Source organism: Monodelphis domestica, chromosome 8 (assembly GCF_027887165.1).
Source record: "Monodelphis domestica isolate mMonDom1 chromosome 8, mMonDom1.pri, whole genome shotgun sequence".
Lineage (NCBI taxonomy): Eukaryota > Metazoa > Chordata > Mammalia > Didelphimorphia > Didelphidae > Monodelphis > Monodelphis domestica.
In genome coordinates this window covers 67,047,568-67,191,746 of record NC_077234.1, presented here as the reverse complement: position 1 = coordinate 67,191,746, position 144,179 = coordinate 67,047,568, and the positions used below count along the sequence as shown (strand labels likewise).

Below are 144,179 nucleotides of genomic sequence, written 5' to 3'. Positions count from 1 at the left end.
TTGTGTTTTGTTTTGTTCTTTTTTGTTCTTTTTACTTCTGAATGATTGAAATAGAGAGCTTGTGAGCTTGCTAGCTGTCTTTCTTCAAATGCTAATTGATTTTATTGGTAACTAGAGCTTATATCTTGTCTTGGTCATTGTCTTCCCAATAGAATGTAGGTTCCCTGAAGACAGGAAGGAAGAAAACATACATTTATTAAGCTGGTTCCTCATAATAACTCCTGGAAATGTGTACTACTGTTATCCTAATTTACAGTTAAAGAAACTGAGGCAGATGGAGTTTTAAGTGACTTGCCTTGACACAGCTAATAAATGTCTGAGACCACCTTTGAACTTGGGACTTCCTGACTTCAGACCCAGATTTCTGTACACAAAGGCACCTCCTGGTAGCCGCAGGAGCTGTTTTATTTTTGCCTGTTTCTCAGTACTAACCTTGAAAATATTAGTTGAATTAAAATAAATCATTAAATTCACCTGATGTACAATAGAGTCCGATTCCGGATTGATCAAGGTGAATCATACTGATGAAACAATGTAGTAGCTTCAAATATTCTTCCATATCTGCTTAGGTTGAGTTACACTAGAGAGACCACTGAATTAAAACAAGGGAGTTCAAATCCTGACTGCCAGTAGTCAGTCTTATGACCTGTCTGTGAAGTCTTGGGTTATTCATCCATAAAACGAAAGAGTCAATCTACATAACCTCTGAAGTCCCTTCTAATGTCAACATTTTGTGATACTGTGAGTCTATCAAAATAAAATTCAGATTAAAAGATGGACTGTAAGTCTATCAAATAAAAATGTACTGATGTGACTGGAGCTGTGAATTTTAATTCTGATGTGAATCAGTTGCTATTGCTCTACATTTTACTTTAGGTCACATCCATGACCCCAAACAGCTATCTAAAAATACATCTATATTTGGTCACTACAATGACCAAATGAGAGAGAATGAGAAGGGCCAGATGAACGAACAGGACGATGCTTCCCTCAGGGGCTTTGGAATCAGGTGAGCTACAACAATAGTAGGTTATTTGAGGACACCTTAGATTCCAGGTGGGACACCAATCTGTATCCTCTTCAGCTTCTACTACTTACCTCCCAGAGTTGTTATGAGAAAAGTGTTCGGTAAATCTTAAAGCGTTATATAAATGTTTAATATAATTATTAATAATTAACTTTAATTACCACCTATCTTTTGCTTTTTTTCATAATTTTGTTAATAGCATTTGCTTTTTATAGTCATTTCCCAATACACCCCATGTTGAATATGCCTTTATAAGAGAGGGAAAAAAAGAATCACAATCAATTAACACAGTGACTTGTGCTTGATACAAAACTCTGACATTATGTCTTTCCTCTACTATTCCTTTAACTAGAGGAGGGAAGTATGTTTCACCATCTTTCTATGGGGCTAAGCTGATTCTTGTAATTATTCAGACCTTGCCTAATTTTACTGTTCCTGGCCAATGCCTAATATGAATAACCTGGGCAATATAAGAAAGTAGTTTATTGGAATGACCAGGAATGGAAAGCACTTCACAAGGACTTATATTCCTGGAATATTGTAAGTCTTCCCAAATTAAGGAAAATTACCTTTATCCATTGAGCTAGATATCATGTGAAGTAGCTTTTTAGGAAGAATTGTAGCAAAGATACTCACAGTTCACAAGTGGCAGAATCCAAGAAATACGAGTAAAGAACAAAATATGCTTTATTATATCTTATTTATTTTAGGATGGGGTAGATGGAAGTACTTTGATTTTCTCCTCCCTTTACTATGACTAGAAGAGGACCGTGTGAATTTCAGAGGATTTAAGGATTTGGATTTCTCATTGAAGTCCCCGAGTTATGAAGACACAATAGGAATTGAAATATCTTCATCAGAAGTTGTGAAGAAAATTGGGCATCTTAAGGAAAAGCAGCTTCATTCTTCGACATGGAGTCCAGCAAAGCTATATCATACCTAAGAGGAACTTGACAAGCAATCCCCACAAAAGGGTAAGAAGGATTTTTAGCTACAAGAAGTTATTAATTAACCCTCTTGCAACAAATTCTCTAAGTTTAAGCCTTCTCTCCCCTAGACTCTGAATATTTTGGTGGTAAAATATGTCACAGATTTTTTTTCATGAGAAGAGAGAAAAATTGCACAAAATGTTCATAGTAAACCACCTTAGCAAGAACTCCTTTCTAAAAGCTAATTAAGTCTGGCTGATTAGTTATTAACAACTGATAATCATGGATAGCTCACTGGTGGAGGGCTGGAACTAAAAAAGTTGGACTGGATGGCCTCAGATTTCCCTTCCAATTTTAGTATTCTGTGATAAAAGTTCTTCCATCCTCTGGACAAGTAAACAGTTATCCTTAAAGAAGAAATTATCATCAGTTGAAGTTGGAAGGTCATGGAAGTCTGCAATCAGAGAATAATAGAACAAATCCTATCTTAATCCCACTGTCCATTTAGAGGACAAACAGTCCCCCAACCTGAGATACCTCTTCCCCTGAAACATGGGCAGGAAGCAGCAGTACAATGATCTGGGATAATTCTGAAGGTCTTATGACCAAGGATGCCCTCCACCTCCAAAGAAAAGACTTTTGGAGTCTGGTGCAGAGCAAAGCATGGTATCTTTCACATTCATTTATTTACAGTTTTATTCTGGATTTTAATTTTATATAAGTATTCTCTAACATCAATGACCAATACAAAAGTATGTTTTGCATGATAATACATGTATAACTCAGATCAAATTGCTTACCATCTCTGAGAGGAGGGAAGGGAGGCAAGAGGTAAGGAGGGAGACAATTTGGGTCTTATAATTTCAGAAAGTGTATATCAGAAATTTTTATTACTAGTAATTGGGGAAAATATCTTTGAATAAAAAAATTTTAAATAAAATTAAATCCTACAGCAAGACTTAGCAAAAAGAAACATCAATTCACACAATAGGAAATATAATAATAGCTGACCCTAACATATGACTTTAAAATACACAAAGCTCTACATTATTTCATTTGATACTTATAAGCAATCTATCAGGTGGGAACTAGTGACATCGTGTTTCCATTTAACAGAAAATGACCAAGTTGAAATGATCTTTCCCTGGTTGCATAGATGTTTCGTGTCAGAGATGGGATTTTAACCTAAATATCTCCTGACTCTATGACCATTGTTCTTTCTCCTACCTTACTATATATATAATTTATTAAATACATATATAATCCCTTACATATATACATATATAATTTCTTGCAAGTATGTATACATATAATTTCTTACATAAGTATATACATATATAATTTCTTGTGTGCATATATACGTATATGATTTCTTACATGTATGTATATAATTTCTTACATACACATGCACATATATAATTTCTTACAAGCATGTATACACACGTACTTTCTTACATGTGTGTATACATAGAGTTTCTTACATGGATATATGTATGATTTCTTGTATGCATATATACATATAATTTCTTACACACATGTATGTGTGTATAATTTCTTGCATGCATATATACATCTATAATTTCTTACATGTATGCATACATATAATTTCTTATACAAATATATGCCTATATAATTTCTCATGTGCATATATACATGTATGATTTCTTGCATGCATGCAAGTATAATTTCTTATAGACATATAGGTATATATAATTTCTTGCATGTTTGTATGCATATATAATTTCTTATATGGATATATTATTTCTTATATGCATATTTAATTTCTTATGTATATACATATATGGTTTCTTACATGCATATATATATATAGTTTACTTACATATCTTATTTCTTCAGTGAGAATGTATAAGACCACTTACAAGTAGAGAATCTTTCCTGAGCCATTGACTATGTCCCTATCTGCTAAGTAAGAAATCTATTTTAATGCTACAGCACATTCCCTTTAGAATCCTCCAGAAATAATTGGACAAGTCTCCAGGTCACCAGCATCAGGCATCTCATACTGTCATATATTGTCTTGTCTATATTGCCATTTCTATGCACCCTGAAGCTCGTGTCTATTGGAGTCATTCTGTCCTGGTACACCAATATTCTTTGCTCTGGACCACATAGAGATTCCTTTCTCTCACAATGTTCTTATAAAATTTCTGATCTGGAAGGGCCCTTGGAGAACATCTAATTCAACCCCCTTGTTTTAAAAATGAGATAACTGTATCCCAGAGAAAAATGATTGGCCAAGTTCACACAACTAGTTCATGGCAGAAGTGGACTAGAATATGTGTCCTGCTTTGACCCCAGCATTTCATCTTTATCTGTTGTTAGCACACACGTGCACACACACACACAAACACACACACACTATATTCACGCACACCAGACAATGTGTTGTTATTATTTGCAAATGGCACATGCAGCAAACATTTGCTTTATGCGAGCAATCATTAAAGATTAACAAACAATGCTGTCTATCCTGTGGCATCCCATTTTAAAAGGGTTTGAAGTTTTTTGTTTGTTTGTTTGTTTTATCCATCTCATGAAAATAACTTTCAATTGGTTCGGGAAAAACTACTCCAAATGCATGTCCTGTGCATCTGTGGGGCTGGACCAGATGACCTCTAACATCTTTGCACCATGAATAATTGGATATTCCATAGGGAAATACTTAACAACAGATTGGCTTTTACTCATTTCCTCTATGAAGGCCTGCACATTGTCAGATGCTTGGATAAGATACCTGAGAGATAGTGTTGTGGAGCCCCGTGCTGATTTTGGAATGAGGGGAGTGGATCTGAATTTCCCTCTGCCACTTGGAATCTATGTGGTCAGAGTAAGGGACATAATAGATCATCTCTTTGGGATTCAGTTTCCTCATCTGTAAGATGAGAGGTTTGTTCTAAATGACCTCAGTTGCACTTCCTATTTCCTTGTCAACAAACTAGATGTCTAATATAACACCACTCCGGAACATCCTTTCAGAACATTTCCTTTGTTCTCTAGGGTATAGGGGCTGCAATTATCTTCACGGTACTCTTTTTTTGCAAATGTTCATCTTGAGCCCTGCAAGATGAAGTGACCAAGCATCTGATGAAATTATGTTTCTTTATGCCTTTGGACTTCTGATGAAACAAGCTCTGCCAACTCTATTGTTCCTCCAGCTCTCCCAGAAAGCCTGTGAGCCATCCTTCCATCTAGTCGCACACTTCCTTTGTCTTCAGTTTCATTTATCCCATGAAAAAATGAAAATGAGTTCAAAGGAAGAGCTGTGCAACAGTTACTGAGCAGATCTTAAACGTGGCATTACACACATTGAAAAGGAAAACACGAGGGCTTTCAGGAACGAGCATTTTCAGATCTTATTTTTAACCTTTACTTGTTCACCAAAAATAGCATTTTCAAAAATTCTTATTGAGAATCTGGAACCCCAACCCCTATTCCAAATAATCTTAGAATGCTAGAGGCATGACATCAGACCATGTAGCCAAAGGTTATAGTAAATGTATCTCCTATTGCTAAAATAGGTAGTAGTGCGTTAAGTAAATAACCAGTGAATAAATACATGGCAAATTAGATTTCTAAATTTCAAGTAAAATGTAATTGGGAGTCTCCTAAACCACCCAGTTATATTGATTCCCACCCCCCCCAACTTCTATAATTCTACAAGATTATTTTTAAAACAACCCAAACTTTCTACTTTTGCCCCTTTGTAAGGAAATAGAAAGCCATGTCTCCTTATTGCTTTTATTAGGAATTTACATTCAATAAATGTACTAAAACTGTCCACATGTCACTAGAAATCACTGGGTTTGGTCATTTAGACTTTTTTTTGTCATTTTAGATGTTAAGTTGTCAGCTTTCCTTTCCCTATTTGCTATTGATTATTTCCACTAGACATGTGGACCATATGTATAGGAATAAGGTACATCTGAAGTGTGACAAGGAAATCACTTTACAAGACTGATATATATTAATTTAAGGTTGCCAAGGAATTCAGCTATGTAATTCCTTAATGAAAACTCAAGTCAGCAGTCAACCTTTTATGGAGTTTAATTACAAACAGGAGGAAGAAAAGTATTAGAGAGAGAGAGAGAGAGAGAGAGAGAGAGAGAGAGAGAGAGAGAAGGGAATAGGGCTTAAATACCCCCTCTGTTTCGGCTGGGCCAAAAGGCCCAAGCCCTTAGATAGCTGAGGCAAAGAAAAGATATCAGTCCCTATCACTCACGTGACCAAAATGGAGAAACAGTCTCAGGGGCCTCCACCTCCAGCTTCCTCCAGAGCAAGCTTCTCAGAGCACCACTTCTCAGAGCAAAAACTGTCCAACCCCCCTCAGTCCTCAGACCCCTCTATCTTTAAGGAAATCATCTCAGTTCCCTCCCCTCAGTTCTCACATCTACCAATCACTGTCCATGTCTTCCCTGTGCCAATGGTGGTTCTACCTTAACCCAGGACCGCCCAGAGGTCTGTGGCTTTGCACATGTCTGTTGAAGGTCATATTCTCAAATAATTAAATCTTGATCCTTTGCTGCAGCCCTTCCTAAATCCTGTTACCCTGAGTAGGGTGGAGATTGGAATAATTAAATTTTGATCTATGCTGCAGCCCTTCCTAAATCCTGTTAGGACTGAGTAGGGTGGAGATTGTAATTTCCAAGACCTGGTTCTGTCATTCCAAGTATCTCTATTGTATCAATTCTAAAATCAATCATGACTCAAAGAACTTCCTGTTCTATGGTTAAGCATAGGTCAAAGCCCTTTCCATTGTTCAGCAAAAGGTTTCTGTCCTAAAGTAATCTTAAGAAGGGAGGAGGAGGAACCTCCCATGCCAATGGGGTTCACATTCCAATAGACTATCAGTAAGAAATTTTCCAAGTATGAAATTTCCCAATGGTGAAATTTCCAACATTTATAAGTCTAAGAAATTTTAAGGTTTACAGAAGGGGACTGTAAGGTTTGGTTAATTGGCTTTACTATAACATACATAAATGGCAGCCCAAGAGGTAGGGATCTAAATACTCAGACATCTACTCTTGGGACTGAATTAACCAGCTATAGCTGACTATACCCACAGACTCATCTGCTTATAAGCAGCTGACACATATAGACTGAGAATGATGGTAGGATGGGAAATTTTAGCTAGGGCTACCTTTCCTAAAGACCCAAGACAGTAAAGAGGAAACTGAGGTAGGCATCCAAAAAAGCATTTAATTCTCAATCAAGCTTTTTCCTGACTATATTTAATATATTACCAATAGTGGTGATTTTTCTATTTCTATACTTAATATGGTAAAGCATATTGGCTAATCTACCAAAAATCGTTTCCTTCTTCCCAGCCACTATCATATTTCTGTTGTAGTTAAGACTTAAAAGCATTGAATTCTTGGAGCATTTTCAAATTTTACACAGACCAGCATTCCTTTACAGATGCTGCCTTAGAAAAAAAGCCATGAGTAATATTGGAGAAATCAGTATACCTAGTATAACTCAAATTGGGCAGTTCTATTATTGGTAGTTTTATTAAGAATCATGGAGAATTTCTATATGCTTCATAAAGTCTGCATTCGTCCTCCCATCTACTTCCAGAGCCATAACTAAAATGGAGTGACTGGTGTTTTACCCCAGGTACCAACAAGGAGAGGGTATTTCTTTCAGTAGCATAGAAACAACTGAATTTAGCTTAGTTTGAGCTTGAATTTTTTTTTTAACTAAGAATTATTTTTTTCATTTTTAAAATATGACAAAACTTCATTCTAGAATTTTTAAAAATAGATAATGACCTAACCTGGACATAAATTTGCCTGGTATAAGAAATTCCTAATAGGAAAGGTCTTTCTAAAGGACACTGTGTGGCAGGGGCTCTGAAGGTTATAATCTTAAAAAAAAAAAAAAAAGTTGCATAGGACACCATGATGCTAATTTACTTGCTTAGGATCACTTATCTAAAATGAGTCAAAACAAGCCCTTGAACCCAAGGCTTCCTGATTCCAAGGTCTACACTCCATCTGCTATGATACACAACTTCTTAGTTAGTACTTAGCAAAAATGATTTGGTTAAAAGAAGGTCTCAGAGAGTCCAGGGTCTCCCATCATGCCTGTATCTCAGGTGAGCATCTCCATGAACAAATTCCCACTATATTTCAAGGCTCCTCTCTTCCTATAAGGCAGTATCCTGCCACCATAATTGAGGGATTATTTGATGCCACTTGACTTTGGGCTCCAGAGTTGATAGTTTTGGTTCTTCCCTCATTTACCATTTTGAAGAATCAAGGATTAATTTGGTTTAAATTTCCACTTTAAAAAATGTTCTTATGATTCTAAATTTCCTAAATTTTTCATACCTGGCTGAAAGTATATACTGAATGCCACTGGGGCCCTCAATCTGGTTTTTATGAGACTTATTGATTTATTATTTATTGAATTATTATTTATTTTGGACCTTGGATCAGTGAACCAGAGCTTTTGTCCATAACTGTCTCCAGTGAACTACAAAATAGAAATTCCTTTGTTTTTTGTACAATAAGGAGTATTTTATACTTACCTTACAAGATTGATATAAAATCCCATGAGATGGTATATATGAAGAACTTGGCAAACCTAAATTAAGTCCAATAGAAAAAGCACTGACTTTGGAGACAGAGGACACAGGCATGAAACTTAGCCCTGACTCTTATTGACTCTATGGACATGGACAAAGTATGTAAGCTCCCTGAGCCTCAGTTTCCTCATATGTGAAATGACGAGGTTAGACTCAATGACCTCTGGAGTCACTTAAACCTAAAGATCTATGATTCTATGAAATGGATGGACAGTTTCATCACCACCACCTGAAACTGTCCTCTCAGGACTAGAAGAATCTTGGATATTTCTACCCATTGTTTCATCCTAAATTAAACACACACTCACACACACACATCACTCTGAACTTAAATACAGAGGGCTTAATAATCCATCTATGCAAATATGTCCTGGACTACTTAATTCTGAGTTTAAAAATAAACAATAAAAAATTATATGATTGAAGGAAGGGGGCCACATTCAGATGTCTTGGGAATCTTCTTTGGCACAACCATCTCCTTGAGTTCAGTTAGAGGTTCACAAGGATGTCTGTTCTCAGAGGTAGCAGAATAAAAAATGAGAGGATTAAGAGGATGCGTGGAGAGTTTATCAATGGACTAATGAACACCTAATTGGCAGATTATGAATCTAGGTGGGAAGCTGTGGATAATTTGATATTTCCTTTTTCACATTACATTTCTATTTATTCCATTGGCACTAAAAGATTTTACATGATTGGAGGTTGTGTGTAGGTATGTGTGTATACATATATGTGTGTATATTTGTTTTGGGATGTGTGTATATATATATATATATTTTAAATCAAACAGTGAAGGTACTGATGGATGCTAAGCTAAGCTTTCTAGCTCTAATCCTTTAGAAAACAAAAATTTGGATGCATTGCTCAGGTGTGTATTGTAACTGGGACAGCAAAGTGCACAAGGATATAAAATCCAGAAGGAAAAACTGAGGGAGGGCTCATGAAAAAATATCAGCAAAATTACCCATGTCTGCTCTTCTCAGCTACCTCTGAGGTATTTTTTTATATTGCACTGAAAACTGCAGAAGTCTGAGGCACAAATGATCCCTGCATCATAAGCCGCATGGTTTATTTCAGGCTTGCAAAATCTGCCTCACCTCCTGTAAATCCTGGGATAATTTTCCAGGAAGAACTGTGGGAATGAGGAGAGCCACCTCCCTCTCCTTCCCTCCCTCCCCTCTAAGATGTAGTGAGCCCAGATTTTGTATGGCTCATTGGAAGTCTGTCCAAGGATTCTATAGCACCGTCTAGAAGGTGTGGGAGGCGGAGAAGAGAGAAGGGGCATAAGTAAACCCATGGTGTAATAAGTTGCCTCATGGCTCTGGTACCCCCCTCTGTGTAGTGTAATGGAAAGAGTGTATGGTCCAGAGCCAGGAGGGTGGGTCTGAATTCTGGCTCTGACACTCATAAACCTTAAAGGACCACATTAATGCACATTTTTATTAGTGGAGACCTTGCATCTATTTTTAACATTTAACATACAGGACTTAATGACATATTCATTGTAATTTTAATTTTTTTAAAGATCATTTAGAATTGCATTATTTGCCAAAAGGTGCTAAATGCTTAAGGTATTCTCTTAGAATTATGTTGAAAACACATTTCTAAATACAGTTTCAGTGTTCTGGTTTTAATGTACCAGGAAGAATGCGAGGAAGCCAGGGCAAACTATCCCTCTAACCACAGTGTTAGAGTGCCACCTAGTACTTACATGTGGAAGTGTCAAAAAGTGAACCAGGGTTTAGACTCAAATGTAGTAAATTGTATAGGATAAATGCACACACACACACACACACACACACACACACACACACACACACACACACACACATCTCATGTTCAGAAATGCCAAGTCAATGAAAGCGAAAACTTGAGCTCTTATGCCTTAAGTGGCACAAAGTTCCATATACATCAGTGTATCCAAGCAGTCAATTAACCATAGAGTCATAGATTTAAAATTTGAAGGGACATTAGATATGCCCAAGGTCATTCAAATAGCTTGAATTATTTATCTGAAAAATAAACAGGATGAATTCTATGATCTCTAAGAGAGGTTCCAGCTCAAATCCTAAGATAAATGAATCCTTCCCTACTCACCAAGTTACCTTTTCTCATTCCTCATTCTTTGACTTTGACAGCATTCTTTACTTACACAGGCTTCTTGAAACCTCTGTTGGTTTCTGGGACACTACTCCATTATGGATTTTCTATCTTTTTAACAATTACACCACTGCCTTCAGCTCCTCTTTGTATCCCTTGATTGTGAGCATTGCCCCAAGCTCCTTTGGGGGGCTCCCTCATTTGTATTTCTTTACATTTCCTGGGAGAAATCATATCTTCTCAAAATTTTAACTCTCATCTCTTTGCTGATATAAATATTTCTCTAGTCCCATTCTTTCATCTGAGCTCCAGTTCTGAATCTTATATGTGAACAGGAGACCTCTAATATGCTACCATTATTTCAAAGTCCTTGGCTTTATCTCCTTTGTGTTCAATTAGTCTCAAAAAGTTGTACTGATATCTAGTTGAAATATTTTTTCATTTCCAGAATTTCCTTTACATCCCCCCTACAGCTAGCTCAGTTCAAGACACACTCACTTGCTGCATGGATTATTGCAACAGTCTCCTAAATGATCTCTCCATTTCTACAGTCTCTTTCACTTCTAATTAATCCATCCATCCTTTAACACTTTCATCAGATTCTTCCTATTAGAACACTGATTCCTCCTATTCAAAACCTTCAAAAGCTTTCTAATACCTAAAACAAAAGGTACAAATTCTTTGTCTAATATTTAAGTCTCTGTTCAATCTGGGACAAATTTATATTATCAACCTCATCCTACTCTAACATGAACTCTCAGATTCAGCTAAACTGGTTTCATCAAAGCCCCTTGATTATTCCATTCAATCTCTTCTCTTTATTTTTGTTGATGTTGTACCACAAATTGAGAAGGTTCTCTCTCCTCTCTACCTAAATGTCTAATGATGATTCCTCCCTTAAATTCCAACTTATCCATTAGATCTTCTTCAATTATAACAACATTTATTACCTAGAATATTTATCTTGGTATTTAATTTGCTTTGCCTTAACTTTTGTTATTTAAATAATTTGGAGGGGTGGAGAGAGAGACACACACAGAGACAGAGAGAGAAAGAGAGGTGGGTTTTTCATTTTAGGGAGGGCCTTAAGGCCACTGTATTATGTCCTCAGGAAAGAAGAGGGGTACTTAAACTTTCATTCACCCTTTGGGAAAAGATTGAAATCACCACTAGCTGCATTATTGCATCAAATGGAATGGTGGTGAAAAAAAAAATTCCAGAGAGAGACAGAACAGGTGGGGAGGAGGAGAGGGAGGGAGAGACAAAAGGGAAGAAAAGAGGGAGAGAGGGAAAGAAGAGAAGAGAGCAAGGGGATGAGAGAGAGGGGGAAAGGAGAGGGGGAAAGAGTGAAAGAGAGGGGGGAAAGAGGGAGGGGGGAGGGAGAGAAAAAGAAAGAGAGAGGAAGAGAGAGAGAAAGAGAGAGAGAGAGAAACTGCAGAATAACCTCACAAACCCAGTTCCTGACTCAAAATTTAATGCTTTTTTATGCTGTGCTATACTTGCCATGTTCACCAGACTGTCTATTTTGCTTCTGAATGTTACTCCCTATATGTTCTACTAGATGTAAGATAGCCAGGTTTTCAGAATAGAGTGTCTGTGTGTGCTGTGTATCAATAAATATATATAAAAATGATTTGCTTTCTCAAAGTATTTTAAGGCAGGGACTGTTATATCCTCCTTTTGTGCCCTCTACAATACCAATGGATGAACCATTTTATGCATTGGGACTTCTACCTATTGGCCTCATAGTACAAATCCAAGGATAACCTTGGAATAACCTGAACTGCCCCAAGAACTCCATAGCAATACTCATGCTACCCAGATAGGCTCGTAATTATCCAGCTCCTTAATGTTATCATTTAGTCATGTCTTATTCAATTTTAAAAAGCTAATCACCTAGATTCCAAGTTGAAGGCTGTACGTGCATGTTTTAATAGTCTCATATATCCTTATTGATATTGCTAAAAATATCTTCCCATGAGGAACTGAGAAGCTAGAGCAGTGTGTGGGGACTCCAGCTTACCTTCACCGCCCCCCAACCCCACCCCACCCCCACCCTCCGCCTAAAGAAAAGATCACTGGATCAGTCCAAGAGCCTAGCCTAGGATGGGTGAGATAGAATTTCCAGCTTTGCTACGTAATTATTAAGAAATCATTAGGCTATTAAAATGGACAGATTCTTAGGTTTGAAGATTAGATAATTTTGACTGAATAAAAAAGGGGTTTCTCTATTTTGGATTGGACTTTAGCGTCCAATCAGGTCTGACAACTGGGAGTCTTTGTTCCTATATATCTCTCCTCCCCGTTCCTGCCATGGACTGCTACTTACTACTCATCTCACACTGATGCCAAGAAGGCTGATTAATCAATCCATCGATCTTGATAAACTGCCTTGAGATGCCCTGAAGAATTACACAAAGTAGTAGTTTGTTTCACAGACAGAAGAAGCTGGGGGAAAAAAGTTCCCTGCCTCTGATTAAACATTCACCATACCAATTATCTGACTCGATTATGGTGTTCTGTCTTCTTTCCTGTCTTCAAGGTGGCATTTAGCATAAAATATTCACATACTTGCTTGATACTAAGTACTTTTATGTAAGGCTATGAGATACCTTTATGAAGAGAAACTTGGCACCAGAGAGTTCATATAAACGAGTTTCTAAAAATGAGACACATGACAATGAGAGGGTTCCTCCCCTCCTTGATTTATCTAACAGGTAGAGAGTTTAATAGCTAGAAAGTGTCAGATAATACTTTCTCCAATCTCATGATAAAACAAATTAACAAATGAAGGTCCAGCCAGGTTAAATGACTTGTCCAAAGACACAAAACTAGTAGGGGGTAGCAAAGGATTTGAATCTAAGTTTTCTGACTACTTAAAGATTCCTGTCACTATACTTTGTTGTTAGTGTTACAATAAAGTAACTTTTCAGGAGAGGATTGAGCCAGATTTCCCTGGTGTCCCATAGGAGTGATGTATAATGATGCAAAATGGAGATTTATTTATGTGGTCAATAATCTAATAGAAAAGAAAAGGGATAGGCGTTAGAGAAAATGCCATTCTTTATATTTGGTCACAGAATTCAAATTCAGAATTCAGAAAGGAAGATGAAATCAGGTATTTCAAGGCTAAAAAAATCTCTGTCTCAAACTTTGAAACTTAAACTCATATTTTGTAGTGGTTTGAAAAAAATCACTCATCTAATTACAGTACCTCATAATTATAAACTAGTCAAACTAGTTCTGAGAATTCAGGTTTACTTCAAGCCTAGGATGAGATTGGATGTTTTTTCACTGGATTTTCTCACCTGCCTTTTAAGTTGTGTCCCTAAAAGTAAAAAATGAAAAAGAGAAAAAACACATTATATAATAACGAATATTTTTTTTTCCTTAGCAATCTATTGTGACTGTTTTTCCCACAGGCTTTGGAGAACTAAAGTTATTCTGAGATCTCTTGGGCATGGTTGGGAGATGGGACTCCCAGCATCCCCTCATAGATTTTTTCTCTTTTTTTTTCCCTTCCTACCCAATACCTTGTCCAAACATGTACCTCTTATGATTTGCCACTTCATACAATGCACTTAGATGTTGTACAAATGTTCTATGTGTGTATTCCATTCAGTATATCCTCAATATCTCTTTCTGAATCAGTCCTGCCTATCTTTGAGTGGATATAACTAGAAAGGGGAGGAATATCTTTGTTTAACAATGTGAATTTACTTCAGGAGCAAAATATATGGAGTACAATGGGTAGAAAGAATAATAACAATAATAATATCATTTGTATAACATTTTATGATTTGCAAAGCATTGTACTGATTATGTCATTTGATATGATCTTTGCAACAGCTCTATAAACTATAATTATTCCCTTTTACAGATAATTAAAAACTGACATGGATAGAGAAATAGTGACTTGCCCAGGATCACACAACTAGTACATCTTAGGCAGAATTTGGATGCCAGTCTTCTTGGCTCCAAATCCAATGTGCTTCTCCACTGTCCCACCTACCTATATTTTAAGGATATGATATATATATAGTGATATCCTAATAAGTAGTCTAGGCACCAATAATGAAAGTAAACAAACGGTCCAAACGGTCCTTCGATCTTATGGATGAGGAAATTACTTCTAACAATGATGATCTCAAATCATCTATGCCTTCCCATCTTCTCCAACTTTCTTTCATATCCTACTATTGTAAACCTTAAAATTTCTTAGACTTATGAATGTTCGAAATTTCCCCATTGGGAAATTTCATACTTGAAAAAATTTCCTACTGATAGTAAGAACTCTATTGGAATGTGAAACTCCTTGGCATGGGAGGATCCTTCTCCTCCCTACTTAAGACTACTTTAGGACAGAAACCTTTTGCTAAACAATGGAAAGAGCTTTGGCCTATGCTTAAGCATAGAACAGGAAGTTCTTTGAGTCATGATTGATTTTAGAATTGATACAATAAAGATACTTGGAATGACAGAACCAGGTCTTGAAACTACAATCTCCACCCTACTCAGAGTAAAAGGATTTAGGAAGGGCTGCAGCAAAGATCAAGATTTAATTATTTGAGAATATGACCTTCAACAGACATGTGCAAAGGGGTCAGACCTCTGGGCGGTCCTGGGTTAAGCTAGAGCCACCATTGGCACAGGGGAGACATCCACAGTGATTGGTAGATGTGAGAACTGAGGAGAGGGAACTAGAGATTGTTTCCTTAAAGATAGGTCTGAGGACTGAGGAGGTTGCTCTGTTGGAGGACCAGGAGAGAAGGCTGGCTCTGAAGAAGGAGGTTTTGCTCTGAGGAGGTTTTGCTCTGAGGAGGTTTTTGCTCTGAGAGGTTTTTCTCTGAAGGAGTCTGAGAGGAGAGAGGTCCTGGAGGGAGAGCTCCTGGAGAGGTCTGAGAGGAGGGCTTGCTCTGAAGGTGGCTGGAGGTGGAGGCCCCTGAGACTGTTTCTCCATTTTGGTCATGTGAGTGATAGGGACTGATCTCTTTTCTTTGCCTCAGCTATCTAAGGGCTTGGGCCTTTGGCCCAGCCTAAGCAGAGGGGGTATTTAAGCCCTATTCCCTTCTCTCCCTCTCTCTCTCTCTCTCTCTCTCTCTCTCTCTCTCTCTCTCTCTCTCTCTCTCTCTCTCTCTCTCTCTCTAATACCTTTCTTCCTCCTGTTTGTAATTAAAAACTCTATAAAAGGTTGACTGCTGAATTGAGTTTTCATTTAGGAATTACATAGCTGAATTCCTTGGTGACCTTAAATTAATATATATCAGTCTTTTAAAGTGATTTCCATATCACACTATAAGTTCTCCACAAGATGTTCCTTTCTTTATACTGTCAAGAGCAACAACATGCATTTATTATGTGTTGTGGGGTTTCCTCTCTTTCTTTTGATAGAATTAAGAAGAGACATCATCTATCACTTATCCCTTATTCTTTGCATCAACCAGCCCCTCTTCTTCCTCTTGGGATCTGGGATCAAGGGTAAAAAGGAACCTTAGAAATGTAAAAAATTAAATTTATACCTCTAATAAAAATATTACATTTTAGAGGTTTGTTAAATTATCATTAGAAATCAATGAATAAAGAGGATACAAAATAAAAACCATGTGTCCATGGCTAATTAGCCCATTTAAAATCCCCACGCTTAGCTTACCACCATACTTGCTGCATCATGCAAGAAGAGAGCACATGGGAGGCATTACTGCCAGTTAAATACAAATAACGTGATCTCACCAATGTGGAGACACAGGAGAGATTATAGGGAATTTTGGGAACTACCAAGGACTTCTGGGGAATGAATTCTAAGGTTCCAAATTTCCATTTATACAGAAACCATATAGACCAGCAGTTCTCAGCCTCTCAATTTGTAGCAATGAGAATACATAACGCATTTCAGGTATTTACATTGCAAATCATAACTGTAGCAAAATTACAGTTTTGAAGTAGCCACCAAAATAATTTTTTGATTTGGGGTCACCGCAACATGAGGAACTGTATTGCGGGGTCACGGCATTAGAAAGGTTGAGAGCCACTGATCTAGACCAACTGCTTCATTTTATAGGTGAGGAAACTAAAGTCCAGTAAAGTTAAGTGACTTGTCCAAGGTCATGAAAGGAGGAAAAAAAATTAAATCCAGGTCCTCTGAGTCAAGTACTATTACTTTTACATTATGCCATATCCATGTATTTTTGTGATAATTTCTGGTTCTCTTTTTTCCTTCCTTCCTTGTAATGTGTTATATCTAACTTATGTCCACCATGAGCCTCGCCATTTTTAAACCCTTACCTTCTATCTTGGAAACCATATTGGAAACCATAAGGGGTAGGGAATGGGGGTTATTTGATTTGTTCCGGGCCACACAACTAGAAAGTGTGATTCCAGATTGGAACCCACAACACCCCCATCTCTGGGCCTGGCTTTCAATCCATTGAGCACCTAGCTACCCCTATTGTTATATTTTTCAAAGAATTCTATAAAATTTTAAAATATATCTTGGAGAAACCTTTCTAGGGAAGAACTTTTAAGGTACCACTTTGCTCTGTTGAATCAAATGTCATTTTATAGTCAATAATAAACACAACTGTGTTTTGATCTATATCTTTTGATCAAATCATAAGATGAATATATAGAATATTACTTTCATGAATCTGAATGGTCCCTTCTAATACTTTCAACAAGAACGTCCTCAAGGGGGGGCAGCTGGGTAGCTCAGTGGATTGAGAGCCAGTCCTAGAGATGGGAGGTCCTAAGTTCAAATATGGCCTCAGACACTTCCTAGCTGTGTGATCCTGGGCAAGTCACTTGACCCCCATTGCCTAGCCCTTACCACTCTTCTGCCTTGGAGCCAATACACAGTATCCACTCCAAGAAGGAAGGTAAGGGTTTAAAAAAAAAAAAGAATGTCCTCAAGACATATCAAAAGTTGGGAAGGGGATACATGAGCATGGAACATTGTATATAATGTCAGTTTTTTTTTCAATATATTATTTATTTTGCTTGGTATTTTGCTCTCACATTTCTATTTTTTAAAAAAAACTTTGTTATAAGAAATGACAATTTTTAGGCAATGTAAAAACAAAAGATATTACTTTTTGTGATAATAATAGAGTACAACTTTACATGCCTTTGATACCTTCCATTTCTCTCTATATAGATGGGTTAATCCAGTTGTTTTCTCCATATTTGATCCTCAATGCCATTTCCACTTCCTCCATAAGTACATATAGAACTATGATGCTAGATTCCAAAAATGGGTTTTTGATGGGCAAAAACATTTTGTTATTTAAAAAAAAAAAACCTTTGCAGATCTTTTTCCATATTTCACCTATTTGTTGTCCTACATGTAGTCTTCTTCTCCAAAAGCACTGAGGTAAAGATACTGATACCATAAGATGTTTGACAGGATTCTTTTAATTCCCTTACAGCCTGGAACCAATTATAAAATGTCTACACATTCCCTAAAATCTGTCCTTCCAAGAGAATTTTTTTACATATCTTCATGATTTTCCCAGAAGTAGCTCTCTGTGGTCTACTACTGCAAGGACTTTGGAACATGTTGAGATCTTCAGATTCCCATTACAAGTGTTATAAAATACCTTCCTAATAGGGAAAAAACACAGGATTTGGAGATGTTTAACATAGGGTTAAATCTCTACTCTGTTGCTTCTAATCCATATCTCCTTGGCCAGACTTTTAGCCTCATTAGGACCCAGTTTCATGTAAAAAAAAAGAAAAAAATATATATAGGGCAAAATTTTCTACTAGGTTTGTTCTAGCTCTAAATTCTCTGAACTTAATAATAGAGAACCAGCAGTCAGCAAGATCCCTAGAGTATCTTGGGAAGGGGGCAAATCTTATTCATTTTAATAGCTGCACATTTTTCTCTGCAAACTCTGAACAATGGTAAATGCCATTTGTGAATATTCTTCATATGCTATAGAAGAAAGAACATTGTATTTGGAGTCAGAAGGCCTATCTTCAGTTCTCCCCATGGTACTTCCTACTTGTATGATATTAGGCAGTTCAACTTACCTCCCTAGAACTTAGTTTGCTCTTCTATAAAATGAGCTAGGAAAGGAAATGGCAAACACTACAGTATCTCTGCCAAGAAAACCCCAAATAGGGTCATGAAAAGTATGCCTGAAAAATAACTCAACAACAAAGGAAGGAGAAAATAAAGCAGGAAAGGTAGCTACAGACCCAGGCATAAATTTCTCTAATTAAGTTTCCCGATTCTAGCTTCCACATAGGAGCAGTCACCGTGGTGGGGGGAGGGAGAGAGGGAAAGAATACCATTTCTCCTCTAACACCTTCACAGGAAATTTAGTGAAAGAGCTAATTGCCATTAGGAGAGTTCAAAGAGCTGAGTGAACTAGAAGCTGTTTCTCCTTTTTAATTGACACTTCCTGACACTATCATAAGGCAGGGAGAAAAACCAAGGGACCACCCAAATTTTACTGTCAATCCAAAGGGTAAAGACTTTTCAAATCTTTTCAGCTCCACATGGTCTGAGGCAGCCAGAGGAGTAGTCATCACCAAAGCGCCTAAGGCCAAAGTCATGATGACCAACAGGAAGCAGGAACAACTACCTTATCCTAATACAGCTGATCCAGAGTTTTGACAATTAAATACCTGATTACTTGAAGAATTATTCAATTCTGACATTAATCCATTCCTTTTGTTTAATTATCTTTAAAATAGGGAGTGAGGAGAATTGAGGCAGTGAGAGTGCTATTTAAAGACCAAAAAAAAATCAACTAAATGTTTTTTGAGTTTTATCAGAGATCCACTAATTATTCATGAAAGATAAGATAGTTTATTCTGATTTTTTTTTTGCAAAAACATTGAATATGGTGTCTTTATTGCTTTTTTCTCATTTGGTTCATCTGGACCTGGAATTTCATGGGTATGGAAAACTCCCCATAGGGAATTCTCTCCACTAATAAATATTGACAACCAGAATATAACTTATAAGTCTTACTGAGTTACCTGAGACACTGAGAGATTAAATGATTTATTTATGATCACATAGTTGGTAAGGAATACGCAAACTTTGAACCCAAGTCTTCTTGGCTCCCAAACCAGCCTTCTCTCCATTCCCCCAAGATTACCTCTTATTTGACTGATTAATAAAGCCAAAATACATGGCATGATTTGGTTCAAGGTCATGTCACCCTCTGTATATTTTTTCTCATTTTTAGCAATTTTGGAATGACTTGCATAACAAGATGAAAATGACCCCAGCCCCCTGATGAATCAGACAGGAAACAAAGTGGTTTGTCCCAAATCACATACATTTTAATAGACACTTACAAATTGATTTGCCATACTAATAAGATTGATAGATTCATTTCAGGTACAAATGCAAGATGCAAAAAAGAAAAATTCAATGGAAGGAGCTTAAAACACCAGGAAATATTATGTCCATTTGGGATAAAAAGTCACGGTAGTCTAGAGAGGTTGAAATCAAGGTCATTTAGTCACTCCTTGGCAATGCCAGTCAAAGAGTATCCAGCTCTTTGTATTCCTCATTCAATATCCCACTCTTTAGCTCAAGAGCTACACTCCATCCAAGCATGATCTTTATATAACTGAGTCACAGAACTACAGTATCTGTCTACATCACTCTCTACTGATAATCTTTGGTACAAGCACACAATGGGAACTGGAGCTGAGGGCATTATAGAATTAAGGGCACTTTAGCCTTCTAGGGGCTATCCTAGAACCATGAAGGAGAGAGAGTCAAGCTCTGAGGAGCTGATTCATCAGTGGACTGAAAGTTGGAAGAAATATGCTCAGAGTTTACATGGACTAACTATTGACAAAATATAGAATAGGCAGAAGGTAGTCTCTGAGGAAAGACTTTTGGTGTGGGGATACTCAAGTGCCTCCTATAGTACTTGACCGGAGCCTCAAAGACAGTCAGGAAGCTGTGATAGAAAGCATTTTAGGCATGAGGGACAGCAGGGCAAACATCAGTGTCCCTTCTCCCTAGAATCTCCCTTCTCCAATTTGTCCTCCACACAGCTGGCAAAAGTATCTTTCCCAAGCTCTGGTCTGCTCATGTCACTCCTTTGTTTAAGAAACTTCCATGGCTCCCAATTACTTTTAGCATAAAATATCATGACTCTCTACTTTATTAGGATAAAATACAAACTGCTCAACTTCCTATTTAAAGTCCTTTATGGACTACTTCCCACCTATTTTTTCCCCTAACTTTCATCTCCTCTACATTCTAGTCAAATTGGCCTCCTTGCCATCTTCCAAACTTAATGCTCCATCTCCTACCATCATGCTTTTTTTTAAAACCCTTATCTTCTGTCTTTGAATCAAGATTGTGTATTGGTTCCAAGACAGAAGACATGTCAGATAGACAATGGGAGTTAAGTGACATGCCCAGGGTCACATAGCTAGGAAGTGTCTGAAGTCAAATTCAAACCCAGGACCCCTGATTTCCAGGTCCTGTTCTCTATTCCCTGGTCCCTACTACCAGAAAGCCAAGAATGTAACATGTCTCTCCTCCCTCCGAGTTCTCTATTCTCTTTAGGAGGGTTTAGGTAGAGACAACTAGGTGTCTCAGCCATCCTACCTTCATGCCTTTTCAAAAGTTGACCTACAAACCTGGAATGTTCTCATTCCTTATCTCTCCCTCTTAAAGTCCTTGATTCCCACCAAGGTTAGGTTCAGGGGTCACTTTCTACATGGGACTTTTCTTGACACCCACTAGGTATCTGGTGCTCCCTCTCTCCCCCCAAATTAAATATTGATTTATACTTACTTGTCTACCTGCATTTTTGTCACCCAATAAGAGAATGCTGACTTCTCGAGGACCAACATGTCATTTTTTTCTATTTCCCCAAGTGTCTTGCAAATGGCATAGATTTAATAAATGCTTGTTGCATTAAATTAAATTTTCTCTCCAATTAGTCAAAAGTCCCTTAATGACACCTTTGCATGCCTCATAGTGCCTTGAATGTGATAGATGTTGAATGAATATTGAATGATTGAATGAATGAGCATTGCTAGAATCCTTCAACCACTACCTTTTATGGATTTACTTTTCTCACCAATAACTGCTTGCTCCTACCACACCACATCCCAGGCTGACCTAGCCCTGGACAGACCTTTGAATCCTGACCTGCCAATCACTTTCCCCTTTACTTCTCCTTGGGGAGGAGAGGAATAGTTTTACTCAAATCCCTTCTTTCTATCCAGCCGTCCTGAAGGAAGGGATCCATGATGAATTTGTTTGTTCTATTTTTATTTCTATTAACAAAAGTCATTTTCTCTTCCTCCCACGTCCTGAGCACTCATTGAAGAGAAAAAAGAAAATCTTGACTCTTGCAACAAACATGCATGGTGAAGCAAAACAAATCCCAAACTTGCCTATATCAGTTATTCAATCTATCAACAGTCACCAAGTTTTTTGTTTGTTTTTTTTTTAATTTTCTAAACCCTCACTTTCTGTCTTAGAATCAATACTAAGTAAAGGTTCCATAGCAGAAGAGCCAAAAGGGGTAGGTAACGGGGATTAAATTACTTGCCTAGAGTAGCATAACTAGGAAGTTTCTCAGGTCAAATTTGAACACAGGACCTCCCATATTTAAGCCTAGTGGTCTATCCACTGAGCCCTGAATCTGCCCTTCAACATTATTATTAAGTGTCTTTTGTGTTCCAGGGTCTGAGGTAACTATTGGAGATACAAAGGAAGACAAAAGACAGTCTGGTCTTGAAGAGCTCACAGTCTAATGGGAGAGACAATATGCAAACAATTATGCATAAATGTGTTATATATGGATTCCTCGGGATGGTCTCCATGCCTATTACTAATATCTTAGAGTGAATGTAAGCATTTGTGCTAATTTTCCCAAAGGTTCCTGAATTTACAACTTCCTCTACAACTATGGTTTTGTGTCTTAAAGAAATTTTAAGAGGCAGCTAAGTGACTCAGTAGATAAAGAACCAGGCTTGGAAATGGGAGGTTTTGAGTTCAAATCTAGCCTCAGACACTTCTTAGCTGTGTGACCCTGAGCAAGTCATTCAACTCCAACTGTCTAGCCCTTACCTCCCTTTTGCCTTGAAACTCATGTTTAGTATTAATTCCAAGATGGAAGATAAGAGTTTTTCTTTTTCTTTTTTTTTAAGCAGTTCTAAGTAGCTGGGACTAGGAAAAGCTGGGGTTAGGGAAAGGTGTTAAGACAAAAGGGACAGAAGTCATAGGAAGGTCCTGATCCTGAGAAAAGGAAGGTTGATCCTAATGAATCAAATATAAATAGAATTCATCATGCATGTGGTCAAATTATTTATCCAGTATTTTTCATGGCCATTTGGAGGTTAAAAAAAACCCAAAAACTCAAGAGAGTCTGAATTCAGTTCAAACTCATATGTAAAGTACTTCATAGATGTTGCTTTTAACTACCTAAATCATGTAAAAATAGTCCTCAAGCAGTCACATGTTAGAGCTGAGGTTGTGTTTTCTTTCATCAAACAGTTTTATAAAATGTGAGTGGCAAAGGGAACCTGGGAAGGAAGCCCAAAAGGTCTACATAGAACATTTGAAAGTGAATACCTCTGGACCACCAAGCTGCACACTCAAGTGGACATGTGCTGGCCCCCAAAAAATGTCATGATGGGCTGTTGGCCGGGCAGGCATCTGGGTAGTGTAATAAATAGATACTGGTGCTCGCCTGTTGTAATAACTAGATACTCTGGAGTGACTAGAGAGATACTAGGGGAAACCTCAAGGTGACTAGTTGAAATAGAGAGACAGATACTGGGGAATACTAGAGGAATACTTGTGGGTGTCTATCAATTCCCTAGATGACTAATTGATTAATATTTTTCCTACCCTCTTCCTCCCTCAATAACTCCCTTCATCTCCCACTTCTGAAGCTTTTAACTTTGCCCCTCCCCCCCTCCTTCCCAGAGAGAACTATGAGGTTTAGCGAAAATACTCTTTCTTTCTCAAGTAAAGGGGTTTATTGGGAAAGACAGGATGAGGATGAAAGATGAGATGAGAGGGATGGGGTTATCCCTAGTCTATAAGGAGGGTTAGGAGGATTTGGGAAACGTCAGTCCTGTCACAACTGTGACACAAAAGTCTATCAGGGAGATGGGAGGACAACTGTTTAATCTTCTTTCTTCTTCCTTCAAACTCAAGTCTCAGAAACACTAATATCTTCCTCACTACACTCAGCCACCAGCCAAAAGTTAGTTCACAAATTTCCCCCTCAGCTCCAAAGCCACACCGGTCCCTCAGCCTAGGACAGAAGCTAACAGGAGTCCTGTTCAGAGCTTCTTCACCGTTCAGCCAGGCTTGACTCCAACTGCCTTTCTTGGGAACATTCTATTTGGAATGATCTTTTTTGATTGATATCTGATGTCCTTTACTTTGTGTTACATGCTTGGCTTGGCTTGTAAATCCTCTCCTTTACAGTAGCCCAGGATGAGTGTTGTATCCCCTTACCCATACACAGGCAGGATTGTAAGCCATGATCACTCCTTGCTGCTCTACCATTTTCAAGGGGAGCAGATGACATGGTACCACTGTTTACTCAGGTCTCGACCTTTCTTAGGGCTTGGGTTGTCCTCTTCCAGAATATTGACCTCAAATATCACCTCTTCCAAGAAGCCTTTCTTGAGTCCTATAGGTGCAATTGATCTCCCTTGTTCTGTATATAGACCTGTGCTTGTAACACATTCTAGTTTATATTATATTTGTCCGTGTACATTTTAGCTTCCCCCACTAGATTTTAAGTTCTTTGAGACGAGGAAAGGAATCACTAATTATTAAGCATGTGCCAGACCTTTACTAAACACTTTAAAAATACTCTATTTGATCTCCAAAACAACTCTATTTTCCATTTTTGGAAACTGAGGCTTACAGAGATTAAGTGACTTAAGGGTCACAGAGCTAGTAAGTGTCTGAAGCCAGATTTGAACTTATGATTTTCCTTAAGTTCACCCCAGTATTCCAGATATTGCTCCACTTTTGAAAGCAGGGTTGTTGTTTTATTTTTTTATTCCCTTTCACCACTCCACCCCTAGAGTTGCAGATCAAGTCACCTTATATTGCAAGTGTTGATGACATGTTTCTTTAATAAATGAATAAATGAAGGAAGGGAGGAATGAGTGAATCAATCAATCAATCAATCCATCAAAAGATGCCCACTCTCTACAAAAATCTAAGAAAAGACTTCTAAAAGGAAAGGACACAGGAAGAATGACAATTTGGGTTTATAGAAACAAAGACTCAAGGTCACTGGTGAACCAGGCAAGAAACAAAGTGGACTTTATTTTTTTTATTAAGAAAGCAGGGTGACCTACTAGAAAGAAAAGCAGCTCTGAAGTCAGAAACCAGGGGTTCAAACTTCACCTCTGAAGATTACCACCTATCCAATCTTAGTAAATCATTTAAACTCCTCCATTCTCTGTTTCTGCATATATAATAAGGAAGTTAGAGAAGATGGACACTGAAAGAAAATAGGAAGATGGAGCAGAAACAGAATTTGAACTCAGGTTGTCAGACTCAAATCCAGCACTGACAAAAAACTCAGGAAGTTATGATAGAGTTGTCAACCCAGAACAAGAGACCAATGGTTTAAGTTTACTTTTGTCACCAACTCTTAGTATAGTGTTGTGAATATCCCCATCTTTTCCAGCTGTAATGGGGGACAAAAACACCAAATCTCTCACTCTCTTGCTAGATGCAGGAAAGATTAATGTGATCATGTAGGTAAAGTGAAAGGTATATTCAAATGGAGTCAGAAAGATTTGTCTGACTGAGTTCAAATGTAACCTCAAATACTTACTGGCTGTGTAACCTTGGGCAAGTCACTTATGCCTGTTTGCCTCAGTTTCCTCATCTGCAAAATGAGCTGGAGAAGGAAATAGCAAACAATTCCAGGATCTTTGCCAAGAAAATCCCAAATGGAGTCAGAAAGAGTCAGACAGAACTGAAACAACTGAACAACAACAACAGCATTCAAATGATTCTTCTAATGCTTACCTTCCATTTTGTTTGGAGAAAAAAAAAAACTGAATAGGTTTCCTAGTACCACAGTCTACTTTTACCCGTAAAAGTTTGACAACTGGCAAGTCACTAATAACCCTTTTTATCCTTCTTCCCTCTGAGCAGTTTTTGCTTGGTCAGCTTGTTATCCCAAGCTGCTTGGGCTACACCAGACTTTATGGGTACGTTTTTTCCCCTCCCTCCTTTTAATTAACTCTAAAATCTTATTAGCCCAATTATTAGCAATATGTTACAAGGCACGGAGACTGCAGCTGTGTGGATGTGTCTTTATTAAAACAGCAATGCCATGAGTTAAGAAACCTCCAGCATTCCATTAGAAACTCTATCAAGGCAAGGGAGATAACTCAGTTTGCAAATTGGTCCCAGTTCAAACTTGGCAAGGGAATGCAAATTAGGTTTGAATTAATTTGGCTTTTTTTTTCTCTCACTCTTCCCTCAAAACATGTAATTCTTATTAGCAATTAGCACCAGTTCAATTTACGCTGGCATTTAGAGAGGTGAACCAACTCATAAACTAAGAATCCATGGCCTCGTGTTATTTTAACTTCGGAATGGATATGGTCCAAAAGGCAGAGAAAGGCACTAAATATATGTGTGTGTGAGTGAATATATATATATGTATGTGTGTATAAGTCTCTAAATTTCACAAAGCTCAAAGAGACAGACGAGCATGAAATGGTCTATTCTTCTCCACTCCAGGCAGTTCTAAGAACAGTCAGAATGAACCCAACATAACCCCCTACTCCACTGAGTGCTCTAAATATAGACTCATGCCCAGCCTTTGCCCAAAGGCATCCAACACTAATTGCCTTTAGGAAAGACCCACACAGCAAGGTGCCCTTATTAGAGGCATAACTAATACTCTCAGGTGTAAAGCTCTTTGAAGGCTGAACAGGAGGAAGACCAAAGAACACCCATCATTGCACTGGAGGTCTCCGAGGATCTTATAAACTCGAGCCAGCTCAGTGATTCTCAAGCTTTTTGTTCCAAAGACCCCCATCTCAAGCAAAAAGGTTCCAACGTGTGCCCAAGGTCACAGAAATAGTGAGTAGCAGAGTCAGGACGGGGTGGACATTGCAAAAAGATCACTTTAGACTTGAGAGAAGGAAAAACTTCCCAACAGGTAGAGCTATTCCACCGTGGAATAGGCTGCTTTGGCACCCAGTAGCCTCACTCTCACTGATGGTCTTCAAGGAGAGGTTGTCGGTCACTTGTCATGTATGATATAGACAAATAAATATATTATGGTAGATAGAACACTGGACCAGAATTCAGGAAAACATGGCTTTGGACTATGTCTCAAATCAATCCTGTCCAAGCTTCACTGAGACTCACTTTCCTCATCTGTAAAATGGAAATAAGAATATGCTGCTTGGTTCTGTGCATTTGTGTGAATTTCATAGATAGACAGACAGACAGACAGACAGATAGATAGATATAGATGTACATATATATCATTATATATGTATATATACACATAAATCTCTTTTTTTTTAACCTTTACCTTCTGTCTTAGAATTGACACTGAGTACTGGTTCCAGAACAAAAAAAAACAGGAAGGACTAGGCAATTGGGGTTCACTAATTTACCCAGGGTCACACAACTAGGAAGTGTCTGAGGACAGATCTGAATTCAGATCTTCCTGACTCTAGGTCTAGCACTCAATCCACTAAGCCTTTTATATATAAATAAAAGCTGCCTTTTATTTATATATATGTGTGTGTGTGTGTGTGTGTGTGTAAATAAGTACATATATGTATAGATAGTTACATATATATGTAGATAAGTACAAATATATAGATGGGTACACATATGTAGATAAGTACATGTGTATAGATAGTTACATGTATGTATTGATAAGTAAAAATATATAGATGGGTTCACACATGTAGGTGAGTACATATGTGTATAGATTAGTACATATATGTGTAGATAGCTACATGTGTGTAGATAAGTACAAATATATAATAAGTGCATGTGTGTAGATATGTACATATGTATGTAGATAGTTACATATGTGTGTAGATAAGTACAAATATATAATAAGTGCATTGTGTAGATGTGTACATATGTATGTAGATAGCTACATGTGTGTAGATAAGTACAAATATATAATAAGTGCATGTGTAGATATGTACACATGTATGTAGATAGTTACATATGTGTATAGATAAGTACAAATATATAATAAGTGCATGTGTGTAGATATGTACATATGTACATAGATAGTTACATATGTGTATAGATAAGTACAAATATATAGATGGGTTCACACATGTAGGTGAGTACATATGTGTATAGGTTAGTACATATATGTGTATATAGCTACATGTGTGTAGATAAGTACATATGCGTGTAGTTACTTATCTACATATATATCTATACACATATATACAGAGAATATACATACTTTGAAGGGGGCTTTTTAAAAGACTAAATGATATCAAAATGATCTTTTAAAGTAATTAAACAAGATACTGTAGGAAGCCTTGGAAACCTTAAAGTGCTATATAAATGTCAGCTATTATTAGAGGGAATTCTTGTTTAGACACAAGTTGGATGAAATGGTCTACAAGGTCCCTTCCAACTCCGAGATTATGTGATTCTGTAACCACCTACTCCCATCTGCTCCACACACAGACACACAAAAAATGTGTTGGGTTTTTTTTAATCTGCAAAATCCTTTGACACACTCAGCTCTCAGTAGACTCCCATAGTTGTTTTATAGTGCAGAAGGCTGGGAAGTGAAAGGTGAGGAGTGTGCTAGGGGCTGGAAGAATCAGTTCTTGGAAGGGCGAGCAGTGAAGAGAGAGTGATGGAAGGAACAGGAAACAATCCAGCACTGGCGATCAGCCCTTTTTCTTTACTCCTATGTCACCATGGAGCCTTACTCAGATCCCACCAGTCCAAGTTTCCCTGGCTTTGGCAGCCAGACTTTAGATGACACTCTGAGAACCCTACAGTGACAGGATTAAAGGACTGAAAGCCAGAAAAGCATTTCAGTATTACCTCATGTAGCATCACCATCTTATACATGAAGAAGACACTGAGCCCCAAAGGGATCTATCCAAGGTCCCACAGGATTTAAAAGCAGGCATCCTGATTCCTAGGTTTCATTCCCTTTCTTTTGGGTAGAACTACCCTAAATCTTCTCAATCAGACAAAGAGCCTTTGGTTAGTTAATAAAGAGGCATTATTGGAGGCAGCTGGGGATCTCGGTAGATTGAGAGACAAATTCAGAATGAGAGATCTTTGGTTCAAATCTGGTCTCGGGCACTTCCCAGCTATTTGACACTTAATCCTAATGGCCTAGCCCTTAGGACCCTTCTGCCTTAGAACCAATACACAGTACTGATTCTAAGATGGAAAGTTAAGACTTTAAAAAATAAAAGATGAAGTCTGGAAGGAAAGGCTAAAGATAATAAATAATATTTTAATTTAAAAAATACTTCCTGATAATGGGGACAATTGATCTGAGCTACATACTACTATTGATATGAGCAAACAGCATTAAGAGCACCTATAGAGGGATTAGCCAGGTCAAAGAGACCTCTTCATCAGACATTAGAGTGGTCATTGCATGCCAGAGAGATGTTTATATTAAATCCTCATGGCAAGGGAAGAAAGTGGGAATTTTTTATTAGGAAGTCACCTGGTAAGACCTAGGGATAATATCAATCAGGGTCTTCTTGACATTCTGGCAAAGTTAGTTTTTGTCCTAAAAAGGAAGGAAGCTGTCCTCAAGATTAGATTGCCAGAGGATAAAATTCCAGCTGTCCAGATACAGCTTCCTGATCACCTAAGGATGCAACTGGCAGATGTTCTGCTGCCCAGGAATCACAATACACCCTGATAACCAGATCCAGGGCTATATGGAGACAGGGGTCTAGTTCTACCTGAATCAACCCTGTATCTTTTTCCATCCTCTAAGTTAACTACCTTTTATTAACACACCACTAATGCCTTCCGTCTGAAGTTACATTCTATCCACCTCCTTGATTCCCTGTTCTGTAAATCTTGAAATCTCTCAGACTTGTGAATGTTAAAAATTTCCCCATCGGGGAATTCTTAATTGGAACAAATTCCCTACTGAGAAATATTCCCCATTTTGATGTGAGAACTCGCCAGGATCAGAAATGGGAGGACCTCTACTCCAACCGTACTTAAGACTGCTTTAGGGGAGAAAACTCCTTGCTATGGGAGGACTCCTACTCTACCTGTACTTAAGACTGCTTTAGGAGAGAAAACTCCTTGCTAAACAATGAAAGTACTTGGACCCATGCTTATAATAAGGCAAGGAGTTCTTTGAGCCAGGCCTGTTTTTAGAATTGATACAATGGGATGCTAGGTACCTAAAAGGGTCGGGCAAGTTTTCTCTTGATGAGATTAGCTGACTCAGCTGTGTTTTCTCTAGTTCAGACTTACTGAGGACATTGGTCGACTTAGCAGGAATTTAGATGGGCAGTCCTTTGGAAAGTGTCTACAGTGATTGGTAGATGTAGGGACTTAGGGGAGGTAACATGGGAGAAAAACCCCTATATAAGAAAAAGCAGAATCGCTTGAGAAGATATCCTTTTGGAGAAATCCTTTTTGGAGGATCTCTGATGAGGACTGCTTGGGAAGAATCTCTTGAGAGAGGCTCTGGAGAAAGGCCCTTTGGAACAGTCTCTGGCTGGAAGTCTCTCTGGTAAAGTCAGCTGAGATGAAGCTGGCCTGGTGTCACTAGAATCCTTGTTTAGACAGACCTTGTGGTGAGTGTTAAAAAACTGACTGATTTCTCTCTTAAGACTCAGGTCTAGGCCATATTGGCTTGAGGCCCTTCATACTTATTCCTTTCTTACTCTCTCTCTCTCTTTCTTTGATTACTCATTGTATTGTTAATTAAAATCTCTATAAAACCCAATTGACTTGGGTATTTGAATAATTGGGAATATTTCCCTGGTGACCACCTTATATTTGATTTAAAAACCAAGACACTGTAGTCAAACATATTTCTGCGGTCAAATTTACTCACCCTCTCTTATATCTATCACAATTTATATCTTCCACTATTTTAATCACTACAGTTTAAGACCTCAATCATTTTAAATCTCACAGTTCTCACTACAGTGGGTCTTCTAAACTTTATAATATCTCTCTTCAAACTTCCAATGCCACCTCTGATTCCCTCTCTGCTGAGAACTTCCATTCATACTTCACTGAAAAAAATTAAGACCCCTCAATTGAGAATCCCCTCCCTTTTCCCTCATCTAACATCCCTCTGACACATTCCTCACTATCTCTTCCTTCACTCTACTGTCTGATGAAGAGGTCTCTTTGTCATGGCTGATCCCTTTATAGGTGCCCTTAATGCTGTTTGATCAGATCAATAGTAGATTGTCCCCACTATCAGGAAGTATTTTTTAATTAAAATTTTATTTTTTAATGAATGAGACATCCTTTTTCTCTCCCTTTACCCCTCACCTTATTGAAAGAAAAAAAGATAAATTCCCTGAGACAAATATACAGTCACACAAAATAAAGTCACTTGTGCAATACTAAAAAATATGTCTCATACTGCACCTTGAGTCAGTTCATTATCTGTCAAAAGGTTGACATCAGGCCTCTGGAATCATGGATGGTCATCATATTGATCACTATTCTTACCCCTTTCAAAATATCTTTATAGTGTTCTTGTTATCATACATATTATTCTCATGTCATTTTTCATTATATTTTTGGTTCAGTTGTTTGAGTCATGTATAACTCTTTGTGATAGATTTAGGGTTTTCTTGGCAAAGATATTGGAGTGGTTTGCCATTGACTCCTCCAGCTAATTTTTGAGAAAAGGAAATGGTGGCAAAAAGGATTAAGTGACTTGTCCAGAGTCACACAGCTCATAAAGTCTGAGACAAGATTTGAACTCAGAAAGATGTCTTCCTGACTTTTATATGTATTTCAAATTGTTATTTTTTAAATATATATTTTATAATATAAATTATTCTTCTATTTCTGCTTACTTCATTCTGCATCAGTTCATATAAGCCTTCCAATGTCTCTTTGAAATCATCTATTTCCTCATTTCTTAAAGTACAATAATATTCTATTCTATTCACAATCAAATCTATTTGGCCTTTCCCAAATATGTGGCTGACACATTAGTTTAGATGCCTTTCCTGATCCTTCCTTTTCTACTTCCAATAGCTAGTAACTTCCTCTAGACTACCATCTACCTATTCTGCATATTTTTATGAGTTCCTAATTATCTACATGTTGTACTTTTCATTTAAATGCGGAGTCCTAGAATCCACAGGATTCAGGTTTTTCCCTTTCTTTGAATCCTAGTCTTGACATGTAGTAAGAGCTTCATAACTACTTACTGGCTGACTGATGTAGTTACATGATCTACATTACATCATTTCAATTTCCACCTGACCTAGGAACCCATCCTGAGTCAAAGTTGGCCCACAGCAACAATGCCAAGGATGGATTGGAAATTGGGCAAACTTGAGGTAGGAAGACCTGTTAGAAACCTATTGCAATAGCCTAGATCATGAAAAACTCAGCCAGGGTAGTGGCCAATGAATGTAGAAAATGGAAGAGTTAGAAAGAATAATCAAGACATTGTTGTTTTTGAATCTTAGGAAAATTTTAGAAACAGAATACATTTTTAATCATCTCTCTTCACAACTTCCCAGGCAAATTTCAGGAGAATTGTTTTCATCTAGGCTAAAAGCCCAGATGCCAGAGTTTAAATTCATTTCCTTTGTTCCTTTCCTCATCAGCTTTTAAGCTCTTTCTACATATGTAACATTAAAATAGTTGTCACTGTGTCCAGTCCCCAGGTAGAGAAACAATCTTTAACTCAGGATTCCATCATAAGATTGTGTGACTTAGCAGAGGCTTTCCTGTTAAGACAAGATCATTTGTGATTGGATTATTTGGTTAAAAAGTCTTTCTTTGAAAGGTTTTCAGTCTCCTTTTGAATATTTAAAATTTAGAAACTATACCTTGAAGTGAACTGAAAAGAGACTATTTCTGTGTGATTGAGCATTAGAGTTGAAAACCTTAGACTGAGAACTAGACATAAAAAGTACAGTGGAAGATACATTGTGGGAAGATGGTGGAGTAGGGCATGAAGGTTCCTCATCCTCCCAGTACTCCCAACAACCAAAAATGACTCTATACAATCAACACTAAAAGTGGCAAAAATAGATAGGAATTAAGAATGAAGCCAAACAACCAGGGATATGGAGAAATGAAGGTTTCTGACTTCCCTGGCCTAGGTCACACCAACATATGCCCTGGAGCAGGAACAGAGTAAACAGTGGCATCAATAAGATAGCCCCTGGGGGGAAGATTGGCAACCACACCTTATTTGCTGAACACTGGGGCTTTCCTCCCTGAAGGTGCCACTGGAATTTGCAGGTAGAGGGCCCTTGGAACAACTAGCCTGAGGAGACCCCACTGGTACCTAGCTGGGTATTAAAGGAATTGACACAATAGAAATCTGTGGGTACAAGGCCTTAAAGACAGGAACTCAAGCCTCACTCCTAATAAATGAGGAACTTTGGGGGCCTAGGGAATGTAGATTTGAAGGCTGCTTTATCCCAAAAGCAATAGTGGAAGAGAAACTAGAAGAGGACAGAAGGTACACACATCAGTGACTGTGGTTGCTAAGGGATTGGGGCCCCATCATCTGTGGTCACTCCCAGGAGAGTGGAGTCCCTGCCACAGGGTGGGTGAATTATCTGCTTGCAGTTGCAGTGACAGAATTGGCTCTGGTTGGGCAATCACAGACTGGGGTTTGAGTAGGGAACCAGGAGTATAACTGACCTTGGACTATAAAAAATGGTAAATACATAGAACCCAGGAAAAAACAAATACCATACACACACACACACACACACACACACACACACACACAACCCTGAAACCCTGAGGTAGCACATCCCAACATCCTAGGGCTCCAGCAAAAAGCCAATAATTGAGTCTCTTGGCCTGGCCACTAATAATAATAATAATAATAATAATAAAGAGAAAGAACCAAACAACTGATACATATTATGGGGACAAAAAGCACTCATCTCAAAAACAACAAAGAAATACAACAAATGGCCACAAACTCAAAAAAAAAAAAGATTTTGGAAGGTCTTTAAAAAGACCTTAAAAACCAAATGAGAAAGATTGAGGAAAAATTAGAAGAAAAAAATAAGCAATGCAAGAAAATTATGAAATATTATCTAAATAGAAAAAGAGATCCAGAAACCCATGGAAGAAAATTTATCAAGAACTAAAATTGAACAAGAGGAAGCTAATGATTTCCCATAAGAAAAAAGAACTAATGAAGCAAAATCAAAAGAATGAAATAATAGAAGAGAATATGAAATGTCTTATCACAAGAATGAATGATCTGGAAAATAAATCAAGGAGGGATAATACAAGAATAATTAGATCCCAGAAAGTTATAATTTTAAAAAATTTAGACATCGCATTCCAAATAAAACTGTCCAGAAATTCTAGAATCAGAAAGTAAAATAGAAATTGAAATAATCCACTGATTGCCACCTCAAAGAGACCCAAAGATGAAAATACACAGGAACATCATTGCTAAATTCCATAGCTCCCAGGTTAAGGAGAAAATACTACAAACAAAGCAAGATAAAACTAGTTGAATACTGTGGAGCTACAATCAGAATAAGATAAGACTTTGCAGCCACAACATTAAAAGAACACAGGACATTTTGAGGAGCAAAAGAACTGGGCTTACTACCAGGAATGTAATTTGACAAGTATAAAGTGTTATACAAATGTGAAGTATCATCATTGTACTTGTTAGGAGAGAAACTTCTACCCTTACAGGAAGAAATTTAGTGGGCCCTGATTCTGTAAAACATTCTGTTCATTTGAAGTCAACAAGCATTTATTAATCACCAAGAATTATCACAAGCATAGTGCTAGGGGCTGGGAAGGCTTCAAAACTGCCTGATTATATGCTTCTTGGTTCCATAGAACAAGCAAAGCAAGATGACAGATTGAAGGAAAAAAGAGGAATGGGTGGGTAGAGAGATGCTGCTGGAAGTCAGCTATTGCTTCCAAAAATAGCTACTGTTAAAAGCAATGTAGACCTTTCTCAGCCCTAACAGGAAAAGTATATTCTAAGCATATCTCCATTCCAAAAACAAAAAAAGTCAATCCCTCTAATGAGGGCTTGATTAGCCTGGCAAGCATTTGGGCATTTGCCCAAAGATCTATTCCAAAAGTCAGTTTTAGGATGATAGATTTAGACATACAAGAGACTCGAGAGATCATCTAGTCACATCCTTTTTTTTTTAACAAATGAGGAAAATGAGTCTCAGAGAAATTAAATAACTTATTTAGATCACACAAGCAGTAAATAGTAGAGCTAAATGTCTCCTGACTCCAAAATCAGATCTGAATGAGAAAATCAGAACTAGATCATAATTTCTTGTTTCCCTTCTTATATCTTGGTCTCCAGAAAAGTTATCCCAGATTCAATGCCACTCAATGGGTTAGTGTCCACTCAAAATGACAGCTTCTGAACTATGTGTCAGGATGCATTTATTATGGCAAAAGTTATCCAAAGAAACTAAGAATTGGGAAGTCCTAGGTTCAAATCTGGCCAAAACACTTCCTAGCTGTACAAGTCACTTAACACCCATTTTCTAGCTCTTACCACTTCTTCTGCATTAGAACCAATATACTACTAATTCTAAGATGGAAAGTGAGGATTAAAAAAAAAAAGCCAAAGTCATCTGCTGCATCCTGAACCATCATCAGTCATCCTGACTTTTGTCTTTCCACTTGACTTTGATGACTGGGTAAAAGAATGAGGCTGACAACTTTGTACAACACAGCCTCACTAAAATCCAATTCACAAGCAAGTCAGAACATCACTCCATAATGCCATTGGTCCTTTTTGAAAATGAAGGGCATATAGCAACAACTGGTGGTGATGAGAGAGTACACATTATAAGGCTATGAGAATATCTCTCGTTAGGTTTTCAATTAATCAATTATTTAATCAATAAGAATTTATTAAACACCTACTGTGCTAGGTTTTGGAGATACAACTACAATAAATGAAATCGTCCCTACTCACAAATTGGAGGAAGAAAAGCACAAATGATCAAATAACTTTTGTCATAATAAATGTGTCCTGACACTTAGGTCATTTTGAGTGGACACTAACCCGTAGAGTGGCCTTTAATCTGGGATAACTTTTCTGGAGACCAAGATCTAAGAGGAGAGACCACAGGCACGACCAGAAATCATGGTCTAGCTCTGATTTTCCCTTCCATGTTCATATAACCATAAAGTTATATGACTACGTTTAAGGTATGACAGAGATCATCTCATCCACCCTTTCACCCAGGGCACTCCCTCCTCAGCACATTGCCTCAGGCTTGGCTACACATATCATGTATCAACACTTTAGGTTTCTGTCCTTTCTCCCACCTAAGCCAAGGTTGTTAAAGAGGACCTCGGTAGTTGGATCCACTCCAAACTTCATGCTATCCCACAACCACAGTATGAGAAAGATATACCTCACAGGCCACTTTCTCATCTCTGCAATGGGCAAGCTTAGTTTTCTCCTAACTCCACATGACCTTCAAGTCTATAGATGGGGCCACTTTTATGTCTTGTAAGTTCTGACCCATAATTTGAAGATAGAAGAATTGAAAGACTAAATTCAATACCTGGTAGACTGGAAACTTGCTGGACCTATTCTGAGAGATAGCAGCACCCTACCTTCCATTTATCCCCAGACCAGGGGGTCTTTCAAGTATAAAAATGGTCTTCATGGAACTAGGAGTGAAAAGCAGTAATAACAGCATTTAAGGTAACCATGGACATAAACGTTGCTGGATTCAGTTGATTGAACGTTTTCATTAAATTTCTAAAAGAATTAAAATAACTAATAGAACTGTTTAGAGCCAAATAGATTAGATACTTATTTTGGATGATTAAATAGTTTAAAAGGAACCAAATTAGAAGTTACAGCAAACTAATGCTGTCATGAAAGTGTTACTTACTGGCAATTATCATAAAAATAAGATAGGTTGAAGTACATACAAGCGATTTTGGTTATGGAGAAAACCACAAAGGGAAATATTCCTGTAACAGTAGCAAAGCCAGTTCTTTCCCACAGTTAATAAGCAAAAGTGTTTGTTTCCTTGGAAGGTCCCAAAGTGATTTTGAAACAAAACAAAGAGAACAGAAATTTAAAAATAGATCCTCTTTATTGTCTTGGGGGAAAGATGGACTATTGTGGACTTATGGGAAGCATCCCAGAAAATTGTCTTTCAGTTTATATAGTTTTTCTCCGTCAATTGAAGGAGGGTAAAAGTGTTGTCACTTCTAAATGAGTTTCTTAGAGTCATTTTTCCCCCCTGTACTCTAGTCATTTTTATTGTGGCTGATTCAAAGTTAAAAGGACTATAACTAATGCTATACAACTCTATCTTCAGCAAATGCAATTAAGCAGTATTGCTCATGCTTATCAGTTCGGTGGTGTTTTATTAGCTAAAGCAATTAGAAGAACTTATCATTAAAAAATAAATCACATCATTATTGACTATACACAAAACCAATTTTTAATAAGATGATAACTTATGACATTTCAATGGGGTGCAATGGAAATAGCGGGTGAAAGGGAGCCTGAAAGCCTGGGGCTCCACAACAGCAAAATATTAAATGCAATTAAAGAGAGATAACTTGTGATCTCTTGCTCATGTAATTTTTAAGTCATATTAATGACACTGGCAAAAGGCCAGTGATTTATACTGGTTGTAGGGGGATGGTATTTTTTGTTTGTTTTTTTATACTGGTAAGAGTTTTGGTGAAAGAAATAAAAGAAATTCTTTTGCACAGTCAGAAAGACTCCGGACCAAGTCCCACCTTTTACACATTGTCACTGTATGATGCTAAGCACTAAATATTTCCTTTCCCTCAAATAATTCCCTAAGACTATAAATTATAGAGCAATTGCTGATCTGCATTGATAGAAAGGATTTCCTTAAACAGAGTTCCCTAAACCAAGGAAACAGTAAATCTGGACCTCCCTAAAAAATTAAATTCTCATAGGACTTGTACCTTCTAAAAGTTGAAGAGAGATAATAAAAATAATAATAATATTACCCATTATTCATGTGACCCTGAGCAAATCATTTAACATCTCAACCTGAACCTCATCTGCAACATAAAAAAAAATAATAATACCTTACTCATAGGGTTGTTGGGCAGATAGGCTTGGAATCTTCATGTTTTCAAATCAAATTCATGAGTTCATCTGGCCTCTGACACTTATTAGCTGCGTGACCTTGAGCAAGTCATTTAACCCTGTTGGCCTCAGTTCCTCATCTGTAAAATGAGTTGAAGAAGAAAATGGCAAACCTTTCTATTATCTTTGCCAAGAAAATCCCAAAATGGGGTCCCAAAGAGTCAGGCATAGCTTAAACAAGACAATGATAACAACAAAACATGGGATTGTTGAGAGAATCAAATGAAATGATATATGTAAAGCTTTTTTATAAAATGTAAAGTACTATATAAATGTGAATTATAATTAATAAGGAACTGAACTGAGGTAGGTGGGGTTGTATTAAGGTAGAGAAAAGGATATATGAGAGAGATATGGAGAAAGATATAACAAGATTTGAGAACTGATGGTGTATGGTGATCATAAGTCAGGACTTGAACTTAACAATAATCTTAGAATCTATTATGGTAGAATGATGATTACATGTGATGGGGAAATGAAAATATTTTCATTTAAAAAAGAATAATGGTAAAACCATCCACATAATTGACCATATCAACAAGCACACCAATAAAAACCACATGATTATCTCAATAGATGCAGAAAAAGCCTTTGATAAAATACAACACCCATTCCTATTAAAAACACTAGAAAGCATAGGAATAGAAAGGTTGTTCCTAATAATAAACAGTATATATCTAAAACCATCATCTAATATCATCTGCAATGGGGATAAACTAGATGCATTCCCAATAAGATCAGGAGTGAAACAAGGATGCCCATTATCACCTCTACTATTTGACATTGTACTAGAAACACTAGCAGTAGCAATTAGAGAAGAAAAAGAAATTGAAGGCATCAAAATAGGCAAGGAGGAGACCAAGTTATCACTCTTTGCAGATGATATGATGGTCTACTTAAAGAATCCTAGAGAATCAACAAAAAAGTTAATTGAAATAATCAACAACTTTAGCAAAGTTGTAGGATACAAAATAAACCCACATAAGTCATCAGCATTCCTATATATTTCCAACACGTCTCAGCAGCAAGGATTAGAAAGAGAAATCCCATTCAAAATCACCTTAGACAAAATAAAATACTTAGGACTCTATCTCCCAAGACAAACACAGGAACTATATGAACACAACTACAAAACACTCTCCACACAACTAAAACTAGACTTCAGCAATTGGAAAAATATTAACTGCTCATGGGTAGGATGAGCCAATATAATAAAAATGAACATCCTACCCAAACTTATCTATCTATTTAGTGCTATACCCATTGAACTTCCAAAATTTTTTTTTACTGAACTAGAAAAAACCATAGCAAAGTTCATTTGGAAGGACAAAGGATCAAGGATATCCAGGGAAATCGTGAAAAAAAAATACAAAGGAAGGGGGCCTTGCAATCCCAGATCTCAAACTATATTATAAAGCAGCAGTCATCAAAACAATTTGGTACTGGCTAAGATACAGAAAGGAGGATCAGTGGAATAGACTTGGGGTAAGTGACTTCAGCAAGACAGTCTATGACAAACCCAAAGACCCCAGCTTTTGGGACAAAAATCCATTATTTGATAAAACCTGCTGGGAAAACTGGAAGACAGTGTGGGAGAGATTAGGTCTGGATCAACATCTCACACCCTCCACCAAGATAAACTCAGAATGGGTGAATGACTTGAACATAAAGAAGGAAACTATAAGTAAATTAGGTGAACACAGAATAGTATACATGTCAGACCTTTGGGAAGGGAAAGACTTTAAAACCAAGCAAGACATAGAAAGAGTCACAAAATGTAAAATAAATAATTTTGATTACATCAAATTAAAAAGTTTTTGTACAAACAAAACCAATGTAACCAAAATTAGAAGGGAAACAACAAATCGGGAAAAAAACTTCATAACAAAAACCTCTGACAAAGGTCTAATTACTCAAATTTATGAAGAGCTAAACCAATTGTACAAAAAAATCAAGCCATTCTCCAATTGATAAATGGGCAAGGGACATGAATAGGCAGTTCTCAGCCAAAGAAATCAAAACTATTAATAAGCACATGAAAAAGTGCTCTACATCTCTGGTAATCAGAGAGATGCAAATCAAAACAACTCTGAGATATCACCTCACACCTAGCAGATTGGTTAACATGATAGCAAAGGAAAGTAATGAATGCTGGAGGGGATGTGGCAAAGTGGGGACATTAATTCATTGCGGATGGAGTTGTGAATTGATCCAACCATTCTGGAGGGCAATTTGGAACTATGCCCAAAGGGCAATAAAAGATTGTCTGCCCTTTGATCCAGCCATAGCACTGCTGGGTTTGTACCCCAAAGAGACAATAAGTAAAAAGACTTGTACAAGAATATTCATAGCTGCGCTCTTTGTGGTGGCAAAAAACTGGAAAATGAGGGGATGCCCTTCAATTGGGGAATGGCTGAACAAATTGTGGTATATGTTGGTGATGGAATACTATTGTGCTAAAAGGAATAATAAAGTAGAGGAATTCCATGGAGACTGGAAGACCTCCAGGAAGTGATGCAGAGTGAGGGGAGCAGAACCAGGAGAATATTGTACACAGAGAATGACACATTGTGGTACAATCGAAAGTAATGGACTTCTCCATTAGTCTCAATGCAATGTCCCTGAACAACCTGTAGGGATCAAGGAGAAAAAAAAAACACTACCCACAAGCAGAGGACAAACGGTGGGAGTAAAAACACCGAGGAAGGACAACAGCTTGACTACAGGGGTAGAGGGGATATGATTGAGGAGAGATTCTGAATGAACATCCTACTATGGAAACCAATAACATGGAAATGGGCTCGGGTTGAGGAGGCATGTGACACCCAGAGGAATCACGCAGCGCCAATGGGAGGGGTGGAGGGATGGGGTAGGAAAAAAAATGTGATCTTTGTTTCTAATGAATAACGTTTGAAAATGACCAAATAAAATGTTTAAAAAAAATAAATTGACATGATTCTTTAAAAAAAAAAGAATAATGATGGTGCCCTTGAAAATAATAATAAAGTTCAGAAGAGAGAAGACTAATGATTTCTTTTTTGAGTTTGAAATGTCTACAAAATATCCAATTGAAATGTCCAATAGGCATTTGGTGATGTGAGAGATTACTGGTCAGGAGAGAGACTAGGTCTAAATATGTAGTTCTAGGAATTACCAGCAAAGAGATGAAAACTGAACCCATGAAAGCTGATGAGATTACAATAAGAAAAAGTATAGAAAGACATGAGGTGGCCCAGGACAGAGCCTTGGAGGATACCCACAGTTTATGTCCATGTCATGGATGAAGGTCCAACAAAAGAGACTAAGAAGGAAGTCAGACAAGTAGGGAAAGGAGCTAAGAAAGAATAATCATAAAACCCCAGAAAAGAAGGGATGTCGAGGAAAAGAACACAGTCAATATGTCAAACACTTCAGAAAGGTAAAGTGGGATGAGAATTGACAAAAGGTCCTTAGACTGACAATTATGAGAGCTTTGGCCTAGTAGAAGGCTGTAGACTCCTCATCTCAGATTTAGATATGATAAAAATGATCCAACACAATCTAAGTAGATAGAGAGAGAGACTTAGCTGATAAGGATACAGTTTTCATCCCTTCATGCAAGTTCAAACTCAAAAATGGTAGTCAGTTGTCAATGGATTGTTCCTCCCCACCCAAAGTAACTTGTTCTACTTGCCTAGCACCCATACCAGCCTGAAGTGAGCATATTTCCAGATCAAAGGGACCACAACTCTCTCCTTGCTAATACTTTTGTATTTGAGGGTTGGTTAAGTTGAAATTGAGGGGTTCAGTCTTTCAGTATAGAGAAGGGGAAAGAGAGGAGAACCTCCCTTCTCAAAGCAGGGTTCAGTGGAGACAGCTGATGTTTAGGGTTGGCTCAGAGAGAGGAGAGGAGGTTTGAAGATTTTCCCCCTTCTGCCTTCCCTCCTTAGCTAAGGCTGCTCTCCCCAATTCCCTCTTGTCCCTCTTGTTCCCCCTCCACTACTTAAGACCAAGGGGTCTCCCCTTGATCTATTCACTCACACTCAGCTTGGGGAAAATATAACTATTTTAATGTCAACTCAATCAGGGTAATACTAAGAATAACTAGCAGGGAAAAGGAATGGGAGTGGAATGTGGGGGGAAAGGGGGTTCCTGTCTCTATCTAAAACCCTTTTTAAGCCTGAGTCCTCTAAGAGAAAGTCAGGTTGACTCACCCTGGGTTTGGCCCCTTGAGCACAGTTCAGACTCAGGACAACGGGAGTCAGACAGAGATTTAAAATGTCTTCCTCAGGTTAAAATGTCTTTAAAATGTCTTTCTCAGGTGTCCTCTTCAATAGTCTTTTGCAATTTGGAAATGTTGGAGGGAAGAATTTACAGTCACAAGCAGGAAAAGTGAGTAACACTCAGGAGAAAGTTTTTTTCAACCTTCTCTCTTTGGCTTCTCCTGACTGAGAGACCAACTCCTCTACCAGCCAAAATCTTCTCCTCCTCAAGATTCCCATCCCTTGGGGTCCCTCCCCCTTTGAGGTGATCAGTTCTACAAACTCTTCAGTCTGGCATTTTTCTTATGTGTCAACCTCTGTCACACTTTTAAGTTAACTCTTTGGGCTTGTGGATCAGTCAGTTGTTAAAAGAGGATGTAGATGATTGGAGGCAAATCTGTCTTACATTTTACAACTTTATTTTTTTCCTGATTTTTTTTCCATCCCCAAATTCCCCTATTTCATAATCTTGTTTCCTTGCCTGCTTAAATTCTAACTATGTCCACTGCCCTCAAGACACTTCTAAACAACAATGATATCTCAGGGGAAATCACAGCAGAACTCAGTGAAAGACTGATTGTTACTTTGGAGTAAGCACTTTAAATTAAATCATGAGACTGGAATCCTTCAGTTTTTTGCTGAAGATTTGCTTCAGTTTTAGAAGAAGGTAAGAGGGAAAAAAGTTGAGTAACTAATGCTATTTTCAGAGTTTAGCTGAGAAGTAGAGGAGAGCTGTAGGATGTTAAGTAGCCAGCATGGCAATGTCTACTGACAGTTTCTTAAAGACAGGAGAAATGTGGTGTTGTCTATTGGTAGTAGAGAAGGAGACAGTAAAAGGCAGAGAATGAACATGAGAAAGATGGTCAGTTGGTCAACAAGAGTGTAGTAAATGTGGTAAACACTGCATAATTATTAGTGATATAAAAAAAAGTCAAAACCAAAGTCCCTGACCTTAAGGAGTCCACATTCAAATGAAAGAGACAACATGCAAAGAACTATGTACCTACAAGATATGTAGGATATAGATAAAAAGTAACCTCAAAGGGAAATTATTAAGTGAGGACTATATGGATGGAGGAAATAATCTCCAGATAAATAAGGACAGTTTTCTGGGAAAATACCAGAGGAAATGAGATGATGGAGGTATGATGGTAAATATTTGTTCAGAATTTCAGAAAAATGTGCTTGACTTATTTTTAAATTTAACCTAAAATTTAACATTTTCTCCATCATGTTATTACATGTAGAGGATCAATAAAAAAGTAAATAAAGCCCTAATTTATAGTTTGCTGATTTCCAAGATGCAAAAGCTCACGGTGAAAATTTAACAAATAGCTCTAGCATTCAAACAAATCAACCATTCCTTCAACAAAAATTAATTAACCAACCACTATACATAAAGCCCTATGGTAGACATTAATGATATCAAGGTAAATGAAATAATCCTTGCCCTCAAGATATTTACATTCTAAGGAGGCAGAGGAAAAGATGTAATGAAAGGGGTTAGGTTCCCTTTTCTAACACTTTTTGGCTTGTTATACCCCACCCTGGGACTAAAGAATAGGTATTATTACATTTCACCTCAGCTTTGGCCTGGTGGAAAGATATTTTCTGGAAAACTTAAACTAGGAATTGGGCTCTTTATTCATCAATCTTCACTTGAAAGTGAGATCTAGAGACAGGAGATCCTAGATTCAAATATGGCCTCAGATACTTCCTAGCTGTGTGACCCTGGGCAAGTCACTTTATCCCCATTGCCTAGCCCTTACCACTCTTCTGCCTTGGAACCAATACATAATATTGATTCTAAGATGGAGCATAAGGATTTTTAAAAGTCTTCACTTAAAGGTAACTGACGGATCTGAATCCCTCAGTGGCTTAGAGGGATGTCCACACCAAGCACATAAAGACTTCCTCTAGCAGAATTGGCAGATGGAAACAATTTGTTTCAACCGGCCACGAAGGCAGCTGAAGCAAGCACTATGGAGCACTTAGAGCTTAGCCAGACATCAATGATGCCAAGGTCATCCATTGCATCCTGGGCCATGTGAACTTTAGATTACTCCACCCTTCTTAGACTAACAAAAATCAGGAAATTGTGAACTTTAGATTACTCCACCCTACTTAGTCTAACAAAATCAGGAATGTCTACATCCATACTTAAGGATTAAGTATTTAGGAGGATGGCCTATCACAGACATGTGCTAGCAAATGACAAATTAGAAACAACTGACAGACCTCTGGGCTGTCCTAAATCAAGCCTAAGATATCTTTGGTGCATGTGAGATGCAGGAAAGTGATGTAAAACCGTCTATATATTTTGTGTCACTTCCTCTCTCTGGCCTCTTGGATGGCAAAGAGGTGGCTAGCAGCAGCTTACTGAGCGTGTCGCCATCTTGGCGTGATGGCTGCTATTGTCTGGTTTTTAGCAGTGAGTTTTCCTTGATACTATACTGGAGGAAGCCTAGTAAAATAGTTCAGGTGAGGCTCTTCTCTGAGATCTCTCAGAGTTTAGGCTGATTTTTTTCCTCTCCTTTACCTTCCAAACACTAACCTCTTAGAGGAAGCCTCTAATCTTCAAGGACCTCGTGGCAAAGGACTTTGAACTCGCCTGGCATAGGCCAGGCAGGAGAAATCCTATACCTTTCCCTCTCTCTTCTCCTTGATTTCTTCCCAAGAAATCCTATACTTTTCCCTCTCTCTCTCTCTCTTCTCCTTGATTTCTTCCCTATATATTGATTAAACCACCATATATTTCCAAACTGACTTGGGTATTTTATTTGGGATATCCCCTGGTGACCAAAAATCAAATTTAGATTAGGTCACAACCCTAATTTATCCTTACAGTCCTCACCACTCATTCTGACTTTTCTCTTGCCACTGGATTTTGATGGCTCTGTAAGAGAACATGAGGCAGATAATTTTGTGCAACTCTCCTTCATTTAAGTCCATTTATTCACCAGTCAAGATATCACTCTGTGATGTCACTGATCCTCTTTGAAAAAGAAGGATTCAGTTTACCAACAGTACTGGTACAGTTGTAGGATCTCTTTCTGATGTGCCATCAGAACCAAGGAAAGACCCAGGACTTCCAGACCTCTAAAACTCACAACTTTACCCCTAATACTAGACATATCTATCCCCACATCTATGTTTGGTCACACAGAATCAGTCAAAAAGAAAGTATAGGAGGCAGTCTCTGATGAGGTATGTATTTTAGCTGTCAAGTGCTCATCAGTTTTTGCTATTTCTGCTGGGATTGGGGAAAAGTCACCACTCCACTGGCTCTTGGGAAGTCTAGAAAACAAGGGTGACCTGCCACACCAGCATGGATGCAAGGGAGGAGTCACTCTTTTTAAAAGGCCACCAAGTCATCACTCCTTCCTACTCAGTGGCCAAAAAAGGGCTTGGCTCATCTTGTTGAAGTGCTCAAGTCCTGAGTCACATACATGCCTGGGAAGCTCTACGAATCCCTATACAGCCCCAAATTACAGATAAATTTATAGCAGATCCAATAAGTGCAGTCTGAGGATACTTTCAGTACTTTGGGCAGATACCTTATAAAATACTTATAGAAAGTCATGGACAAGAATTGCACAGAATGAAAGGGATGTTTCGGTTGTAATCTGCTTTGGAACAGGGAGTATCTATAACCTTGAAATTACAGAACCATTATAGCAGCAAAGTAGAAAATAGCTTTTAAGGATCTATTGACTACATCAAAAATCTGTGTTAGGAGGGCCAATAACTAAAAACAACAACAAACCTATGTTAGGCACAATAAGAAATAACAAATCAACCATTCCTTCAACAAAAATGAATTAACCTATCACTATACACAAAGCCCTATGATAGACATTAAGGATACCAAGGCAAATAAAATAATCCTTTCCTTCAAGATGTTTATATTCTATAGAGGCAGAGGAAGAGACATGCACACATATAAGCAGATACAAAATATGTATTATGCAAATGCCCAATTATTGGGGCAATAGCCATGGGTACCAAGACTGGTTTCCTTGGGAAGGCACAACTTTATCTGAGCTTTGAAAGAAAGCAAAGGTTTAGAAGCATCAGAGGTGAGGATGGAGTGCATTATACAGAGTGCCACATATGATATACAGCAAAAAGGATAGGTCAACTGGATAGTAAAATGCATTTTTTAAAAAAAGAGTAATGGATAAGGGATAATGGGAAGGTAAATTGTAAGGAAAAGATTTAAAGATGCAAATAAGATATAAACTACACTGGCTGCTCTCAGAGAGCTTACAGAATGTCTATAAATATTTGAAAATACTTTTGTTCATGGTTCATGGTTTTTCATGATGGGTGCTTAACCTCAGTTTTTCACTTGACATTCTAGATGGGCCATTCCATTTCTCCATTCATTTTTTCCCTTGTTTTGTTTGTGTAACAAGTGAAGAACTTTGTGGTTGGTATAATGCATTTCCTTAGTTTGCATCCAGACTTAAGCTTAAAGTGATTGATGAAGTCTACTAAATCATGTGATGTAGTTGGGATGCTGCTAATGGGATTACACATACTATCAACTTAAAAATTAGTTTCTCAGCCTTACCTCTGTGTTTACTTTCCATAATTGCTTTATCTTGCCATTTGTCTTCTGTCCAAAGGCAGCCAGAGATCACTCATGCTTGATTGGATTGACATGAGAATCCAATTACCTACAGATTCCTCCAAAAGCCTTGCTTGCCTTCAATTTCTTTTACTTTCTATACTTTCTCAACTTCAGCCCTGTCTCTGATGCTAACTATTCATAATAAGAAACTAGAAACCTAAGCTTCACTTGTGTTTTGGCTAGAGGCAAAGCCTCCAGCTAGGAGACAGAGTGAATAAAGCACTGGACTAGGAATTAAGATTTGATTTTGTTTTCTGTACATAATAGCTGAGTGGCCCTGGGTAAGTCACATAAACTCTCTCAGCTTGGATTTCTTAATCTGAAAAAAAGAGTAGGATTGGGCTCAATGACCTTTAAAATCCCTTCAAGTTCTAAATCCATGATCCTAGGACTTCTCCATGCTTTGTGAATGCCACAAGGAGTGAAGAAAGGGAAATGATAGAGGAAAGGAAGCATTGGCTGTTCAGTGCAAAGCAGTAAGCTCCTGCTGAGTAAGTTCCCAACTCTCTCTCCTAAAGCTGGCTCACTCCCTGGAGGTCCCCTTTGGCAGTCTTTGTACCATAGATATAGTCTCAGTCAATACATCAAAAGTTGAGTTGATGTCAGAAGCACTGGAATGCTGGATGGGACATAGCTCAGGAATACAATAGACTGGGGAAGAAAAAGAAGCCTTGAATACCAGTGAGCTCAATAAATGGACATTGGCTGATAAAATAGACCAGCAGGACCAAGCCCCTGCCTCCGGTGGGAAGGTTACCTGCCAAGCCAATGGATCCTGATCCTGAAACCAGAGAAAATGATATCTTGTTTTGTGTCAGGGTTGACCTAAATACAACTTTGTTGTTATTCAGTCATTTTTAGTCATGTCCAATTCTTCATGACCCCATTTTGGGATTTCTTCACAAAGATATTAGAGCAGTTTGCCATTTCCTTCATTTCACAGATGAAGAAACTGAGGCAAACAAGGTTAAATGACTTGCCCAGGACCCAGGTGGCTAATAAGTGTCTAAGGCCAGATTTGAATTCAGGAAAATGAGTCTTCTTGACTCCAAAGATGCCCTTAAGCACAACTTTATTATAGATCAAAGTTCCCAGATCTAGGAGCTAAAAGTCTGAGACTCCAATTCTTTCACTTAAAAAGGAAAGAACAACAAACACCAAGGATCACATATTTTTTTCTGGGGCTATATAGCCTCAGAGTTGAAGAAGGCTTTAAGGCCCCTCCTCTTCCAGTCTCTCAGAGATGGAGTGGGAGGGGTCACCAAGGTCTCTCTGACTCATATGTACAAAAAAGAGACATTCAGAACTGTTTTGGGCCTTTTTGAAAATGTCAGCCATTATAGCTACTCAGTCAATCCAAAAATGTTGTCTGAACCACCGTTAGACAACCAGAATCAGTATTAGAATATATACATGTGCCCCACGGTGTCCCCAAGATTTTTCTCTTCCACACCATCACAATTCTCCCCAAAACCATTTTGAAGCCCTCTGTGTGGAGCTATGGCATCAGCTGAGCAATCTAATGTGGGCAGCTCATGTTCAAGACCTACATTATCATGGATAAAGCTGTCTCCTTTCATTTTTTACTTCTTTTCTTTTTTCCTACAGAGCTTGCCTGTGTCCTGATTGGGAAGCCCAATCATGATCTAAAAATGGCAACATTTCTGGCTCTCAAAGTAGTTGCTTGACTTCTCTATAAGTAATCACTGGGAAAGATTTAACATTCCTTGTTGGAGATTTACCAGAACAAATATACACTGAGAATAGCTAAACTGATGTAAGCTTACATGAACTTAAATCAATCTTTGTTTCCATTCATCCTTCTTTGCTTTCTGTCTTTAAAAGGCCTGGGGGTGTCTTCACCAGAAATTTGGAAAATGCTGAATATACACTGTGGCCAGGTAGTGAAAAACACCTGAAGTGATAAGAGGAAATGATTAAATATTTTACCTTTTCTCTCTCATTCACATCAATCAATCCGTAAAAAACAATGTTGACTGTCTACTATGTGACAGCCTCTGAGTTAAGTGCGAGAGATGCAAAAAGAAGCAAAAGCCAATTCCTGCCCTCAAGAAGCTTACAATTTAATGAAGAAAAAAGATGCCAACAAGTATACACACAAAAAGCTATATAGGAGATAAATTTGTTGTTCCTGACCTCGTTGGAGGCTTTCTTAGCAAAGATACTAGAGTGGTTTGCCATTTCCTTTCCCAGCTCATTTTGTAGATGAGGAAACTGAGGCAAAAAGGGCTAAGTGATTTGCCTAGGGTCACACAATTATTAACTATCTCCAGTCAGATTTGATCTTAGAAAGATGAATTCCTCACTCGGGGACTGGCACTGTACCACTTAGCTGCTCCAAGAGATAAAGAGAAAATAATTAAACAAAGGAAGGCACTAGAATTAAAAGGGTTAGAATTAAAGGGGTAAACATCTTGTAAAAGATTAAATTTTTGTTGGGACTTAAAGGAAGCCAGAGAGGTACATAATCAGAGAGCAAGAAAGTGAGCATTCCAAGTATTGTAGTCAACCAAAGAAAATACCCAGAATCAAAAAATTGAGTGTCTTGTTCACAGAACAGTCAGGAAATCAGTGTCACTGCATCGAAGAAGTATATAGCCGGGAATAAAATTTAAGAAGACTAGAAAAGTAGGAGGAAGCTAGATTTGAAGAATTTTAAATGCCAGATAGAGACTTCTGTATTTAATCCTGGATGCAGGAAGGAGCAAATGGAGATTATTGAGAGGGAAGGAGAAGTGCTTTATGTGCATTATGAAAATCAACTTGGTGGCTGAATGGAGGGTGAATTGGATGGATGCAGGGTGAGACTTGAGGCAGGCTGGTCTGTTGCAATCATCCAGGTCTGAAGTGATAAAAGTGTGCCCCAAAGTGGTGGTATTTTCAAGAGGGAGAAGGGGGCATAGTCAAGAGATAGTACAAGGACAATATCAAGAGGCCTTGGCAACAGTTGAATATGGGAGGTGAGAGATGGCGAATAGTCATGGATTACTTCTCCCTTGTGAGCCTGAGGAACTGAGAAGATGATGTCTTCAACAGTGTTGGAGAAGTTAGGAAGAAGGGAGGATTTAGGGGGAAGGATAATGAATTCTGTTTTGGACATATTGAGTTTCCCATGTCTACTAGCCATCTAGATCAAGATGTGTGAAAGGCATTTGTAAATGAAAGGCTGGAGTTCAGCAGAGAGATTGGGGCATGATAGATAGACTTCAGAATCAGCATAGAGATGGTAATTAAATCCATGGTAGCTAAAGAGTAATAAAAGTAATAATATGTCATATAAAGGAAAGAAAGAAGAAAGTCCAGGGCAGAACCTTATGGCACACCTATAGTTAGAGGGTATGATCTGGTGGGGATCCAGCCAAGAGGACTGAGGAGTGGTTGGCTAGGTAGGAGGACATCCAGGAGATACTGGTGTTCCAAAAACCTAGAGAGAAGAGAGTATCAATCAGCAGAAAGGTCAACAGTGTCAAAGCCTGTAGAAAGTTCAAGGAGAATGGGGATTAAGAAAAGGCTATTAGATTTGTCTAGGAGATCTTTGGTAAATTTGGAGAGAGCAGTTTTGTTGAAATGATAGATAGAAGCCATATTATAAGGGATTACAATAGAAGAGAGAAGAGAAAGTGGAAGCACCTATCAGAGAGGGTTTTCTCAAGTAGTATAGCTACAAGTGGCCACAATAGCAGGGATGGAAGGATTAAGTGAGGGTTGGGTTTGTTTGTTTTTTTCAATTCTGACTCTGGGAGTCAATCCACTCAGCTAGACTTAGATGAATCAGCTCCATGTTTTGCTTTCCCATTTCCAGAACTTACACAGCCTATTTCACAAGATTACTCCCATCTTCATGCAATGCATGAAAAAATTAGCACTTTGGAAGGAAAATGTTAATTTAAGGCATCTGTATTTTTATGACTTTATTTTTCCTTTTAGCCATGAAGTGGCATCGGAATGATGTTAGATTGTAAGGTCCTTGAATACAGGAACAAACTTTTGCCTCTTTGCATCTCCCCAGCACAGTGCCTGACACATAGTAGATATTTAATAAATATATACTGATTGTTTGAAATGTGAACTCTTCCTCAGGAGCCATCAGGTAAAATATAGAGGGATTGACCTTACCTTTAAGAGCCTACTACCCCCAAAATATCTCTACTTTCTTCAGATCAAATACTATGAATCCAAGGTAATGAGTGACTTTCTTGAATATTTTTCCTATATTCTACCAGAAGGTGAATAAGATTGCTCATCAGAAAATTTTGTGCACTCCTTAATAATTATCTTTATTTGAAAAATAGGACAACTAAATATTAAGCATGGGAAGATTACAAGAATTTATTCAGACTTCAAGTCCAGAAATCTTGTCACTGTAATTCTTTTGAAATTTGGGGTGTGTCCATTTATCTCCTGGGGCTTAGGGTGGGGAACAATATGATAGCATGCATAAACTCATTTCATTTATTCTCAAAAGCTTTCAATTGGCAAAAAATGAATGTAAATTTGAAAGGATATTAACTTGTTTACCCATCCCTTTTCATTTTGATAGCACAACCTTTTACCCATCAATCAACGAGCATTTTTTAAGCAATTAATATGTCAGGCAGTGAGTAGGCTAGATGGGTCTGGCACACAAATGCTGAGTAGACCTTTAGGATGCAAAGTCAAAAAGGAGTTATTAATATTTCCAAAAATATTAATTTTTTTAAAATAAAGGGATGAGAGTAGAATGTAAGCTCCTTGAAGTCAGCCACTGTTTCTCATTTGCCTTTGTGAAGCTGAGCATGTCTAGCACATAATGTTTAATAAATGTTGGTTGAATTGAATTACTTTACTATCACAAATACACAATTACTCTCCTAAATATACAACTATTATCACAAATACACAAATACAGAGCCTCAAATTCAAAAAAAGTAATAGCAAAAAATTCAGTCATTTATAATTGAAGATAATTTACCAACATGCAATCTATAATTTGTTTAAATTCTACCACTCTGAAGTATTTATTTTTCTTCATTAAGGGAAAGAGAGATTAAAGAGAGATTGGCTTAACAGTTATTAGTATTCCAAAATATATTGAGTTATGCAGCACACTAATGAATTCAGAAAGATATGTTCAATTTCCATATTAAATCATCAGGTACATTAATCCCTGGTGTTTTGTTTTGATCAAAATGAATGGCAAAGTCCTTGATAAGAATCATCTTCCTAACAGATGGAAAAGAGAGTATCAAAAAATGAATTTTGTCCCAATTGCCTGGCCCTTACCGACTCTTCTGCCTTGTAATATCAATTTTAAGACAGATGATAAGGATTTTTTTTTATGAATTTTGTCATCTTCCTCAGTTTCTTATTTGCATTGAAAACTGATTCCACATAACAATACTAGCATTTTGATTAGAAAAACATGGATTTTTTCTATTATCATACTAAGTCAAAACATAGTTATGGTTTATATATACCTTTTAAAATTCTCTTTAAAACTACCATATGAAATAAACCCATTGTGCTGACATTTATTAGTAAAAGGTCAGGAACCACTAATGTAAAATGTATTTTTACTTGGATTTAAAGATTTATTGCTGAAATTAAAATTCAACGATGCCATTCTCTAAATGAAACATCCAGGTTTTGTTTTGGTATTTTTTAACTTTTAACATTTTTTCAATTACATGTAGAAACAATTTTTAACAACTGTTATCTGACATTTTGAGATTCAGATTCTTTCCTTCCTTCCTTCCCTACCTGCCCCAGGCAATAAGTAGTCTAATACAGGTTATAACAGTGCTATCATGCAATACATATTTCCATATTTGTTCCTCATGCCATGAAAGAAGACACACATTACACATATAGTTGCATACAGATTTAACAAATAATTATTTGAGTGACTGATATTATGCCATCAAAAAGAAGCATTTCAGTTCAATTGGATAATTCCATTTAACAGCACTCAGCAAGCACTTAGTATATGTAGGAAGCTACTCTCTAGGCATTCTGGGTGAAATAAAGTTAGGGGAGACATAGGTCCCAATCTCATAAAGATTGTAGACTAGTAAAGGAGATGGAACATTACAAGATGCCACAGAATCAGTGAGATTTTTTCCCCCCAAAAAAGGAAATGAATCAATAAGAAAATTTTACTTTAATCAGTTAGCCAACAACATTTAGTAAGCATTTACTCTATGCCAGACACTGTGCTAAATTCTGTGGATATGAAACCAAATAAAAAACAAAATCCATTTCCATCTTCAAGGAGATTGTATTCTAATGGGAGGAAGATAAAATTTATAAATACAGAGCAAGTGGAAGGTAACCTTAGAGGCATGGAACTAGCAACAGAGGGAACCAGTAAAGGCATTGTGGAAGAGATAGTATCTGAGTAGTCTTAATGGAAGTTGGAGATTCCAATGTCTAGGCTTGGGAACATCCAATTCAAAAGCAAGAAGAGATAGAGTGACAAGGCTTATATGAATGGATTGTAGAAGAACTAGAAGGGAATATAGAGTAAGGAGTTTAGAAAGGTAGAAAGATGCCAGTTTGTGAAAAGCTTTCCATGATAAAAGCCTTTCTATTCAATCATGGAAGCATCAAGGAGCCTCTAGTGCTCTGGGCAGGTAATGTGGTCTGACATGTATTCATAACTGGGTGGGGAAAGGATTGGAATAAGGAGAGACTTGAAGTAAAAACTTTTGCAATAGTCAAGAGAGAAGTTAAGTCCTGAACTAGAGCAATGGTGGAGAGAATGAGATATAGGTAAGATGTTGTGGAGAAAGAAATGACAAAATTTGGCAACTGAGTATATAGGATGAGAAAGAAGTCAAAGATGACACCAGTGTTGCAAATTTGGACAGATAAAAGGATACTGATCCCTCCTAGCAGTAATAGGGCATTTTATGAATATAATTTTATGAACTAATAATTATTTTTCAAAGTAGAAAAGAAAGAAGTAATGAATATGAAGAATTCAGAAAATTTTGGAAGTCTTTTATAAACTGATGTAGAGTAAGCAGAACCAGGAAACAATATATACAATTTAAATGGAAAACTAAGAAGAGAAACAACAAATGTAAAACTGAACAATGTATATTCATAATGACCAAGCTTGGCCTAGGATAAGAGATAAAAAAATGAATTAATCTACAAACTTTACAGAGATGGTGGAGTATGGATGTGGATAAATGCACATAGTATCACATTCAATGTTTCAATTACTTTTACTGAGCTTCTTTTTCTTTTTCTCTTCCTTTTTATTGCTAGAAAAGAAAGTTTACTGAGGAGAGATATAAATTATAATAAAGGTGATATAAAAAACAAAAGACATCAATATTAGCTAAAATTTTTTTAAAGAAGAGGAAGGTTTAATTTCTTCTGATATTGAAAGAGTAATCTCATGATAAGCATTTAATAAATAATATTCATATTTATTATATATTATTACATATATTAAGTGTTATGTCATTAATATTATATTATTATAAATAACATTGTAACTAATGATAATACTTAATAATTAACTCTAAAGTGCTTTATCTTCCTTAAATAATATAAAAATATGAATTCACTTTTCCACTGAAAACAAAGGACAGTTCAAAACTGGGCTCACTGTCCCCTGTCCATTAAGCTCAGCTTTTTTCACTAGAAAGTGTCAGGCAATGAGATGCAGAAATGTTGGAGCAAGCCAAGCTACTATCTCCACTATATTGGGGAATTTTCATCCTGTTCTCTGGAGAGCAAGCTGTATGAGATTCTCGCATTCAATCACAATACGTTTCTGGGTACAGCTAACAAATAAGCTGTTGAATTATCCAAACTTGTATGTACCTCTATTCTGAGTCTTGGGATTCAGGTAATTAAAGCTGACAGGTTAATCTAAAAGCTTTCCTGAACGAATAACCCAGAGGTGAGACAAACAAAAGCTGAATAAATCACATGGGTTGTCTATCTGAATTGTCCACGTATATGATCCAGTTAGTCACTTTGGAAGTGGAGACCTGACATAAGAAATCCTAACAGACATCAGGCTTGAAATTCATCCAGTTCTTTTGTTTTAAGTTATAAGCTTCTTGAGGACTTTTTCTTTAAAATTCGTTAGGAATTTTGTTTTGTCTCCTATTTTTGAAACCAACCTAATCAATTTAATTGGAGATATTCCTCAAGTCTCTGTCCTGAACCTTCTATTATAATAATAATTATTATCATAACTCACATTTACATAGTTCTTTAAGCATTTTCAATACATTATCTCTTTTGATCCTCACAACAACCTTATGAGTTAGATGCTTATTCTTATCCCCATTTTACAGATGAGGAAACTAAGACAAAGAAAGCTTAAGTAACTGTCCCAAGATCACATTGCTAAGTTCCTTAAGTCCAGCTCTCTCTCCTTTGAGCCCCATAGCTTTTTCTCTACAATAGATCTCTTGGTAACCATTACCTCCCATGGTTTTGACATCATCTCTATACAGGTAACTCCCAAATGTATACATATAGCCCCAGCTTCTCCTACCCTTGAGTTCCAGTTCTCATGTTTAAGTCTGACTTTAAACTTCAGCATTTACAGTGAAACCTCACTGTCATTCAGACCTCAGTATTTTCAGTCATTTGCCAAACTTTGTGGCTGCGACATCAAAAAATCTCTCCCATCTAATCATAAAATCTCCCATTTTCTCTCATGCAGTCACCACCCTATTTATATTAGAACCTTGTCAACTCTCTCCTAGAATACTGCAGTGATCTCCTAATCTGGCTTCCTACTTTCATGACTCCCCACTTTGTAGATCTCATTACCAAACACGCAATGGAGAGGATCACAGAAGGTAAAATAGTCAATTTTGGTTATATAAAATTTTTAAAGTTCTTGTACAAACAAGACCAATGCATTTAAAATTATGTGGTAAATGTGTAAATGGAGGGAAAAACTTTGCAGCAAATTCCTCTAATTTCTCTCTTATCCAACATATATAAGAAATTCATTCAAATGTATAAGATGGATCATTTCCCAATAAACAAATGGAACTGTGGATGGATCAGCCATTTTGGAAAGAAATTTAGAATTACGAACAAAAAGTTACTAAGCAGGGTATATCCAGTGACCCACTTTTTTTTCAAGATTAAATCAAAGTCTTTATTAAACATTTGTCCTTTAAACAGACTACATTTAACCCCACCTCCCCTAACTCACACTTGTTCATTGTTAAGATTATTTAAATACTATTTTAGTCTGATAGGAGCTTGCTGTACTGAGCCAGTCACAAGCAGCAGAGCAGTGAAAAGCCAAACACAATGATCCACCTCCCCAGGCCCTGGAGCTTTGATACCAATACCCACAAAGACATCAAGAAAAGAAGAAAATATTCTAAAAATGCAAAAATTTGTATAGAACCTCTTTTCATCAGGGAAAAATCTAGAAAATAATGGAATCAAATTGGGGAGTGGTTAAATAAATTATGGCCTAAGAATATAATGAAATACTATTGTTCTGTAAGGAAATAAAAGGAAAAAAAGGTTCAGAAATATGGAAAGACTGGTATGAACTGACATAAAGTAAAGTAAGTAAAACCATGAGAACAACTTATACTATAACATGAACTCTGATCAGCTAAATAATCAATCAGGATTCCAAAAGATTAATAAAAACAATATTACTTACCCCATAAAGAAAGATGATGAACTAATATTCAAAATAAAAAATTCACTTTTAGACATGATTAGTAAGGTAATATATTTTGTTTAATTATCTTGATGTGATACATGAATTCTATAATTGTTTGATTGGTTCTTCTTTGGTAAGGTTGACCCCTATGAAGATTAAATTTAACTCTCCCCTGATTGTGAAAATGAAATTAATTAAGTCTCCCCTGATTGTGAAGATTAAATTGTAATCCCTGCCCAATTTTAGATTTAATCACTAAAAGTGAAAACACCCCATTCACACTTGAGTGGGGGAGGTCTGTGACTCATGTGTGCAATTGTGGTTGACGAATAAAAACTAAACTGACTGCTCCTAAAGCAGTCCTAAAGCAAAGCTTCAACTGTGATTGGTAGATGTAGAATTAGGAGAAGACACAGGAAGTGACACAAAAGAAAATGTCTTTAAAAGGGAATTAAAACTTCCTGTGGAGAGAATCTGCTGACTGGACCTGAGACCCTGTTCCTGATGAGGATGTTCTTAAATCTTTTCCTTTGGACTGATAAATGGTGAGTGAAAAAACTGACTCCTTTTCTGGATTTACTTAAAAAACTAGTCTCAGGAAAGATCTACCTCTTGAGAGAGACTTCCCCAGGTCCTCAGCTTTGCTGAGGTCCTAAGGACTAGCTCTCCCTGCCCAGGTTAAGCCAGGGGCCGGGAGTAAATTGTGGAGTGCTTAGGCTAGATATCTTACCCTATCCTCACTCTGATTTTCTTACTTCATTCTTTTTATATTTTGTACATAAATCTATTTGGAATAAATTAAATTCCTGGTGACCCTATATTTAAATCTAATCCAGTTCAATCTTTTAAATAATTATCACCTTTCCCCTTACATCCCCAAAAAGGAAAACAATAAATGTTGGAGAGATTGCAGGAAAACAAGTATATTAATGCAAGCTTAGTGAAACTGAATTATTGGTCTAGTCATTCTGGAAAGCATTTTAGACCCATGACACAAAAGTCATTGAACTGTGTATACTTTTTGACTCAACACTGCTGTAAATATACCCCAAAGAGATCAGAGAAAGAGGAAAATGACTTGTCTGTGCAAAAATATTTGTGGAACCCCTTTTATGTAGTAGCATAAAATCAAAACTAAGAGTGCATCCATTTACAGAGGAATAACTAAACTAATTATGTTATGTGAATGTAATGGAATATTATTATTCCATAAGAAAGGATGAAATGAACATTTTCTGAGGAAATTGGAAAGACCTCTGTGAACTGATGCAGAGAAATGAGCAGAACCGGGAGAATAATTTTTACAAGGACAATGTAAAGAAAAACACCTTTAGAACTCTGTCTGATGAAACGATAAAACATAAATCCAGATGACCAAAGATGAAACATATTATAAACTTCCACACAGAGATGTGATGGATTGAAACTACACAATGAGACATATATTTTCAGATATTACCAGTGTGGGAATTTGTTTTGCTTGTGACTTGCCCAGGGTCACTCAGCTAACAAGTGTCTGAGGTTGGATTTAAGCTCAGGAAGGTAGGCCTGGCAATCTAGCCATTGCATCCCCTAGCTGCCCTTAGTGTCTTCTTATTACTATTGAATTAACTATAAATCTCATTATTTGGCCTTTTTTTTTGTGGGGGGGGGGGACTCTTCACAATGAATACCTGAGCTATCTTTCCAGCCTCATTATACATTGTTCTCCTTTCCATACTCTAAAGTACAGCTGAAATGGTTTTCTCTTTGCTGTCTACATATGGCACTTTATCTCTTGTTTCCATAACTTTACAGTACAGTCTCTTCTTACTGCCACCTCATGGAATCCCTCACTTCCTTCAAGACTCAATTCAAGTTCTACCTTGAAGCCAATCCTGATCCCCCCCAAAGCTAGTTTTCTCTCTTCCTAATTCCCCTGTATTTAACTACATCATATTATTTTGTATTTATTCTAAATGAACTTACAAATAGTCCTGTTGTCTTTCCTGATAGAATACAAGCTCCTTGAGAGCAGAAACTATCTTATTTTTTATTTTTGTGTCCCCAGAGCCTAGGATGGTGCTTGGCCCATAGTAGGTGTATGTTGAACGACTGATTACACATAAAAGGAGTTCAATAAACATTTGCTGGATTGAAGAGATGTTACCTTGGGTGGGACTAGGGATGAAGTCATGTTCTCTTTGTCAACTATAATTCTTGAAAGTCTACATTAATTTCAGCAGAAAATGATATCAACAAGGAGATGGGACTACACCATTTCTGAGGTTCATTCTAGTTCAGCTTATGATCTTGTGGATAGCATTTTTTATGATCTTGTTCAGCATTCTATCTGTCTGTTCTATTTGCTATATACTATGCTGCCTTCTCAAACTCACAACCTCAAAATGGAAATGACTCTCTTCGTTAAACTCAGTACTTTATAATTATAACCATCTGCTACTATTTGCAGTCAGGGTAACTAGTAAAAAAAAATGGGATTTCTCCTATCTCTAATAAATAATGTACATCAGTCTCCTGCTTAAGACAGAGCGATCCATGATTTTTAATCATATTCTCTAATATCACCCTTCCATTGCCACAAAGGCTACAATATATCAGCCCTTGGAGAAAGAATGGGAAAAGCTATAGTGATCACTACCCAATGTCTAATTAAAATGGAAGATCTTGAAAATGGCTTTCTTATTATTAGTGGTAGCACTAAAGATGATCGATTGTCTTAGCAGCCCTGCAGAGGCAGAGACGGTGCTATTTGTTTCTGGGAAAATGAGAGTTAATCAGAACAAAATATGGCCTTTAAAAATCCCTCAAAAGCTCAAGCTTCAGGATTTGTGTTTCATTCATTGATTCTTTTACCACCTTGGTTGCTTCTGCCAAGCCACTAAAATCCTTGTCAGGCCAGAAATGTTGCTTCTATTTAAAAAGAAAAAAAAAAAGCAGATTCCTGCTTCGCCATAAAACATTTCATCAGGTGACTATTTCAAGGTTTTCATTACCATCATAAGGAAGCATTAACGGTGATAAAAAAAAAATCAGTCAGCAAAAATTCTATTACTTTTCCTTTAGTAAATGTGGTCATTACGTCCTCACTCAAAAGTTTCTCATTTCCTGAGGGATCAGAACAATGATTAGCTAAGGAATATAAAGAAGGTACAGTTGAAACAGGTTAAGAGTCTTAATCCCCTACACAAAAGAGGGAAAATCTTGGGGTAGGTTACACCAAAATCCATTCCTCTAACTGGTATGTCCCAGTTTATTAGATTTCTTTACCTAGTAAAATTTTTTAACGTATATTAAAAGCAATTAGGACAAATATCTTCTATTGACAAATTCGATCACCCTTGTGTTTTATTCAGAGGCATTATATCATGGGTGTCTATATATATGTGAGTGTGTGTTTGTGTGTGTGTGTCTGTTTTTAAAGGATTACCCTTATAGTGTCTAAATACCTTCTGTTCATGTCTGTTGTTTTGGAGACTCATTCTGACACAGCAAATCTATTCTTTTAACAGAGCTATTCACTTTGCAGGTGTTCATTAAATAATATTCCGTTCTAATCCCCTTACCCCTAAAGCAGACAACTTTAAAAAGGACTTGGATTGGCGCTTCTGAGCTCTGTTATGCCAAGAGAACAACAAAAGATAAAAATCTATTTTTCTTTCAAATGTGATTGCCCAGATCCAGACACTATAAAATATTATTGATTTAGTGACTTAATCTGAACCTCATCTTTAAAATGCGAGTAGAAACAAATAATAGAAACTCAAGATAACTATTGGATTCCTTTAAAAAAAAAAGTGTTCTATTTTAAATAGGAAACTACCCTAAGAATTTTAGAGAAGGGATCAACAAAAATAAGTTTTAAATGGTTAATCTATTTGGTCTGAGTGAACAATTGAAAGTCTAAAATTTCTACAGGAAGAAAAGGGCAAGGTGAGATATACAATAAAGATTTATCAGAACTGGTTTTATAAGAGGCAAATTATTACATACATTGACCTCTCTGTCTATACACACACACACACACACACACATACACACACAGAAGAAATTTACAAAGAAAAGAATAAACTTATTTTACCTAGTGAGTGAATTTAATATTTCAAATTAAAAAGGGAAATCTTAGTTGTTATTATCATTGGAAAAACAATCAAGAAAAGATCAATAACTATTATTTTTATAATTATATCATAAAAACTTCATGGGAAAAATTAACAGATATATGAAAGGCAACTTTGACAAAAGTACAAAAAGTGAGACTTCCACAAGTAATATTCTACAAGCCAAATCTTTACAATCAAACAATTGACTAAAAGATGCAAAGAATGTAAGATCCAGTGTACTTGTATGATGGCTAACAAAAACAAACATTCAATTGAACTGAACAAGATGATGCCTTAAATATTTTTCTCCAATTATGTTGTCTCATGATGAAAATTAAAATAATAATCTATTCTATGAAATAACAAGAATTAACTTTAATCATGCTCTGATTTTTAATACCAAGAAAGGTTCAAAATAGGGAATCTTAAGCTTACCAATGTTGTTCCCATAAACATGGAGGACATCCAATGCAAGAATCCAAGTAGAAAAGATTCTCTTTAGATTCTGAGGTTTTTCACATGCTTTTTATGTATGGCATGCTGATTATATCAAATGGCACAACTTTATAGAACCTCTCAAATAAAATCCATAATCACTCTAAAGTGATTTGCACTGGAAGAACAAAAATTGGAAGAATGTATGCTAGCCAGACAATAGACTTTAGATTAATGGTCAATCTGTAAAACTGGTCTATAATTATGTGTATGTATGTAAGTGTATATATATGTCAAATTTTATAGATGTATAATAGACTGAAAACAGATTTGAAAAGGAGTAGATAGATAGATAGATAGATAGGAAAATGACACATTGTTTTTCATCAACCCAGTCTAATTTTTGAAGTATAAGTCCACCTTTTTAATACCCACTTTCATAAGAATTAAATTATAAGTCATCTAAATTTTTAAATTAAACTTAGTCAACTAAAGGACAATGGAGAGATCCCTGGTGAGAAGGCCACAGCATAGAACAAACCAAAAAAAAATGCACGAGAAAAGGAACTTAAACAGAATCATCAGGAAGTTGGATGATGGAATGAAGGGGAGGGAAGGTGAACTATTTGTTTAGCAAGAGTGAAGGATAATCTTTGGATAGACTGAATGTTCCATCAGTAGTCATGTGGTATCAAGAGCTCTTAAGGGAAGCCCTTAGAATGTTCACTGAAACTCTGATAGAGAAATTATAGGAGATCATGAACACAAATTTCCCAAGAGGTGCAAGTGTGGAGAGATAGAAATCTGTGCCTTTGGAGGGAGTACCCTCACTGATGAGATTATAGATCCATGGGGGTAGAGGGCTGAGGGAAAAGCAAAACAAAAGAAGGCTAATAGGAAGAAAACTGTCATCTTCCATGAAGCTCTAGCACTTAAAGACAGGAAAGACTGAAGCTTCTAGGATTTTAATACCCATATGGCTATGTACCTGGACACAGGTGTGATATTGAAATCACTTTAAAAGATTGATATATATTAATTTAAGGTTGCCAAGGAATTCACTTATGAAATTCCTAAATGAAACACTCAAGTCAGAATGGAATTTTATGGCAGTTTAATTATAACGGGAATAAGAAAGAAGGAGAGGGAGAGAAGGAAAGAAGGGGACAAGGAAAGAGGTTAACTCAACCTTCTGGCAGAGCCAGAGGGTGTTTAGGCCTCGGAAGGCCAAGGCAGGGAAGGGAATCAGTCCTTTCACTCACGTGACCGATCTGAAGGAAAGCTGTCTGCGGGCCTCCTCTCTGCTTGAGCTCCTAGCACGAACTGGCGCCTAGCCCTGTCCACAGGAAGTGAGCGAATTCCAGAGGCTGTTCCCTACCTCACTTCCTGTGCCTCACATGTGCCAATGGTGGCTCAAGCTTGGCTTAGGATAGCCCAGGTGGGCAGTTAGTTATTTCTGATTTGTCATTGACTAGCACATGCCTGTGTAGTGTGGGTGTGCACAATTTTGGATGCTAGACCAAGCAAGATGAAGGAGATTTAAAAATCACACAGGAAGACTTTGTCCTTAGAACAAAAAAAAAAAAAGAAGAAGAAAAGGGAGATGATAGCCACTGCTGCATGGAGGAAGCCAGAGAAGAGAAAGGAAGAAATATTTAAGTACCTACTAAGTGCCAGGCACTGAACTAAGAGCTTTAGAGAGTGCCAGATAAGGGAAATGAACCAGGACAATATAGAAATGATTGCCCAACCAAGTATTGCCAGAGACCAGATAAGCTGATAAACACATGGAAACATGAAATGAAAGGAGGATTGGAGCCATGACAGCAAGGTTTGTTCAGTGATATCCTGAATCCCCACAAACATGAGGCAAGAATCTTGGAAGAGATTGTTTCCCAAGAATTCTGAAGGAAAAGGAAGTAGTTAATAATTGATCCAGAATATGTGACACTTTCCTTGTTATTTTTAATTTTCATTTAAGTACTTATTAAATATTACTTTTTCATGCTTTATTTTGCATGTCATGTTGGCACAACAGAGAAGGGAGTAGTCAGATAGGAGTAATATTAAATATCTACAAAGATCCAGAGATGAATAACACAAGTGTTTAATATACACACACCTACAAATCTCTGGATTTATATATCTGGTTCTTGAGGAGCAAACTGTCAATGAGATTGGATGGACATAAGATATGAAACATAATGAAAACTTATATTATCATTTGGTTGTCTATAAATTTTATCTATAAGATTCCAATGTATGAATATGTTAAAATATTTTTAAGTCAATATAATGTACTGAATCTTTCATCTTTTATTAGTATTTGTGATGTCTATCTAAATGATAACTGACTCAAAGAAGGGTTTTAACTTTTTTTTCTTTTTGCCTCATGGATCTCTTTGGCAAACTGGTTAAAATTATGGACCTCTTCTCAAAGTAATGTTCTTAAATGAATGAAATAAAATACATAGGTATACAAATTACATCAGGTATGACAGCCACAGTGGTATAAGGATTATGGATGGACATAAGATATGAAACATAATGAAAACTTATATTATCATTTGAAGGTCTATGAATTTTATCTATAAGATCTCCAATGTCTAAGTATTTTTAAATATTTTAAAGTTAATATCATGTATGGAGTCGTTCAGTCATTAATGTATGTGATATCTGTCTAAATAATTATTATCTATAAAAAGGATTTAATGTATGTGTGTGTGCGCGTGGCGCACGTGCACTTCATGAATCTCTTTGGCAAATTGACTAAGATTATGGACCCCTTCAGAGAATAATGTTTTTAAATTAATAAAATAAAATGCATAGGATTACAAATTAAACCAGGTATTTTGAAACACAGTTATCAAAATATTTTTGTTTTTAAAAAATTTCATGGCCCCAATGTTTAGAAACCCTGGATACTGTGAACTTTAAATTACTCCACCCTGCTTAGATCTTACTTTATGGTGAAGATGAAATTATAATCTCCTTATTGAACAATGAAGGTACTTAGTTCTTACTTTATAGTGAAGTTAGAACTTTAAGCTAAGTCTATTTTTAGTTCTTACTACCAAAAGGTGTTAAGTAACTATAAAGGTTAAATTAATCACAAAAAGGTCAAGTAACTAACAAAAGGTGAACTTAACAAAGAAGTGTTAAGTAAATCTAAAGATATAATCTAATCAAAGAAGATGAGAACTAAAGAATGGGCATTTAGAGGAGGGAACACACGAGTAAAAGATCTATATATTTGGCTCACTTCCTCTCTCCAGTACCTTTGGTGGTGGAGAGGTGGCTGGGGCTTTTGGCATCTTGGTGTGGCTACAAGCTATTGTCTGGTTCTGTGGTGAGTTTCTGGCTGAGTTTTTCCTCCTCTACTTTCCAAACTTTATCCTCTTAGAAGCCTCTCATCTCCTTTAGAGACCTAGTGGTGGAGATCTTGAACTCCCCCTGGCACAGGCCAGTTGGGAGAAATCCTATATCCTCGTCCCTCTTTCTCCTTAAATCCTTCCCTCTATATTAATTAAAATTACCATAAATTTCCAAACTGACTTGGGTATTTTATTTGCGATTTTTCCCTGGTAATCAATTAATTTAGATTTTAAGTCACAACCCTAAAATTATCTTTACAAAACTTATGTTGGAGTACAATTTGTTAAAAAAAATCAATCAAGCATCTGCTTTGTTCCAGTTAAATCTACAAAGATGAAAGTGAAATAATGCCTGTCCTCAGAGAGCTTACATTCTGTGAAAGGAAACAATTTCTACAAATTTAAGTATATTCAAAAAAAGAACAAAGAAAATATAATATTATTTTAATTTAAAAAAAAACATGGCAATATATGAAATTGAGTGAAATGAGTAGAACCAAGAGAATATTATATACAGCATAAGAAATATTGTTTGAAGGATAACTTGTTTATGTCTATCTTAAGAGAAAGAACTGGTGCTTTATAGAGAGAGTTATGATAGAATCAAATTATTCCTTCTCTAGTGCAGAGAAAGGAAGAGAGATACCTGGGAACTTTAATGTCACAAAGAAATTTTTTAAAATACCATATTGGGCATGCTATGTGGCTCCTACAGACAGAGAGCCAAGCCTGGAGACAAGGGGTCCTGGGTTCAATTCTGGCCTCAGATACTTTCTAGCTATGTGGTCCTGGGCAAGACACTTAATTCCAAAAGCCTCGCCTTCTCCACTTTTTTGCTTTGGGATCAGTACTTAATATCAGTTCTAAAACAGAAGGCAATGGTTAAAAAAAAAAAAGCTTATTTTTGCAGGCAGTCATTAGTAGCTGGTGGGATGAAGAAAAGTCTCATGTAGATGATGGAATTTTAGCTGAAATTAGGAATTCTAAGAGGCATAGTAAAGGGACAAAACATTCCAGGCAGATTGTATCTATTGTCTGAAGACTAGTCTAGTAAATATTGAGACATCATCAGAAGTTTGATCACTAGGTGACTCCTCACCCATCTCCCCTTACCACCCCCCACCCCATGCCATCTCCATCTTGCAGGTATGTACAATCATTAAATTAGCAACAACCCCAAGTGGTCTTCAGTCCTTTACTTTTGCAGAAATGGTCCCAGAATAGCAGTAAAGGAGTTAGTAGGAGCAAACTCCATAAACCTAAATTAAACTGTTGTTTTCTTTAATACACAATTTTTAACCAGCAACAAATGAGTTGGGACATCATTTAAAGGACTTCAATTCATTGGTGTTGACATTCTTCTATAAAAAGACACATTCTAGTTAAATAAAAACACAGCATTTAGTTTTGTTCAGAAAGATGCAAATAGGTGGAGGTGGCTTCTCATAAACCCAAAATAACATGAAACACTTAATAATCTTTCCCTCATTTCTTCATGATGAGAGTAAGCAAAGCAACCACCAAGAAGAGATCAGCAGGTTATGTTTAAATATTCACTGCAGAAGACAAAGAATTAGACAAGATCCTCCAAATTATGTCAATGAGCCTTGATACTTAGTTGCGTTAATTTGAAAGCAGAGAATAGCAAAATTGAAAGTTATGGTTGAGAAAGTACCTTTTTGAAGGACAGCCTCCAAGCCTGACATTCTAGTCTACCCAATCAAATGTTTCCTTTATCATCAGTAATTAGCATGATGGGAACTTGACTCCTCAATATATTTCAGATAATTACATAATGAGAAAAATGGGACATATTCTAGAATATTGCTTGCAAAGGCCTCTCTTCAAGGACTGCCCTCAATGTGTATGAATTAATTAAAAAAACTCAACATCAATGAAAAAGTTAAGTTGATAGCTCAATAAATTATGTTCTCTCAGTTGCTTCTTTTGTTTTATCACTAATAAGGTCTATAAAGATTAAAATTTAGGAGATACTGATAGAGGTAGAAATTAGTTTCTCTCTGCAAGGAGTATTAATTTTATGAAGTTTATTAAAGGTCAAGGGTTAAAGAAAATACAAGCAAGAGAAGCACGTGCTAGGTGGGCCATGAGCAAATTTCACTCACATCATGAGACGCGTCTGTTTGCCAGAGGAGCCAGGAAGAGAAGAGACCCTGCCATGGGCGGAGACCCTTTAAATAATGATTTTGCTCTGGGCCCAGGTGAGAATTCAGTGAGATTACAAAGCATTCTGGGGAAGTGGAGCAAGGACTTCTGGGGATTGAAGTCCTGGATTCAAGTCTATTTTTACAGGTCCAAGTTTGGGGGGTTTTCCCACATACCTTTGGGATTTTCCTCTCCTTCAAGAATTTTATGATTTAAACCTTCTATGTCCAAACAATTCCATCATCTTCAGAATGGATCTCGCTCTCCGTAGTAACAGTATCTTCTTCCTAATGGCCATCCTGCTCTTTCCCCTTCACAGCAGAGGGATTAGTGATCTTGCCTCACCATGGAACCTGAGAGAAGGGAGGAGAAAGCAAAATCAGGCCCACAAAGTTCTCTTTTTGCTAGGTATACTTGTTTGATGCTAAACTATATCCTTCTTGGTTAGTCTCAAGGTCTACTCCATTCATTCCCTCTTCCTCCCATTGTACCTTCTGATTCTTTCAAGGAAAAGTGAACTAATGGCCCCTATACACTTTTCTTTTCTAGAGGCATCCTTGCTATGGATAGAGCAAAGGTCCAGGTAGCACTGGGGTCAATCATCACAAAAGGTGTCCACAAATAAATTTTTGAGCCTAGCGTCTCCTTGAATTCACTATTGGGGAGGGCAAGGAGAAGGATTTGGACAGAGCCAGACTGGGGAGAAGCTTATATTTTTGATAGAACAGGGAGAGAAAGTATGTCATCTTGATAGACTTCTATTTTAACTATTCTTGCTAAGAAGGCACTAGGCTCAGTGGTTTCTACCTTTTGCAGTACAATTTCTGTCGGCATCCTTTGCATCTCAGCAGCCTGGGAAAATGCCCAGATACTCCGCCCTAGTTATATTTCTCGCTCATGTCTTAATCTTTCTGTGAAATGAGTTCAGAATATGGAGTACTTTAAGAAATACTTGAAAAACAGAATTGATGAGATTTTCCTAGTCATATTACTTTCACCAATAGAACTACCCTCTAAATATTTGATTTTATGATAAATTAACACCACTCCTGGGAAGGAAAAAAAAGGAGTCACAGGTATAGAACTAATGTATCCTAAGTAAGTTTGTGACCATACCAACTCTCCATTCACCTCTAACAATTGGTAAACAGCATTAGTCTTTTTTCTGGCTCCATCTTAACTTAATAAGCGGCAGGTACTATAATTCCCCAAGACTCATATTGATCAAGACTTGGGGTTTTTCTGGTCCCTAATTCCCCCAAAAAATATTCCCTCAAGTATATCCCCCAGAATTATTTTCTTCATGCTATGGGACTTCTTTTGTTGACTTTGGTCAACCTTTTCCTTTTCAGTCCCTTATCTTTCCCATCCCTCAAAACAACAGTGACTACTGCTTAAATCAGCAAGTCATATTGCTGCCTCTCTCCACTGGAACCTTCATTCCTAGGGAACCAAATAAGGCCAAGTTCTTGGAGACTGAGGTCTTTATCTAGCTCCCCTTTGTCCAAATTCACTGTTCAAGCTGCCTGATGAATGTTAATTATGGTCAATCACCACCTTTCTCAACTTTGTTCAAAAGTTTGTTGGAGTTCTTATTTGAAGTAATAGTATTCATCAGAATAGGAACGTTGTCAGAATTGTAAAATTCTGGAATTACCACTCTTGGAAATACTGAGTATTCTTAGTTTTGCTTTTTCACATTCTTTTTACTTTACTTCTTTGGTCCATGAAAAAAATCTCCATGTAGGTAAGTTTGATTTCTAGAAAGCAGAAAAGTTTTGCAAGCTTGGGATAATGTTCTGAGGGGTGAACAGAACTGAATCCATGAAAATGTTGAGTTTGCTCATCAGAATATAAAAATAAAATAGGACCTGTCTTGTTTTTATGATGGTAAGGACTTATAACTCTTTTTAAAATCTCTATAAAGTTATCATCCTTTCAGGGACTGGTCCGGGAGATTTTTCCCTCTTAAAATTCCTCTGTATAAAAAGTCACAAATCTAACAGGACAGGAACTCTTAAAACCACAGACATGATTAAGGCTCTGTTCCCTAATAAATGTGCAACAAGACACTTGTCAGCCTTTTAAATAATGAGCTGTGATCTATGATAAATGTGCCAATAACACATTTCCCAGGACAGAGTATTTCAAATTGGTAGGCAATAGTTGAATCACAGCAGGATCTTATTTTTGCACAAATTACTTCTAAACCCCAAACACATCTAAAATTAATTTCTTTCATCACATTAAAGCAGGGCCGTTAATCACTGGAATGTGTTCTGGTATTTGACAGACATAAAAAATTGATTTGCATTTCAGAGGAGGAGAGGGCAAACATTAAAAAAAAGCATGTTTCTTCATGTAGAATGAAGACTTTGCATATTTTAGCATATGGAAATTATATTGATAATGTGACAGATGATCAGAAAAGAAAGTATGATTATTTCTTGATGAACTTCAATGAGAAGAGCTGCCCTTTTCCTTCACTAGCCAAAACAAACTAAGGGCACTGTCCACAGCATCCTAAACACATTTGACCAAAGAATGAGGTTTTTTAAAGCATCCTTTTCAGCTGTTTCCTTTTGGTATGGAGATGATACTTGGTTGTCAAAATCATATTTACAAAGATCAAGTCCTAAGCAGTTTTATCAAGTTGGTAATTACTAGAGAGTTCTGATGGTCCCAAAACCAAACTAAGGAAATTCAAAGAATTCATCACCAAAAAGTTGGTCATATTTTATCTGTAGTATGTCATGATAACTCTTTTGATAGCCCGAAGGGATCATAAAATCACAAATTTAGAGCTAAAAGGACCGTATAGGTATTTAGATACAAACCACTCATTTTTAATAGAGGCCCAGCAAAGTTAGAGCATTTACCAACTCAGATTTTCTAGACTTTAAGTCTATCACTCTACCTACTATACCATATAGCCACCATAGGAAATATGTCATACATTCATAAAGGCAGCATTCACGTAGATGAAATTGCAGATCTTTTAAAATATTGCAGTCAGTTTCAGGAAGCCCAGGAACTCCTAAGGTACCCATACCCCAAAAGTCTATTTCTCATCATCAGCCAGAGATGCAAGATCTTTTAGCACCAAGTCAGCCCACCATGGCCCAGCAGAAAGGATCAAGTAAATGTGTCACCAGCTCCAAGCAGGTTATATGGGATACACTAAAACTGCTCAGGGAAGTGGGGAGGGGACATGGAATTCCCTGGAAAATAGCCATTACATCAAAAACTCTGTGTAAAGGATACTCAGCAAGGATCTGGCATTGGTTCAGTGGGATGCAGCTCCCTTGGACCCAACTCCCAACTCTCCATGACATCATGGCTGGCAAGAAGGTGTTGACTCCTATGACAGTGGACCATCCATCAAGCTTTAAAAGCACTGACTACTTGCATGCCTGGCTTTCATTCCTCAAGCAATTAGGAAGTTCCAAGGAGGGTTCAATCTGAGTCTAGCCTGATCACATCTCAAGGATGCTTTCATTTCCTTGTAAAGAAGTTTAGAGGAAGGCTTGATGAACTGCAGTTGCTAAGCAGAGCCTACAGTCATGGTCTCCAGCCAAATTAGTAGTAGATGTCACTCCTGCCAAATGGGAAATGTAAGGGCTTTGTTTAAATATTTGGAAACTCCATATGTGCACCTCTAACTTCATATCCTTTCTGAAAATAGAGTGACTGACTTTTACCACAGGAGTACCAATGTTAGACAGTCCAGTCATGGTATCCTCCACTATTCTATCTAAAGGCTGGCTTTTACATAAGAGGATCTTTATGAGCGTAAGAATAGAAAAAAGCTCTTATCTTAGAGTCAGAAAGACTCTAGATGAAATTCTGGCTCTGCCATTTACTAGCTGGCCTTGGGTAAGTCTTTTAACCTCTCAACCTCAGTTTCTTTATCTGTAAAATGAGAATGATAATAACACGTACCTCTCAGGGTGGTTCTGAGAATCAGCTAATACATATATATGTAAAAAGAGAGAGAGATGATAGGTAGATGATAAATAGATGTATATTATAGCATTTTGCAAACTTTAAAACATATAAATGTTGACTAATAATTATTGTTCTTAATGTTTCCATCCGCACCATCATTGTTATTATTACTGTTGTTATTATTAATCCTTTCCACCACTTCTGCCACCACCATTTTCTCCTTTGGAAAGAGCCAGGTGAGAAGAGAGTCCTGTGGCCAGCAGGATAGGCACTAAGCAGTGATATGGAAAATACTACTTCTAGAGCTGATAAGGACCATTTCTTTCTGCTCCACCCTTACTCCCTCCTGAACTCTAGCTAATGATGGCATCCAGGGAAAGGAAGAGAGGACCACTGAAAACCACAATCAAAGAAGGTGGAATTTTTTTTATCTCCTTGAGAAAGAGAATGGAAATTAACAATCCTGTATGCTGGGGATCAGGAAGAAAAGTATCATTTATTTTGACAAGGGAAGCTCAACTTTTAAAAATATCATTTCCACTTCACTTCATGCAGTGAGAAACTCTTTAATCTGTATTATATTCATCCATTTACTATTTTATCTCACCCACTAAATTATATGCTCCAAGAAGAGAGGGACTCAGTTTTGCTTTTACTTCTTCCATCACTTTGCACAATGTTCTGCATATGGTAGAAGCCTATTGGGTATTTGTTGGACTGATGGATGAATAATTGAGTGAATGAATGAATGAATAATCACTGGTAACCTAGGATCAAGCTGGATATAAACCCTCCTTTATCACTTCAACACTACTGAAAAAAAGACATGTTTTCACATGTATTTTAAAGTTTATTTTAATGTCTAAGAGCAGGACAATTCAATGTTACCTTATTGGTTAATAACAAAAAAAAAAGAAGAAAAAAAATTCTAAGTGATTGGCCTACTCAAGGCAATAGCATATGAGTGTGGATAGAGTGCCAGCCTCAAACTCAAGAAAACCTGAGTTCAAGTCTCACCTCTGACATTTTGACTGACTGGGGAAACCTTAGCAAGTCATCTAACCTCTCAGTAGTCTGAGTAATTTTCTAAAACTATAAATGGAAACAAGGGTACCCACCTTCATCAGTAATAGAAGTTTCCTCACTTGGGATTCTCAATATTAACTCTCAATTAATTATTTTTGAGAAATGAGAAATAATTAATTCTCAATATTAATAATTAAAATTAATGGGGATAATGGTTGATCCCCAAGAGATTCTCCATGAGTAAAGGACTAGATATAACACTGGTCTTGGAGTCAGAAAAACCTGAGTTCAGATTCTCCCTCTGCCATTTACTGGTTGATCTTGGGTAAGTCACTTAACCTCTCTCCACCACGGTTTCTTAATCTGTAAAATGGGAACATCTGTTAATGGGAATATCACAGGTCCACTTCATAGTATCTGATTCTCACTGTGGATAAAAGGTAAGATGAGACAAGGCCCCAGGACCTTAAAATGTATCCTAGTGCCAGGAAGATAATTTATTAGTTGTGTTTCTCTCTATCCTCTTTCCTTATTTTCTGGTTAAGGATATTTTGATGGAAAGCACCATTCAGAGGAAAGTAAGTTACTTCTGTGGTGAAATGACTAGGTGTTTTCTTTTTAGCATTTAAATTTAACACACAGGTTTTTGTCAAGTTTCTCTACTCCCTTTATCTTCTCTCAAAAAGTTTGACATATAAGTTCCTGACCTATTTATGATGATCTCTGCAAATTCCCATGAACCATATAATACCATAACCATTTCTCAATGTAAGGGACTCCTTTGTTCAAATATAATGGGAAATTTTAAGTCTTAAACCTTAAAAACTTCACCTTTAAAGGGAAAAGGTCATTAGAATAATCATTATTATTATTGTCATTATTAATATTTCTGCTAAAAATTTATCCTGCAAAATAAGATTACCAAATCTCATCAACAAATGCCTTTTGAAATGCCAACTCAGTCAAGGCCTTTAATTTATCTGCCTCTCTAAAAAAAAACCCTAGAAAGAACCTATACTTCCATATAGCAGTAACTTCCTTTTGACCTCTAATTTAATTTATCATTAATTTAATATAATTCAGTTCCTCTAGGACTATGGCCACTTGCTGGTCACTGAACAAGGATGCGATGTTTAGAGTAATAATTTAGGTTAATGTTTGCAAATTTTGTAAAAAATCAATAAAATAAATCTAAAAAAAACAAAACCAACAAAGTGATACTTGGCATTCTTCCTCCCTCCCTTCCCCCTTTTCCACTATTTTACCATCATTGGTATAGAAGCAGAAGGGAAACGGCACAAGCTAATAGTTTAGCTGTATTTTTCTTTGTTTCAATGGTTGCCAGTGGTTAAAGAATTCTTTACCAAGTGACTAATTGTTAGTGCACTGGAAAGAGTTCTGAAATTGAAGCGCTGAACCTCTGCCAGATCTGAGTTGGAATCTTGGCTCTGATACTTAATACTTATGTGACCTCAACAAGCTACTCTTTGAGATTCTGGAATCTTCGAGTCTATTTCCTTCTAGGTGATATCTGGGGGTGGAACTAGATGACTCCTTCCAGCCTTAGATATAGGATCCTGACATATGGTGAACCTCTTTGTATTTAGTTATGCAGATTCTCAAATAGCAAATGTAATATGTAGCTACAGCCACACTCTAGATCTTTCCAGTTGGATGGGCCAAAGCTTGTGTCCCTCTGGTATGGTTTTCAAGAATTCAAGACTATCTCCACATTGTAATAACTTTTCAGAACAGCACAGTGACGTCTTCTACAGGGCAATCAAAATCATCTCTCTAAGACACACATCACTTTCCTGTTCAAAAATCTTTCACGTCTATCTATCTCTAAGATACAGCACAAACCCCTTATCCTCTCATTAAGGCCACCTATAATATGGCTCCAATCTACATCTCTAGCCTTATTATTCCCTTTCATATTCTATATTCCAACCAAACTAGCCAACTAACTATTCCCTGAACCTAAATTTCACCTCCCATCTCCCTTCCTTTGCCCAAGTTGTATTCTATCCAGAAATACATTCCCTCCTCCCCCTGCATCTCAGAATCTTTACCATCCATTAAAGCTCAACTCAGGTGACAACTGAAAGCCAAATCTTTTTCTGAGCTGCCAACTGGATTTTTAGTGCATTCTCCCTCTTCAGATCAATGTGTTTTATCTGTCTGCATGACATTTCCCCCAAGGCAAATATAAGTTTATTGAAGATAGGAAGTGTTTTATTTTCTTCCTTTAAATCCTCAACACTTAGCACCTCCACCTCATAGATATATAGATATATAGATATAGATGATCTAGATAGATATAGATATGGATATAGATATAGATATAGATTAGATATAGATAGATGGTCAACACTTTTTTAACTTCATTAAATCTCAACTTAGTCTTCTCTTTCTTAATAAACCATCCAAATGACATATTTGACCCAACATTAGCAAAAATAACTTTCCCACATCCAAAAACAGATTTGATGCCAGATAAATACAGATAATATAACAAGGAAATATAGTTTTAGTGGCATTGTTTAAATTCCAATGTAAAGAATTTTTTACTTTGATTTGTTGGTTGTATTTATTTTTAACCCCTTACCTTCCATCTTAGAATCAATATTGTATATTGGTTCCAAGGCAGAATGTCTCTAAAGGCTGGGCAATGGGGATCAAGTGACTTGCTTAGGGTCACAGAGCACAGAAGTGCTTGAGGCCATATTTGAACCCAGGATCTTCTATCTCTAAGACTGGCTCTCAATACATTGAGTTCCTTTAATTTACTTTTAAATGTTGCTCAAACCAAAGCTTTCTAAATATTTCGATGACATAATAAAAAAACATGGAGAGATGGTAAATGACACATTGTCTATTACCATTGGAAAATAGCATGGCATGGCACAGGGTACTGTATTTGGAATAAAAGCCCAGCTTGTTACTTGAGAAAAATCTGACTATAGGGAAAAGGCATTCCATCTCTCTGGGTCTCAATGAATTTATCTGTAAAATAGAAGGGTTGTATGAAATGGGATCTAAGTACCTTCCAGCTCCCAGTCTAGTATCCTATTATTCAAATTTACAAAGATAAGAATACCAGCCCACACCATGATGATGATGATGATGATGATGACAAAAAGGTTGGGCTATTAGGGGAGACCTAGGATAGATTTATTCAGCCACAAACTCATCACTCCAGTTTGAAACCTATGTTATATTCAAGTGGTTGCTGGGGATTAAGAGAGAAGTCCTGAACTGAAGCCAGAGATTTCCCCCCAATTTGGTGATGGCTGGATCTCAGAGGGATTAAATCTACTCCCCTGGCCTCATTAGCATGTTGCCATAACCCACTGAGCTAAGCTAAGCTAACAGGTCAGACAAAAACAGGTGGTGAAGTTTTCTCTGGCTGGAGTTCTTAAATACTCGTGTGTCTGGAATAGTTTAAGGCGGGGGGTAAAATAAATCTTCTTAAGGTCCCTTCTAGCCCTCTGAAATTTTGATTTGGTGGTTTCTGGGAAGGTCTGACATTTTCTATGCTCCATAAAATGAAAAGTTTATGTCAGCAATGATTTGGAGAAACAAGGAATGGGAAGGTAGCCTTCAAACATTTGTACAGGGTATGTATAATATTTTTCTGTTTTAGGATATGGTTGTAAGACTTCCATCCACTTCCTACATGGTTTCTGCTGGTGACAAAAAAAAAAAACAGTGAAAAGAGAGATGGGCAAAAGGGCTGGGATAAACATCAGGCTGTCTTTTGCCTTCTCCAAACTATAAGATCTCAAAATATGGAATATGTTGCATTAATAGTGACACAGCAACTGTTAGTAAAGCCTGAAAGCCACAAATGACTTCCTTCCTTTCAGAGATGGGAATAAAGCAAGGAATCCTTTATAGATGAAAATATCAATTAAAAAAGCCACATTTCTTGCAAAAATGGAGGGTTGGGTTTTTGTTTTGTTTTGTTTGTTTTGTTTTGGTACCAGGTTTCTTCATCAAGATTTCATTACATTTTTACACTGAGCAGGGTTTTAAGGAAGGAGATGCTGAATTGGAGATCAGCTCTTGGAGGTTCTCCTACTTCCAATCTGACCTCCCATCTTCCTGAGTAATTTTCCTGATGAAGAGATCCTTCCTTAAAAACCTTCATTCAGCAGCTCTCCATTGCCTACTAAAGGTAAAGACCCTTAGCATAGCAACCTGGTTTCCAGTCTTTCCTCCTACTCACCATTCTAGCCTGGGGCAGAGAGATCCTTACTTGCAATGAAGAAGAGCTGAATTCAAATCCTACCTCAGACACTAATTTCATAGCTCTGGAAAGTTCATTTTATTTTCTTTCTGCCCTAAATCCATTAATAGTAAAATGAAGATAATAAAACATCTATTACATATGGTTACTGTAAAGATCAAATCACATAGTATAGACTGTCCCAAAAGCCTTAGTGAATTTTAAGCTTCAATGCTTCTGGAATACTTTAGAGTTATGTGGCAGTTAGGCTGGCCAGCATCAGAGTCAGGAAGATGCGTTCAAACCTAGACTCCAGACATTTACTAGCTACAAGACCCTAGGCATATCACTTATCCTTGGTTTGCCTCAATTTCCTCATCTGTAAAATGGGAATAGTAATGACACCCACTGTCATTTGCTGTGAGGATCAAATGATATCATATTTATAAAACATTTAACAGAGTGCCTAGCACATAGTATTTGCTTTTTAAGTGTTCACTAATATCATTACTATGTAAATCTTAACTTTTAACAAATGTTAACAATGCTAACAAATGTTCCTGATGTTAACAAATTTTAACAGTCTATACCAATATCACTAGGGCAGATGGGAATAAAGTGTCAGACTTGGAGTCAGGAAGACTCATCTTCCTGAGTTCAAATTTATCCTTGGACACTTAGTAACTGTGTAACCCTGGCCAAGTCACTTAACTCAGTTTGCCTTAGTTTCTTTATCTGTCAAATGAGCTGAAGAAGGAAATGGCAAACAACTCGTAGCTTTGCCAAGAAAACCTCAAATGGGGTCATAAAGAATCAGGCATGACTAAAAAACAACTGAACAACAGCAACTATATCCCTACTTTCCACTCAAATATATATATATATATATATGTAAATATATATGTATATATACAATATAACTTGTTCTTTCAATGTTGGGACTTCTGTCCACATTGTTACTTTATATCTGGAATGCCTAACTCTCAACTCCCCACTTTTGTCTACTGAAAGCCTACGTAACTTCATGACCGAACTCAAAGGTTACTTCTTTGAGACCATTCTGATTCCCACCTCTGACTGGATAAAATTTCTTCCACCTCACAATTGCCCTTGGTACTCTCTTAAGGCACTATCACCTTCTGCCTTGTATAAGAGCTCTGTGTCCTTGTGTGATCTGCCCTATGAGGCAATTACTGCCTCAGGGACTCAGCGCTCCTCTTCTGTGAAGGACCAGGCAACCACCAGGGTCCATTCCAGTTCTAAATCTGATCCATTATCTCTGACTTCATTTCTCTATTTCCAGATTCTTAGAAGGGACTCTATATTTGCTGAATGAATTAAGTCAGTGGTTTTATTTAAAGTTGACCAGATGACAATTATGCCCCAAAGCATCACCAACTATCCCACATCTTTGCCATCTCCCTAACAGCATCACAGTACTGTCACTTCCCAATCACAAGAGCCCATCATTTCCCAAAGACTCACATGATGATTCTGAGCACTGATCATTTCGGTATATAAATCTGATGGTGGTTATTTAATTTCAAGACTCCATGACACATTTTCCTAACTAGAATGTTCAAATTATGACCATAATTATATTATAAAGAACTTAAATGATATTACATGTCATAAAAGCTATATTTCTATATTATAGTTATATATTATAAAATGCATCTTCTAGAGTATAAATTTGTTATATATTATGAAATACATATTAAATTATATTCTGTATCATAATTATATTATGAACATTGTATTATAAAAAACACACCATCCAACATTAGTCAAGTTGGACGAATTCAAGAATTTAGCTTGGCTTTAGTCGATTTCAAAGAAACTCAGAGAAATATATACTACTTGGAAATCTTGAAAGCTCCTCAGAAAAGTGAGAGAACGAGTCACCAGAAGCTTCAAAACCTCATTAAACAAATTGGAATTCTAATCAAGAGATAGGCTACAGTGTACCTCTTCAGAAATATCATGAGCAGGGAAACTGGAGGTTTAATAAAAATACAGTTCAAACTCCTTTATGCTGTGTTCTTCTTGAGGCCCACACTAGAGGGAGCTCTCTCTCCACACTACAGATTACTTCCTTTTTTTTTTTAATTATTTGTTTTTGGTACATTTAAATACTGACTTGACACCCTCTCTCCCTCCTCTCCCAATTAGATAAGGCACCATTTGACATACATATATATATATTAAATTAATTAAATAGAAATTTAAATAGAAATAGGTAAGATAATTTTACATAAATTTACACACACACACACCTATATATATACATGGGTGTGTGTGTGTGTATTATTGTGAGTGTGTAAAATTATCTTACCTATTTCTATTTAAATTTCTATTTAATTAATTTAATCTAAATTACTTATTTCTATTAAATTTCCATTTAAAGTTCTATTGGAAGGGTATACTTTTCAAGGACTCAAGTGGCTTTTAAAGTTTAATCTCATTAAACTGCACTAACTCTAGGAAAATCTAAAAACTAAAGGCATTAAAGGGGGGAGACTTTTCATATGAAAGAACTCTCTATAAGATTAAAGGAGTAATTTATTTTTTCCTACCTAAAAAATGAACATTCCATAACATTCTAATAGGAAAAGCAGAGTATACTAGGGCAGTAACATGGCATACTTTCTTATAGATCTTGTTGGTCATTCATTTTTCAGTCATGTCTGACTCTTCATGAACTCATTTGGGGTTTTCTTGACAAAGACACTGGAGTGTTTTGCCATTTACTTCTCCAGCTTATTTGATAGATGAGGAAAATGAGGCAAACAGGGTCAAGTGATTTTTCTGGGGTCACTCAGCCAGCAAGTGTCTGAGACTGATTTGAACTCAGGTCTTCCTGACTCCAGGTTCAGTGCTCTATCCACTGCCCCACCAGTGTCAGAGGACTTTGGTTTGAATTTTATCTCTACCATGTCTTATCTTTGTGGTCACAGGAAATCTGCTTAAGTTCCCCAGGCTGTGAAGATGGGATTAACTCTCCTCATGCCTACTTTTAAATTTAATCAACAAAAGTGAATACACCCATACTTAACCCTAAAATAGGAAAAGTCCACAAATTACTTACTAAAAGGGTTTGCACCTCCAAAAGCAACTGACGGCCCCCTGGGCATCCTAAGCAAATTTAAAGTCTACAAGGAACAGGAAGTGACACAAAGAATGGTCTTTAAAAGTGACTGAAACTTCCTGTCACAAAGTCTTCAAGCTCTTTCAAGGCTCTGGAGACTGGTGGAGAACCTTCTTTCAGCATGGACCTGGGACTCTAGCATTTGGTGAAACTGCTCTTGGATTTCCCCCTTTTTGTGGGTGAATGAAAAGCTGATTCCTTTCCTGGCTTCTGTAGAGATTAGTTTCCAGAGGAGGCCTCAAGGTTATTCACCACCACGTCCTCTGGCTGAGCACCCTCCAGTGGAGGGTTAACTGAATTGAGCCAGGCACCAGAAAAACATTTAGGGTGATTAGCTGGACTGTTTACTCAACCTTCTTTCACAATTTTTCTATTTTACTCTTTCCTTCTATTTTATAAATAAAGCTACTAAATAAAAAATCATTTTGACTTGAGCTATAATATTGGCGACCATATTCTCTTATATTTAGTCAAACCATAATAATTTTATCCCCTCCAATTCCTTATCTTCCATCTCTGTAAAATGAGGAGATTGGACTATATGACTTCTGGGATCCTTTTCTGGCTCTAGAGCAAAATGCTCATTTTCTCTGAGACTCCATTGTCTCATCTGTCAAAAGGGCATCATAATACTTGTACTTTCTACTTTATGATCAAATTGAGATCACATAAAATAATGTATTTAAAGGACTTTCTACCCATAAAGCCCCAGTATGATTGTTTCTAAGAGCTCCATATATACAACCTATTGTTTTTATCAAGGCCTAAGCTACAGTGACCTGCAACAATTTCCTGTGTCTCTTAAGTAAAATGGGAACTAAGACCATTGATGACTACAACCATTTTATGTCTTCGGTTCTCTTAACACTGAGTTGAAAAACAAAAAGAGGCCACTAACACTAATTCATTTATACATGAAGGTTTTCCACTTAAAAGAAACCTCTGATAGGAGAAAATCCAGACTAATCAAAACAGGTAAATGAAGAGACAATTAGACACACCATAAAGGAATCTTGTTTTACAAAAGGATTTGGCGAGAGGTTCATTTCAATCTTGAGCAGCCCTGATATATTTTAGATGATTCATTCGTTGTGTATGGTTTCAATTTACACATACCTTCAGGAACTTTTCTCTTGCATTAAGCAAGTTTCATCTACACCTTGCATTAGAGTCTATACCTTAAACCAAGGATATTAGGATCATCAGAATTAAAGCTAGAAGAGATCTTAAAGGTCTCTTTCAGGCTTTGTGGCTTTCCAAATGAGGGGACTGAGCCCCTCATGAAGTGAAGAGGCTTGTCCAGAGTCACAGAGATAATAAATAGCAGAATAAAGATTCCAAACCAGTTCAAGGGATGCTTTCCCCCAAAGCCCGCTGTTTCTCACTGATTTTGCTAAGATGTCTTTGTAGGGGATTTTGACCTTCTTGTGTCCTGGACCCCTTTGGCAGCATGATGAAGTACACACACCCCTTCTCAGAATCATCTTTCTAAAGTACATAGGATTACAAAGGAACCCAAAATTTAGTCAAAATTAAGATGACTTTTTTCCATCCAAGTTCATGGGCCTCCTGAAATCTGACAATGGACTCTTGGTTAAGAAGTCCATGGCAGGCAGTGGGCAGCTAGGTGGTTCAATGAATGAGGACCAGACCATATGACCTCAGACACTTCCCACCTCTGTGATTCTGAGCAAGTCACTTAACCTCTTGTCCAGCCCTTACAGCTCTTATGCCTTGGAACCAATACACAGTAATGATTCCAAGATGGAAGGTAAATTTTTAAATAATTAGAAACTCATAATAGAGCCAAATTTCCAGCTGTAAGCCCAAGTACCTCATTCGCCTCAACAAATTGTTCCAATTGTTCCATCCAGGATAGCAATAGAGACTAGAGCTATGATTTCACTAGTATAGTGATTTCATTGGTACATAGTCCCAACAAGGCTACTCCTTCCATCAATGGAAGAAAGAAAAGGAAGGAGAATGTCTATATAGTACCTGCCATGTGCCAAGCATTGCCTTAAGCACTTAACAAATATGATCTCAGTTGGTCCTCACAACAATCCTAAGAGGTAAATGTTGTTATCTTACTTTTGAGGAACCTGAGGCAAACACAGGTAAAATGACTTGCCCAGGGTCTCACAGTTTATAAATATCTGAGGCCAGATTTGAACTCGGGTTTTTCTGACTCCAAACCCAACAATCTACCCACTCCATCACCTTAAAAAGAACAAAGATTCTAGATTGAAACAGTCATTTGATGAATTCTAGAACAATCAGCTTCTCTATAATGTATAGTATTAGAGAACTATCTAGCACATTTAGAGATTAAATACATCAAATCATGATCAAACACATGAAAGTGCTCTGCAAGCTTTGAAAAGGTCAGTTCCTCTTACTCTGACCATTACTTGTATGACTGAGTAAAAAGCCTTATTTCTAAACCTCAAGTTCCTCATCTAGGAAATATAAGCAGAAAATGCCTTACTGCCTTCTTCATGGAATCATTGCAACAACAACAATAAAAAGAAGTTGTTTGCAAGCCATAAAGCATCACATTAATATGAGTTACTTTAATTACAACATCCCAGCATTGATCATATTTTTAAAACCATAAGGAGAAACAGCTGGGTGGCTCAGTGGATTGAGAGCCAGGACTAGAGCCAGGAATCTGGCCTCAGTGATTTCCTAGCTGTGTGATTCTTGCTGACTCAGTTAACCCTGTTCGCCTAGTCCTTGTACTTCATAGAGTTGTTACTAAGGCAGAAAATAAGGCAGTGGTGGTGGGGAGGGGACCTTAAGGGGAAAGAAGGACAACTATGTGGTTCAGTGTCTAGAGTATTCGCCCCGGAGTCAAGAAGATTCATTTTCCTGAATTTAGATCTGACCTCAGACACTTCCTAGCTATGTGACTCTAGACAAATCACTTAAACCTGTTTGCCTCAATTTCCCCATCTGTAAAATGAGCTGGAGAAGGAAATGGAAAGCCAGTCCAGTATCTCTGCCAAGAAAACTCCAAATGGGATCATGAAGAGTCAGATATGACTGAAACAAATGAACATTAAGATAAAAAGGTAAAGAGTTTGTGAAACCTCCTGCAAGACTATCACTAGTGGCAGCCTTTTTACTTTCTCAGCGTGCTAATTAAACATCCACTGTATTCCTGTGTTGGAGTACTTAATTGACTGGGGAGGCAAAGCCAAACAAACTCCCTACCCTCTAAGGCACAAGCAATAATAGAGAGCTATAAATGGAAATTACAGCCATAACATGGAAAGGAGCAGCCACCCATCCAGAAGCAATATGGTGCTCTCAGTCAATGTTCTACAGAAAACACTTGGCAGATACACGTTTTTAATTTCCTGTTACTTTGCCTTTCTCCAATTCCATTTCTGTTCTTTTGTATATCAGAAGTGAAAGAGTTCCTATACATGACTCAGGATAGTGAAGAGAATATCTGACCTGAGTTGGGAAGGCTTGAGTTTGAATCAAACCTCTGATACTTACTCCCTTTCTCAGCCGTCCTTTCTCAGCCTTAGTTTGTCTATCTGCAGAATAGGAGTAATGATAACTATAAAAATAGCCTATCTAGGGAGCATGGTGTGTTAAGAGAATCAGCTTTAGAGTTCTAAAGATCTAGTTTAAGTCTTGCCTCTGATACATACTAGCTATGTGATCCTGAACAAGTCACAGACACTTTCTGAAACCTTTAATATGCAGAACAGATGAAATTCCTCCCTGGGAATTCACTATATCGATGATATTACAGATCCAGTTTGAAAATAAATAGATTTATTTTACAGGGTTAAGGTTAAAAATAGATAATATATATATAAAGTATTTTGCAAACTTTCAGGTTTATATATCAATGACAGTTTTAAAAAATTATTCCAGAATTCATATACTCAGGAGAATCTTAACTTGAAATCTACAACCATTTTTTATATAATAGAATTTTAATATAATTCATTTCCTTTGTAACAAAGTGCATTTTTTATACTTTAAATTTTTTTCTTAAAAGGGGTCTGTGAATTTTATCAGATGGACAAAAATTGGTTAAGAATCCTTGATTAGTCTACTCCTTTATTTCATGTATGGGAAAACTGAGAGATCCAGAGAAGAAAGGTGAATTATTTGGCATCATAATGAGTATATAAGAGGTAAGACTATCCCTAAACCCAGGACTTCAAACCTCCATTCCAGTGTTTGTCCATCTATCTGTCTCTTGTCTGTGTGTCTCTATATCTCCTTTTCTCTCCCCTCTTCTTCCTTCCCTGTATTTCTTACTCTGTGTTCTCTCTTCTTCAGTTTCTCCATCTCTCTGTTTCTCTGTGTGTGTGTGTGTGTGTGTGTGTGTGTGTGTGTGTGTGTGTTTCACTGATGCTTTTAGGATTTGGATTAGTTGTTGGGGTTTCTTGCATCAGTATATTCACACACATAAACATGTATACCATCACTATCACCACCATCATTGATTCCACCTTTTTTTTACAAAGAAAAAGTTAAGCAAAATTAACTAACAAAGCAATTATGTTTGACAAGAATATACCACACTCTTCATTTACAGTCTCCTGCCTTTCTTCTGAGAACAGGACTACTTTTCTTTGGATCCAAGATTGTTTACTGTAATTAATGACTTCAGCTGCCTTTTAGTGTTATAGTCATTCATTTTATCATTGTGGCCAATGTATATATACTGTTCTCTGCATGGTGTATTTCCTAATCCCCTTTTCCAATTGTTAGTAAATTACCTTGTATTCATTTTATTTTATTTCTTTTTTATTTAGCCTGTATATAATATATATGTACTTATCTCCTCCTATTAGAATGTAAGCTCACTGAGAGGAAGGATTTTTTTCTTTCTTTGCATTTGTATCCTCAGGGTCTAACACATAGTAGGTCCTTTATGAATTCTTATTGTTTGTTTAATTTTCTCTGTTTTGCTTGCCTTTCATATAAGTATTCTCATATTTCTCAAAATTGCTCATATTCATCCTTTTCTTCTCAGTCACTTTGACTGGGAAAGAAAGAATCAGGCTAACCTCTTTGTTCTTTACAAGTCATGAAAATGTGAGGGTTGGAGACTGGAATTTAAAATAAATCAATTGCAAAAAAATAGATGCTAAGTTGATAAGATCCTGTCTTCAATGTCTACCTCTAACTCCTCATGGAAAGATGGATTCATTTCAAGAATCCATTGAACAGCTCCCAGTTTCTGTTTTTTCCCTTTTCATGCCCTGGATAAGATAAAATGTTATTTTCCATTTCTCTGCAGGGAACCAACTATTCCTGATGAGATTAAACTGGTAATGGTGACTCTAACTCTAAATCCCTGTTTGAGTGGAAGGATGTGCTTGATGGAACTAGTCAGCAGAATCAATCAAAGGATTCCTCCCTAATTTCTAGAGTGACAAGATGAGAAAATAGGACATTACTATCTATAAGTTTCTACCATTTCTCCCTTGTCTGGGTTTAGCAATTGTTACAGAGGGTCCATAACCCTTTCCCAGTTCTATCCTATGTGTTCCTCCTTCAAGGTCTTGGCTTTTGGTTCCAGCATGGAGTAGGAAGGAACTAAATAGAAGGAATTACCAATCTAGTTTCCTTAAACTTAATTTTGGGGAAGGTTCTCTAGCCAAGGAGAAGAAAGACAGACTAATATATTTGATTACGCTTGAGTTCCTCTAGGCATGTGCCCAGTATACTATGGGATAATCTGATAGAAAAGATGAGTTGAAGAAAGAGCTCTCATTTCCTATATTTCAGAGCTGCTTCTATTGTCTGTTCACTTCATTAAGTTGTTTTCACTTGACCACTTCTGAATGTTTGGTCACTCTTTTCCCCTGGGTGTACCATCTCTGCTGGGGCTTTGCTCCACTGTTCAGAACGATCTTCTGTCAATTGCCAGATTAAGCATTTCATCTCTTCAGTGCCACGTGCTGGCCATCTTGGCTCCATTTATTAAGATGCAATAACTCAAGAGCTTTTCTCTTGAGTCTACAGCTGAGCTAATGAGCTGTTATTTCCAGGTAAGGGGTCAATAACAAGAATCAGAAATACTGTCCCCAAGTTAAGATGAAGATTTTTGATGTTGTTTTCTTTTCTCTTAACTGCCAGAATTTGGTACTAAATTGAAGTCCAGTATTCCAGACAACTATTTGACAGTCAGAAAATCCCTTAAAATTCCTATTTAACCCCTCACACAGAGTCTGCATCCCCACAACTCACAGAGAAGTGTCCAATAAAGAAACTGCACAGTATCTGTGTGAATATTAGGGCAGTAAAGCCCACTTTCCTCCTCAGTTCTTTCCCAGATTCGTAAGCAAGTGCATCTGAACCAGACCAAAAGATAAGTGAAGGACCCAGGTCAGTGTCCTCAATCCTCCCAGCCTATATGCCAGCTTTTAATATAATAAACTTTCCACATATGTATTTAGGCTTGTAGTATATATGTATACCAGCATCAAAAGAGTTTTTCTGTTTTACTTTCTCCAGCAAAAACTCTACTATCTTCCAGGTGTAGACTCCAGTAGTGCAAAACATTAAAGCATTATATAAAAGTGAGGTGCTATTTATTCTTAATCTCATTATTATCTTCTAGTCTAAACTGTAACCTCTTCAAGGAAAGGAATAGCTTCATTTTCCTTCTTTCTATCTTTAATGTCTAGTATAATATGGGGAGCATAATAGGTATTTAATAAATGTCTGTCAAATGAATGAATGAATGAATGAATACTCAAGTATAGAAAACAGAATTTTTCAAGAGTACTGACAAGTAAACACTTCCCTGCCTTTCCCATCTTTCCCCTGAAGGGAATAGTTATAGGCCCTTGTCCAATCACTTGCTTAGTGGGAAGCCAGTCCTAATGAGACTTCCCATTCATAGTATTGACAGGGAAAGTGGCATTTCCAGTTTACTCCCTTGATTACTCTTCCAATGGAAGAAGAGTCAGCACTTTCGGGACTGGGGAGCAAGCCTGAGGGAGAGAAAATAATGCCAAACTATTCTTGTTTTCCCACTCATGCCTTTTTTTTTTTGTAAAAAAGAAAAAAGAAAAGAAAGGATGGGGGAAGGAAAGAGAGATAGACAGACAGACAGAGATAGACACAGAGAGAAAAAGAGATGGAGACAGAGAGAGACAGAAAGAGACAGGGAGAGAAAAAGAGACAAGGAGAGAGAAAAAGAGAGACTGAGGGAGAGGCAGAGAAAAACAGATACAGAGAGAGACAGAAAGAGAAAGGAAGAAAGACAGTGAGAGAAAAAGAGAAAGATAGACAGAGAGAAAAAGAGACAGAAAGATAGGGAGAAAGAGACAGAAAGAGAAAGGTAGAGAAAAAGATATACAGGGAGAAATAGAGACTGACATAGAGAGATAGAAAAAAGACAGGGAGAGAGATAGGGAGAGAAAAAGAGAAAGAGAGAGAGGAGGAGGCAGAGGACAAACAGAAACAGAGAGAGATAGAGACAGAGAAAAGGGGAGAGAAAAAGAGAGTGACACGGAGAAAGAGAGAGATAAACAGAGAGGCAGAGAGGGAAAAAGAGAAAGAAAGACAGAGACAGGGAGTCAGAGAGACAGAGTTAGAGAGACTGAGAAAGAAATACTGAGAAGGTGGCAAAGAAAGAGAGACAGAAACAGAGGCAAAGACAGAAACAAAGAAAGACAGATAAACAGAGAAGAAACAGAGAGAGATGGAGAACCTGGGACACCAGGAGCTGGCTTTGTTCAGAGATGACCATAGAAATTTAAAAAAATGAAAAAATATCTAAGGAAAGGTGACCCTCAAAGCCAAAGAAAGGAAGTGCAATTATGAGCTCTAGCCAAAAGTTTTGTAAAAGGGGCTTTTAAAAAGAAAAAAATCTTCGACATTTCTCTTTTTGTATACTGTTTTCGCTTTCTTTTTTCTCTCCTTTTGTCTGTCCTTTTTCATTTCCATCTTTCTTCCCTTCCCTTCTCCCTCTCCCTCATCTTCAGAGCCTGTTCAAGCAACTTGCTAAAACTCCAACCAGAACAACTTGCCTCAACCAGTTGAGTCAGGGTAGGAAGGCAGGGTGGGACCCTTGCTTCTGTGCTGCTCTCTAAGGTTTGTGGGTCTGAAAGAACATGCTTAATGCAACCACATTTTTCCCCCATTCTCCTCACACACACACACACACACACACACACACTTTAATGTTTGAAAGTTAATCCAACAATGAACAGAATCGGTAGTGATGGCAGCTCCCTTTAATTAAAGGACAAACAGCCACAAAATATCTGAGCAGGGCAGAAAAGACAGCCCCGAGCACTTGGAGATGACAGCAAGACATTAAATTATAGGGGTTTCCTTATGAAACTCAGTAGAGAGCTTGGGGCCTTGAAGTGTCAACAAACATAGATGGAAAAGTTGGAGAAGGGCAGGGCTAGGGGAAGAACTGGTAAAAAAACTGACACTGGCTGGATTATTAAATCCCAATACACAGATGGTGCTATTGGACTCCAAAAGTAAGAAGTCTGTAAAAAAAACAAAACTGTAAAGAATATTCTTTCTTCTAAGGCAAACAAAAGGAGATTCTGTTCATGCTGGTCCTACTTGAAAAAGTTCCAAAATTCTGTGAATAATTGTGAAATGCAAGAGTGTAGAAGAAGAAAAAACCTGGACTCACTTGAGATCCCCAATCTGTACTAACCCCAAATGTGAGAATGATGCTCAGATACTAACTAAACCCAAAACCAAATGGGAATTTTTGTTTAAATCTAACCCCATACACTGAAATCAACTCTGGAGTTCAAAGACCTATTTTCAAATCCGAGCAGAGATACTTAGGAGCTGTGTTATTCTGGACAACTTATTTAAACTCCATGTATCTCAGTTTCCCCAGGTGTAAAATAAGTATGTTGGACCAAATGGCCACTGAAGCGTCAAATAAATACAAAAATAATAATAAGTCTAAGCCAAAATCAATAATAATAACTGATATTTATGTCATGTTTAAAGTTCCTGTCATTGTAATTCATGCCACAATAGATAGCCCCTATGTGGTAGTTACAACAGGTATTATTAGTTCCAATTTATAGATGAGGAAACAAGGCTCAGAAGTGAAAAGATTTTCTCAGAACCAAACAGATAATAGCATCAGAGACTACATTTGAACCCGGTTCTTCCTACCTTCAATTCCAGTGCTCTGATACACTAAAACATGAATTTAAAATTCTGAACCAAAGGCTATAGGTGTCATCATTCAAATAATTCACAGATAATTTTCCAGAATAAATCATTTTCATATTCTCCTTTGCTAACAGGTCAATGAGACCTGCCACAGATTGATGATTGACTGACTGGTTGTCATTAAAATATAACTAATATCTTTAGATTTCTAGATTCCTGAAAACCCATGGGAATTTTCCTCTGCTTTTCCTACTGACAAACGGGGAGCTATTATGGCAAATAATCCCCATTCTTTGTCAATGGGGGGTCAATGGCAATTACCTTGTTCCTCGGGTTTGCTTTGTACGACCCTTCCAAAGAGAGGACAGCTCTATTTTTTACTTTAATCTCTAACCACAAAATTAGTCATTTATCAATATTTTTTGGCAAACCCGAAAAGCCAACATACTACACCCGATCCCATAGAATTCCCAGAACTTCCACTCATAGTTCTAAAGGAAATATACAGAAAGATCACATCTTATGTCAGCCCAGGTTGTAAGATACATAAGACAAGACCAGCAGAATTCTTCTCTGTTATTACCTGTTTTCTTCATCCTATTCTATCCTCTTCTCCTCTTCATGTGAGGATATCTTGGCAATAGAGGAAACAATAATAAACTATTTCTTTTGTCTCTTTCTTTAAGTAGCAAGTAGATTATAAACTCTTTGAAGGCAAAGACTGTCTCACTTTTTCATTTGTACCCGCGGTGCCTAGAACTACTTGTTCTACTCACAGTAGACAAATAATCCATGCTTATTCTTGGCTTAGCTGATAAGAGGCGCTATAATGAGCCTGACAAGTCTCTTCTAAGAGTTCTTACAATATTATTACTGCCTTCAATTCAATATAAGCCACTCAACAGTAGGAAGCAATGAGAACTGGGGATCAGACTAGGAAGGGAAAGGGGAGGGAATGAGAGGAATCAGTCACAGCTTTCTGTGTATCTTTGGAGCAGCTGTTGTGACTTGCCCCTTGGTTCTGCCTTCTTATGCATGGTTTCTCAGACTCTTGAGTCTATGGTTGATGTGGATTATTTAATCAAAACATATGAGTCAGCCTCCATCATTCTACTTAGAGAAATTTCTCTCCTTTCTTTCGTCTCTGGTTCATTTCATTTGATGTCATTTACAAAGACATGGTTGTTTATAGCTCTTTCATCAGACAATTATAAATAAATGAATGCATGGATCCATCGATCAAATAATCAATTAAAGCAAGAACAACATTGAACCCAGTACATAATCCTCAGACCAGACACTGATCACGACACTTCTGTCAAAGACAGACACAGTGGCAGGCAACCCCTAAGATGTAGATCAATTCACCTCAGCTGCTCCCAGCATAGAGCTTGGCAAGGATGTATGGCCAAAGCTTTCTCCACTCAGTACAAATTTTCCAGGGTGGGTTAGTATATAATCTGCTGAGATGATTCAAGAACTTATCATACATTTGTTTTGTTGTTGTTCAGTTGTGTTTAACTCTCTGTGACCTCATTTGAGATTTTCTCATCAAAGATACTGGAGTAGTTTTCCATTTCCTTCTCTAGATCATTTTATAGATGGGAAAATTGTGGCAAACAGGATTAAATGACTTGTCCAGAGTCATGCAGGTAGTAAATATATGAGGTCAGATTTGAACTCAGGAACATTACTCTTCCTAACTCCAGGCTTGGCTCTCTATCCACTGAGCCAAGGCAGGTAAAGACAACTTCATGAACATCTTTTTGGAATCAATGTCATTAGGGTGCCAAATAGGATTTTAATGAAAATACACTGATTTATCCCACACATAAATGACAACAGTTGGGATTTGGCCTTTTGTCCCACTCAATAAAACACTAGAGATTTAACTATCACATAGACTCCCTTCTTGCCATTATGTTTTCAAATCTATTCCTCCAGGCTTTAAATTCCTTCTACATAAGATTTTGAGGCAACTGAGAGGCCAATCAATGGTGGATACATGGTAGGCTAACATGTAGTGAATGATAACTTAAAATATTAGAATATATTTGTAATAGGAATAAGTCAATGAGCTCCAACACCATTTGACTGGTTGATTTCTCGTGTTTTGAGCAATATTTTGGCTTTTTATTAACCTGAAAAACAAATGTGGAATTTTGAAATCCTAAATTTGAATCAGGAAGTAAGCCCTTATTTACTTTGAAATATTAAACAAACTTTAGGCAAAGACTAATTGACATTGACCTAAACAGACATGACAACAAGAATACTGATTCAATCCATTAGTTCTTTGCAAGTAGCAAAAGTCAAGGGAAATTACCATGATTGCATGAGAATTCTTGAAGTCCAAAAATGATTTTTTAGTAATATTTCATCATGTAAAAGAGAGCATTAGGAACAGGCATAAATTGAACACAAGGAAGGGGCCAGGCACGAAACCAAAGTAAAAAATAATGCATGGATGGCCCAAAAGTTGCAATAGTACCCACGAGATATTCAGAGACCTAGATAAAGACATCTGCCATGTTGGGTAACTTTCTAGAAGACTGATGCAAGGATGAAGATGGGAATCATTCTGGATGAGGTGATATTAAGCAATTGATAGATGCTAGTTCACTGACTGAACTATTTAAATAATCTTGAGCAAGTGGCTTCACCCCCTTTTGCCTCAGTTTTTAAGCAAGGCTGCAAGGCATAGAGGAAAGAGTCTTGGACTTAGAATTAAGAGACACCTGGCTTCTTGTAATCCCACTTATACCAATAATTAGCTGTATAATCATGGGCAAGTGACCACACTTCAGTGGGCCTCAGTTTTTTCATGTGTAAAATGATTAGTTTTAGAGTTAGATTAGTTAGAGTTAGATTAGAGCTCTGAGATCATTCCTAACTCTAAACATATGAAAAAAAAGAAGTGAAATAATAAGTATTTTTCTGGGATGATAATAATAGCTAGCATTTATATAGTGCCTACTATGTACTAATAGTATTACATTTGATGCTGACAACAACCCTGGGACATAGGTGCTATCATCCCTATTTTACCACTGAGAAAACTGAGGCAAATGGAAGGTAAACAACTTGCCTAAGGTCAAATAATTAGTATGTATTCAACTCAGGTCTTCCTAACTCTGAGATCAGTGCTCTATCCCCTGTACCCCCTTCCTTCCTGAGACAGGCACATTGTGGTTTGTTCTGCCTGCTACTGCCGTGGAATTACAAAGTAATTGTGGCTTTCATTGGCATAAATGATCTTTCTGAGCTAAAGAGTCCAACTGATGTGTCATAGAAAAGAAACCGAGTTAAAATGTTGCCAGTATTAAAGAAAGAATCCTAACAATCCGAGTAGGCTCCGTTCTGAGTCTCATGTGTGTGCTCCAAAGGAATCAGATCATTTAGAACTGGCAATAGCTTCAGAGATAATTTAGTCCAACCACAGGAAACTGAAGCCTATGAAGGTGAAATGCCTTACCCAAAATAACACAAGTAATTAGTCATAGAGCTGGGATTTAAACTCAAGTCCTTTGACATTGAATCGAGCTCCATTTATATTACATTTCTGTGCCTTGTATAATAATAATAATAATAATAATTTAGCACCTTAATGTTTTCAAAGCGATAGACAGATTTTATCTTCATAACAACCACAGAAGGCAAGTGCTGCTATTATTCCCATTTTACAGATGAGGAAAATGAGTTAAGCAGAGATTAAGAATTACAGAGCTAAGAAGAATGTAAGGCAAACTCAGGTCTTTCTGACTCTGTCAGGTATTCTATCCTCTATTCCACCTAGCTGAATCACATTAGATTATGTGTGCATCACTCTTAGAAAAAAGAAAATTAAATATTCTCCATAATATATTCCTACTCTAAATATATATGTGCATATATATATATATATATATATATATATATATATATACATTCCTGCTCTAAGACTATACAGGCAAACTATCTGGATAAAATTCATTTCAATTTTGAAAGTGTTACACCTTTGTATCGTCACATTTGCTAAATGTGATACAGACTGATCTATAGAATTTTAGATTCACTTTTGCTTACCCATAGCCCCAATCCTAAAATACATTCTGCTGGGTTAACACAATGATCTGCCCATTCAGCATGCCCTAATCTGGATTCATACACACACATACATGCATACACTCATATATGTACATGTATGTCTGTGTGTATATGGGCATAAAGGTGGCACAGTAGACAGTGCCAGTCCTGGAGTCAGAAAGACTCATCTTCCAGAGTTCAAATCTGACCTCAGACACTTACTAGCTGTCTGACCCTGGACAAGTCACTTAACCTTCTTTGCCTCAGTTTCCTCATCTATAAAATGAACTGGAGAAGAAAATGGATCTCTGCCAAGAAAATCCCAAATGGGATCATGAAGGACTAGTCAAACACAACTGAACAACAAAGTCTATTGATTCCTCAGTATAATTTTAAATGCATAAAATAAAATGTAAAAAATTATAAAGGGAATGCATTTTATTGAAAGACAGTTATTAAAATATCATTAAAAAAGTAATTCACGGACCCAACATGAAGAACCCTTGCTCTAGAAGTTTACACTATCTCTAATGGGGAAGATGGCATTGCCATACCCAAATCCCTGTACAATACACATACAAAAGGGAGAAAGTATAATTTGGGGGATGAAGGAACTGGGAAAAGCAGGTTGCTTTTGACAGAAACCAGGAATTCTAAGAGAAGGAAATGAAGAACACCAAAAGCATTGGATCACAGTACAAAGTCACAAAGGTAATGTATTAGAGAGAGAAATTGGTGAGATATAATTGGGAAATCCAAAGATGTTACACCAGGAAGTAGTTAACCTAAAGAAGCTGACTCTTGAGCCCCCTCCCCTCTCTACTTCCTGTTTCTTCCTTCACCAACCTAATGGAGGTTTTCTTCACAGATGGTAAGTTAAATTCCTCTCTCTAATAACAATAATCCTTCAAACTAATTTCTTTAGTTAAAGGATCTTTTATTCTTTGGGGAGAAGGAAATTAGGATGAGATTGGGAAAGAAGGGAAAGGTTTCCCTAATCTTTTAAGTTGTAATATTGTTTGAAGGCTTTGAAATAAGTCTCTTCAACAAAAGAAAGGAAAATACCTTCCTCAGAGGGAAGATGGCTGTAATTCTGCCAGTCTTTTCTGGGCAAGCCTAACTATTTCTTCAGCACACATTAGAAGTAGAAAAGCAATGGCCAGAGAGGAGATGAAGTGGTCTGTCTTCAAACTACCTTCAGGCAGAAAAATGAAGTCCAGCCAGCTGGGGGGTCCAACTGTCCCTTCTTCCATCTTCCATGGAACTGTCTTCTTGTTCTCTCTCTCTCCTCCCCTGATGATCTGTGTCCCATGTGATTTTTCTCTCTTTGCTTTTGCAAGTCATTTCTTCTGTCTGTTCCCAAATTTCTTCATTCACAGTAAGAACTAGAGTGTGTAGTATGAGAGGCAAGAGAGGCAGCATGGCCGAACGGGAAGGGGGCCATCATTTGTAGTAAGTCTGGAGTGGTAGGATGAAGCCAGGTCTTAAAGAACTCAAAATGACAAACAGAGGACAGGTAATAAGTAACCAGTGACATTTACTAAATAGATAACATGGTCAGATCTGTGTCTGGGAGGTGGCCGAAAAGTCCACGCAAGTGATGACAAGGACCTGAACTCCATTGTCTGTGTAAGAAGAGAGAAGGGGATATAGGAAAGATGTTTTTAAAGCAGAGGAAGAGAAAAAACTACATTTTTAAAAATATATTTTAACAATAACAATGTGAGGCACTCACAAGTTAGAAACTCATTTCCAGGTTTTATTTCAGGATATGGCAATATTAAAATTGGCCCCATTTCAAAAAGCCAATTGCATTCCTCCAGGTTTAATTATAACTAATTATATTACATTAAAATTTACCAAATTATATGTTATTTTACTAAAAATGTTGATACAGTGAAATGTAATTTATCAACACCTTAATAAATACTAGACTTGAAAGCAGAATTCAGTTTGATTGTCCAACCCACTTTGATTGAAAATGAGATATCTGAATGAAATAAGACCTCAAAGGAAAAGTCAATGATTCCATTTTGCTGCAGCCAAAGCTTTACACAAAGCTTATTGCTATTAGTGGCATTAGCCACAAGAGGGCCAGCAGGGAGGTTTGCTGCTTGAATCCGCCTTGGGCCAGAGGCCACTAGCTTGTACACAGGTAGAAGGTACAACTTAAAAGCAGGGAAAAGTTTTTACTTGGGTACAAAACTTTGTTCATCCGGGTAGTTTGCTTTCCAGCCACAGCCAAAAAACGAATTCAGAGAGACCAACCTTACTTTCCCTTTGTTTTGCTAAGGCTTCCCTTCTTTCTTTGTTTCTTTTTCCTTATGTTTGTAGGTTTTTATCATCCTCTTCCATATTTCAAGCTAAGTTGCCACAATCATTCATGCCATAAACAGTCAAGAGGAAAATGGAGCATTTTTTTTTACTTAATTAGATGTAAAAATATGGAAATTAAACATTTGCTTTCTTTCTGCCATTCCTTTGTACAGTAAGGTATCATGAAAGCAAATGTCTTGATAAAATTTCATGGATTATTTCCTCCAGAGAAATTTATATTACAAAGGCAGCAGGGACGTAGATGAGACAGAAAGTATATCATAGCCCCACTGTGTTGCTATTTTACTTCAATTTATTTTCAGGACTCTGTGCATAAGATAGGCTGAGCCATTTTTAAGGAATCTGGTCTTGATCTTTAAAGGGGATGATTGGTGCACATTTCACAGTCCCATTCCTGAGCAAAGTCGCAATGTTTCCTTTTAAAAAGAATAATGCTCGACTTTCTGGTTTTAAAATAGGTTAGCTAAGTAAAACCCTCAGTGTGCGCCCTTCATGTGTTTATGTCACCTTTGTGCTGGGCCCCAGAGGGTAAGCGACAACTTGGGGTCTCAGAGGATGTAGGAAACTTCACTCCTGAGCTCCCACTGGTTTGCCCCCCATTGACAGTCAGACAGACAAAGAATTAACTCTTAGAAAGGGATTTTACTAAGCCGGACTGGTAAAAATAGTTGGCACAAACCCATCCTCCAGAACCTTGGAACACACTCTCCTCCAAGTATACAGTTAGTCAGTCAAGAAGCATTTATGGATCTTCTCTGTGCCAGGCGCTATAATAAGGACCAAGGGCAGAAAGGCAAAATCAGCAGTCCCCAGACACTGGCTTATATATCTGCATTCAGGGGAGGAGTATACGGTAACTGCAAGTTTGATGGCAGTGGGGCGCTCTAACGGAGAACATACAGAGGATAAATGCGCAGCTCCTGGGTAGAGGAAGTCTTTTTCTTAAGCTCATAGCTGGCATTCTTTTCTAGTGCAAGGGGTTGAGCTCCTTGACAATGTTTCCTCCCTTGAGCTGTCTTTCTGCATCTATGCATCTATGTGCTTTTCCTTAAATGTGTCTCTCAGGAGCAGCTGGGTAGCTCAGTGGATGGAGAGTCAGGCCCAGAGATGGGAGGTCCTGGGTTCGAATTTGACCTCAGATACTTCCTAGCTGGGTGACCCTGGGCAAGTCACTTAACCCCCATTGCCTAGCCCTTACTACCTTGGAACCAATACACAGGATTGATTCTAAGGTGGAAGGTAAGGGTTTAAATTAAAAAATGTGTCCCTCTCTGCTCTTGGGCATTATCTCTCTTTTCTCAAGTGATCACCCATTTGCCTTCAATATGTATCTCTTCTCCGGGCTAGATGGTATGTCTCCTTCCAGTTCCTTTCTCTCCAGTAACATGGCAGCTAGACGTCACAACAACAAATAAAGTACTGACCTTGAAGTTAGGAAAATCTGAGTTCAAATCCATCTTCAGAAACCTACTGGCTGTGTGACCCTGGGCAAGTCGCTTGACCTCACTCAGCCTCAGTTTCCTCATCTATAAAATGGACATAATAACACCTACCTCTTCAGGCTAGTGTATGGGTCAAATTAGATAATATTTGTAATGCATTTTGCAAACTTTGAAGAGTTATACATATGCCAATTCTTTCTAATTATTTTCCAAGGGAGGGAAGAAAGGAGACAGAGTTGAAGGACCACTGGACTGGCTTACCAATTGACTGGACTATTTTTAATACACAGCCTCAGAGGTATGATTTGACCTTAACTGATTACAAGATTACTTGTATTAGATTAGTTAGATTAATCTAACAATTTGAATTAGATTAGATGCATGGCCCGAAGGTCTATGGTTCTTCCAGACGGATGAAGAGTTTCTCCATAAACCATGTTGAGTCTGTAGGAAATTTTTTAATAGCTAAGCCTACTCTGTCAATTCAATGACTAATCTTTGTGTATCTGTGTCTTCTGTTGTTACCTCATCAGGATTCTGACAGGGCAGCATAAGAAACTGAGAGCCCTCTTCCTTTCTGGTGAAGACTTAGACATGATCGAACTTTGAATGTTCCTGAGGGGAAATTTTCAGGAGGAGGAAGGACTGATGGAGAAGACTCTCTGCATAAACCCAGATAAATTATGACACACTAAGAGACTTTCTTGTTCATAATAACATAAACCTATAATACCATTAGATTATATTATTATAAACAAGAAAATCACCGAAGAGCAACAAGTTCTAGAGCTCTTCCTTTATTGTTACAATGAGGGGAGAACCAAATCCAATCTTCACAGTAATTGTCATTAAGTGACTTGCCCAGGGTGACACAGCTAGGAAACAGATGAGGTTGAATTTGATCTCATTTGATTTGAATCCTGACTCCAGGTCTGGCATTCTATCTTATCTACTGTGCTATCTGGCTGTTCCATGCTCTATAATTTTAAAGATGAGGAAACATGGGCCCGTAGTTGCCCAAATTTTGTGACTTTCCCAGGGCCAAATGAGTAGGAATTAGCAGAACCAGGACTCAGGTCCAAAAGTACCCAGTAGGATCACTCCCAAATTTTTAATGAGGCTCCTGGCTTGACTTGCTTTAAGGAAAAATAAGGCTTCTTGGGAGCCATCATCTTGGTAATGTTCACTGAACTCGCTTCTCCCTCCTGGTAATCAAGGACGCCACGTGAGACATCCAGAATAAAAGGATCCTAGATCTATAGCTGAAAGGGAACTCAGAAACCAGCTAGTCCAGGGGTCCAAAAACTATGACCTATGGACAAATCCAGCCTGCCACTTATTTTTATTCATCCCCTGAGCTAAGAATGTTATTTACTTTTGTAAATGTAGTTTTATCGTATTTTTAAATACAAACACCATTCTTAGCTCACAAGCACCAAAAAATCAAAATAGAACAGGTGACAAGACTGGTTTGGCCCTGGAGGCATCATTTGCTGGATCCTGATCTAGTCCTAACCTTTCATTTTATATATTAAGAAACTAAGGCCCAAAGTGGTTAGTTAAGTGACTTGCTTATATCACACAGGTAGAAAGCAGCAGAAGTGGGATTTAAACTCGGGTTCTGTAGGTGGTGCTGTAGAGTAGAGCCCTAGGATGGAGACAGAGACACCCATCTTACCAAGTTCAATTCCAGAGTCAGACATTTACTAGCTGTGTGACTCTGGACAAGTCCTTTAACCCTGCCTGCCTCAGTTTCCTCATCTGTAAAATAAGATGGAAAAGAAAATGGCAAACTACTCCAATATCTTTGCTAAGAAAATCTCCAATGGGATCATGAAGAGTTGGAATTGACTGAACAATTCCCTGAATTGAGTTAGCACTCTTTCTTTTGTACATGCTGTCTATCTAACCTCTATTTCTTTGGTAGGAAAAAATAAAACCCTTCCCAACTGCTCCACCAAGAGGAAGCTTAGGTGGGAAACCTACTTTCCCACCCCACCACCATTCATGTACAGTGATACATACTCTCTGGACACCAAAACATGTTTTATTATCCTCTCATTCAAAGGAATTTAAGAATATTAGTTATTAATCTTCAACAAAAATCATGGGAGACTTCTTTTTTCAACATGTTTCTTCTAAATAAAACCAGTTCTGATGCACATTAGTGTGCATGCCTTCATTCTATGCATTAACATATCAGACCTTAAAAGTCAGCTAGTATATTTCTTAGTCAGAATTTGAACCCATGTTTTCTATCACCAATTCCTTGTGGTCTTTCCATAAACTTTAGGTAAAAGCTCCTTCTCTCCATTTGTTTATTTCTTTTCAGTCATGACCAATGCTTCGTGTTCCCATTTCAAGTTTTCTTGGCAAAGGAAACTTGAGTTGTTTGCCATTTCCTTCTCCAGTTCATTTTTCAGATGAGGAAACTGAGACAGACAGTGTAAAGTGGCTTGCCCGGGTTCACATAGCTAGTAAGTATCTAAGGTCAGATTTGAACTCAGAAAGATGAGTCTTCCTGTCTCCAGGCTCAGCATCCTATCCCACTGACCCACATAGCTTCCCTCCTAGCCTTTCCTAACCTTTCCCCTCCCCACAAGTTGAATAGATCTACTGATGTCTCTATTTCTTTATGTCTTTCTTCTCTTTTACTTCTTAAATGCATGAATTTCTTCCACCTTTGGACCTACTACAGGGACTAGCAAACAAAGTTGGGATGTTCAATGGCTAAGTCAAGCTTTCAAAGCAATAAATAGCTTCGACTCATTGGTTACTACAGTCTTATTTTGCAATCTTAAAAAATGAACTCGACAACAACTCAAAACACATCGTTTGACAACATGATCAAAATATTTTGTCTGCTGAGCAGAGACTCTATTTTCTTGTTCCTAAAGAAAACACAGAATTGGAGTTAGATCTGTATTGAGTTAAATGAAGAGAAACTGGATAGTTATCTGGATAAAACCTTAGATTTCTAAGGTCAATGTGAAAAGCCAGCCATGTGACTCAGCTCCCCGTGAATCAGCGTTTAGAAGAAGTGAGGTATAATACCTACATAGTCTTCTTGTTTGTTTTGACTTACAAGGAAAATGTTTCTCAGAAAATTTCCAAACCACTCCTACACCTGAAGACAATTGGGCAAGAACACCTGATAGAATCAATTCAGCTCATGTCACCCACCAATTTTGTAGTTGTCTTCTGTTTTCAGAAAAGAATATGGAGTTTAACTTTAATAATTTGGTATCAAAAGTGTCTCGTGCAATTGACTTGGTTTTTAGTAGATGTTTTGTCTTCATCTGCTCTCTACCTCCATTTCATGAGGGGTCCAGACCATGCTCACTTCATTCTCAACTCCACCAGTTCTGCTCTCTTTCTGGATTTTCCTACCATCTTGCCATTCACTCTCTTACCCCAACTTGCCAGGCACCAATCTCACCCCCAGTCCTACCCTAACGCCACCCTCTTCTAACTATTTTACAGATTTTATTTTTCCCCAATAACATTGTCAACTCTTTGAGACTCTTTTTCTTGTATCTGCATTCCCAGAACTTAGCAGAGCACTCAGCATATAGTAAGAACTTAATAAATTCTTTTTAAAGCTACCAAGAAAAATAATTTTTTGGTTTTGTTTCTTTGCTCTGCTTCACTTCAGACAAGTCTTTCTTTATCTCTGGATCTTTCATATTTGTTGTTTCTTGGGCATAATATCATTTCATTAGATTGGCATGGTAGAAAAAGTTCTAGATTAAAAGTTAAATAATCTAGGATTAAATTCCATTTTCTGAGTATTTGCTACATAAGTTTCTTTGAATTTTAACTATTAGAAATAATAATGTTTCAAATATTTTTGGAAAAGCAGGATCTTTTTGTTAACATTGATTTCCTGTGTTATAAACTCAGAAGCACACCCAGGAAACAAAGGATTCAAACAATTTACTAACTTTTCTTGCATGATTCCAAATTTTTTTTTCCAGAATGGCTAGAACATCATATCATAAGCAATGAATTAGGTATCAATCTTCCCACAACCCTCACAACATTCAATTTTTTCCATCTTTGACCAGCTTTGACAATTTTATATTAGTAGGTAATATCTCAAAATTGTTTTAATCTTCATTTCTCTGGTTATTAGTGATTTTGAATAATATATTCAAGGTAATTGTTATGAGTTGCATTTTTACTTGTAGTTTATATCCTTTGACACTTAACTGTTGTGAAATTGTTCATATTTTTGTAGATTTATAGTAATTCTTTTTTTTTTAAACCCTTACCTTCCGTATTAGAATCAATACTGTGTATTGGCTCCAAGGCAGAAGAGTGGTAAGGGCTAATCAATGGGGATTAAGTGACTTGCCCAGGGTCACACAGCTGGGAAGTATGTGAGGTCAGATTTGAACCTAGGACCTCCCGTCTCTAAGCCTGACTCTCAATCCACTGAGCCACCCAGCTGCCTCCTATAGTAATTCTTTAGAAATATTTGATATCAAATTTTTTCAGGGATGTTTATGGCAAAGATTTTTTTCTGATCTATATATTTTCTCCTTATTCTACCTACACTGATATTGGAATTTTTTTGGAATTTTTTAGTTCACTACCAGCATGACCTATTTTGTCTTTTATAATCTCTTTTATCTGTCATTGATTATAAATTCTTCCCTGATCTACAGCTATGAGTAATATAATACTCAATGATTTCTTATCTTGGCATGGAGAAGACCTCGGATTGTTAAAGGCTATGTCCATGGAACACGAATCCTGACCCTCCACATACTAGCTGTATAACCTCTACCTGTCTGAACCACAGTTTCCTCATTTGTAAAATAAAGTAGTTTGGATGAGTTCTGCAGTTCTTTACAGCCCTATAATCTCATAATCTTCAAATCTCCAAATATGGAACCAGTAATATTATACCAAGACTTAAAGGGCAAAGAAATTCATTGCCAGTAGTAAAGATTTTTTTTAAAGATGAAGTAAAGATTTTTTTCCAGTCAAAGCAATTTACAAAAACCAAGGAATGTTGAGGCTGAGGTCATTCATGGTTTGGAGAATATGTAGCTCTATAGTTTGAGATCTAACAAAATACCACAATGACAATTCTTCTCTGATTCCTATTGCCTCTCTCCCTATCTCCTACTTGACCTTACTGCAGTCCTAGAGCAGAAATACTATGGAAAAAATATCCTTTTTAAATCCCCAAAAAATATTCCGCAGAGGGCCTGTCAAAGGTTCAAGATTTCTCTGAAGCAGCTGGCCCGCCCTTGTGGAACACCTGATCTGAAAAATGTCGGAGGCTTGTATTAGGTAGGTATTGTTGTCTCTAGAGCCTCCCGGGTAATTCTCCCTTGTTTTGAGGGTTCTTTGGCACTTCTTTCGGGTATCTGACATCTAAACAATGTGTAATCTGGTTTTCAGTAAGGCAATTACCTGGCAAGTCTGAATGAACTATAATGGAATAAATAGCACGTTACGACACATTGTACAAAATGCTGCACCTGAGTAAGCTAGCATTCCGAAATAATTATTATCTGTAATCACACGAACATGCTGAAATGATGGCTTTATTTGTGTGGAAGCTTAGGCCACCTGCTTTAGAACCTCACTGGAGATACATGCAGAGACTATCTCAAAAGCGTGTATATTCGGGGGTTTGTTTGATCCATAGGCTCAGTTCATCAAAGTGGGCACATGATTTATCCTTTTCAAATCAGTAAAAGACTCTGCCAAGGGATCGCAGGCTCAGGAATCTGCCTCCTTTATTTGAAGTGACTTCTCCTGACTGGTTGGAATTGATCTGAAGTGTAAATATAGTTTTCAAACACACTAAGTTCTCTCAGACACTTACCAGCTGTGTGATTCCTGACAAGTCCCTTAGCGCTATTTGCCTCAGTTTCTCCTCTGTAAAAGAAGCTGGAGAAGGAAATGGCCAACCACTCCAGTATCTTTGCCAAGAGAACCACAGATTGGGTCATGAAGAGTCAGGCACATTGGAAAAATGACTGAACAACAAAATTCTCTGGGGCATTTCACCAAAATTCTATATAATCATAGCTACACTATATATGTTTATAGGTATCCGTGTGTAAAGGGGCTTAAATCAAGTTGTTGTTCCCTCGTTTTTAGTTGTGTCCGGCTCTTAATAATCCCATTTAATGTCTTCTTGGCAGGGATTTTGGAGGTGTGTGCCATTTCCTTCTCCAGCTCATTTTACAGATGAGGAAACAGGGTGAAGTGGTATGCCCAGGGTCACAAAGCCAGTATGTCTCAGGTCAAATTTAAGGTCAGGAAGATTAGTCTTCCTACCTCTAGCCCTGGTGTTCTAACCATTGCACCACCTAGCTGCCCTCATAAATACACATCCCTATTAGACTGTATGAACAGTGATGGGAAGTGATGATCTAGGTTCATATGTGTGTGATTCTAAACAACTCACATCTATAGATCACGTTGATCTATAAAGCACTGGGAGAATTAAAATTAATATATAATAACTCAAGTATTACATTTATAAGATTTATTAAAATAAAAACTAGAGTTAAAAGGGAGCTAACTAACTTAAGCCTCGGTCTCAATGAAGAAGAGAAAGAGATAGGAGCCCCAGAAAGTTATAAGCAATAGCATAACAAGGCAAGCTTGAGGATGAAGGGAAAGGGATGCTGGGTAATGAAAAGGCATTCTGGGGAATGTAGTCCAAAGGTAGAAAATTTCCACTTATACAGCACTTTCCTCACAATAGCTTGATGATGAATGAAGGGAAAGTATTATTATAATTGGCATCTTAGAGCATTTCCAAGTTTGCCATGCATTTGACATATATTACCTTATCTGGGCTTCAAAACAGCCTTGTAAGAGAGATAATACAGATATTAGTATTCCCATTTTACAAATGCAGAAACTCCAGCTCAGAGATATTAATTGACTTGTCTAAGATCACTTAGGGTTAAAAATAGGTTTTGAAATATCTTTCAGCTAGTTGACATGGTGGAAAGAGTGCTAGATCTGTTCTAGTCAGAAGGATCTAGATTCAAATCCTGCCCCAAGTAATTTACAATCTATATTATCCAGGGCAAGTCATTAACTTAACCTCTGTTTGCCTCAGTTTCCCTATCTATAAAATGGAAGTGCCCTTTGAGATTTCTTACAACTTAAAATGTATGATTCTATGACATAAGGATTCCATCTTTTCTCATGGTGACAGCTAGAATTGGAAAAGATGGAGAGAAGATGGTAGGTAGATTCTATAAAAATTCCCTCAGTGATTACCCTAATTATTTTTATCTTTACAGTATCAGAGGCAGCTTTTAGACTTATACATGCTATTATATCTGCTTAAGTACATGTATAGCTTTAAGGGTTGCAAAACCCAACAAATAGTATCTTATTTTATCCTCACAACCCTAGGACGGAGTTAGTATGTATTTATGTAGTTAGTAGTATTATCTCCATTTTATAGATGAACATGGGGCTCAGGATACAAGGATACCGCTTGTCTTTTTCCCTGTGCTTTCTTTCAAAGTACATCAGGAATTAGAGGTTTCTTTCTTCTCCCTCCCTTTTCTCTAGGAATATTTAATAGCATTTTTCAACAGATGCACAGAGAAGTAGCAAGCACACATGCCTACTCGGCACAACAAGATCATGTACAATGTTCCTGAAGCCCAAACTCTTCTATTGAGAGATGAATGGAAGCAGGAAAGCATCAGGCAGCACGATACCCAAATCTAGCCTCCTGGCTCAGGAGAAAGGTTTACCTGCAAAGGTAAAGGTAAAGCAGCACCAACTTTGAGAATCATCTCAGAGGTAACCCCAAATTGGAGAGCTTCCAAGTTTGAGCTATTGTTTGTTCTTCATTTTGGAAGAGGACCAATAACATCCTGGGGTGATGTCTTGACTTACATGCACCAGTCTTCTAGAAGGAGAAAATTTCTCAATAGTGTCCTTAGCCCAGTTAACTCGAAGAAGCTAAGAATATAACACGCTTCAAAAAAAAAAAAAGAATTAGATGGGACAGCTAAGTGACTAGATGAACAGAAAACCAGGCCTGGAGACGAGATGTCCTAGGTTCAAATCTGACCTTACACCCTTCCTGGCTGTATGACCCTGGGCAAGTCACTTAACCACGCACACCCCCACCCCTTGCCTAGCCCTTACTACTCTTCTGCCTTAGAACCAATACTTAATATAGATTGTTAAGATGGAAGGTTTAAAAAAAGGATTAGACAAATTCATTGGTGTTACAAATCCATTACAGTCCATTAAAATAGAGGTAATGATACTTGGGATAATCACCTTGGGAAATTTTTATAGAATGCCACTATTATCTTCTCCCATAAAGCTTTCTGACTGTCATTATGAGAAAAAGATGGAATTCTTATAATATATTTTAATCTGGAAGAAATAAATTCCTTATTCATCAATTGGGATGGCTGAACAAGTTGAAATATATGATTATAATGGAATGTTATTGTGCTGTAAGAGATGACAAACAGAAAGATCACAAAAAAAAAAAAAAACCTGGAAAGATATGAAATGAGACAAAGTGACATAAGCCAAACCAGGAGAACACCGTACACAGTAAAAGCAATAATGCACAATGATCAACTGTGAGCGGCTTAATTGTTATCAGTAATGCAAAGATCCAGGGGAACTCCCAGGGACTCATGACAAAGCAAGCTATTCTCCACAACAGAAGGAACTGATGGAATCTGAATGCAGATTGAAACATGCCACTTTTCATTCTATTCCCTTCGTGAGTATTTTTCTTATATTAGCAATATGTATCTCCTTTCAAACCATGACAAACATGGAAATATGTATTGCATGATAGCACACGTTAAATGTATATCATGTTACCTGCCATCCCAAGGAGGTGGGAAGGGAAAGTCTTGGATAGAAAAATGTCAGAAAACAATTATGAGACATTTTATTTATATGTAATCTGGAAAAAAATTAAATATCCTACTTTGCTACTCCCTCCAAAAAGAAATTGAAGTTAAAAAGGAAAGAAAGAAGCATCTCCTTTTAGGGTAAAATATATCCTATCCCAGAGAAGGGTCAAGACTGCCAGAAGAGAAATGCCCTGAAAATTAAGAAATAAAGCCAGGTCATGGTGGAAGCAAAGGTCTGGGCCTCACCAACACTGTTGTTTTTGTGATACAGTACAGTTCTAAGATGAAGGGAAGTCCTCAAGGTATGTTTACCATATTAAGTCATTCTAAAGCCCATTTGAATGTTCATGGACTCTTGTGAATCTTTTTTGTATTAAATGCATTTTTTCCATGAGGATAAAATAAAATCTTCCCCACATCCTCCCTCTAAGAGCTTTATTTTTCAGATTTTTCTAACATAAAACTTTGGGGTGGGTGTATAAAGAATCAATAAAAGAAACTAGTCCTTTGGAATCAGCTCCCAGAATCAGACCTTTGGGATAACTGAGGCATGGGATACAATATGAAATCTGAAAGATTCTGGGACAAGTTTGGGGGCAAGTAGTACTACCCAGAACTCATCAGATCAGAGGCAGAAGAAAGCTGCTTTCTCATAAGGCTTACCCTACCCATGAAGAAATATTGCGTATGTGGGCACCTCTCTTGGCCCCCACATAGCAGGCTACTTTTTAATGCCACTAGATATCATTTCAGTCCCAAGAGTGGGAGGAACAATAAAACAGTGGGAGAGAGAGATTCTGAATTCTCCCCACAATTAAACACACCAAGAAAGCTGTCTTCTAGAAATCCTTCTGGAATTCAGATAGTAAACTCTTTCTGGACAATTGAGAGGCTACCAGGAGGTGGAAATTGGGCATGGATGGTAGCATTCAAATCTAGCTTCAGAATTTTGCTTAGGATCAATATACAAAGCCAGGACTGTCTCTCCTCCCAACGGGAGAGGTCTCTGCTGTCCCATTGGTGTGTTGCTCAGAGAAAGTTGAGGGTAGGAGAACTGGATGGCATTTTTTTTTCACCTGCATATTTGTTATGAAGGAAGACAAACACATTCCCCATATAGAGACACATTTTAGGAACTAGAGATTCTTTGGGGTTAACACATTCTCAGTTAAATAGAAATATCTCCTGGAAGAGTAAACCTGCCATTCACTCCTTAATGCCTTTTGTCATGCCTTTCCTTTTGCCATCCATCAGTCATTTCCAAAAATACCCCACCCAGTGAGATCTCCCAGACAAACAAGCAAACAGAAAATTAAATACGGCCAAGAACGCCTTAGCCTTAACAAATAGCTAGGTGGCAAGTGACTAGGCTGTGAGACATGGAATCAGAAAGATCTAGTTGGAACCTTGCCTCGCTTACTCGTTGTGTGAACCAGAGAACAGCCTTTAATCACTCTCCACTCAAGATTGTTGTGACAATTAAAAGAGATGGCAATATATGCAAATCACTTAACAAACCTTAAAGCGTCATATAAATATCAGGTACTATCATTTTATCCCCCTCGCCCCACTTCTCCAGTCAAAGGTGGGAAATATAGTCTTTCCTCTCTTTCAGGACTAATCTTCTTTATTATTATTAGATTGCCTTTTCCTTTGAAATGAGATAAAATAGTTAAAGCACAAAGTGTACTATAAATGTTTGCTATTATTATTCGATGAATTGCTTTAACCCAATGATCAGATGGCATCTTATTTTTCTAGGACTGCAGTTTTGTTTAGAGGAAGTGAGGAGGGAAAGTGGTCATTTTGGAAAAGGGGGCTTCTTTTACAGAAAAAGCAGCCCTTAGTTGGAAGGGGCCAGTGGGGGACTTTGAAGAGTCCAAAGGAAACAAGAAAACACGGGCCTGACTAGAGAGCACTTGCCCTGGTGGCCTGTAGAAGTCTTATCAGATTCCACTCTAGGTTGTTGGTTGTCTGGCGGATGCCTTTGATGGATTGGTCACACAATGTAAAATAGGTCGAAGGTGGTACAATTTAGAGCTACAAGTGACCTCAGAGATCACCTAGTCCAGTGCTCTCATTTCACAGAAGAGGAAAGGGAGAGCCTGAAGGTTAAATGACTCGCACAAGGTCACCCAGAGCAGAAGTGACAGAGCTGAGATGGGAATGAAAGCAGGTCCTCTGTTTCCACATCCTGCTTTCTGCTTCCTGAAGCTTTGTGGGGATTGGTGTAACCTGAACTCATGTAATTTAGGAATCCAGATAAAAAATCCAGATGGCCTGGGAGGGGTAAAATAGATTTTCGAGGGCACCTACAGAGGCTAACAGGAAGAGGGAGCAGATATGTTGTGTGTTTGCTTCCTGCAGCATATCTGACAGAAGCCATGAACTGCAGGAGAGACATCTATGACAATATCTGCTTATATGTGTATAACATTTCACAATTGCCAAAATGCTTTCCGGATGTTATCTAATTTTATTCTCACAATGACCCTGTGCTATAGGGAGAGTTCCATTTTTCAAAGCAGGAAGCCAGTTCAGAGAGGTTGTATTACCTAAGATAGCACAATTGGGAAGGGAAGGGGAAGGGAAGGGGAAGGGGAAGAAGGGGAAGAAGGGGAAGGGGAAGGGGAAGGGGAAGGGAAGGGGAAGGGGAAGAAGGGGAAGAAGGGGAAGGGGAAGAAAGGGAAGGGGAAGGGGAAGGGGAAGGGGAAGGGAAGGGGAAGGGGAAGAAGGGGAAGAAGGGGAAGGGGAAGGGAAGGGGAAGGGGAAGAAGGGGAAGAAGGGGAAGAAGGGGAAGGGGAAGAAAGGGAAGGGGAAGGGGAAGGGGAAGGGGAAGGGGAAGGGGAAGGGGAAGGGGAAGAAGGGGAAGAAGGGGAAGGGGAAGGGGAAGGGGAAGGGAAGGGGAAGGGGAAGAAGGGGAAGAAGGGGAAGGGGAAGAAAGGGAAGGGGAAGGGGAAGGGGAAGGGGAAGGGAAGGGGAAGGGGAAGAAGGGGAAGAAGGGGAAGGGGAAGGGAAGGGGAAGGGGAAGAAGGGGAAGAAGGGGAAGAAGGGGAAGAAGGGGAAAGGGAAGGGGAAGGGGAAGGGGAAGGGGAAGGGGAAGGGGAAGGGGAAGGGAAGGGGAAGGGAAGGGAAGGGAAGGGAAGGGAAGGGAAGGGAAGGGAAGGGAAGGGAAGGGAAGGGAAGGGAAGGGAAGGGAAGGGAAGGGAAGGGAAGGGAAGGGAAGGGAAGGGAAGGGAAGGGAAGGGAAGGGAAACAGAAAGAAGCAGAGATCATAGGGTAGAAGATCAAGCTAGACAATTGTTTTAAAAGAATATCCATTGCCAATGTGAAAGTAAAATGCTTATTTAGCTGTATCCAACAGCTGCTAAATGGCCTGATGAGGGTTAAAATATTAGCTTCCCCACTGTTTAGAGCTATATTTATTACATAAGTTACTTAATGCTCTTCTAATAATTCTGCTAATGAGTCTCAAACACTCAGCATTTCTCTTGCTATAGGAATAAGCCATCTAAGGTCTTGAAGGGTATGTATGCATGGTCTCTGATAGATAGATAGATAGATAGATAGATAGATAGATAGATAGATAGATAGATAGATAGATAGATAGATAGATAGATAGATGGATAGATAGATGGATAGATGGATAGATGGATAGATGGACGGATGGATATATGGATAGATGGATGGATGGATAGATGGATAGATGGATAGATGGATGGATGGATGGATGGATGGATGGATGGATGGATGGATGGATAGATAGGTAGATAGATAGATAGATAGATAGATAGATAGATAGATAGATAGATAGATAGATAGATAGATAGATAGATAGATGGGTGGATGGATAGATAAACAGACAGACAGACGATGGATGGATGGATGGATAGATAGATAGATAGACATAGATAGATAGATAGATAGATAGATAGATAGATAGATAGATAGATAGATAGATAGAAAGATAGATAGATAGATAGATAGATAGATAGATAGATAGATAGATAGATAGATAGATAGATAGATAGATAGATAGATATACTGGTACTGGAGACCTTTAAAAAACAACGTTCTCCCCTAGGAAACCTCAGGTTTTTGAAATCCTAACTTTTGTCTCCAGGACTCTGTAGTAGAGGCTTAAACCAGTGAGTATGAGAATGGGGATTCTAATCCCTTTAATTAAAGACAGGCTTCCCTCGTAATGAACCCAGTCCACTAACACAATGGCTGGGTATCAAAGGGAGAATGGTTTAGGAGCTTAAGCCAAATGGTGCCTCCATGCCAGATAAAAATACAAATCACAGTGTCACAAAGAAAAATGGTTTATTATGCTACATACAGCCTAATTAATGTACATTCATAAAAACTTGGGAAATTTAGAGTGCAAAGGGTCTTCAGCAATCATCTAAGGCAGCCCCCTTACTCTATAGATCATGAAATTAAGACACAGAAATGGAAGAGATTTTTCCAGTATCACACAGCATCAAGATCCTGCTTACTTTTTCACAAGTGGCCTAACTTCCCATATAAAAGGAAATGTGAAAGTATAAATGAACTGTTATTAAGCAGCCACATGACAAACATTTATTATATCTGTGCTAAGAGCTGGGCATACTATGAAAAAAAAATGTTAAAAGTCTTGGCTCTCAAGGAACTCACAATCTAATGAGGGAAACAACAAAAACAATTATATATGAATGAGGTATGGAATTAGTAGAGAGATAAGAGATTTGGATATAGAGATAGGCATATAGATAAAGGTATATAAGCTGGAGACAGAGACAGATAGAGAGACAGAGAAAGACGTGGCTCCAAAAATCTGTAGCATGTCCAGCAGCCATATTCCTCCATAACTCATCGTTAGCACTGGACTTCTACAACTCTGGAAGAGAGAGTGAGACTGGTGACTTTGTGCAGCTCTGCCTCACTTAAATCCAGTTTATGCTCCCAGTCAAAAGAAACCACCAAGGATGGCATTTTTGTTCTCTTCAAGGACAATGGACAACAACCAACCAGACACAGATTGAATTGGACATAGTTAACAAAAGGAAGGTACGAGCATTAAGGGTGAACCTGGAAGGCTTCTGGGAAAGGTGGGATTTTATCTGTAACTTGAAGGAAACCAGCAAAATTAGGAGGCTGAGATAAGGAGAGAATTCTAAGCAATGAGAGACAGCTCGAATGAGTGACAGACAGAAAATGCTAGAAGCCTGAAGATAATATCTAGTGTGAAGAGCTGCAAGGAGCCACTATTACTGGATCACAAAGCAGGAAAAGAGAGAGGTTAATGTGTAGGAAGGAAGAAGCAAAGTTATGAAATGCTTTAAACGTCGAACAGAAGGTGTTCTATATAATCTTGAAAGCCATAGGGCCACAAAAAGCATTAATTAAACTTCTACTCTTTTCAGTGCTAAGAATACAAGAAAGGGAAAAGACAATTCACACACACACACCCCAAAGAAGCTCACAATCTAATGGGAAAGTCGACAAATAAACCACTCTGTGCAAATAAGCTACATTGGAAATACAGGATAATTCAGGGCAGCTAGATAGCTCAGTGGACACAGTGCTGAGCCTAGAGTCAAGAAGACTTGAGTTCAAATCCTTTCTTAGATACTCACTAGTTATATGACCCTGGACAAGGGTCATCTAAACACTGTTTGCCTCAGTTTCATCATTTGTAAAATGGGGATAATAAAAGCACCTGCTTCCCAACATAGTTGTGCGGATCAAGTAAGAAAATTGTTAAAAAAAAAGTTAGTACATAGTAGGTTCTATATAAATGTTAGCTAATTGCACTATTTGTTGATTATCACATTCATTACTGTTGTTCAGTTATTTATCAATGTGTCCAACCTTTTTATGACCCTATTTGGAATTTTCTTGGCAAAGGAGTAATTTTCCATTTCCTTCTCCGCTCATTTTACAGATGAGGAAATTGAGGCAAATTTACTTGCCCAAGATCACACAACTAGTAAGTGTCTCAGACCCAGTTTGAACACACAAACAGGAGTCTTTTGGATCCAGGTCCAGCAATTTATCTACTGTACCACCTGGATGTCCCATAAAAACTATATAATAAAAAAACTATATTATAAAGTTTGCCTCTAAAATGGCCTCAAGATCTGTTTCTTTCTTCTACTTTTAGTTACTATCAGGTTTTACCACTTCTGGCAAAGCTGATTTGGGTTACTAAAAAGCAGTAAAAATATTTTTGATTAACTTCTAAGTGATACAAATTGATAGGATTTTTGAGCTAAAAAGGGACTTTGGAAGTTATCTAGTCCAACTTCCTTGAATTTCAAATGAAGAAATCGACAATCCAGGAAAGTCGACTAGCTTGGGCAGATTCATTTTTTAATTAATTAATTTATTATTAATTTATTTCATTTAATATTTAATCTATTATTGTATTAGCTTAATTAGTAAGGCATATTTCACAAGTTATTTTTGAATAAAAATATTTATTAGTTAGTAGTTATGAGACAAGTCTTGGTGATACAGAAACAAAAGATAAGACTGTTCTTCTACCTTCAAAGAATCAGAGGAAGGAGGTAAATTGAACAAAAAGGGAAGGAGGGTCTAAGAAGTGGCATCTTGGTCTGAAAAGTGACAGAGATAGTGGTGAGTGGAGCCAGTGAGTGGGGAGTTGACTGACACACTCTTTCCAGCAGCAATAGTAGTACGGGATTAATTTGATTATGGTTTCTAAACTAGAAAGAGAAAGGAAGAAGTAAGATGTCTGCTAAGGAGAACAAAGAGGTCAGAAATGATAGCTGGAACATCTAGCCTGATTCCTTGCAAACATTACGGTAAATTGATTTTAAAATTTAAATATCATTTAATTACAGATTAACTATAGCAGAATTACATATTTATTGATATTTGATCCTTAATATCCTAATATACATACACAGAGTTTTTGTACATAATACAAAAATATATACATGTATATATGTGTAGTACAGCTAAGTAGCACAGTGAATAAAGCTCCAAGACTAGAGTCAGCAAGACCCAAGTTAAAATCTGGCTTCAGACACTTATTAGCTATGTGATCCTGGACAAGTAAGTTAATTCTGCCTCAGTTTCCTCATATGTCAAATGAGCTGGAGAGGGAAATGGCAAACCATTCCAGTATCTTTCCCAAGGAAATTCCAAATGGGAATTAGACATGACTGAAAAGGCTGAACAACAATAAAAATTTACATGAATGTGATATAACAAATACATGGACCATTCATATGTTTTTATATGTGTATTTACCTTTTCTTAAACAGGGTGTCCTAAAAGTTTAAAGGCAAGTTTAAGCTCTTATGGCTTTTAAGTTTTTAAGCTGTCCTACACAAACATACATGTATATATTTTTGTATTATATACAAAAGCTCTGTATATGTATATTAGGATATAAAGGATCAAATATCAATAAACACATAATTCTGCTATTTGGAGATATCAAGCAAAGATTATGTTCAAGAAGTCACCAAAGCTGGCAAAAGCTTGTGGATAATCTTGCACCTCTACAAACCAGGAATCCCTCTCTGTATACTTATAAACCAGCACTTTAGTAGACTTGCAAGCAAATTTCCTAATGTGAAATTTAACAAAGCTATTTCAACAACTTGCACACCCAAGTAAGTATCCCAACAGGAATCTGCCCACAAAATTTGTCATCCTTGAGAGACATATCAAAGCCCAATTTATTGGTCTTCTGGAATTTGGTAGCATGAGCCTAACAAAGAGTGGAAACTTTTTTGATTCTGGAGCTATCAAAACTAATCTAGAGGAAAACCGAAAGAAACAGATTGAAAACAAATTGATGTCCTTGGTCAAGTGCTCTCGCCCAATAAATAAAAGAAAGTGACTCAAAGGATGACTAATTTCCTTATGTTTGTATATCTTTGCTGGATTTTTTTGGAATGGAAAACATATCTAAGAATTTTTTTAAAGCTGAAAAATAGAACTAAAATCCTTTTCTGCTTTTTTTAACCTTTTAAAAATTAAGCTTAAACTCCATTATGCCTCAGAAATAATGGAGCCTGGGTATCTTATTACATCTTTAAGAATGGTACATAAAAAAACTGACTTTTTAAAAAATAAATAACAAATTAACATATTGTGGTAAATAATTTCAAATTATTTCTCACTTATGCCTTATAGCAAATATAACTAACTATGTATTTATGTGACTAGGCTATAAAATTAATTTGGGGTATTTTTTTTCTATTTGTGAATAAATCACACAGAACATTTTATCCAATGGGAAATAAGAGCTTAAAAGACATAAAAGCTTAAATCTTCACTTAGTCTTTGGGAGTACCCTATATATCAGTTGGTTGTTGTTTATTATTTATGTTTGACTCTAAATTACTACTCACATACACTACCTCCAAAATGAGTTATTAGTCTTAAGTGTGGAACATTTTAGACTGAAGAGATTTTCAAAATGAGAGACAATTAAAAAGCTTAATGAACTTAGGCAAATTGGCTTGCCTAGACCTCAGTTTCCTTCTCTCTCTCTCTCTCTCTCTCTCTCTCTCTCTCTCTCTCTCTCTCTCTCTCTCTCATTCTCTCTTTGTGTTTCTCTGACTCTGTCTCTCTGTCTCTTTCTGTCTCTCTCTGCCTCTCTCTCTCTCTTTCTCCCTTTTTTCTTTAAACCCTTTCCTTCTGTCTTAAAATTGATACTAAATATTGGTTCAAGGCAGAAGAGCAGTAAGGGATAGACAAAAGAGATTAAGTGATTTGCCCTGAGTCACACAGCTCGGAAATGTCTGAGGGCATATTTGAACCCTGGTCCTTCTGGCTCCTGGCTCTCTGTCCATTGAACTTGACCTCCTTATCTCTTAAATGAGGAAATTGAACTAGATCATTTCTACGCTACCATCCAGCTCCAAAAACAATTGCTACAACTATAAATCTAGAATAAATTAAAGTTTAATACATCTGTAGAGTATCATTTGTTGGGTGTTACTTTTATAAACATTTTCCCTTTTTCCTGGTCTGTTTCATAACTAGATAGATAGATAGATGTTTCCATAACTTCTCAGATTGTTTATAAACTGAGCTCTATCTCCGCTACGTAGATATGATTTTGGCCACCTGAATGTACTTATCAAGTTATGGCCATTCATGTTTGTGTCCTTAAAATACTCATCTGAAATTTTCCCTTTTACCCACAGGAGCCACTAGATGGCGCAAAAAGTTTGCCTTTTTTTCCCTTTCTCAAGTTTTTTTTGTTTATCTTTCTAAATGCAGATTCTGAGATATTCAAGGGTCTCTCTAAAACTTCTGGCTGTGTATACTGATAGTTAACATCTGATTTAAATCTTTTTTTTTTTTTTAATTTCATTTTTAAAAGGCCATTGTTTTGGTTCTTTTCTTTTCTTTTTTTTTCCCCCAGAGTGCCAGTGTGCCTTCTCGCCTTAGGAAAAGTGTTATCTCTCCCTTTCTCTCCATGATCCGCCAACCTTCTTTTCTGCTCAGGCAGTGCGGTACAGAGGCTAAAGCGCTGGATTTAAAGTCAGAGAACCTGAATTCGATCCTGGCTCTGCCAGTGACCATAGATACATTATTTTACCTTTCTGGTCATCAGCTTCCCCATCTGTAAAATGTTTTGGACCGGGTAACCTACAAGGTCCTAGCCCTGATCCTAAGTCCTAGAGAGGATCTTTTATGCCACCTATCATGCACACATCATCGGGGCAACGTGTGTCAGTCTGCCTGGGGACCCACCATACAGCTTTCAACTTCCCTTTGGGCTCCTGATGATTTTGATTCTCCTGGCACTGTGGTTCCAAAACTTGTAGTCATCCAAGACTTGCCCATCATGGAGAAAATGTATATTTTTTTGATAGTAGCATGGGAGAAATGTGGAATCATGGAAAGCCTACTGGGTAGGGGATTTAAGGAAAAAACATAGATAAGAATCACTCTTGGTGCGAAGGGGTGGAGAGGTTGGGCTGTGCATGGGTGGAGGGAGCACCCAGTCTGATGAAATCTGGCTTCATCAAAGAGTAGGAGGACATTACCTCATTCTTCATTCCCAAAACCTCCAGAGGCTGTTTCAAGTCAATTAGAGCTTCAGCAATTCAAGTTGTTTCACACTAATTAGGGCAACCTTCCTTAAAACACCAGTATCTCCCTTTAGGTTATATGCAAAAGAGTATATTCATGGGGGCCTTTGCAGAATAGCAGGGATGCAGGAAGGACACCCATTTGGAGAGGAACAAAAAGCTAGTGAATTATGTACCCCACTGTTGTAGCAGCAGGAGCTCCCAGCTTGACATTCATTACTGTTCTATGAACAAGACACTCCATCTTTCAGCCCCTGGCATTTTCTCTGACTGTTCAGATCTGGAATGTTCTCCCTCCTCAACTCTGCCTACTGACCTCTCGGGCTTCCTTCAAGTCCCAGCTAAAATTCCCCTCCTACAAGAAGCCTTCATTCTAGTGTCTTCCCACTTTTATTTATTTTTTTCCTATTTATGCCGTATATAAATCAGATGTGTCATATATATTTTACATATATTATAGATGTATGCATGTGTGTGTATACACGTTGAGGGCATTATTCCACTTTTGTCTTTGAATGCTCAGTGCCTAGCACATGGCAGTTGATTTTACATGCTTGCTGATTAATATTGTCAACAATGCTGAAAAGTCCTCTTTTTCTTAATAAATGTTTATTAAATTGAGCTGAATTAGATTGATAAGTCTTGAGTTCATAATGCTTAGTGGGCTTAGTGAATGTGATTTTTGATGACCTCACCTATTGAGTTCAAAAGAATTCCAGGAGCCACCCCCAGCCTTAAAAAATGTAAAATAAATCAGTGTGAATGACTAGGATCCCATCTATACTCTTCTCCTGACTTTCAAGGCTAATAAGAAGAAATCCGAATCGAACACAATTATTGTAATCCCTAGTGTAATAGCTAACATTTGCTCTTATTGGAAAAGAGAGCTTCTAGGGTGTCTTGGCAGAGAATCTGCCTCCATTTGAACTCTGGTGGGCAACCCTGCGTTCAAGGGTGTAAAATCAGATTTTTCACATGTACCTCGCATAATTTATACATCTACCTAACCTACAAAGCTAGTCCTGAAGTGGCTGGGTGATTTCTAAGGATCTTTACTGGTCTACAATTCTAAATAATAAAAGTGTACAAAGTATAAATAGAAAACAATTTGAAAAAACATTACTAGAAGATTAATAGGATCATGAACAGCAAAAACTGGGTGTGGATTATAGTATAGTCATTCTACAGATTTGTTAGAAAGAATTTGGAGGTGTTGTTTATGTCCATGTTTTTCCACTTTTTAATCAATTCTGACTTGCTTAGGGTAGTACTTGCAAAGATATTTGCCACATTCTAAATGTCCTACCAAAAGACAGAAGAGCTCACAGCCCTCAGATGCTCCATGTTGGGTGTCCTAAGCATCTGGACTGACCTTCGAGGCTGAAGCTGATAGTACCAGAATTCTTTGGCACTGGTTTTCCTTGCTTCCAAAAGGAATTTTTATCCTAGGCAGCTGAATATTGTATTGTCAATCAGAGGATTCAATGGATAGTTCTCATATTTCAATTCTTTAAAATAGATTGACTCGTTTTCCACACACTAGTTGAATAATAATACATATAGTATGTTGATACAATACATTGATCAATATATTTAATCTATTATATATATGAGAAAACATGGATTGTAAAATATGAGCAAATGAATATTAAAAATTAAATATATGTAATCTAGATTTTTTAAATTTATTTTAAATCTATAGATGTTTATGTTGTTTTCCCCCAGTTAGACTAAAAAATTCTTCTTGGATTTGTGCTTATCCCAAGTGCTTAGAGTCCCTGGTACTTATAATTAATTAATAATAATTAGAATAATTAACCAAAATGCTTTTTGATCAAGTGACTAATTAGAAACATTTCTAATGACATGCCACAGTGATCTGTTGTCATGTTCCTGTCATATTCATTAACTAATTCAGTGATTTTATATATAACAAGTATATTGATCAGATTTTCATAAAATACAAATCTGGAAGGAACAATTAGTTCAAAAAGAACTTGTTAGGAGAGTAATGTGGGCCTAGACTAGCAAGATTAAGTTTAATAGAAATAAATGTCAAGTCCTACTCTTAGATCTAAAAACTCAACACCCCAAGCACAGGATAATGGGGAACTGACTTCACAATCTGAAAGAGATCCAAGATGAGGTGATGCTGATTGACAGTTAAATATGAGTCAAGATCTTTGAGATACTTCAGCCAAAGCCAACTGATGCAATCTCAACTTACATTAAATAGAAGTAAAGTGCTCCAAAAGAGGGAAGAAAGTCACATAGTATTCTGTGCCTGTCAGATCACATCTGGAGTATTGTGCTCCATTCTGGGAAACAGTTTTTAAGAAAGACATTTAAAAAACTGGAGCACATCCAGAGGAGTAAGACCAAGATAACAAGTGGCCTGAGAAACCATGTCATTTGAGAAATCATTGAAGGAAGTAGAAATGTTTAGCCTGGAAAACAATTATAAATATATATATATATATATATATATATATATATATATATATATATATATGTGTGTATATATATATATATTTTTTTTTTCAGTGAAACATGAAAACTGCCATCAGATCTGCCAAGTACTGTTACATGGTGTTATAAAACTCTTGAAGAACAGGAGAGGAACAAACAAGCGGAAGTGACAGGATTACAGACTAACTGTGTAATAATTAAAGCCATGCAAACATGGAGTAGATTGTCTATGGAAAGAGTAGGCTTGTTATCACTGGAAGTGTTCAAGCAGAAGCAAGATGACCATCTGTCAGGAGAATCAACCCCTTCACTGTACAGAAGGGAAAAGAGGACTGGTTATACTGACTTGATGAAAAAATTGATGACAGCAGCTAGACCACAATCCAGGTGCCCTGACTCCCAGAGCAATGCTGCCCTCACTCCTCCATACTGACTTGTGGGGCGAATTCTTGCGTGGCATAGGAAATTTCTCTATTGGATGAAGGTGCAAGTGGTGATCTCTGAGGTCCCCATTTTGATTCAAAATATGGAAAGCCATGTGAAGGATTCAAGCACCAAACTGTTTTTCTATTCATACAAGACAGCTCAAATGTCAACTTATATATGAAGTCTCTAGACCTCTTAGGTACCACCATTCCCTTTTCATAACCTTTTGGGTTCATTTGTATATATTATGCATATACTTTTATGTACACATATTGTCTCCCTCATTTTGAATGGAAACTCCTTGAGGGAGCCTTCTTCAAAACAGGACACTTTTTGCTCTTTTTTTTTTTTTTGGTACCCTCTGTGTTTAATACAATATCATACACGTAAGTAGAACATATTCTTGTTAACTGATTAACCCCTTGTGTCGTGAGAGTTTCCTATTGTTTTCCCATCCACATGTGGACTAACAAGTCAGGTTCAGAGAAAGGATGACATTTCTCATCTCTCCCCCACCACCACCATACACAAAGTTCAAGTGAAGGCCAGAGGAGTTTTCCCCAATATTGTTGTCTCAAACCCCCATTCTTAAGTGTTCTCCCAAATGTTAACCACTAATGATTAGCATCCACGTTTCATTTAACAAGTTAACATCAATTAACTTTTACAAAGAGGTATTTACTGAGAAGATATAAAAGGAACAAAAATATAAACCATTCCCTTGAACCAAAGGCACCCACTTATTTATATCAATCTCCTTGATCCCTGGGGAGAGTGGGCTCAAACTTTTAAAGCTGTTGCTAGAAGATATTTGCTTCACTAAATTCATTTTTAATTTACCTGTAGAGCCCAACAGGGTTCAATCCACTATTAGGCCAGCTTCTAGTCACTTCTTGAGGCTTTGATGGGATCAGCTGGCAACAAACTCTAGCATGAACTATGGCTCCTGAACCTCTGGTAGTTACCATTCCCACTTTCCAAATTTCCCAAAGGTAGAGCTCTCTACTCCGATACTCCACCTAAAAACAAGAAAGAACAAATTCAGAAGCAAAAAAAGAATATGTTCATAAGCTATATGCCCACCCCAGCTAGGGAGAAGACACCCAGAGGTGTCTTACAACATGCCTCTCTCACTCTAACATGCCATGGAGGAAAAAGAAAGAGCCTTGCTTTGGCCACTTGGTTCTTTTCAAATGTACCATGGTTCTGACTCAACAGTCAATCAAAAATCTGTCTCTTCACCTCACATGGAGGAAAATCAATTCCAAACAGTCTGCACATGTTCCAAAATCCAATGGGAATTGCATAAGCCTCCACTGAGCTTGCTTACAAGTACCGGTCTTGGAAAGCCCCATCATTTGAAGAGATGAATAGGAGGTGATACTACATACTCTTTCCCCCTCTACTTTAGAGATCTAATCACTCCAGTAAGAAGGCTTGCCAAGCCCTTTTCAGGGTTGCTCACCCACCTTTGCTACCCACCAATTCTCATCTGTGGTTGCAAAAAGATGTAGTATGCATGACCACAGCCCAGTAAAACTGTCTCAGCCCAGGGACTAAACCAAGTTGAGAGTAGTCAAAAGACTTTGACCTATTGGTGATCTAGGCAGATGGCTACCCTAAGCATGTGAAGATTTCTTCTGGCAGAATGGGCAGACAAGAACAATTTGTTCCAGTAGACATGAAGGCAACTGAAGCAAGCATTGTGGAGTGCTTGGGACTTGGTCAGACACTGAAGTCACCAAGGTCAGGCATCGCATCCCAGGCTGTCATCAGTTATCTTAACTTTTGTCTTCCCATCTTGACTTGGATGACTCTGGAAAAGAGAGTGGAGCTGACAATTTTGCACAATTCTGCCTCACTAAAATCCAATTCACCAGCAAGTCAAGACATTACTCATGGTGATGGCATTGGTCTTATTTGAACACAAAGGATGAATAATAACAACAGCTTTACAGATGTTAATCATGAGTTACATTCACTGTGATTCTTTAAAAGATTTGTGATTTCCTAACTATGGATATTCCTTTCATGGATGGGGATCCCAAGTCCTCTAACTTCCTTTCCTATGCTATTTTTACATCTATTTTCATACATATGTCTGTATCCTTTAAGGTTCTATGAAATGGCCTTTTAAACTTTCTGAACACAACGAACTTTTAATAAGCAATTATTGAGTGCACCTAGTTGGGTCAGACATTATACTTGACACTGGAGATCAAAAATGAAACAGGGCTGGTCCTCAAGGATATTAATTCTGCTGAGTGGAGATAATGTATACACTTCTATCTGAGGAAGGAAATAGTAGCAACAAGATGAGATAAGATGTTCATCAGAAAGGGCTCCAAAGAAGGTGTTGCACCTGAGCTGAGTCTGTAGACAATCTAAGGATTCTGAGAGGCAGGAAGAATGCATTTCAGGTATGAGGGACAACTTGCACAAAATACACACAGATGGAATGCTAAACACAGCAACAACATGCAGTCCAATCTGTCTAGAATGTAGAGTGGGTAAAGGAGAGGAAAATCCTGAAGGAAAAAAAGTAGGCTGCAGCAGAACTATGGAGGTCTTCCATGTTAGACTGAGAAGGAAATTTTATCCTAGAGGCAATAAAAAGCAATGGAAAGTGTGAGATTTTTGAGCATAGAAGTGACCTAATATGAAATTTAGATTACTCCACTCCACTTTATGGAGAAGATGAAATTGTAATCTCCTGAATGAACAATGAAGGTACTTAGTTCTTCCTTTATAGTGAAACTAGAACTTTAAACTAAGTCTATTTTAAGACCTTAATACAAAAAGGTTTGTTAAGTAACTATTTAGGTTAAATTAATCACAAAAAGGTTAAGTAACTAACAAAAGGTGAACTTAACAAAGAACTGTTAAGTAACTCAAAAGATGTAATCTAATCAAAGATGAGAACTAAAGAATGGACATTTAGAGGAGGGGACACAAGAGTAAAAGGTCTATGTATTTGGCTCACTTGCTCTCTCCAGGACCTTTGGCAGCAGAGAGTTGGCTAGTGGCAATGTGCTGGGCCTTTCCGGCATCTTGGCGTGGCTACAAGCTATTGTCCGGTTGGGTGGTGAGTTTCTGGCTGAGTTTTCCCTCCTTTACTTTCCAAAATTTATCCTCTTAGAAGCCTCTAATTTCCTTCAGAGACCCAGTGGTGGAGATCTTGAACTCCCCCTCTCACAGGCCAGGCAGGAGAAATCCCATATCCTCTTCCCTCTTTCTCCTTAAATCCTTCCCTCTATATTGGTTAAAATTATCATAAATTTCCAGACTGACTTAGGTATTTTATTTGGGATTTTTCCCTGGTGACCAATTCATTTAGATTTTAAGTCACAACCCTAAAATTCTCTTTACAGTTATCAGATCTAAGCCAGAGGATGAACTGGAAAGAGGAAAAGAATATAATCATGGGAACAAATTAGAAAACTATGATAACAGTTCAGGTAATTAAGGAATAGAGTCCAAACCAGAAAGATGACTCTATTAGTAGAGAAAAGGGGGTGGATGTGAGAGATATCATATAGGGAGAATTGACAGGAATAGATATCTAATTGGGTATTGGTTTGGGGTAGGGCAGTAAAGAGGAGAGAGAAAAGGAAAGTCTGACTTAGATTACAGACCTGGAGGATAGTGATGCACTTAAAAAAAATAGGAAAGTTTGAAGGAGGGATAGGTTTAGAGAAGAAAGTATTCTTTTTGTTTTATGTGAATGCCAATGTTCCATCAGACTGCTGAGCATGCCAAGTAATTTACATTAAGATTCTTAAGAAAATATATAATGTTTATCTGTATAAGAATCACATCAGAAAATCTATGCCAAAAAAAGACATAAGGAGATTCAGCTATTGTAGAAAAGAATCCTGAAGTTTTTCATCTCTCGATCAGTGAACAAGGATTTAAGCATGTGTTGGGCACTGTGTGTGCTGTGGATAGATATACAAAAAATGGCAATGTCCCCAGTTGCAATGAGCTTACATTCTAAGAGGGGAAACATATATGTGCAACAAATACAAACCTATATTTGTGTATATGATAATATATACATCTATATTCATATATGTGTTCATATAGATATAAATATATGGGGAAAAACCAGTTCAGTGTAAGATCATTTGAAGGGCACTAGCAGTGGAGGTAGGAGGAAGGAGCAGGTCAAGAAAGGCCTCACCACAAGAGGTGCCTGAGCTGGACCTTAAAGGAAAAGAACTCTATGAGGCAGAGGGAAGTAAAGAGAAAGTGCATTCTAGGCATGGGGGCCAGCCAGAAAGTCCAGGAGAAAAGAGAAAGAATGTCATAAGGGAAGAACAGGGAGGAGTCCAGTTCTTTAAATTAGCTTTGCTAATTGAACTGAATGCTGTGTAATTATAATGACCAAGCTTGGCGCAGAAAAAGCTTTGAGAAACTGGGTTTGGTCCCAGTCACTCCTCAAGGCTATGCTGGCAGACTGGGCTCAGCTGGCCACAAACTCCAGCCTAGACTCTGGCTCTCATACCTCCACTAGCTGCCAATCTTTTGAAGCTTCATGAATTCATAGCTGTCTAGAATCCTCCCACACCTTCTTCATAGAGGTGGGGGTCTAAGGATGTACAATATTGCTCTCTCCCTCTTTCTCTGTCTCTTTCTGACTCTGTCTTTGTCTGTCTCTCTGTCTCTCCCCCCCCAGTCTTTCTCTGTGCTTCTCTGTCTCTGTCTCTCTGTCTCTCCCCCCACCAGTCTTTCTCTGTGCTTCTCTGTCTCTGTCTCTGTCTCCCTTTCTTTCTCCCTCCCTCTCCCTCTTCTCTGTCTGTCTCTCTCTGTGTGTCTCTATCTCTGCTTCTCCCTCTTTCACTCTCTGTCTCTCTCTTCTGTCTCTCTTTGTCTTTCTCTGACTCTCCCCACCCACCCACTCACCCCCCCCCCTCCTCCTCCTTACAAGGAATGGTTTGCTGGAGAAAAGAGGAAAACGAACTATATTTAGAAATTAAGGTGATGTAAAACAAAAATGACTAATAAAACATTTGTTAAATAAATACATTAACTTTAATGGAGATGAATTCTACTCCTCCAAGTGTCTCCCAGATGTGAGTCAAACTTTGCCTGAGTAGAGCTCTTCCTTTTCTTGAGGTGTCTAATCCAAGCCATTGGCATAATTCAGATCATACAGCTATAAGTTAAACACTAGAATTCGGGATCATTTTCTGCAACATTTAACATCCGATTAGAGCTCTGTGATGATGATAATTACTAGGAGAGTCTGTGATCTCACACTGATGGGCTTAAGATAGGCATGTGCCATCGACCAGCTCAGGAAGAATACTGGAGACTAGGTTAGTTATTGGGGTGCGAGCCCTGCTTTCTTAACAAGGGAACTGATCTGGTTCAGCAAGGACTGTGCTGCTGGAACCAGTCAGTGGAGTTTTCAGCAAGGTGAGGCTGGCTGAGTTCTGAGCCACTAAATTACTTTCACATCAGAAACAATGCAGAACCAGTCAAGAAGGGAGTTTCTTAGCTTAGCTGCAACCAAAGCCAGCCTGTGGTTAGCAGACAGACCCAGCTGTGAGTGCTGATTTCAGTTCTCTTTAGGGACTAGGAGAGGAAGGCCAGGGAAGGAGCCAAGACCGGATTATTTCAGAATAGTGATCTGACCTGGAAAATGTTGGGGCCAGCAGATAGGCAAAGGAGATAGAAGAGGATGCTGAAAAGGATGGTGCTGACAATGTGAATCATCCCTGTCCTGGAATGTCGATTTCTTCTCCCCTTGTTCCCTGTTCTCCTCATCTCCTTCCTCCCCCGCCTGTCTTCCCATTCTCCTGATGATCCCCCCCCCCCTTGAGGGAGTCCCACTGTTTATAATGCAGGATTTCATAGCTAGTAGGGGGGCATTCCTGGTAATAAGTTTAGCCCCAGATTTTTGAAGCAAGGAAACAAATATGCCTTCATTATACTTTAGAAAAGCATTTTTTCCCCAACTTCCCTACCCTTCTGCTTTCACTCTCTACCTTAAGAGTCCTTCTCCCATCTTGGCCTGGTACCATTCAGAGGTATCTACTCAAACGCTAATTCCTCCAAGAAGCATTTTTTAATATCACCCCCATATACCCAAATACATGTATATGCATATATATGTACAATAGACATACACATGCATGCATACATGAACATATACACAGAGCTGTCTGAAAGGTATCGCTCCCTCATATGATCTCAAAGCACTTCCTATTCCTTTTCTGCTAACCAAAGTTGGTATCTGAGTATAAATTTTGCTGGATTTGAAGACAGTGGACCTGGCTCTGATCTTGGCTCTGCCACCTGTGGGCCCTGGGAATGTCATATAAACTCTAAGGACACATTCCCTCACCCGTAAAATAAGGGAACTGGGTTTAGATGACCTCTAGGGACCCTTCCATCTCTAAGTCTATGATCTTTGATCTGTGTGTCTGTCTTATCTGCCCTTCTGGACCATAAACTTAATGAGGGCAGAGGCCTTTTCCCTACCACCTAGATCCGTGCCTTACATGGAGTAGCTTCTTAATAAGTCTCTGTCAAGTAAAGGTAAACAATCAATAAGGAGAGGGAAATAACAGCATGTTTACTTTTCTTGGCCAGGGCTTAAGATTTATGGTGTTGGATTGAGATTCCCCCAACCTCACTAGAAAAGAGTTGCATTTCCTATAACTCTAGAAACCATTTTCAATGGCTGGGATTCTTTAGGCAATTTTTAAAAATTCATAGCCACGAGATTGAGGTTCATTTTATCTTCCAGAAATATCAAAGTATGTAGATAAGAGAAGAAACTTAATGGGGAGAGGTTTGTTAAACGTTCATACTGCAACAAACTCCAACTTAGTTCTGAGCAAGAAATGCTGGACTAAGCAATGGAGATACATACAAAGGCAAAAAGGAAGACAATGTCTGCCCTCAGGGACACATTCTACTGGAAGAATTTAACACAGAGACAGGTGGACTGACAGACAGACAGACACACAGACAGATAGATGATAGACACAGATAGATTGATAATTAGATAGATAATTAGATGATAGATAATTAAATGATGGAGAGAGAGAGATCAGATAGATAGATCAGACAGAAAGAGAATGACAGACAAACAGATCAGACAGACAAAAAGATAGACAAATAGATCAGACAGACAGACAAGCAGACAGATCAGACAGACAGATAGAGAATTATATGATATATAGACACAGCTAGATGGATAATTAGATGATAGATAGATAGATAGATAGATAGATAGATAGATCAGACAGACAGATCAAACAGATAGATCAGACAGACATATAGATTAGACAGAGATAGATAGACAGATGGACAGTCAAATAAATAGACAGACAGACGGACGGACAGACGGACGGATGGATGGATGGATGGATGGATGGATGGAAGGATAGATAGATAGATAGATAGATAGATAGATAGATAGATAGATAGATAGACAGATAGACAGACAGATAAAAAGCAAGACACTTTAGGGGAGATGAGAACATTAATCAAAGTAGACTTCAAGGGAAGCTTCAAGAACACAAGGTCTGAAGCTAAGTCATAAAAGAAGGAATTGAACAAGGGAAAGGAATATGCATTTCTATAGTGTCTACTATGTGCCAGTCATCTTGAATTTTGTCTTACCATCAGACTTCAATGACTCTAAAAGAGAGTAAGGCTAGCAACTTTGTGCAACTCTAATTCATTTAAATCCAATTCACTCATAACTCAAGATATCACCCCACAATGTCTTTGGTCCCCTGAAAAGGATGAACAACTATCTGCACTAAGTGTTTTACAAATATTATCTCATTTGATCCTTGCAACAACACTACAAGCTAAGTTCTATTATTATACCCATTTTACAGCTGTAGAAAATGAAGCAGATAGTAGCAAAGCAGATTGCCTGGAGTCACCTAGCTAGTATGTGTCTGAGTCTGTATTTGAACTCAGATCTTCCTGACTCCAGTCCCAGTGCTCTATTCATCCAGGCACAGGTGTGCTTATAATTGTTAGAGATGGCACATGGAGTGTTAAATGTGGGAAACAGTAGTTCTGATCAGTGGGAAAGTACAGATTGTGAAGAAAAATGATATGACTAATAAGACTGAAAAAGGAGACTGAAGCCAGACTGCAGAAAGCTTTCTATGCAAGGTTGAGAACTTTGTATTTTACCCCAGAGGCAACAGCATCCATTTCTTTGGGAATATTTTTGGATTGTACTTGATAGCTATAACATTGAGTATGTCATATATAAAGACAGCTTGGTGGGAACTCATCATAAATTCAAATCTGGCCTCAGTCACTTATTAGCTTTATGCTTCTGGGCAAGTCACTTAGCCCCATTTGCCTCAGTTTCTTCATCTGTAAAATGAAGTGGAAAAGAAAATGGCCAACCACTCCAGCCAGCATTTTTGGCAAGAAATCACCAAATGGGTTCTCAAAGAGTTGGATGTTACTAAAATGGCTGTACAACAAAAATGATGTAGATAAGAGACAGTGTGACAGAGTGGATAGATTGTGGTCTTTGAGATGGAAAGACCTGAGTTTGAATTCTATCTCTAATGTGTGTATATCAAGGGGCAGAAAACTTCTCAAGACTCTCTACAACTCTCTAAGGCTGCATTGTAAAGAACATTTTGACTTCCCTTGGTAGAGAAAGGTTTCCCCATCTGGGAGTTCCCTATACCAATAAAATCACCTGTTCAATTCATTTCTCTATTGTGTATTATATGTCTCTATGACTGAATCTTATCTCTCTACCAGGCTGTAACCAGGTTGTAACCTCCAAAAGGGTAAGGGCTAAATTTCTCCATTCTATCTTCCAATCACCAAGAAAAATATTCTATACACAAGAGTAACTTGGTAAGTGTTGGTTGAATGAATAAATGGATGAATAAACCTCATTAGCACAGAAACAAAAAAGAAACTCACGTTGAAAGGGTGAGAAGACACATTATTAGCAGAGTTACAAAATCGTGTATCTCTGAGTCAGAAGGGAACATGGGCTCTCAGTAAACACGATCTTAGACTGTGAGAGAATTTAAATTTGGACAGCAGGAAAAAGTTAGATTTATAGTTTGGGGCCAAAAATCCTCATGGAGCTGAATAATAAATTCAGTTTTACAGAGATCAGGGAGAGGTCTAATCTTCTTTAATATATCATTAGTGACACAGTCTGAGGTTGCATCAACACACACAAACTTGTTTGGCCATTAGCTTGAATGTGAGTCAATTCATTACTAAGAAAAAATTAAATTTAAACACTTTCCTCCCTCAACCCCTTCAGTCCATGAAAGCTTCCCCAATCCCCTGCCATTTTTACACCATTTTTGCCAATGATACCAAGGCAAGAGGATCACTTGCCAGGGAATTTCTTAAAGTATATATTGACATATTTTGTTTTGAAAACAAAAAACACAATTCTTCCCAAATGCCCAAACAAAGGTCCTTTCAAAGTACATCCCCTCAAAATCGTGTATCAATTATTACTACAGGAGAAGGGGGAGAAACGTGTTTGCTAACTCTGTCAGAAGGGCCCCACACTTCCCTATTGCATTTGACTAATATTTTGTTGCTCTATCCATGTTGACTTGGTTTGTTTGTGTATATGGCTTTCTTGTTTCCGCCATCTTCATTCTATAATCATTTCATAAAAGTCTTCCTGCGTTTGCCTGAATCCTTCACATTCATCATTCCTTAGGGCACAGTGATATTCCATTAAATTTACGTACCATACTTCATATCCCACCATTCCCCCAATCATCCTCTTTCTATCTTGTGTTATCAAAAATGAGTCTGGTGTACAAATGGACGTTGTATTTTTCTCTTCATATTCACCTTTGTTGCTGTCAATCACCCTCTTGGGTTTGGGGTTAGCCTATCTCAGATTGGTCCCCTGAGTCGTTAAGGTCTGGAAATAGAATAAAATGGGACACTTTTAATCCATCTAATAGTTAACAAAAGGAATTTTACTTGTAGCAAAGGAAGGCTATTCAGAGCCGAGGAGGGATGGTCATCCAGGATAACACTTTGAGTCTGCGCAGCACGGTTCACGTAGTCACAGTCCAGAAAGAGGAACTCTAATCCCTCTCTAGATCTCTCTCTTGGCCATTTGATACACCAGCAACCAGAAGCTACATCCCTGTCCCAAGCCTTAGTTCCTTAAGTCAATTAAATCTCAAGGTACAGACTCAATGCCTCTACGCAAAAATTAGCCCAACTCGCATGGGATGTAAGAAAGGGGGCGTTTAGAGGAGGGTGCAATTAGGATATTACCATCATCATGATCCTCCTCCTGGCATCTCTGAGCCAAAGGCTATGAAGACTTTATTAACTGTTCTTGAATCATCCTAAACAGTTTTCTGAATGGTGGCAACAATTCACAGCTCCACTGACAGCAAATTAGCATGTCTTCCTGCCTATCTCTAACAAAGAATTTTCCCATCTTTTTTTTGCTGAAGAACTTGAAAGGTTGGAGGCAGTGGTAAAGACTGATAAAGAGCATGTCTATATGAGTCCAGTTGAACTACACTGAAAATTCAGGCAGTGTGACTAGCGCTGGCATGGCCCTCAACTACGATCTGCTTCAGTGTCCTAAACTGTAAAATGGGGATAATAGTAGCACCTGCCTCCCAGGGTTGTTGTGAGGATCAAACGAGATAATGTTTGTAAATAGGCTTTCTCTAGAAATTCATATTCCCTTCTCTTCTTCAATTGTTTTTTCATGGCTCAGCTACAAAGTCAGTTCCACTACATACATGTGTACCATTAAACTGTCCTCTGACATACTGAACCAACTGACTAGTGGAAAAAATTCATAGCTTGAAAAGAATCTTAGACATCATCTGGTTTAACTTTCTTATTTTATTTGATGTTATATATTAAATATATTATTTTAAAAATCAAACCCAATCAAATACAACAAGAATTTAAGAATCTATTAGCAAGGGGGATACCTAGGTGGCTCAGTGAATTGAGAGCCAGGTCTAAAGACAAAAGATCCTGGATTTCAATCTGGCCTCAGACAGAGCTATGAGGAGACCCTGGGCCAGTCACTTAACCCCAATTGCTTACATGTGATCATAGTTCTTCTAGAAGCGTATCCCTAATGTTATCTAAAAAGACGCTATGTTAGATCAGTTGGACAGGCTCCTGACCCTCATTACATTTCTTAGAAGTGTGCTGGAAAGCCATATTTGTTCCAACTTCTCAAATCCAAGCCTATTCCAGGCTTCTTCCTTGGAACCAATCAATATACAGCATTGATTCTATGATAGAAAGTAAGGATTTTTTTTTCAAAGGATCTATTAGCAAATCACTATGCCAGGTGTCAGGAATACAAAGCCAAAATGAAAAGCAGTCCCTGACTTCGAGAATGCCCATTTTATAGAGGAAATACATTACATGAATAAATATCTATGTAGATGTTCACCTGAGGAAGACAGAGAGAATATTGACAACCAGAGGAATCAGGGAATGCCCCTGACGGAAGGGATTAGTACAGGGAAGGAGGTACTTTACTCAATGATTGTTGAACTGACCAAATTCAAAAAGGCAAGCAAGGGTGAAGAGGGAGTGCCTGCCAGACGAGAAGAACACTTTGCGCTAAAGTCCAGAGGGAGAAAGCCAAATGCCAAGTTCAGGGAAAAGAAAATAAGCCAATTTCACTGGAGTGTAGAGTGTATGAAGAAGAATAAAGTGAAATGATTCTGGAAAGGGAGGCTGAAGCTAAATCAGGAAGGGTTTTAAAGGCCAAGTTGAGAAGTTTATATTTCATTCCAATTGGAAATCTAGTTCCTGAGACTGGAAATCAAATCTTATCATTTCTAGATCAGGGTTTCTCCCATTAAGACAGTTTTTCCCATTCGAAACTATACTATAGACCAATAAAAATAGGTCTCCTTTCTCAAAGACTTTGCCACCACCCCTAATAGCCTTAGCTTTGGGGCTTTTAGCTATGAGTCTGGACAAAGAGACATATGATATGGCAAGGTGAGGCCCAAGGTACAGCCACAAGACCTGGAAGGCCAAAGCATAGAAAACCAGGTTTATTTTCAAGTTTTGAGAAGTAGGAACTATTAGTAAAAATATTTGTGAACTGGTAAAAATTCTCTGTAGCTTAGGTATCAGGTATCATTGCACTATGCTTTGCTCCTTCCTTTCTTGTTTACTGATAATAAAAAATGTCATGTGAAATATGACTTGGGAAGATAGTATATAATGCCAGGGAATAGTAAGATAGTTCTTAAAGCAATTAATTTTTCTCAATTTTGGCATCAGATTTGAAAAGATATGGCACTGAGCTAGAAGGCATGTGATTTTCCTTTTATTCCCAAGCCCTCTAATAACTCAGCTCTAGCTACATGATGCCAAGATTGAAGAGAAAAACGGAAGAATTCCATCCCCTTCTTGGATTATTTCTAAAAAGGCAAGTGTTTGATATCACAAAAAAGTACACCATCACAAAGTGACTTTCAACTTTTTGTGGTTCAACCTTTCCATATTTCACAGAGGGCTAAGAATAAGAGTCTCTTTAAACCCTGTGGTTTGTTATTATTTGGATTATTAAATTCATATCACTAATTCCATTTTAGGTTAGATTTACATAGTGTCTTTCCTTTAGCTTTTAACCTCAAAAGAATTTTTAGTCAAACAAGGTATAGAAGAGATTACCAAAAAATCAAATAATTTCATTGTAGGTACCAGAACCACTTTTGCACAAATAAAATCAATTTAGATGGGATAAAAAGGAAAATTATTGATTGAGAGGAGTGGAATCTTTGTAACTAATCTCTCTGAGAAGGGTCTAATATCCAAGAGATAAAGGGAATTAACTCAAATCTGTAAAGCCAAATGCATGGTCAAAGGATATGAATAAACAGTTCTCAAAATAAGAATTGCAAACTACTTATGTTATGGAAGAGTATATCGAATCATTAATAATAAAATAAATACTAATCAAAGCATTTTAAGATTTTGCTTTATCACCAGCAAATTATCAAAGAAAACAAAAAATGAAATGCTAGAGAGGCTTAAGGAAACCTGGCCTACCAAAAACACTGTTGGTAGATAGTAAATTAATCTAACCTTTCTGGAAAGCAATGTGGAATTATGTTTTTAAAAGGTGACTGAAATGTTCACTCCCTCTGTCCTAGATATCTAACTGCTAAGCATATGTCCCAAAGAAATCAAAGTAGAAAAAAAAATCCTTTATACACCAAAACATTCATAGAAGAACTTTTGGGGGTGGCAAAGCCCTGGAAGGAAATAACTGAGGAATGGCTAAATAAGTTACAGTACAATAAATATTACTGCAATGGAAGATATATGAACTGACGTAGAATGAAGTAATCAGATCTAGGAAATCAATGTACACAATGTCCACAATAATGTAAACAGGAAGAACAATAAGAAGAAACTAAATGTGACTAAGGTTTGCTGAGAAGAGATGAAAAGATGAACCTCTCTGCTTTCTCCACAAAAATAGGAAACTGGTGGGGGCAGCTGGGCGGCTCAGTGGATTGAGAGCCAGGCCTAGAGATGGGAAATCCTAGGTTCAAATCTGGCCTTAGACACTTCCCAGCTGTGTGACCCTGGGCAAGTCACTTGTCCCCCATTGCCTAGCCCTTACCACTCTTCTGCCTTGGAGCCAATATACAGTATTGACTCCAAGATGGAAGGTAAGGGTTAAAAAAAGAAGGAAACTGGGCACAGAACAACAATTATATAGCATAGGACATGGTTGATTCATTGGTTAGTTTCACTGAATCGTTTTCCCTTCTGCCCCCCCCCCCCACCTTTTTTTGGTCTTTGTTAACAAAGGCTAGTTTATTGGATAGAAGAGGAGAGGAAGAATGTGTTAATTATATTACATGTAATTATATTTTTTACAATTTATACAATACAAATTAATTACACGTAATTAATGAAGGAATGAAAACCATTGCTAAGTATCAGTTGTTCAGGCATTTTTCATTTATTTCTGATTTTTTGTGACCCTCTCTGGCATTTTCTTGGCAAAGATACTAGCGTGGTTTGTCATTTTCTTCTCCAGCTCATTTTACAGATGAGAAAACTGAGGCATAACAGAGTTTGCCCAGAATCACACAGTTAGTAAGTATCTGTGGTCAAATATGTAAATAAGTCTTTCTGACTCCAGATCTGGCATTCTATCCATGGCACCAATTAGTTGCCCCACTATGTACTGTATAGTTTGCTATATGCAAAGGACACAAATATAAGCAAGGAAGACAGTTCCACCATTCAAGATACTTACATTTTAATAGGTAGTGATACTCCTCACAGAAAAGTGAGGATCAGAAAAAGGAGAAACTAGGAGGAAGGAAGGAATGTTCATGGCAACGTGGACTGGAGATAGACAGTGGCATTGTACCCCGGTTCTATGCCAGCTTCAATAAATCTCCCCTGTCAGAATCTAGGATCTGAGGTCAATTGTATAGGTTTTGTAATATGGAAATGCTTGGATAATGAGATTGATATTTTTAAAAGTATAAATAAAAATAACATGTTAAAGAATAAAACTGGAACCCTGATCAAAGACAAAGGAGACAGTAGATAAAGCACTAGTCTTTAGAGTCAGAAAAACTTGAGTCCATATCCTGCCTTATTAGCTATGTAACCTTGAGCAATTAACTCTTCTAAGCCTCAGTTTCTCCATTTGTAAAGTGAATGAGGTGGCATTCTAGAGGATCCCTTCTAGCTTAAAATCCTATGAAATGATCCTATGAAATACAAAATACGGGAGGAAAAGAAAAGTAAAGACTTTGAAACTGAAAGACAGAAAGTAGAATGAGATCATAGTTTCACCAGTAACAAAAAACAAAAGTTAACACCAATGAACAAATGCAATCATTTGCATATTTTGCTTTTAAAGACCTAAGAATGGACTCAAGGAAGGTTCTGGGTAAATTTGCACTAAATCTGTCTTATTGTGCCCTGTTTTCAGTTACCCACCTTGAAAACCACATCCAGGTTTTAGGGAAATAACGGGATAAGCAAAGGAAGAGAAGCTCTACCTTCTGAAGAAGGGACTTCAAAGTTAAATATGTTTCGTCTGGAAATAAAGAAAGGGAGGTGATTTCATTACAATGTTTGGATACCTGCAGTAGACATACCAGCCTGAAGGATGTGACCTGTCCCATTCACTCAGTGGGAATAAGAAACTGCAGAAGGAAAGGGTTACGCTAGAAAGATTTCCTCTCAAAGATAATTAAATGTTTATTCCAGTTTTAGTCTGAATGACAGTGGTATGGTCCCCCCTCTCTCCATCTGTATTCTGGGGAGAATAATGCTTGCCACATCGCTTTAATGGGTATAACATCTGCTAAGTGCTTTGAGTTCTTCAGATGAAAGATGCCATGTCACTGCAAAGAATTATTATTGTTATTTTAGTCTTCTGACTTCCATCTTCGTATGGATTTCCTAGTGGCACTAAGGGGACCCCTGCAGCTAATAAAACACTCTGTACTATGTAATGCCAGAGAGGTTTAGATTTTTTCATGTGATTCTGGTTATATCAAGAAAATGAGCCATCTAAATCCAGTTTTGTCAATCCCCTAAGACATTAAAATAGCCAAAGCTCCCCTCCTTACTGTTTGGAGGGTTTCAACATTTTCTAGATGGTGCTAGCAATAACAACTCACTTTCCAGGAAGTATGCCTCGTTTATATCAATTACAAATTTTGTCCTGTCCTTCCATCTACATGCAGTTCTTCTGCGTTACCATCCATTGCTGGAGTCATAAAAGTTATTTCAAGTCCTTTGAATTTTTTTTTTTACTGGAAATCACACTAGCTATATAATTAGAATATGTACTGTGGTCAGTGATCAACACTATAGACCTGTAAACCCAATAACTGGTATGATGTCTGCACCCCTTAAATAAAACCCTTAACTTTCCCAAAGATCAATTTGAATTACCAAGTCATCGTGGACTTTTAATGAGTTGTATTGACCTATTCCCCCAGGGCAGCTTCCAAATATAGTCACTGTAGAGGATCTTTGGTAGAATCAGGGAGAATCCCTGGACGTCTCATAATTGCTATTCTCCTCCTCCTCCTTTAAGTCTGAGCCATCTTCCTAAAAACGCCAAAGGACACATCCAATAGGGAAGACTTCTGGCTACCCACAGAGCTATAGCTGTGTCATTCAAAGCATACAGAAAGATTGCCTGATTCATCATTCTACTCAGAGACAATAAGATCGATGGCAACCAACAGCAATAATGACACTCCACATGAAGATTTTCCATGACTTTATGTTCTTTGTAAATTTTTTCCCCATCCTACATCAGCTCAAATTCTTTTCCTAGACTTGTCATGTTCTGACTTAATTCCAAAAATTCTTCTGGAATTTCTGTGAAAATACCACATGGGTTTGTTGGTGTTGATATCTAAAAACTCACTAAGAGTTTTGGTGAGGAGACAAAAGGAAAGGAGAGGGGGACAAAAAAAGAAAGCTTGCTCATTCGGAATGTAACTTGAATATCCACATATTTTATAGTTCTCTGTAAAATGGGATAACGAGAAAGTGAACTTATAGTAGATATGTCATCAAAGGGGCATGAATTAGTTGTTGATTTTCATATAATCTTTATGACTCAGAAAGAAGAAATGCATTCGTTCTCTAATTTTTCAAACACTAAGTGAGGCCCAGTCAGGATCAATCTGGTGTATATCACCTTGTAATCAGGGGGAAAAATGAAAAGTGAACAATACAAATCAATCATTCTTGTGGGGTTTATATGTATTTTGTATGTAGTTTTCTTTTGATTCAGATTGATGATTTCCCCTTGGTGGAATCTCCCTATCCTCTTACAAAAAATCTTGCCACTAATGCAAATTAGAAACTCTGAGTTTCTGAGTCTAAGACTTCCAGTCCTAGAGACTTGCCTGTGGATGCTCAGAAGTTAAATGGTTTGCCCATTTTCAAATGCTGAATGTATGTCAGGGTCAGGATTCAAACTAAGATCTTCTTGATTCTAAACTACGTCCACTCTCCACTGTGCCATATTACTTCTCATTTCCCAAATGCCTATTCAATAGGAGGCATTGTAGAATACTTTTGATCATAGGTACATAGATCTAGAGATGGAAGGGACTTCAGAGGTCATCTAGTGAAAATGCCTTATTTTACAAATGAAAAAACTGAGTCGCAATAAGATTTGGTGACTTGCCCATTTTCACACAGGTAGTAAATGCAAAGAGGATTTGAAACCAGATCCTTTCACTCCAGCCCTCTTTCCACTCCTGTCTTCTGCAGCTTATTATCTCTACCATAGTGTCAAAGAGGTCACATTGATTATCTTTTTTGGTGAATTAAAAATGATCTTCATCACCAAAAGGTCCTGCCTACACAATCAAAAAGCTAAATAAAAGCGCATGACCTAATCTAGCAGCTACAGCAATAGGTCAGTCTTCTCCTTTTACAAGAAAACTCATTTAATCCATTCATGTTGCAAAGACTATGTCATGGGGTAGGGTAGCATTGAATATTAAAAGATGCCAATAGGAAATGGGCACAAAAAGACACAGATAAAAGATGAGAGAATTAGAATTCTTTGAATCTGATAAAAATCTCTATTGTGTCCTTAGAGAACAGATAATATTTATTAAAGACACATGTGTAATTCTTCCTGCAGACAGAAAATGAAAGAAAATATTTCCCCTTATTTATTGATAGCAATCTCCAAAATGAGAATAATTATAGACATACATTTAACTGCTTGTATTCTCAATACTCATTATAGTCCAGCTCTAAAAATCAGGAATAAGAGGAAAAAACAGTTAGAACAGTCTGAATGGAGACATCAAAGAAAAAAATTATCAGTTGTATTATTCAAACAGGATAATCTCAGTCATCATCTATATTACAATTTGTGTTGTAAATCAATCTATTTTAATTTGTGTATTCATGTGTAACATCTGGAATGACATTTTAGCCAGGATCTTCATCTTGGCACATACAATTAAACTACATAAATAAAAACAGTAAGAGAAATTAGAAGAAATGGTATAAAATTAGCAACTAGGTCAAAAGGTAATTTGAAAGCATCCCAAAAATCCAAATAGATTTCTGCCATTTGGATTACAGAAATATCTCTAGCAAATGAAATAGATGCCAATAGATTTGGGAAATGACTAAATAATGGTGGTGCATGAATGTAATACAATATTTTTGTGATTCAGTTGCTCCAGTCCTGTCTGACTCTCCATGACCCCATTTGGGATTTTCTTAGCAAAGGTACTGAAGTGGTTTGTCATTGCCTACTCTAGTTCATTTTAAAGATGAGGAACTGAGGCAAACAGAGTTGAGTGACTTTCCCAGGATCATACAACTTCAGTGTCCAAAGATGGATTTGAACTCAGGTCTTCCTGAATCCAGTCCCAGAGCTCTATCCTCTGTGTCACCTAACTGTCCACTGACATGACAATGAATTATAAAAAAATTATAAATATGAAAAATTTAGAAAAGCTAGGAAAACTTATATGAACTGAAGCAAAGTGAAATGAGTAGAGACAGAAAGATAATATACTTGGTGACTTACATGGAAATAGAAAAAACAACCAAAAACCTGAATATTGTGTAATTATAATGACCAAGTTAGAGTTTGAAGTAGAAATGGATAAACGTACCTCCCTCTCTTCATTGCAAAAGTAGGGAACCATGGATTTCAAATTTTACATATATTATCAGAGTTGGTTCAATTGTCATTTGTTTAATTTTAAAAAAAATCTCAGTGATAAGGAGTGGCTTTCTGGGCAGGAGCGAGGAGTAATATATTTGAAAATAAAGAAAATATAAATAAACTTCATATTTGATATATTTGTAGTTTATTAAAACAAAAAAGAAATGTGTCCTATACTGATCACCTTTCTATATCCAGTGCTACCATTCTAGTTTTGTATATTATTACATTTAGCCTGAATGACTGTAATCATCCTTTATTCGGGTTCCTTATACTTCTAGTCTCTCCCCAGTCCAGTATTGCTTCTAAGACAAAAAATAAGAGTTTAAATAAATAAATAAACACATTAAGCCTAGGAATCTGCTCAGTTCTAAGGCTATCACATTTACTTTCTTTTGTTTACCAAGTCCTCTAAACTTTCTAAGCCTTTTGGGTACCTGGAAAAATAATCATTGCACTTGCCCCCTACAATTATGCCTAAGGATGTTAGAAAAATATGTTCAATAATCAGACCAGTTAGAGTATCCTGTGCCACAGTACAGAGTAATCAAGACTTAAAGTGCTCAATTACTCTAGTCCAAAGTGACTCAAGCTTAATACTAAGTGCCTAAAAACCCAGGTGGAACAATCCTTAGTGCTAAACTTGGAGTCAGGAAGACAAATCCAGCCTCAGAAACCTACTAGCTGTGCCAACCTGGTCAAGGCACTTAATCTAGGTTTCCTCATCTGTAAAGTGGGGATAATAATTGCATCTGTCTCCCTAAGTTGGTGTGAGTATCAAATGATATATGTGTAAAGAGCTTTGCAAACTTTAAAGTACTGCATAAATATTAGCTACTATTATTATTCAAAGATGCCTGAGAAATTAGATTGATTCCCATTAGCTAACCTAGATTTCAGGTCCACAAAGGATGGATCTAAGGATTAGGTTTTTGCCAATAACCCCAGGATAAGCTAAAACCCCCAAGAGCAGTTCCAGGCTGACTTCTAATTCGTTTTCTGGACATGGGATAGCAAAGAAGGAGAGATACATACTGCCTTAGAAAACCACAAGTTAACATTATCTATGTTCTATTGAATTTTTATTTTATCAACCATGTCCCACATATTTTAATCTGGTTGCTCTGAACTGGCCCATTGGCCTCAGATTTGATACTTCTGCTCTGAGAGCAGTAAAGACACCTGGGTCCTTTTTCTTAGGAGGGGACCCAAAAGCAAACAAACACGACAGCAATGGATCTGTATCCCACCTTCCATTCCCCCCCAATCCATGCTCACCACAACACCATTTCTTGCCAATTCACTCACTGATTTTTTCCCAACATTCTCTCTCACCAGCAGATAGAAGCGAATTTGATCCATTAGCCATGCAGGAAGCTTTCCCCATGATCGCAGTTCCTTAAATAGCTACATGGCAGAGCCAGGGCCATCAGCTGCCACTTGATTCAGCTATTTCCTCCAGCCCTGGCATCAGAAGGAACATCTCAAGGACATCTCACCTACAGGGCAGGAGTCACTGTCAACACTCACTTGCACCTCTGCTCTCTGCAGTCTCCTTCTCTCTCTCCTTTGCTGACAACTAAAATCCATCCCATCTCACAGGAGCCAAGAACAGACATCATTCCCTTCCCCGATTTCATTCGAAAGGTAGTTTCCTTCCTTCAAGACACTGAAACCAATAATAAAGCCCCTAAAAAATCCTGGAAAGGGCAAGTGAAATTTTTGTATTCATCTAAAGCAGTCTAACAAGTCACTTTTAGCTCACCTTTATGCTGGAGTTATGCCTTCTGATAGTACATTGCCCTGAAATAGGAATCCGTGCATAGTCAATTAGAACTGGAAAGGACTTCAGAGATCCTCTACCTAAAATACTCTCATTTTGCAAATGGGGGAATTGAGATCAAGAAAGTTGGAACAATTCACCCAGGGTCACAGAGGAAGTCATTAAGAAGTTGACATGAAATTGAGCATTCCTCCTACTGCCGCCATTTTAATATGAAGAAGTGGTGATTCACTTGGACATTAATTAGAATGGGTAGTAATGAATAATTATTTCCTCCCCTTCCCTCCTCCCTGTTCTGCCCACACTCAGTCAGCAGAGAGGCCAGCAGTTGGATCAGGATCTTGGCATTATTTTCAGACAAGAAGTTGAATTTCCAAAGTGAGTCTTGAGGCAGGATTCTTTCTAAGTCAAAAAATGTGTTTATTTCTGTAAACTCAGCAGACTTATCTCAACAGAACTGGAAGAAATTCTTTCAAATGAAAGTCCAAAATTATATTATTAATAACAAGAGAAGTTTTGTTTAGTGGATAGACAGCTGGTTTTGAAATCAAGAAGATGTCCTGATTTGGACAGATACTAACTGTGTGACAGCAGATGAGTCAATTTACTTCTTAATGCCCTAGACTAATCGCTAAGGCTAGATGACTTGGCAATAAGTATCCATAGGAGGTATTTCCCCACCATCAGTTCCCTATTTAAAAACATAAATTTAGGACAAAAAATCAAGACTTCAGCATCAACATGAAAAGGCATCTGGGTGTGTCAGTCAGGTTGGCATATACAAATACAAAAATACAAAATAAGGACTCACACAGGAGTAAAACAAACCAACCAACCAAAAAAAAAAGAACTCAGCTAGTAGAGGTGAGACCTGGGTGCTAGCCTTAGCCACTTTCCAGTAATTGATTCATGACCTTGATGATCTCTTTTCTTCTTAATGTTATGAGAATGGAATAGAATATAGGATTTATAAGGTCCTTTCCAGCTTGGATATTATGTAGAATATGTCATTATACAACTACTTAACCATTTTCCCAGAGAGAGTTTATCTTTGTTTCTCAACGAAGGGCAAGAAAGTGCATCTTTTTATAACCTATAAATGTTCTCAGAGTAACAGACACTTTTTAAAAGATGACTTGTAAAATGCACCATAAACCATGGTAGAAATAGATTGGCGGTCCTCGTTATTCCAAGCTTTTTCAATAGAGTGTCAATGTAATTACTTTCAGTTATTCTATCTGTAAAATGGACATAATAATACTTCACAAGGGATAGATGTGTCCCATCTACTGACTGTGTGACCTTGGATAAATCCCTTCACATCTAAGTACTCTAAGCAGTTCTCTAATGTGAATGGATAGGTGTTCCAGGAATTGCCTATATGGATAAAGTCACAGATACAGATATCTGTATCCCCCTAGAGTAGTAGTTCTTAACATTTTTTTGATTCATGGGCCCCTTTAGTTACCTGGCCAAACCTATAAACTCAATGCTTTTAGAAGCAGAAAATAGAATACAGAGTATTACAAAGGAAACCAATTATAATGAAATAAAGATATCATTTCTTTCATCCACATTCACAGATCTCCTAAATTCTATCTACAAGCCCCGTAGGAGAGGGAGGTCTGTGGATCCCCACTTAAGAATTCTCACTTATCAATTAGAGAAAGTTAAACGAGTTGTGGCATATGAGTGTGAAGGAATACAATGATGAAAAGGTTAATTTTTTTTAAAAACACAGAAAGATCTACATGAAATTATGAAGAATAAAATGAGCAAACCAAGAGAACGTTATAGACAGCAACAAATATATTGTTTGAAAAATGGCTCATGTATGTGTGCCTCCAGAGAAAGAGCTGATAAGCAAAAATAAGCAAGACATAGTTTTATCTATACATATATCTTTTGGTCAAATGATCCCTTCTCTAGTATGGGGAAGAGGTGAGGGAACAACGACGGCATTACCAGGATACTTTAATGTAAAAAATATCTCAATAAATTTAATTTTTTTAAAGAGCCCTTCCTTGCCCCAACAGTTGGATGAAATGACCCAAGGACACAGCCAGAATGTCTATAACCCAATAACATCAAAAACTCATTTGACTGATATTATTTGTTGATTTTCAGATTGAAAAAAAAAATCTTTACATTGGACGGGACCTCCAAAGCCATCTAATCTAACTTCTTCCTGACCAAGAATTCTCACTCCAACTTCTGCAACAACTGGTGGTCAAGCCTCTGTTTATAGACCTCTGGTGAAAAGCAATCCTTTACCTCCCAAGAAATCCATTAGCTTTTATGAGACTGTTATCATTAGGAAGATTTTTATCTAACACCAAGCCAAATTAGCCTCCCTGCAATCTTTGCCTATTGCCCTGAGATCTATTCTCTGGGGCCAAGCAGAAAAAGCCAATCAACAAGCAATTATGAAGTATTTATGTTATGTCAGGCACCTTGCTAAGGAAGGAAGAGGGAGTGGGGAGGAATGTGAGGGAAAGTTCAAAGACAAAAATAGAAAAATTCTTGCCCTCGTGGAATTTACCGTCTATTAAGAAAGAGACATTAAAAAATGGGTTGAAGGGAATAAAAAAAAAAAGAAAAGAGACTTATTCTGGGGGTCAAGTAGGTGGCTCAATGAATAAAGAGCCAGTTCTGGAGTTGGGAGGTCCTGGGTTTGAATCTGTCCTCAGACATTCCCTAGCTGTGTGATCCTGGACAAGTCACTTATCCCCACATTGCCAAGCCCTTATCATTCTTCTGCCTTGAAACCAATACACAGCACTGATTCTAAGATGGAAGATAAGGGTTTTGTTGTTGTTGTTGTTGTTGTTGTTGTTGTTTTTTAAAGAAGTAGGTTGGTACATAGAGCCCTGAACCTGGAGTCTAGAAAGTCCAGGGTTTGAATCCCATCTCAGGCACTTCCCAGCTACGTGACCCTAGGCAAGTCACAAATAATACACAGAATTAATACATAGTAGTTTTAGGTCAAGGCTTTCGTTTCTTCTATTTTAATAGTGATTGTGACACTCTGTGATAATGGTAATAGAATTTTACATTTTTCAATATCATAAAAGGATTTGATTTCCATTTAAAATATCTTTCTGAAATTATATACCTCAGTCTTATATTTTTAGAAATTAATTTAGTTTAATTGCTTTGTTTTGTAAAGATGGAAGCTGAGGCTAGGAGAGGTTAAGTTATTTTCCCATGACCACACTGCTAGTTTTAGTGGTAAAGCTGAGAATTAATGCTAGGTCTCCTGACTCCAGTATCCTATATTAAATAAAAATTAAATCCTATATATAAAAAAAGAAAACTTTGACCAAGCTTTCTATATCTATATATCTATATTCTAGAGAAATCAACAAAAGAGGAAAAGATCTTCATGTATAAAAATAATTTTAGTAATTCTTTTCTGTGATAGCAAAAATCACAACTAAGGAAATGCCCATTGAGGAATAACTGAACAAGTTGTGGTATATGAATGGATGAATGGAATATTATTGTATTGTAAGAAATGAGGGGAAAGCTGATTTCAGAGAGACATAGAAAGGCTTTTGTGAACTGATACAGAATGAAGTGAGCAGAACTAGAAGGACAATGTATTGCATCAATATTATAAGAAACAATTTTCAAAGACTTAAGAACTGTGATCAACTAACTGATTAACAGTGATTCAAGAGGACTGATAAAAACAATGCTATTTAGTTCTTAATAAATATATTCATATACAGAGCAAGAAATGCATTTTTCATTGTTACCAATGTGGGAATGTTTTTGTTAATGGTGCTTACCATACAAGGGTCCTTCCTACCTCCTTCCCTTCTTCTTTCCTTCCTTCCTTCCCTCCTTCCCTTTCTCCTTCCTTCCTTCTCTTCTTCCTTCCCTCCCTCCTTCCCTCCCTCCCTCTCTCCCCCATACCTTCCTTCCTTCCTTCCTTCCTTCCTTCCTTCCTTCCTTCCTTCCTTCCTTCCTCCTCCCTCCCTCTTTCCCTCCTTCTCTTCCTTCCTCCCTCCCTTTTTTCTTCCCTCTCTCCTCTCTCTGCCTCCCCTTCCTCCCATCACACTTCCCTTCATCCCTCCCTCTCTTTCCCCTTCTCTTCTGGAGGCGGAATTAATTGAAGAAAAAATAATAATAAAATGTAAAAATACCACTAAAACAATAAAACCATCAAGATGGATAAGGATTTAGAAAAGACAAATCAAATTAGGCAATTGAGATCATTGATTACTCTGGAGAGAGTACCTGTGTTAAAAAAAACTTCAGTGTACAAATTTAAGATCAAATCACATAAACTATGGTAGGAAAGTATTTATCAGAAAATTATTTGGGAACTTTAGTAGATTGAAAGTGTAATATATGTTATCAGTAGAACATTGTATTCAAGAAAGCCAATATGATCTTATAGAAATATAGCTTCTAGGAACCATAAGGTGAATATTCAGATTATATTATATTTTATATTATAAATATGGTTGCCATATTTTAGGAAGTACTTAATAATCTGAAGAGAGGACAAGAGAGGGCAGCCAGAATGGTTAAGAACCTTAGGTCTATCCTCTATGAAAACTGACTGAAGAAACTGAGGATATTTAACTTGGAAAACACTTGAGAGTCACGTGGATAGTTCTCTTAAAGCAGTTGAAAGGTTTTCTTATAGGAAATGGCTTTATTGTTTTCTATTTGGTCCCATATGGCATAACTCTCTACTTAACATTTCTTGAATATATAAAAACATTTGATTCAGTAGAGTAAAATATCTTAAAGGTTATTCAACAAGTTATATCTCATGCATATGTCAAAATTATACAGGATTCTTTGTATAAGGAATATGATGGTGACAACTTTGTGCAGTGACTCTTTGATCATTCATATCAATTGAGACACAGAGCCAGGAATACATGAAAGGCTTGCCACTATCATGGAGGAAAATCCAGGTCTAGGAGAATTTCTGTATATAGTACATGTTCAAGTTCTCAAAGCCTCAGACTGTTATTACAGAGCTTCCTAAGTGAGATTTAAAATCATTCAGAAGAGTTTGAACTGACTATCAATCTAGGAAAAAAAAGGTGAATGAAAAATGCTCAGTCTCTTGTAAATTTAATACATAACATAAACCGATTTACATCTATGTATGTGTCTGTATATAATATACATATACAAACACATATCTTGCACATATACTGCAGATATACACTGAGCTGTTATGGAGGTATGGAAGGCTTGTCGTGCCCTCCTAGGGCAGCTCTCCAGCCTCTGACCCTCACCTGACACCCAGCTCTCACTTGTGGCTCCCAGTAGCTGCTAGCATGCGGCAGCGGCCACACCCCGGGCAATGGCTTCAACAGGCCGGCTAAACCTTGTGAGGGTAGCCATCGGGTCGTTGTGGACCCCTGGTGAACCAGGGCTTTGCTCACCCAGCATGTGAAGACTGCTTCGGCGGAACAGGCGGAAGAAACCAACAAGAAGGTTCAACGGCTGAGAGGGCGACGCAGCAAAGCACTGTGAAGTGCTTAGGGCGTGTTGGAGCACAAAGGACAACAAGACCATCCAATGCAGCTGAGGAAGTTTCCAGGTGTAACAACTTTTCATGCCACTGGACCCAGGCTTCCAATGCCGAGAGAGTGGGACTGTCTCTGTGCATCGACTTTTCCACTTAAATCTCCTTCACCACAGGTGTCTTTGTGTACCCTCATCTATCCTAGATGAAAGTGCACAAAGACAATCATCATCCTTGGTTACCGAGAGACTACGACTACACTAGAGCTGAGAGGGCCAGAAAAGTCTTCATGTGGCCGTGTGCTTAGCAGCCCTTCAAACACTTTAAGAAAGCTAACATGTATCCTCTAAGTCATCTCTTTACCAGCCTAAACATTCCTGGTTCCTCCAAGAGC

The 144,179-nt window shown here is 37.5% G+C and overlaps 2 long non-coding RNA genes across 3 annotated transcripts; one reads left to right on the top strand and one right to left on the bottom strand.

Moving 5' to 3' along the window:
* Positions 1–64,959: 64,959 nt before the first annotated feature.
* LOC130455934 (uncharacterized) lies at positions 64,960–134,031 on the bottom strand. 2 transcript variants are annotated; one of them, XR_008914221.1, is made up of 5 exons: positions 132,770–134,031; positions 127,634–127,706; positions 119,418–119,615; positions 118,640–118,818; positions 64,960–66,952 (listed from the first exon to the last, which is right to left on the bottom strand). It is a non-coding gene; the product is annotated as an uncharacterized LOC130455934 (long non-coding RNA). The 2 variants fall into 2 exon arrangements; XR_008914222.1 differs by lacking the exon at positions 127,634–127,706.
* Positions 92,974–105,238, top strand: LOC103103191 (uncharacterized). The gene is made up of 3 exons (XR_471996.3): positions 92,974–93,035; positions 96,158–96,241; positions 96,477–105,238. It is a non-coding gene; the product is annotated as an uncharacterized LOC103103191 (long non-coding RNA).
* Positions 134,032–144,179: the final 10,148 nt, after the last annotated feature.